The 144,179-nt window shown below is 37.3% G+C and overlaps 1 protein-coding gene across 1 annotated transcript; it reads left to right on the forward strand.

Moving 5' to 3' along the window:
* Positions 1 to 669: 669 nt before the first annotated feature.
* RASA2 (RAS p21 protein activator 2) lies at positions 670 to 115,823 on the forward strand. The gene is made up of 24 exons (XM_065876095.1): positions 670 to 799; positions 24,472 to 24,589; positions 28,902 to 29,005; positions 38,516 to 38,610; positions 48,253 to 48,329; positions 64,605 to 64,688; positions 66,360 to 66,432; positions 69,738 to 69,814; positions 71,638 to 71,739; positions 81,399 to 81,555; positions 81,961 to 82,109; positions 82,726 to 82,840; positions 83,273 to 83,347; positions 83,794 to 83,917; positions 86,218 to 86,324; positions 91,241 to 91,324; positions 91,756 to 91,833; positions 95,169 to 95,242; positions 95,798 to 95,904; positions 111,200 to 111,282; positions 111,937 to 112,145; positions 112,797 to 112,900; positions 113,646 to 113,835; positions 115,322 to 115,823. Exons 1-24 carry the CDS (start codon positions 670 to 672, stop codon positions 115,350 to 115,352), a joined length of 2,547 nt encoding a protein of 848 aa, XP_065732167.1. The 3' UTR covers positions 115,353 to 115,823.
* Positions 115,824 to 144,179: the final 28,356 nt, after the last annotated feature.

Consider the following 144,179-nt stretch of genomic DNA (forward strand, 5'->3'; position numbering starts at 1 on the left):
TGGGAGGGTCTCCGGCACTGCACTCAGGTTGAGATTGGGGGGGAGGGAACTTTTTTTAAACTAGCTTTTGCGGAACGAACAGCGTTCTGACTTAAAAGTAAGAATCTGTGTGTGTGTGTGTGTGGCGTCTGGCTCGAGGGTGAGGGCATGTGGACATTACTGGGGGAGTCTCTAAGGCACCTCGGCTCCTTCTGAATAAGGTAGTTTGGAGGTCCACGCAACTGTCAAATTCCATTCTCTTTTCTTCCCACAGGGAGTTCCCTTGAGCGTTAGATGTGGAAATCCGCGGACGGCGGGAGCGGGGAGTAATTCCCAGGAAGATTTGGGGAATCTCGGGAGGGCTGGTGTTTTCTCAGTGGGGTTTTGAGGCTGCTCAAAGCCACGACTCAGAGCCACACTTGGCTAGAGCCTGGGCTTTGACGGGGCCAAGAAGAGGAAAGCCAAGAGGTGGGTTCGCGCCTGGCTGCCCGGGTTCGGGGGAGCGGGGGCGGCGACTGCGGGGCCCCTGGTGGGGCGGGGGCAGGGCGGAGCGGGGCGGGGCGGGGCGAGACCGGCCGCGGCCCGGGGGGCGGGGCCAGGCGCGCGGCTCGCCCTCGCGGAGGCCGCGGCTGGGCTCCGCCTCGCCCCGCTACGCAGGCGGCGAGGCTGCGGTACAGGCCGGGCGGCACCATGGCGGCGGCGGCGGCGGCGCCTGCTGCTGCGGCTTCTTCCGATGCGTCGACTGCGACGGCAGAGCCGGAGGCCGGAGACGAGGACAGTCGCGAGGTCCGAGTGCTGCAGAGCCTGCGGGGCAAGATCTGTAAGCTGGGCCGGGGTGAGGGAGCCCACCCGGCGGCGGCGGCGGCGCCGCCGGCGGCCGCGGGACTGAAGGGGCGGCGGGCGCGTGGGGGTGGCGGCGCCGAGCCGCTCTGGGACCCCGGGGCCGAGAGGGGCCTGGGCGGGGGCCGGGCGAGGCGCGCGGGGAGGACCGGCCCGGGGAGGCTGGAAGGGGGGTGTGTTGGGGGAGGCGTCTCCCGGACGGGGCGGCGTGGGCTGAGGCTGCCCCAGTCTGGAGCGAGTGGAGAGCCGGGAATTTGCCGGAGACCGGGGAGGTGGGTGGTGGTTTGCGGGGGCAGCGCCGGCGTGAGGGGCTCGGCTTTGGGGCGCGGCCTGGACGCTGGGACGCCCCGGCCCGGGCTGCGGCTGGGGGCGTGAGCTGGGGGCGTGAGGAGCTTCCGGCTGCCCTCCTACGCAGGCCTGCGGGCGGCTGTTGGCGTCGGGAGCGGCCCGGCGGTGGGAGCCGGGCGGTAATTACCGGGAGGCGCGGCCGGAGGAGGAGGAGGGCGGGGAACTGGGGCTGGCCCGAGGGGAGGGGGCTGCTTGTTTTCTGGGTTCACGAGCCGGGGCGAGGGTGGAAAAGGCGCCCAGGGCTGGGGAAACGGGCCGCCCTGGGACTCGAGTGGCCGCCGTACGTGTGCTCGCGAGTGAGCGCTCCGGGAGGGGCTGGGGCCGGACACCTGTACTTGCCCCACCTCGCTGCGGCGGGGACTTGAATCGAGAGACAACGTGACTGACAGGGACTTAAGGCAGGATGTAGTGGCTTCCTGTGAGCAGGTCTCAAAACAGTCATCCAGCCCGCACTTAACCCACTTAATTCCTTGCTTTCTTATGCCTTTAATTGTTACTTTCGTGAGTGAGCCATCCTACTTGCCTTCACATTTTTGCTCAGAGGCCCTGAGCATTACTGTAGACAGACAGACCATTTGAATTCAGTCATTTGGACATTTATTTTTTTAAAAAATGACCCTTTGGCGTCAGATTGCCAATTTTTTCACAGTACTGTAGTTTATTCAGAGGAAACACTTTTTTTTTTTTTTTGGCTATTTGTAAGATAAGATATGTCAATACAGTTTATTTTTGCTCTGGTCGAAAATTAGCTTTGCTTTCTTGATTCAGTATCCTCAGATTGGAAATATGCTCCATGCTTCATGTTTCCTGTAAATAGCCCTTAGTCATTAGGAGTACTTTTTACTTTGTATGAAGAAAATCGAATTGCATTAAAATGGTTAACAATGCTCTTTCTTGCACAGGATGTAAAATTTTCCTCTTCCTGAATAGTGATATTATTAAGTGAGGTTGGATTTCCCCACTTGCCTTTTTAAGTTGATCCCCCTTTCAAGTATTTGGGATTTTATTAAACCTCAGAAGCAGACATGTTAAATTCTCTCACCTTTTTATTTTCAGAAGTAGTGCTGGGGTTCTTAAGAGAGTACAGTTCTTAAAACCTGGAAAAATGACACCAGAGAAGGAGATCTTGTCTATGTCTAAGATCCTAGCACAACCTACTAGGGTATAAAATCTTTTCAGTATTCAAGTTAAGTCTTATGCTTAATATTTGCATATATCTAATTTAATATTTGGGAAAACTATAAATGAATGGGCCAGAGCACCCCCCACTGATCGGATTTTTCAGATTTTCACTGCTTTACATTTTAGTGTCACTTGATGCTAGGCAGTGTCTATTGGAGCCTCGCTGATTTACATAGCTGCGGGTTGTACCATGGAACTACATATACACATATCTTGGAACCGAGAGTTAGGGTTGGGCTGTTTCCAGAAGGACTTAGCTGCCCTGCACTTTCACCTGCTCCATGGCAAAGATAGCACAGTAAGTGATATCACTGTGAGTGCAACTTGGGCCTACAAATAAGAAAACTCAACTTTGTTTTTATGGGAGAGCAACCCCACTACCTAGACTTGGAGATTGAACATCCAGCTGCTGGGAGTGATATTACCTCTTTAACCATAGTCGAAGTACTACATCTGTTATCTCAGTCAGCTTCTTGCTTTTTGAATTGCTCAGCTTATAGCTCAGGTCATGGAGTGTCTGTTTCATAGAAAAAAACCTATTAGGAAACTTACATACGAAGCTTCCCCCCATCTCCCTCTCTGTTTCTGTGCCCTCCTTTTAGCTGGTGTAATCTAGAGTTGGTTGACCTTCAGAACCCTGTGAAGAGATGCTGTTTTCTGTTTCCCTGAAACTGACATGTGGGTTTTGCAGGTTGGGGGCTGGGGGGCTGGAAGTGTCATTATTAGCAGGTGCTAAAGTCACAGAAATGGGATGATAGCGGTTCTGACTGTGCAGATATTAAGCAGCTTGGGAGTGTGGGTAACTGTGTCAGCTTTCTTTTTCACCATGCTGGGAGAGAGACCTCGGAGGAAAGCTTGATGTGCCCACGAGCCTGGAGCTGTGCTGGCAGATTCCAACTGCTGATTGAGAGCCTTTGACTTGGGGAATTGTAGATTCTTAGGTCTGAAAGTGAGCCTGAAAGGAAATGTTCTTTCTCCTGGACTTGGGTAGGACCCTTCATCTCCAGATTATTCCAGCAGATAGTGGGAGGGTTGGATTTGTATCTCTCTCAAGTTCTAGCATAGTAGTCCACAACCTTCTTTAGGCATATCACTCCAGTATTTATTAAATTTCCCATATATTTCCATATATCCCATATATTCCCCGTATACTTCACAAGGTGAAATGACATTCTGTGGTCACTTTCAAACAATCAACTGACATTAGCTAATGCAGTGTTGCTACAGTATTTGAGCTTATGTGCGGACCCTTAATTCCTTGAAGTCATACTAGTGCAGTAGGAAACCATGGCAGCTCCAAATATTAATATTCAAGAGCCAGGTTTAGTTGTTGGATGTCTTAGAGTTGTATGAACCTTTGATCAAGGAAAGCAAGGTTGTACTCCAGACTCCATCCTTTGGTCTGAACTCCTGTGCAGTGAGTGGCCGGTATGTTAGTCCTCTTGAAGCACTTTGACATTGGCCCCATCCCCCTAAAAATCCCATACACAAGTGAAAGATGGGGGTTGGGGCTTTCTCCTTTATACTTTCAGGCTTCATGCTGTTATTTTGTCATGTCCTCCTTTTTGGTTACTGCTTTTTGTTAAGTTTGCTCTTATCCAGTTAAATCATGTTGTAAAAATGTTGCTCAGAGAGCCCAGACCACCTTATGCATGGGTTGACCTGCTCAAGGGAGACCAGATTGATAAGGGAGCCAATGAGGATTTGTGTGAACGTTGAGATGTGTGGTACAGTACAAGATCTGTGGGACCACGATATGTCCCAGAACTCACGTGGTCTCCCTGTGTAGGATCCGTGGGATGTGGTTAAGTGCTTGAGTTTAGAGGCTTGGTCAGGTTAGTCACCTGAGTTTGATTCTTCACTTAATTTCTGACTTTTGTTAACCTCTATGTGTCTTTCTGTTCTTGTGGGTAAAGTGGGGGTAGTTAAAACACCTCTATCTCACAGGCTTGATTTGAGGATTAAATAAATCCCTCCCCGATCATTCTCTTCATCCCCCCAGGAACTGAATCAGATATGGGCCATCTCTTAGGAAGGAGTAATAAAGTAGTAGCTAAAAACTTTATGTTCTGGTCCAACATGTGCTGGCATTTCCTGGTGTACAAAGCTGATTAAAATCAGGAGACTTGAATTCTGTTTCATACGTTGTTAATTATTATTCATGTGACTTTAGGCAGCTCACTTACCTTTGAGCTTGTCTTCCTCACCTTTAAAATGGGAATAATGCCTCATCACTAGCCATTTTGTACATGTTGTTCCCTCTGCTTGGCCGTGTCTTCTCCTTTCTTCCACCCCATATTTATGCCAGGGAACTCCTACTCATCCTTCAGAAGCCTGCTCCATGTGATCTCCTGACCAAAGCTGTGTGTGCGGGACACTGCTACCCTCATTCCTGGAGAGAATGTGGTAGGCCTTTGTACTGCTGGGGAATCACAAGTTGTTGTTGATTTCCTTGTAACATTGTATAGAAATCATTTCTTTCCCCCATTAGACTGTGAGTTCTTCCAAGGTAGAATTCATTCTTTTTTTTGTTTGTTTGTTTGTTTTTAATGTCCAGTTGTCAGCATGGTGCCTAGAACAAAATAGGCCTTTAGAAAATGTCTTACCTCTCACTGTGTTATCCTGAGGAGGATTTGAGATATGTACTATATGTGAAAGTGTTCTGTAAATTTTACAGCTAAACAAACTAGAAGATGATAGTATTATTAAAGACAAACTACATGGGTCCGTGGCAGGAAGTTCATCCCTTTCAAAATCACAGTTCCAACTGAGCTTAGGTTTGAATTGATGCCAAAGTTGCCTTATTAGGAAAAGGATTAAATTTATCTAAATGCTCTGATTGCTTATTATTAGGGGATTGAATATTATTACCTGACTATATTCCATGAATATTGTTACTAATTGGTCCTGAGCCTGTAAGAGAAAAATCTAATAATCCCACCTTACACATTAAATATTTTTATTTGTCATGGGAGGTTTCAATTTTTTGGTAATAAAATATAAATCAAAACATTTTATTGACCAATGCGATCGAATTGAGAGGGAGAAATTAAAAAGAGTTTATTCATGCTGAGAATTCATTATAATCAGACATTTGAAATGAGATGTTATTTAATAAATTAATAGAGAGAGATTTAAAAAGGGTTTGTTCATGCTAAGAACTCATTATTGTCAGAAATTTGAAATGAGATGATGAGTTATTTAAGATGGAGGAAGAATCCATCTTTTAGATGGATGGAAATGAGAGAAAAGGGTTCTTTGTAAAAGTTCACAGAGCAGTCCGCTAATCATTTGCTCTGAGGAAGACAGGAGGTAAACCTCAATGAGTTCATAGAATTTTTCTTTTTTAACTTAGAACTCTTTGAATAGACTCTTAAGAGACTGTGGAACTAACGTAGCTGAAATAAAACTATCGTTTTATCGTTTAATCACAGATACTAATCCTATTTCTTGCTAATGTGCTTTGTGAAATTATTTGACAATAATAGCAGATTATGTTTTATCTACTAATGAAATTCTGTTTGCTTTTGAGTGCTGCTATCAGTTTTGTTATATAGTAATCAGTTAATGTAAATTAAGAAACTTTTTATGTATATTAAGAAATTTCTACAATACATATTTAGTTTTGTATGTCATTATTTTCACCAAAATCCCTAGCTAAAATAATATACTTTATAAGGCTATACCAGTAGACATGCAAACATGAATGAACAGTACTTGACAAATTTGTTACAGTGAGCTTAGTTCTAAGAATATCATTAGTGACAGAATGACTTTGGGCAAATTCTTTAACTTTGCTGAGCTTCTGTTTTCTTACTTGTAAAATGAAGGGTTTGGTTGTGGTCTTTAACATCCCGTCCAGCCCTGAGTCTTTGATTGTTGCCTTTTAACTTGAAACATTTATTAATACTTTAAGACAGTACATTGGATGCTTTTATTTTAATGCTTAAATGTGTTTAGTATACTTATTGTGTGTAATATGCACTAAGATTTATTAGATAATATTGTTTGAATCCTAACAAGTTTTTTTTTGTGACCATTACTTTATTCAGCAGTACACAATACATATCTGAGTGTGTGTTAGGGCACCACACTGGACTGTGAAATGGGCCTAAGCAGTGAATGAGATGGAAAAGGTTCTTACTAGTTTATCCTAAAGCAATAGTTGCTTTTAGACACCTGTATTCTTAGAGAATTATAAAAGTTTAGAGCTGGAAGGTAGAGAACATATCTTGTTCAGCCCCCTCATTTTGCAAATGAAGAAGTTGACACTCAGAGACTCCACTGTCACACACTTAATGGCCTGTTGGGCACTAGTCCACTACTATCAAAGTTTTTACTAAAATGCTACATAGGATGAACTCATTAGTGTGAGTGTTGCAAAAGTACTGTGTTTAATATATGAAGATTACACTGCCTATCTTAATGATAATATCCAGAAGTAGTAATAGATTTTCACTGTGCCAGCTACATCCTATCATCTGTTCCTCTTTAAGAACTTTGTAAAGTAGTTAGGGTTAGTGATGAAACTGTGGTTGTAATCTAGGTGGAGACTGAGCCTGGATGTTTACCTTTTTTTGTTATGCTCTAACTCAGCTGTTTTCAGACCTAACTGCCCATCGGTGTTACCTGTGAACTTAAAAAGTTCTGATGCCCAGGGCTTTACTCCAGACCTACTAAATCAGAATTTCTGGGGTGGTACCTGGGCACCTGTAGGTTTAAAACATTCCACAGGGTTTGTTAATGGGCAGCTAGGATGGTGAGCCTCTGCTTTTGCCCATTGAACAGACTAGCCACCAACTACCTGAATGTTAGCAACCTGCTGTGCGTGACCATTTAAAGGGTACCAGCGACTTCCCTGGTGGTCCAGTGGTTAAGACTCTGCGCTCCCAATGTAGGGGGCACGGGTTCAATCCCTGATCGGAGAAGATCCTGCATGCCGCGTGGCATGGCAAAAACAAAAACCAAAAAAAGAATAAAGGGTACCAGTAGAAAGTTTGGTGTGATCACAGGGAGGTTTTCAATTGATTATTTTTAAAGGTTTATTTGTTCATTTGATTAGATAGTACAAATACTTGGTACAAAATTCAAAAGGTACATAAGGGTATACATTAAAAAGTTAATTTTTCTCACTTCTTTTATTCCCCTAGCCATTCCCTCTTCAGAAGCAAGCATTACCAATTAATTTCTTTCGTATGCATACAGAGATTATTTAAGCATTTATACTTAAATGTGTGAGTATTAACATCTCTGTCTCACCAATATACATATCATAACAAAATATACACGTTTGCATCTTGCCTTTTTACACTTAATAGTAGCTTGACGATTTTTCATAAATATATGTGTGTATATATGGGGGGGAGGGAGGGAGGGGGAACTGCCTCATTTTTTTAACAGCTGCATAAAATTTCATCATCTCTATATACCACAATTTATTTAGCCAGTCCCCTGGACTGGACATTTAGATTATTTCCAGTTTTTGCTATTACAAACATTACTGCAATAAATAATTTTGTAGGTATTTTATTTTTCATATGAATGCATGTGTCTGTAGAATAAATTCCTAGATGTTAAATTGATGAATTGAGTGGTATGTGCATTTTTATGCTCAAAGGACAGTGGCAAATTGCTTTTCATAGAAACTATAACAGTTTGTGCTCCCAGCAGCAATATATGAATGCCTGTTTCTTTATACCCCCATAGTGTGTATTTTAAAACTTCTTGATCTTTACTGGTCTGTAAGATGAAAAGGAACACCTAATATTTAGTTTTAATTTGCACTTCTAAATGAGGTTGAGGATTTCTTCATAATTTTTTAAACACATTTATTTATTTTTATTTTTGGCTGTGTTGGGTCTTTGTTGCTGCGCGCGGGCTTTCTCTAGTTGCGGTGAGCGGGGGCTACTCTTTGTTGCGGTGTGCGGGCTGCTTATTGTGGTGGCTTCTCTTGTTGCAGAGCACGGGCTCTAGGCACATGGGCTTCAGTAGTTGTGGCTCACGGGCTCTAGAGCGCAGGCTTAGTAGTTGTGGCGCAGGGGCTTAGTTGCTCCGCGGCATGTGGGATCTTCCTGGACCAGGGCTCGAACACTGTACCCTGCATTGGCAGGCGGATTCTTAACCATTGCACCACCAGGGAAGCCCCTTTCTTCATATTTTTAAGAGCCATTTTTTCCCCCATTTTTTGGTGTTTATTTGGTTTGCCTTTTTCCCTGCTGGATTATCAGTCATCTTACTGATTTGTGGGAATGCTTCATGCAGTAAGGAAGTTAGCTATCTTTTTAGCGGAAAGATTTTTTTAAATTTAGATTCTTTGGCTGATGTCTCTGTTTATTCTTGAGGAGAATTTGGTTATGAGATCCAGTGAGGGCAGTCTTTGTTTCATCTACGTATATAATTTCTGATATTAGAATAGAGATGGAAAAAGAATTGTTTGAGGAAAAGTAAATGAAGACTTAACTATAAACAGGAGCTAAAAGATAAACAATAGATTGGGAGAAGATACTTGCAGCAAATCCTAGAGGAAAAAGAAAACACTTATATAACACTTATACTGTGCCAGGCACTGTTTTAAAGCACGTTAAGTCCAATAAAGATGTTTGAAAAAAAAAAAAGATAAAGCACTTTAAGTATATTAACTAACCTAATCCTCATGGTGACTCTATAAGTACAGTTATTATTCACATTTTTACAGATGAGGAAACTGAGGTGCGGAGGTCTTAGTGTAACTGAACCTTAGTTTAACTGAGGCTAAACTAAGTAACTTGTCAAGATGAGACAGTGAGTGAGCCATGGGCAGACTGGCTCTGTTACTCTTAACCTGCTATCTATACTCCTTATTTGTTAGTGTCCAGAGTATATAAAAAGTTCATCCAAATTTTAAAAAGGAAAAGGCCATTAGAAAAATAAAGGATATGAATAGGCATTCCACAGAAAAGAAGATACAAAAGGCCAGTAAACATAAGAAAATACTGGAAAGGTTTAACAAAAATTAATCAGGGAAATACAGATTTTAAAAAGTCATCAGTTTGTGAAAAAAGAAGAACTCATTGCTTTCAGTATTTGGTGAGGGTTTAGGGAAACAGGTACTTTCTTCACTGTTGCTTGAATTTTAAACTGGAAAGCAGTGTTGGAGAGCATTTTGGCAATATCTGTTAAAAATTTAAGTGTGTATACCCTGTGCATTTCTACTTCTACATATCTGCCCTACAGAAACACACGGTTGCAGAAGAGGTATATACAAACATGTTTAATATTACCTTGTTGGTAAAACAATACAGAGGCAATTTAAGTGTCCATCAGTAGGATGATGGCTAAGTAGTATGTTCATAAACATATTTTATAACACACACACACACACACACACACTCCATTTACATGCACCTGTGTGGGTGCCACTTCTTTATATCTAGGTGCCACTTTTTAAAAAAATTTTTTAAAAAACTCTGGATCATGATTGAGTCCCATTTTGGCTTCCTGGATGCTGTTATCAGAAATAGTAGCCTTATCCCATATATGGCTAAAAAGAATGAGATATATCTATAGTATGAAAGGAAAGAACTTCAAGAGGTATCGTTGAATAAGAAAGAAGCCAGTTGTTAGGGTGGTATGTATAGTTACATGTGACTTCTGTATATGTATATGGAAAAATGCACAGAAAGATGTTTGAAAAGATAAACAACATTGGTTATGTCAGTGGTGGACAAAGGGAATTGGCCTTATAAAGGTTTACTTTTCTGGAGAGTGTATTTATGTATGAGGTATGTTATCAAAAAATGACTATTTGTATAAGTGAATTTGATACAATATTTGTCTTACTCTGTGAGAGCCTCTCTTTCTCTAACTGTTGAAGACTATCCTATCTGCAAAAATAAGGGCAACCAAATGTTAGGTTGGGTAACATTTTGAGTGCACATAGAAATAAAGTCAATTTTTCTGTCAATTTTTTGGGTAACTTTTAATTTTGATATAACTTCACACACACAAAACTGTAAGAGTAATACGGTGGATTCTCATATGCTCTGCCTGTTTTCACCAATTGTTTGTATTCAGAAAGTTGACTTTAAAAAAATTCAGTATTTTGTTTCAGAGGAATATAGTAAAAAGAATAATTTTGATCCCTTAAAATATTGTTAACATTTGTGTGAGTGGTACGGAACCTATTCGTTTTGAATTTGGGCAGTTTTATTTTTTTATTTTATTAAATGTTTATTTATTTGGTTGTGCTGGAACTTAGGTGTGGCTCACGGGCTCCTTAATTGTGGCACGTGGCCTTCTTAGTTGTGGCATGCCAACTCTTAGTTGCCGCATGCATGTGGGATCTCGTTCGCTGACCAGGAGTCGAACCCAGGCCGCCTGCATTGGGAGCTCGAAGTCTTAACCACTGTGCCACCAGGGAAGTCCCTAGACAGTTTTATTTTATAAAAAAATTTTCTTGGTAGATGGGGAAAGTGAACTAACATTTATTGAGTATTTACTCTTTTCCAGGTACTCTGTTAGGATACTTTGTAAATTATTTCATTTAATCCAATTTCATGAAGAAGTTTGTTATTAATTCCTATTTTAGCAAAGAAGCAGATGGAAAGGTTATTTGCTCAGGGTTCAAAGGGGCAGGGGCAGGTATTCAGAAGGTCTTTAAGATGCCAAGGTCCATGTCCTTTTCTCTACCAAGTTGCCTGTGAGTTGGTATATTGGGAAGAACTGATGAGTACATTTCTGTTGTCAAGAAGTTAATAATGATCCCTAAATTGGTTATGGTCTAATGTCAATAAAATTAGAATGTTGGAATGCTATAAAAATTTATCTTTAGTACTGTTTTTGGGTTTCACAAAAAATGTTATTCTTCTGTCTACTTGGCTGTGCTCATGTGGGTTTGTGCATGTTAACGGTTCTCTTAGAAAACACACCCTTGCACACACACACACCCCATATACATGCACCTGTGTGGGTGCTACTTCTTTATATCTAGGTGCCATTTTTTTTTTTTTTTTGAAAAACTCTGTATCATGACTGAGTCCCATTTTGGTTTCCTGGTTGCTGTTATCAGAAATAGTAGCCTTATCCCATATATGGCCTGTCCATGTAGCCCTTAGTTCTGTCATCACCTGGCTTTGGGCCTTTCATTTGCTTGCCATACTAGTCTCTCTTGGTCAGCTTAGGAGCCTTTAAGTTTCTTGTAGCTGTAGGGACCATTGGCCTATCCTAGGAGAGATTTCTGCCATATGTGCTTCAGAGTTTGGTTTGCTACTTGAGAAGGGGGCTGTAGGGAGCTTAGGGATCAGCACACGTTCAAAACTGAAACCAGAAGTGGGCAAGGCAAACCACAGGAAGATCCTGCCTGCAACTTGGTGACGTCTCTCTATAACCCATGGAGGTTTCCTGGCAATACCTTGCGAAACTTGCCTTTTCATGTACAGTAGTTTCCTAACTTCTTGCTCTGGCCTAAGCTTCAGTCGGAGGTGATTAATATGATAGCAATATAGATAACTGTATGATAATTATTATGCACATGACTTGTGTAAAACAATTGGCCCCTAACTGTGTTCTGTAGACTTTCACACTGAGGAGCTGCATCTTACCTAGTAGGGCATTTTTGAGGAGTTGCCATGGAATTCATGCTTTAACCTTGACTTTATGCCTTGTCAAGAGTTGTACTTTATGTTGTTCAGGTTTTATAACCACAAGACAGTTCTTTGCTCACTGAGTTTAGGCTAACCACCTAAACTATACTGGATTCCTGGAGTCCTTTGCCCACTCAAGTGCTCACTCAGTGCTATTACCTCGTTTATGTTTTACTGGTGATTGCACGGTACCTTATTTCCGTGATGGAGTAGGAGTGCAGTGTTAGTGAAACTTTATTATTCCCTGTTTCTTTTTTTTTTTGCGGTACTCGGGCCTCTCACTGTTGTGGCCTCTCCCGTTGTGGAGCACAGGCTCCAGACACGCAGGCTCAGCGGCCATGGCTCACGGGCCCAGCCGCTCCGCGGCATGTGGGATCCTCCCGGACTGGGGCACGAACCCGCGCCCCCTGCATCGGCAGGTAGACTCTCAACCACTGTGCCACCAGGGAAGCCCCTATTCCCTGTTTCTTTAACCTCCAGGTCCCAGGTTGATATCATAGTGCCTGTTCTTCCATAGAACCAGATTTCTGCTAGGAATTATGTAATGTGTTGATATTTTTTTTAAGATGACCAGTTGAGTGGGATTATAGAATCTCAGATTATATTTTTAAAGGTAATTTATCATTTATTGGGAGTAAGAAAAGTTGCTTGACAATCTAGTTATCTGATTATGTTAATTTATGCATTGGAAAACCCTACTTACTAGTAGATACTCCAGCAGTCACCATATGCCTATTGGTGTCTCATTCTCTGCCTCAGTAGTATCACAAATATAAACGTATAACTTCCCAGTGGTGCTTTCGAGATGACAACTAGACAGCGGAATAACAGCTATGTAACTTTCTTATCTTCAGTGGTTCTTAGGTACCCCCCCCCTTTTTTGTTACTGTATACCTGGGGCAATCCGACATACTCTGAAGAGGGTGAATAGGAAACCTTTTGGAAGGTCATGTGTGATTACGGCAGTTTTTCTCTTCCTTTCTCCATTGAGCACTGTAAAAAATGAACGAGAGAGAGCTCTTCTGTAAGATTTCTTTATAGGAAATATTTATTAGGTATCTAGAAATTGAATGAAAATGTAGCATTTTGAAAACATGATTTTCTGCTACTTTTCTAGTAATCACCTAACCTCTCTGAGCCTCAGCTTCCTTTTGTATAAATTCGTAATGGTAGTTATTCTAATCTTACAGAGTGGTTGTGGGAAGATTGGATGACTTGCTATAGTGCCTGGCACGTTGTAACGTAAACAGTAGTGATAATCGGTAAAGTAAATATTCATAGTTTTCTTGATGAACAGCTATTTAATATAAATGTATATCTAGTTCTTGTAGTGTTTATGAGATTAAACTGGCCACAGTAGCAATATCTAAAAACGTTTGAAATCAGTGTTGCCACGTGCATTTTAAAACATTTCAGGTGTTACCTCTCAGGATCTTAAAGCTACGGGAGCCTAGAAGATTAACTAGTTAAGGCGTTGCAAACTCCAGTCTACAGAGACCAGGCATAGTGAAGTTAAAGCCAGGTGGGGATTGTTAGGATTTCGAAAGAGGCTGTCCCTCTACAGTTTCTACTCAGAACCACGTTGCCAGGTCTCTGATTATTAAAGAGAAACCAGAAATATGGATTTATTTATTATTAACTCTCCCAGTTTCTAGATGTTGGCTACATTTTTCCTAATCTCTGGTTAGCTGAACCCCAAATTGTGCCCCCCCATTTGAAACATTTCAAACCCCTCATTTTAGAGATGTGCAGCCCGAGGTATAGCAAGGTCAGGTGTTTGTGCATCTATTTCCTCTAGTGGAAATGTATTATTTCTTTAATAAAAGTCTCATTAAAAAAAAGTGAGCTTCTCTGGTGTATCAAGTTGTTAAATTACAGATTATCTTTGGTCAGAACCTAATGGCTTGAGTGAAGGGAATTGTGTACAGATGCTAATTTTTAGGAATCTCTAGCCAAGGAAGGGCACTACTAGTTACTATTTACTGAGTGATTACTCTGTTCTAGGCATCGTGGTAAGTGCTTGACCTCAGCTAATGGTCACAGTAGTCCTTGAAGCATTATAATTACCTCTTTTTATGCAGGAGGTTGAGACTAGGGACATGCAGATCATTAAGTACAAAACTCACGTTGAAACTCATATGTGTCTCCAAAATGAATTTGTTTAACTTGCACCAGTACTGTATATGTTTTCAGAATTTTGTGCAACTTTCATCTTACTGCAAAAATTAAAATTAAACATTATACGAAAATTTGAAAGACCTTATATGTTAACATTACATAGGATTGTCTTGGGACTCCCCTGGCGGTCCAGTGGTTAAGACTCGACACTTTCACTGCAGGGGGCACGCGTTTGAGTTCTGGTCGGGGAACTAAGATCCCGCATGCCTCGCAATGCAGCCAAAAAAAAAGAACACATATAGGATTGTCTTTTTGTCTATAATTAGATGGCATAACAGCATTTTACTTTTATTCTAAGCTTGTCAACACTGAAACTGTTATATTTTTAAGCGTATGTTTGATTCATTCTCCTTCACTCCATTTTTTTGTTGTGTGTGTAAATGATAATGTTTGCATAGTTTTATATCTTGCCCCCCATCTAAAGGTCTAATCCTCTGTTTAGGTTGCTATTCCAGTTATTAGAACATCATATCCTGAGTCACTTAGGCCAAATTCTGTGGATTTTCTCTCTGTAGTACCTCTTCCATTTTTCTTTTCCTCGCCTCTTCCCTTTATTCCCTTAGTTTAGGCCCGGTAACTGTTAGTAATTTTCCTGAAGCATAGTTTTGATCACACAGAAACTTTTAGTGACCCTTGTTGCTTCCTGAATAAAGTTAAAACTCCTTAGCTTGGCATTCCAGGTTCTGTTTGATGCCACCTTTCCTTTATAGTCTCATCCTTTCTTATAACCCTTTCATCTCTCTTTACGCTTTAGCCAATTTGTACTATTCACTGCCTCCTTGAAGGTGCTCCTCCTGTTTCCACCTCCCGAACTTGTTCACGTTGTGCCTGCCTTACTCCTGGAATGTTATCCCTCCATTCCTAGTTTCTGTATTTAAAAAAATTACTTGGAAGAAGTTACCGTGAAGATTAAGTGAAATAATATATATGAAGTCCCTAAAAAAATCTATGTGTAATGTATTATTTATTTGATAAATGAATGTAGTGAACTGTTATTATGATTTAGCTTTCCTCCCACTCCAAATAATCTTTATCTTCGGATCATCTTGTCCAGGACCCTGGCCCTTTGCAGTTTCTCTTGGGAGTTAATCACGCTGGCGGGTCTGTATTGGCTTTTATTTCTGTGCTTAAGGTATCCTTTGAAATAGATTGGAGATTCTACAAGATCTCTTAGGATAGTTTCAGAAAGGCATAGCTGTCTGTTCCTCTCAACACTGCTGTGTCCAGAAAGACATAAATAGGAATGGAAAGACAAGGCTGTGGAATTTGATTTCTGTCATTTCACTGTGCCAGCTGTGTAACTGTGAATTTTTTTTTTTTTTTAGTTTATAAAAGAGAACAATAATGCTTATGTCACAAGGTTGTTGTACCAACCAAATGAGGTATTTGAGAAAATATTTAGCACTGTCTCGGAGCATGCAACTGCTTGATAAATATTTATCTTCTTTTCTTACTTATCCCAGTAGTGTTCCCCTCTCGGACACACAGAAACATGCATACAAACCTATAGATATAAATGCATGCACACAGTCCCCCCAAAACATACACATAAACACATATATGCATACTCACCTCCATGCCCAGAAGCGTAACCCTGGAATCTCTACCCAATACCCTGATATTTGGGATTCTAGTCCTAGGTAAAATTTATATGGTAGGCTCTGGACCTGTGACCTTTGTACAGAATCATTGATCTTGTACACAGAGAGTTGACTGTCCTTCTATTTCTGTTAATCTAGGTTATTGGTTTTGATTCCCAATGGTGTTTATCTTCTTGGTTTAAATTGTTTACTTTTTGCCAATGACTAAAAGCTATTTTCTATAAAATAGTTACTTGTCTCCCCTCTTTCTTCAGGTATTTATGCAGAAGTTACCTTCTAGGTGGAGCCTTCCTTGGCTCCCCTCCCTCTGCCATTTCATGTGGTGCCCATTCCTGCTTAATACTAACATACCATTTTAATTTATTTATCTTATTTATTATCTGTCCATCTGTGTTAGTTCAATGAGGACACAGTTTTCTCTGTTCTTCTCATTGATGTATCCCTGGCATCTGAGTAGGCTCTCAGTAAATGTTTGAATGTGTGCCTTTCAGGACTGGTTTGTTTGTTCTCAATATGATATCTCTGTATTAACACTATAAAAATTCTGAAATTTAGTGCTTTTGGTAACTGTATACAGGAGACATTTTCTTTTTAAAACTTTGGAACAGTTGACATGGATAAACTTATATCAAACTTATAAAAAGAAGTTTATATGCAATTTTATAATTCGTGATGTGATATTAGAACCCCTTTTTTTGCCCATGCTAAAGTTATAAACATACACATACTTATACTTATTCAGTAGATATTTCATTAACTATTATAAGCTAAGCATGATGCTAAGCACTGGTCCTGTCCCTTAAGTTTATATTCAGCGAAGAGACATGTAGCAGTCTCCTTTGTTGGTTCCTTCTTAACTCTACTAATGCAAAATGGTGATGGAGAGCTCTGAGGCTCAGTCTTCAAATCTCTTTTCTTTTCTCCACATTTACCTTCCTTGTGATCCTGTATAGTCTTAAGGTTTGAGATATATTATGTACTTGCTAATGATTCTCAAATTTTATCTCTAGCCAGCACTTCTTTGCCCACTTGCATTTGCACTTGGATATCTAATAGGCATCTCAGACTTAACATACTCAGTACGAACTCTTGCTCCCTCTTTCCCAACAAGAGACTCTTTCCTCTGGAAGTGGCATCTCTGTTCATCCAGCTGCTCTGGCTGAAACCCTTTAAGAAGCGATCCTTGACCCCTTTTCCTCTCACATCCACATGCAAACTATCAAAAATCCTGTTGGCTCTATCTTCAAAATATATGCCCAGCTGACCACTTCTTTCCATGCCAGGACTGCCCCCCTAGTCTCAGTTATCTCTAATCAAAATGATTACAATAGCCTCCTATCTAGTTTCCTGCTTCCACCCTTTTCCTTCTGCAGTGATTCTTTAGAACAAAAGTTAGATCATGCCATTCTTCTGCCCATGATCCTTCAATAGCTTCCCATCTCATTCAGAAAAGCCTAAGACTTTCCATTGGCCTGCAAGACCCTGTTTAACCTGTTTCCTCCCCCAATCCTACCTCATCTCTTACTGTTTCCTCACTCTTCCTACTTTGCTTACTGTTTTACAGCCATACTGGCCTCCTTGCTGTTCCTTCAGTGTGCCAAACTGTCCTGTCTCAGAGCCTTTGCATATTTTATTGTTTCTGCTAATCCATCTCTTTCCCCAGGTATCTGTGTGACTCACTCCCTCATTGACCTCCTTCAAGTATCTCCTCAAATATCTTCACAGAAAGGCCTTCCTTGATTCCCTGTATAAAATAACATTGCTCTCCTCCCTTTCTACCCTCTGGGCCTGGCACTCCCTCACTGTCTTACCTTACTTTATTTTCCTCCATGGCAATGAATATTATATACTTACTTGTTTAAGAGTTTATGATGCTTGTCCCCACTGTCTCAATTGTATAAAAGTTCCACGTGGGCAGAGACCTAGTTTTGTTCATTGTTATATTCCCAGCATTTAGAAAGGTGTCTGGCATGCCGTAGGCACTTAATAAATATTTGTTGAATGAAATACAAGTGCAATCCAATACAATCCTTCGAGTAAAAGTGCATATAAGATGTAGTAGGGCATAGAGGAAAGGGTGACATGCCTACCTGGGAGTTGAGGGAAGACTTTACAAAGATGGTCTTAAGCAGAGCTTTCAGGAGAAAAAAAATCAGGTGAGAGCATCCCAGGCAACGAGGATAGTGTTGAAAAGGTACAGGGGGCATGAGAGAACGCAGTGTTTTCAAAGGACTAAAAGTACAGTACTGCTGGAGCATAATTTGTGGGGGTAAAGGTTAAGTAGTAGATGGTGCCAGATTATGAAGGGTTTTTATGCCAGATGAAGGAATTTTAGGTTTTATCCTGCAAGGTGGGCAGTGGTAGATATGGAGGAGCCATTGAAGATTTTGAGCAAGGAGTGATATATATGTTTACATATTAAAAAGGTAACAGGCAACAGTGTGAAGGAAGGGGATCAAAGCTAAATACAGCATTTTGTTATATACTCTGTATATGAAGTTGCAAGATAGTATGATGCAGAGAAACAATTACTGTCACGTGAATGGGCAGGCGGCTGTTTCATTTTATGGTTGACAAAACCAGTGATGTGTAGTGTGAAGGTGTTCTTGGCCTACTTGCAGTACATCTGTGAGGGAGAAGAAATGCCCGGTAGAGGATTGGTTCATCTCTAAAAATCCATACTTTAGGAGAGGAGATTTTTTTTTAAAATTTGGTTAACAATTATGTTGTAAGTCATGTAGAACTGAAAAGTTCTTAAAGAGTACCAGTTATGAGTTCAACAAGAAATGGTGTTGTTATAGTGTAAAAGATGTTGTGCTTGAAGGCCAGCCTCCTTTCTTCATAGAGGAACGGTTGTTTTGTCAATAATATGCCTCCTGCTCTTGATTCATTGTTGAAGGAAATAGCAACAGTTGTAAATGTAGTCAGAGCTATACTATTTGCTGTAGGGCCAATAATAGATGTGTCTTTGTAGAAGTATCTACCTTTGCATATTGAAGTACCCTGGCATGCACAGAATTTTAAAAATCAAGAATAAGCTAAAAACATTTTCTACTTTCATTCAAATGCAAGTAAAAACTGTTTGCATTATTTCAGCTGTCTTGCGTAAGTGTCATATCTTAGCAATATATTGAATGTCTTGAACACATTTTAATCCTTTTACTTTAGAGTCAAAATAGGATGTGTAAATTTAAGGGTAAGATGGAGGTACTCAAATGGTGCACATGGTTTGGATGTTGAGAATTTGGCATTCCCAAATTCATGGAAACATGATATTGTATTATTGAGCATGTTTTCAAAACCACATCCAAATGCTGCAGTAGGAAATGAAGAAATGTTTTCCAAAGGCAGATACAACCATGCAGAGAGTTAGGATGCATTTGTCTCCATTTCCCAAGTTGAAGCATTCACCTTTTGAGTGTGCTCTGCTATTCAACTCAATTGTCTAATGGAACAGTAAAAGTGGTTGTCAATGAGATACTGCTTTATAATTTCTGAGTCCATATTTGATCCAGATAGCCACATCTAGTTGAAAGACTTACCAAACTCTGATGACCAGTAATGTGAGATGGGACTTTCAAATTTGTTAGAAAAGGTGGAAAGGATAAGAAAAGAAGCTAGTCAGGATTAGGTTACAGAATCAACTCTAGCTAGTGTAAGCAGAAAGAGATTTAATAAAAGATTTTTTTTAAAATAAAAGATTGTAAGTGGCTTACAGAATTGTTAGAAAGACTGAAGAAATAGACTCTAGTCCAACTTTCAAGAATGACATTCAAAAGCCACATTGCATCTGGGCCACGAAGCGATTTACTACCTCTTTTTGGATCAGAAAGGTGCCTGCAAAATTAGGAAGTTGTACCTTTTAGCTGTAGAACCTTGCCACCTCTACCATGATCAGGAATCTTCCACTATTAGGAAACAGCCAACGACAAGCAACCATCTTCATCGGTAAACTGTTGTCACTGCTGCTAGCTCTAGAAGTAGGTTTTTTTATTACTTTTTGGCCACACCGTGCAGCTTGTGGGATCTTAGTTCCCCGACAGGGATCGAACCTGTGCCCCCTGCACTGCAAGCATGGAGTCCTAACCACTGGACTGCCAGGGAATTCCCCTGCTGCTGCTGGCCCTAGAGCTAAGGCACACTGGCCACAACCTGTGTGACAGAATGGATGCCTTGTACCCTTCTTCTTGATATCTATGAAACCTGTTAATGGATACAAGGACTGCAGCCAGAGCTACTGTGGGAAACTTGGACATCTCCATGACAGTACTTGCTAGTAGAAGCAACATAAATGCAACCTCCCTTCTCTTTTGTCCTCCAAATTTCCAGCGAGTGCATCTAATTAACGGAATTTAAATCACATCCACAACCCTAACTACAAAATAGGCTGGGAAATGTAGTTTTTAGCTTTCTAGTCTCTGCAGTACAGGAAATCATATGCCAAAGGACATTGTAACAGATGATGAACACTGACCCACCATATCTGCCACAGATATAGACCCTGATTCTCCTGAAGGCTAGCCATCGTCAAATGCGCTATAGATAAATTGAGAAAGATGGCACATAATACCATCAAATAATGTTGAGAAGCTTACAAGTATTTGTATTTTAGTATGTTTTTAAAATTGTTTTATAATGACATATTAAAAAAAAATGCCTGAAATTGGTTCTCCACCTATATGATGAATTTAGTGGTCTGTGGATGCCCAGAGTTACCTGACATTTAAAGTGTAGTGGATGAAAAGCCTGAAAGAGGGAGTTCAAAAAAAAAAATTAGAATGGGTTACCTAAGCTGAGGAAAGGTCAGTGTTATCAAACACTGAAGTGTGATTAAATAAGGTGGGACCAGAAGAACAGTCGCTTGATTTGGTAGCACTTAATATTATTAGTGTCCTTGAAAGTTCTAGTAAAGAAATAGGGTCAGAAGCCAAATTGTAGGTTTAGGCTGTGAGTAGGAGGGGAAGGATTGAAGCAGAGATTATAGAATAAGTTATCTGGAAGCTTGCCTTTTAAGGAGCAGTAGTTTATTGTTTGTTTGGTTTTTGTCCAATGCACTTGCTTATTTATATACAATAATCAACTAGAACTGGTGAGGCCCTATGAAAATATCACCCACAGGACAGGTATAATCTTCTAAAGTTCCTCACTTCTTTGTGTAGCTTAATATAAAGTGTGTGCTATTAAATTAATCTTTCTGCTTAGAGATATATTGAGTACAACGTTATTTTTGTTAATTCTCCAACCATTAGTTACTTTTGATTTTTTAGAATAAAGTGACAGTTAATTACTTTGATTTATGTTTTTTATAAAGTGCCAGTTAATTACCACTGTATTTTGGAATCACAGTTTAAAGTCTTGATAGCTGACTTAATCAACATATATTAGCATGATTGATTGGTGATCTGGCATTGATTAGATGAATTTACTTTTCAGTGTAGTTTATTTTGAACATTAGTGACAGATATTCAAAGATTATGACAACTGCTTTCCTAGGAAGTGATGTCGAGTCCATTTTATATATTACGTAGAACTTGAATTTTAATTATTCTGAGTAAATATCTGATAAGTTATTGGATTCTGCAAAATAACCCCCACTGTCTCCCTCTTAGAAAGGTGGGTGGTGGAATATGTGTACATTTATATAGTGTAGTTTTCTCAGATTGCACTAGTGTGAATGAGACAGCAACATGTTCAAGGGCAGTGATTTAGTATTTAAGATTCCCTCATTAGATATGGAGCATGTTTATTATGATTTAATTCCAAATTTGTTTATATTCCAGGCCCTATATGGTGACCTAGGTGGATTGTTAGTTAAAAAAAAACCAAAACAACACAAACCCTCTGGATTACACAGAGGGGAGACGGCAAAGAAGGAGAGACTTAAAGGAGAAGGTTGAAAGTAATGAAAACAGAATTGCTGGGCAGTGTCCTGGAGTGAGAGGGAGGGCATGGGGTAGAGAGAGCACAGGTAGATGGATGAGCTGTAGATAATAGGTAGGGACATTGTAGTCTTTTGAGGAAGAGAAGATGGATGGATACAAATTCAAATATATATTATTTTTCCTGTTAGGAAATGTGAATTTGTAAAGGCCAACCCATACTAGGCAAGTTGGGGGTCATTTAAAAGATTAGATTCCTTTATTTTGACTTGAGATGCTTATTCTATGATGTGGTAACTTGATTTCTTTCCCCTAATCTCTCAATGACAAACTTAATAACAGTGAGTATCTAACTGGTGCCTTTCCATTGATTTTTCTAATTTTATTTTATTCTACTTCTAGTTTTTGAGAATTCTGTTTTATTCGGTGGACTTACTCAGGACTTAAGCCTGAGAGACAGCCTCTCAGATTGCTCTGAGGGACGGTTCCCTGATTTTTCTAATTTTAATTAAAAAAAATCATTTGTTTATTGAGTTTTTCATAGGTGCTTCTTAAGTTTCTGCTAGACTTCTTTAAAAGATATTGGTTTAAATGGTCTTTAGTTTTATTTATTATTTTTTAAATATTTATTTATTTGGCTGTGCCGAGTCTTAGTTGTGGCATGTGGGTTCTATAGTTGCAGCATGCGGGATCTTTAGTTGCGACATGCGGGATCTAACCCGGGCCCCCTGCATTAGGAGCACGGAGTCTTAACCACTGGGCCACCAGGGAAGTCCCTGGCCTTTAGTTTTAAAGTTGGTAAGCAGAAAGAGACTTGAGTTTATCTAGCCCAGGCTTTCGTTAGGAAAACTGTTCTTCAGAGATTTGTCTGAAGTCATTTGTCTACTTAGTAGCAGAGGTAATACAGGAACATTGGTTTCATGATTCTCATGGAAATGCTCTTTCCCTTATGCCAACTACATTGCTTTCCTAATTTAGTACACTGGTGTCTGATTTCAGCACCCACAGTTTTGTATGTCCTTTTAGCCAATGAGCATGTCACAAGAACTTCGAAACTAGACTTACTTGATTCTTTAATATTCATTCGGCAAATATTTCTCAGTATTTAATAGTCACTATTTTAGATCTTGGGGCTCAGTAAGTTCTCATGCATTGAAGGAGGAAACCAAGAACTCCCAAAGAATGAGGGAACCAGAAATAAACATTTAGGTAAAAATTAAGAGTTCCAGATAGTTGTAAAGGCTCTGAAGAAAACAGAGACATGGAATATGGTAGCAGGATTATTTACTTTAGATAAATAGTCAGGAAAGGTTTCTGAGGAAGTGACATTTGAGCTGAGACTTGAATGATAGGAAAAGGCAGCCATATGAAGATATAGGGTTAGAGCATTTCAGGCAGATGCCCTAAGCTTGAACAAGCTTGACATGGTTGATGAATGGAAAGAAGGTGAACACTGTGGAGAGTGGGAGGAGAAGAGGTCAGAGAGGAGAGGACAGTTCAGTAGGGCTGTGTAGACCATGAAAATGGGCATTTAAAAATGGAATTGTATTCTAACTGAAATGGAATGGCATTGGAGTAGGGGGGTAATTGACTTGAAAAGTATGTTTAAAAGATCATACTCCTTGATGGAGAGTGGATTGTAGGGTGATACTAATGAAGGCAAGGAGAAGTGGTTGCATTTGGGATTTATTTTGGAGTTCTGCTGGATTTACTGATGGACTGGACGTGGGGGTGGGAGGTTTGGGGAGCATGGTGAGAAAACGAGAGGAAGATGGTGGTAGACTGGGGGGAGAGTGGGTTTTAGGGGAGGAAATCAGATGGTTTTTCTGGGACTTGTTAAATTTGAGAAGCCTACTGGATATCCAGGGAGGCAGTTGAGTATTCATATCTAATGTTGAGGAGGAGAAATCAGGCCTAGAAACACTGGGAGGCAGTGTATCTGGGAGGCATCAGCATGAACACCATATACTGAAGGAATTTGCATAGGGAAAGAAGAGAAGGTGGTCCAGAACTGAGCCCTGAAGCATTGCAACATTTAGAGACGTGAGGAGGGAAAGAAGTCAGCAGAGGTCCATGAGGCAGGAGGAAAGCCAAAACTACTGTGTTGTGGAAGCCAAGAAAAGAATGAGTTTTAAGGAGGGATGTTAGCATTCACTTATATTAAATAAATAGTGCTGTCAGATCAGGTATGATGAGGACAGAGAAATGCCATTGGGTTTGGCAATATGGAAGGCATTGGTGACCCTAGATAGAGCAGTTTCACTGTTGTCATGGGGTTAAAAGCTGATTGGAGAGGGTCAAAGAATGATTGGAAGGTGAGGAATTAGAGACAATGGCTAGAGATGATTGTTTTTGAGAAGTTTTGCTGTGAAAGGGAGTCTAGAAATGGAATGATAGCATGAGGGAAGAGACGGAGTCAAGGGAGTTTTTTTTTTTTTCTTTTTGTGCTTTTTTAAAAATTGGGAAATATCAGAGTTTGTTTATGAGTTTACAGGAATGATCCAGTAGAGAGGAAAATTAATGATACAGGAAAGGGGGATTAATTGTGGAGATGTCTTTAGGGTGGTGCTGGTGGGATGGGATGAGGACATAAGTGGGGACATTGCTCTTTTCTAGGATCAGGGATACGGTGGTATAACATGACCTCACATGCCCCTTTACACACAGCTCCTCCCTTCTGTCTCACCACATTCCTTTAGACCAAGTTGATTATCTTTCTTAATTACTAATTTTTTCTTCTGTGCTATATCTTATATGTTCTTTTGGATTTAATGTGTCCCATATAAGACTTAGCATGAGGCAGCTGGTGATCTTTAACACCAGTTTTAATTTTTGTGCCAACAGGTGAAGCGAAAAATTTATTGCCATATCTTGGACCCAACAAAATGAGAGATTGTTTCTGCACCATAAATTTGGACCAGGAAGAAGTTTATCGTACCCAAGTTGTTGAAAAATCTTTAAGGTTTGTAAAAAATTGGTAAATTATCATTCATATGATACATATTGAATAAAAATTTTTCACATTTTCCTGACTGTAATCATCAAGAAGACTTTCTTCATCTGAAACTTTTATTTTCCTTATAGATTCTGAGTTCATTTTTAGAGTTACAGAATCTCAGAGTTTGAAGGAACCTTAATGTTCCTTGAGCTGGACTAAATGCCTTACGCTTAGTTCCTCCCGACAATTATTTTTGACAAGTAGTCATATGGCATTTGCTTAATAATGTTCCAGTGACCAAGGAGTTCACTGCCTCCTAAAAGCAGCCTGTTAGGTCTTAGAACTATTCTGACTCTTGAAAAGCTCTTACACTTAATTGATTAATGTCTGGCAAAAGGAGAACCTCCCATATGCCAAGAACTTGCTGGGTGCTATTTATTCATACATCCACAAGAACAAGATAGCCACAGTGCTTGCTTTCATGTGGCTTTTTGTTGCCTCAAAATATATCTTCCTCTTAATTGTTCCTAATTGTGTCCCTTGGATTTCTGGAGAACAAGTTTAATCCATCATTCACGTGACACTCTTTCAAGTTTTTGAAAACAACTACCAATATACCTCAGTTTTTTCTCTAGGCTAAATTTTGCCCACTCATTTGAACTTTTCTCAAAGTACATCATTATTTTATTTCTATTGAGAATAAATTGCCCCGTAACGTTTATAAAAGTCACTTAACTAAGTAGGGCATTGTAAGGGAATGAACTCTTACGTAGATTTGTCATTTTTTGGAAATGTAATAGCACTGCGAGAGTATCATAGTAAATTATAATTCATAAAATTGAGATGTGCCACCTCTTCCCTGTAACAGTGTTTGTGGATATAATTCTAGTGCAGAGCTGTACTGGAAGGCTGCAGTCTTGTTCAGAGACAAGACTTAAAATAAGGGAATGAAGAGTTGTTGGAATGAACGTATGGTGGATGAAATATTTAGTAATCCAAGGAGATTTGAAGTAGTATACTTCACATCTTTAAATCGTAAATCACCTATCCCTGTTGTATTAGAATTTGTTTTTATTTATATAAATGATGAAACTGAGTCACCAAAAGCCTGAATAATTTGTGCATGTAATAAAGGAAGTTAGAGGCAAAACTGGGATAGGGACCTGAAACTATTTAAATCTCAATTTGTTATTTAATGTATGTTGATTCCGTATCAAACAAAAATCAGTTATATACAAAACTAGTAATTTTCAATAAATTGAATATTTGTGGTAGTTTCTAGTACGTAATATAGCTTTGTAAATGAATAACTAAAATAAGCTTACTATTTTTCCAGAACTCTTGCCTGCCTTTCCAGATATTTGTGTGGGGAAAATGATAAAACCAAGTATTTTTATCCATCTTCAATTATTATGCTAGATGCATAGCAACTTGGAAGATATTTTAAGGCTAGCAGTGGTTACCTTAGGTCATTTCAGTATAATTAGACTACATGTTTCTTGGATTCTAGGTGCCTCCTAGCGTTCTTCCTTGTGGAATAGGGTGAAGGAATTTGTAGTATAAACCCTTGCTCACCTTGCTTTCATTTCAGTGTTTTCTACCCTAGTGAATGTTGTGATAAGCTGTTAAGTCAGAAGTCAGTAGGTATCATTTAGATCTTTTATGGGTTCTGAATATTATAGTTTTTATAGGTAGTCTGGATATAGAATTTTTCATGGTAGGTAGGTAGGAGTCACATATGGAATCCATAGCTCCTAAATCTCTACCTCAAATCCTTTTAAGAAGTAGGTGGTCTATAAACAAATTGAGTAGCAACACTTCTTGTACCTAGTGCTTCTCTTCCCCACACCAGGAATTTCCTTAGGAGTGGTATGCAGGATTATAGGTCAGTGATAACAGTAGAGTATTGCTTTATAAAAACTGTATGTCTAGTTATTGCTTCTAACCAACGCTGTTAAAAACTTTTTTCAAATGGATTAATTAATTAATTTATAAAATAAAGATGTGGGCGCCCAGATGTGGGGATTAGATTGTTGAGATTGTGATGATACAGTGATATAGATGACTTAGTGAATAATTCTCATCTTGTTCTTATTTGGCTTTAGAATGTGTTTTAAAAATAATATTTGAGTGTGGATGTGTAATATATAAAGGAAATTCTCAATTGTATATAAAATGATGCAAAGGAGAGAAATACCTAAACCTGTCTTTGCCTAATAGTTGTTTTTGTGTTGATTGCTATATTGAGACTAATTAGAAAGACTATTTTGACAGACCACCTTTTAAGTTTATTTTGGTTACGTTTGAAGTGAAAAATATATTGACAAAAGTTGCCCGGGTATTATAACAACTAAAAAGCTAAGTCAACTGTTTTCTGGACAGAGTCAGAAATGACTTCTTTAAGAGTCATTTACTTTGCATTTTAGCTTCTCTTTAAGTTGTGACATCCTGAAGAGATTGCATTTTATGGTGACATTTTTAAAGTACCTTTTGTTCTTTAAACATTCTCAGGAAAGAGGTACTCTTGACAAAAGATGTTAACTAGAATTTCAGAAATTCATGTCTTCATAGGAGAATTTAAATATCAAAAGAGCATTCTTAAAATGAACTTAGAAAAATAAGCTGTTTCGTAGGAGAAACTCTTAGCAACTTGGGGGTAGACAAAGATTTCTTTACTTAGGATGCCAAAAGCACCAATCATAAAAGAGGAAAACTGATAAACTGGATTTTATCAAAATCAGAGCCTTCTGCTCTTTGACACTGTCAAGAAAATGAAATGGCAAGCCACACCTAGGAGAAAATATTCTGACAAAGGACTTGCATCCAGAATTTATTAAAGCAAGCAAACAAACAGACCAAAAACCCAGTAAGAAGACAGACAAACCTTTTAAAATATGTGGAGGAAACTCAAACAAATCGTTCCTAAAATAAGATATACAAATGGGCAACAAGCACAGGAGAAGATATTCAGCATCGTTAGTCATCAGGGAAATGCAGTTTAAAACCACTTCTGTCACTACACATTCTTGAACATAATGTGTCACGATAGATATCAGATCACTGGTTCCCGTGACAGTATGGAGTGAGTCATTGCACAGGGGAACTTTGTTCTTTAACTTGATTGGGGTAGAGATTACACGGGTATATACATTTATCATGTCACATTCACTAGAACAGCTATTTTTTTCCAAAACAACTTTTTATTGAAGTATAGTTGATTTATAATGTTGTAGAGTAGCTAATTTTAAAAAGGCTTTCAGTAGCAAAAGTTAACAATGACGTGGAGCCGCTGGAGCTCTTATCCCTTGCTCGTAGGCGTGCAGGATAGCACAGCCGCACTGGAGACAGTTTGACAGCTTCCCATAAATTAAAAGTTCACCTACCTTTTAACTCAGCAATTCTATTTTTAGTTACCTGTCCAAAAGAACTGAACACATAAAAGAGCTTTGTATAAAAATATTCATAGCTGCCTTATTTTTAATAGCCCAAACTGGAAACAACTCAAATGCCATCACTAGGAGCATGGATTGTGGAATATTCATAAATGGAATATTACCCAGCACTTAAAACAAATGAACTAATGATGTACACAGCAAGATGGAACAGATATCATAGACATTAAGCTGAGTGAAAGAAGCTGGACACAAGTGTACATACTATTTGATTCCATTTATATGAAATCCTACACCAGATCTTTAGTGCTAGAAATCAGATCACTGGTTGCCTGTGACAGGTATGATGGAGTAACTGCAGAGAAACAAGAGGGAACTTTGTGGGGAGTTGCAATGTTACTATATCTTGATTGGGATGGACACTCTACAGGTTTATAAATTAATCAAGTCATTAACCTCTGTACTTTAAATTAGATTTTATTTTATGTAGTTTATACCTCAGTAAAGTTGATTAAAAATAACCTATTTTAATTTTTTAAAGTATGTTTTAAAATAACATTTTACGTAGCATTATTCATTTTAGGTGTTATGTATTACTGTGACTTACATATTTTTGAGATGATGATGGTATGAATGACACTGTCCTCAGCTCTCATTTGCGTCCACTTTAGGTGAGCATGACCCCAGGCAGTTACTGGATCTTCTGTCCACAGGACTCCAGAAAATCTGTTTGTTCAGAGCCCAGCCTGGCAATCGAGGTCCTTTCAGAGTTCAGCTTGGTTTGTACAGGGCTTAGCTGAAACTTAGCATAGAGAATTATTTTGGAACCCTTGAAGCTTTTCTTTATGGTGTTTAATCTGTAATTTTAATTTATTTTATTGAAAATATTATAGGAGGACACTGTTGAATTTAAATTTAATGAGCTTTCCCCCTTTTCTCTTTAGCCCGTTTTTCAGTGAAGAATTTTACTTTGAGATTCCAAGAACTTTCCAGTATTTGTCTTTCTATGTTTATGATAAGAATGTTTTACAAAGAGACCTTCGTATAGGTATGTACTATTCATAATTGTCTTTTAATCACAACATTCATGTTTATATTCATTCTTTCTCTAAGTATAAAGTGTTGAAAACAACAGAATAATATATTCTCAACTTTCTAATCCTTTCCTGTAGACTTCATGTTCATTTGTGGATCTGATTTTTAATTTGAATGCTCAGCTTGGGTGACACTTCCTCAGGGAAGTGACATAACCAATCTCCCACTAGCCATGGTACCATATGTTTCCATAGTAGTATTTCTGTAGTATTCATTATAGTTGTTCATCAGTTTGTTTGTTTGTTTGTCAGTTTGTTTGTTTTTCAGGTGTATCAGAGTCTATTTGTCTACTTCTTTTATGTTATTAGTAAAGCTTGATCCTGGGTAGAACTCTGATTTATATGAATCTGATTTGACAAATCAGTTTGTTGTTTAATGTCTAGGTGCTCTAGTTGAATATATATGATATTTATGAAGGCAGAGACTGTCACTGCCCGAGTGCCTTATATTTAGTAAATGCTCTGTAAATATTGTTGAATGGTTCAAAGAATGTTTTTTACAAAGATCACAGTATTTGATCCCCACCAAAGACCATCTGTTTTTGAAGTTTTTCTAATAGAAGTAATAATTCGGTTTAATCTAGTCATATTCTTCTCTCTGGCTATATTGGTGACCTGTAACTGTTTCTTAAGTAATTGTCTGAGGTATGATCTGTAGGCATCGACTAGGACAAAACTAACTGGCCACATATTGTCACGTTCATGGTCTTTGCACTACTATCTTTGAATAACAGGTAGAGGTGTGTAATTTACATGCGTTACTCTCCCTTTTTAGTGTCCTGAATTTCATCATCTCCATCTCTCCTTTCCCATTTGAAACATGCTCATGTCCTACAGTTCAAATGATTACGCTTTATTTGGCTTTGACCTCTTAACTACCGTCTAAATTGTTTCTGCTTTTGCTATTGAATTCCTTAACAAATGGTCTATATCCTTCTGCTTCCTACTTCTTTCTTTTTAAATCGCTGTAATCTGACTGCATTTTTCTGACAAACTTGTTTTTGAAGTTTGCCAAAAATCATTTTAGAGCAGATAAAATAACCTTTTAAAAACAATAATACTTTCTCTTAATTGTAAAATTATTACATGTTCTAAGGGATTGGTAATGACTGCATAAGAACAGTTATAGTTAATAATTTGTGTATTTCTTCCCATTCTTTATTTCACACATTTATATTATTACATTGTACTATTTATTCAAGTTTTTTTCCTTTTTCATTTAATATCATCTAATGATCCTTTTCCCATGTCATTAAATATTTTTCACAAGTAATTTTTAAAATATCCTTTCTATAGGAATGTATTATCTTAACTACTCTTTTCGTGGTAGAGATTTATGTTTCCAAATTTTTGTTACTCTAAATGGTGTTGCTATGAACATCCTTCTGCATAAATTTTTGCATGTCTTTTTTTCTAGGATAAATTCCTAGAGGTGAAAATACTGAGCCAAAGCGTTTGAATATTTTTAAGGTTTTTTTCTATATATATTTTTCCATTGGCTCCCGGAAATATTGTACTAATTTACATTCCCCCAAACATGACATGGGCATAATCATTTCACCATACCCTGGTCATTCTTGGATAGTATCACTGAAAAAATTTTTTTTCCAGTTTGATAGGTAAAAGAAATATTTCATTTTAACTTGTATTTTCTGATTATTAGTGAACTTGAGGAATTTTTTCATGTGTTTATTGGTCTTTTACATTTTTCTTCTATGAATTAGTTGTTAATTCTTTTGCTTATTTTTCTTTTGGATGGAATTTTATCTTTTATTTATTCTTATGCATCCATATTTGATAAATATGTTAACTTCTGTCAGCTATATACATAACAAATACTTTGTCACAAAAAGCATTTTCATAGTTTTCAATCCTCGTCTGCCTCTGTGTCACATTAGACTCTTTGGATTGCTTATTCAACTTGTTGAAAGCCAAGGAAAAGGCAATTTAATGACATTGTATTTTCCTAGTTGTCTTCCTTCTGACTTCTTTACTTATATGTAGACTTTTCTCTATGTAGCAAACCCTTAATTATGGATCACCCCTGAGGCTCCATCCTTAATTCAATTAAACAAACATTTACAAACACTTGTCTATGTGGCATACAAAAGATGGGGATATTAAGGTGAATAAGATTCAAGTTGCTCCCAGGTTTTCAGGCTGATTTATACTGTAATCTTAATATATTTAATAGGGTCTGTGCTGGAGGTAGGAACAAAGTTCTTGGGAGCACAGAGTAAAGAAGAGTTAATTATGTTTGGTGGAGGATTAACAGAGACTACCTAGGTAGGAAAAGGAAGAAGTTTCAAGATAATAGGGATTAGCAGAAGCAGAGAAGAAAAAGTGGATCATGTTTGTGGTGTATCTGCTGGAAAATGTAAATCACTTAGGCCAAGGGTGGTAGAAGATGAATCTGGGAATATGAATTGGACCAAGTTGTGGTGGACCCTCAAAGCTGTGTTAAGGAATTTGGACTTTATCCTGTGGACAGTAGTGTTGAGCCTTTTAAGAATGAGGAACCTTTTAAAAATCATATATAACTGCATATATGAATATAGTTTTGTAGTTTAACAACTTCCTGTGGTGTAAACAGTAACTTTCAAACTACAAACTCAGAGTCTATAGGTTACGTATTTAAAGTGTGTATACATATATATAACTATATATACACATATTTTTAAAGTATATGAACATCTACTTTAAACATGTCATCTGTAGCAGCGGTCCCCAATCTTTTTGGCACCAGGGACCAGTTTCATGGAAGACAGTTTTTCCGTGGACCTGGGGAGGGGATGGTTTCGGGATGATTCAAGCGCATTACATCTATTGTGCACTTTATTTCTATTATTATTACGTTGTAATATGTAATGAAATAATTATACAACTCACCATAATGCAGAATCAGTGGGAGCCCTGAGCTTGTTTTCACTTGCCACTCACCGACAGGGTTTCGATATGAGTCTGCAAGCAGTTGATTTATTATGGTCTCTGTGCAGTCAGACCTCTCTCTAATGATAGTCTGTATTTGCAGCCGCTCCCCAGCGCTAGCATCACCGCCTCAGCTCCACCTCAGATCATCAGGCATTAGATTCTCATAAGGAGCGTGCAACCTACATCTGTCGCTTGTGTAGTTCACAGTAGGGTTCGTGCTCCTATGAGAATCTAATGCCACTAATCTGACAGGAGGTGGAGCTCAGGCAGTAATGTAAGCGATGGGGAGCGGCTGTAAATACAGATGAAGCTTTGCTCGCTTGCCTGCCACTTACCTCCTGCTGTGCGGCCCGGTTCCTAACAGTATGGGTCCGTGGCCTGGGTGTTGGGGACCCCTGATCTATAGTTTATGCTTTAGAACGGAGAGAGGTTAAAGGCAGGGTGGCCATCAAGGAAGCTATTATCAAATGAGATGAGTAGGGTAGTGGCAGTGGAAATGCAAATGAGGGAATGTACTTCACAGGAGTAGCTTTAAATAGGATTTAGGTACTAAGAAGATAAAGAGGATATAAGAAGGGAAAGAGTTAAAAATGGTCTTGTTTCTATGGTTGTCATTAACTGAGATACGGAGCATTCAGGATGGGAAAGGGAGATGATGACTTTGATTTCAAACAAGTTAAACTTGCATTACCTGGGGAGTATCTTGGTGGACATGTTGGTTGACTGTTGGAAATACAGATCTGGATCTCAGAGAAGAAATCTGGATTTGATGTGGAGGTATGGATTTGAGAGTCATTAGCACTGAGTGATACTTGAAGCCTCCACTGGAATGAATGAAATTGCCCTGGGAGCATTTAAGGAGGGTAGCAGGGAAAATGTGGCTTTAGTGAAGATTGATTAAATGTATCAGGAAGTTGGAAGAGAGAGAGAAGAGATGAATATCTCAGAAGGCAAGGAGATCTTTTAATGGCAAGACTAGAGAGAGGTAGAGTAGGATAAAGATTGGATAGAGGCTGTTGGTGATTATTAATGACCCTTGAGAGAGTGTGTATCTTTGATTGACTAAACATTTTAAGAAAATGTTTTGTAATTTTCATTACCTATTTACAAGTAGTCATTATATAGTATTTCTTGGAAAGGCCTTTAGTTGAGGTTTATAATTATGATTTCCAAAAGTTGCCCTTGTTTTGTTTTTTTATTTGTTTTTAAAGTAAACATCAGTCCTTTGAGAAGTGGTATCAGAAGGCCATAACTTGGTGTGGGAACTGTTAAAAAAAAAAGTTTATTCTTATTAAGAAATAAAATTTCTATATTTAGTAGAAATTGTTTTTCCTTTTACAGATAGGAATTATTATTATTAAAGTAAACACAGTTCGTACATAGCCTTTAATTTAAAGTTGGAAAATAATCTTGATATTTTCACTTATAAATTTTTACATTTTTTTTAACTTTAACGTATTTTTCTTTTGTCATTAACTCATAAAGTTACACGACACTGTTTTTTTAAATTTTGAGCTACTGGAAATTGAGTTCCCTCAATTATTTTATAACTGAGTTGCCCAGTTGTAGGCTAAACAGTGCCATAGCATTTTCTGGGAATGAAATTTGAGCTAGGGTTGAGAGAGCCACCTTTTAAACTTAAGAAGATCTAAGAATGTGTACTTGTTGAATAGCTTTAAAAGCCTGTTTTATTTTTGTTGTTTTTTTTTTTAAATGAAAGCTGCTTTATTTATTTATTTTTGGCTGTGTTGGGTCTTCGTTTCTGTGCAAGGGCTTTCTCTAGTTGCGGCGAGCCGGGGCCACTCTTCATCGCGGTGCGCGGGCCTCTCACTATTGCGGCCTCTCTTGTTGCGGAGCACAGGCTCCAAACGCGCAGGCTCAGCAGTTGTGGCTCACGGGCCTAGTTGCTCTGCGGCATGTGGGATCCTCCCAGACCAGGGCTCGAACCTGTGTCCCCTGCATTGGCAGGCAGATTCTCAACCACTGCGCCACCAGGGAAGCCCAGCCTGTTTGTTTTTTATTTTTAATTGTATAATAGTATATGGATATTTTCCTTTTTGTAAAAAAAATTTTAATTATAGTATTACAGACAATTAATTTTGGCCACTGACTCCCCTCCCAGTCCCCTTCCTGGAAGTAATAACTGTTATTAATATGGGGCATAGTTTTTCATATTAGGAATCCTTATATGCCAGGAACAGTTAGTATGAAAACTTGATTATAGATTAATTGAAAACTTGAAACATAGGAACCAAGCTGCAAGAAGGTAGAAAATTGTAAAATTACGGCTTTAAAAGTCTTTTACTGTGTGATTTATTGTCCTAAGTTACAGTGTCTTCTTCCCTTAAAAAAGGAGAAAAAGAGAAGAGAAAAACTTCATGTAAGAATAAAATTCCATTTCCAGTGAGGATCCTAATAATATTAAAACATATATATTTAACCTTCTAATGTGTATTTTCTAGTTATTTTAGTTTTCAGAGGGATCTAGGCTTAAGCAGTTAAACCATGGTTATCTTAGTAGACTGGTTAACTTGTTTTTCTTTCCCCATGGTTTAGAATGTTATAAGAGAATTTCAGTAGGATATTAGAGACCTGAATTCCTTTCATGACTCTATCACTAACTGCCTTTGTGACCTTAAATAAGTCACTCTACCTTCTTAGGCCTTGTTCATCTATGAAATAAGGTTGGGTTTAAGATAGCGAAGGTATTTCTTAAACCCTTTGAATTGTAATTTCTCCTGGCATTTAGCTCTTAAGTCAAACCTACTGTTTAAAAATTGCTTATGACTACACTTTTGTGTCTGCTTGCGTAGGGACTGTATCAGTTATCTATTGCTACATAACAAATCACACCCCAGTACTCAGTGGCTTAATTTAGCAATCATATATTTGCTCATGATTCTGCAGGTTGTCAATTTGGGCCAAGCTCATCTGGGTGGTTCTTCTGGTGGTCTCACCTGGGGTCACTAATGTGCAGTTACCTGAAAAATTGACTGGGCTGAATGATCTGACCCATATGTCTGATGGCTGGTGCTGTCCATTATCTGGGCCTTCCACTCCACACGGTATTGAGGTTGCAAGAGGGTAAGCCCTACTGCAGGTGCTTATTAAGACTACTTGCATTACATTTGCTGATGTCCCATTGGCAAAAGTAAGTGGCATGGCCAAACCCAGAGTCAGTGCTGGAGGGGACCATACAGTGGCACAGAACAAGGAAGTATGATTTACCGGAAGCCATTAATATACCAGTCTACCACAGAGACCAAAAGGTATCAATCTAAACCCTGTACACGAAGGCATCTAAGTGTTGCCATCGATTGAGTTGCTGTTACTGATACTGCCAGAATTTGTTCAGTCCTCTGGTTCTTTTTCATCTTGTATAGGCAGTCACACTTATCGCTACTTTTATCTGCCCTTTCAGCCATTTCTACTAGTAGCCAAGTTGGAACAAGGCCATCAAGATTTTGCCAGTTGGTGATCTGTATCAGGATGAAATTTCTAAGAATATGTTGTGCTTAAAAATGGGGGCCTAGTATAACATGATATTTACAGATGGTAAGAAAATGCTTCTTAGAAGTGGTAATGGAAAGCTAAGAATACTTTTTTTACTTAGAGACCAACAGAAATGGTTTCTGTGTCCACAGTTCCTTCATTTCTTTTTGTGTTTCTTCTCCTTGTCTGATTTTAAGGAACTAATATAGCATCTGGTATATATGTGTGTATATATGTGGTCTAAGCTCTTTCTGTCTATGGGTTTGTCAGTACAGTGGGGAAATGAAATGGTACCTTTAAATAATGTGTTGGGTATTTGGTTCCTGGGGTGGTTGGTTGATTATTTATATATTTGTTTATTTTCAATGTTGGTGATCTCACAGCTAGTGAAATAATGAGTTAACTTTGTTTAAAATAGTAAACATTAAACTAAAACACTTTGGAGACTGTTGGAGGCATGGAATAGGTTTCATTAGAGCTGAAAGTTGTTTCAAATACAGAGGAGGTAAATGAGATGTAGAATTTAAATAAATTGCCCAAGATCACACAGCTTAATAAGTAACAGAATTAGTGTCTGTAGTGTCTGTAGTGTAGACACCACAGAGTTAGTGTCTGTGTTGGAAGGAACATGAACAGGCAGGCATACCTTGGTTTTGAAAGCTGGCTTTAGCACTTATTAGTGGGCAGGTTTTTGATATCATTCAGCTTTCCTCATCTGTAATATATGCTCTTCCCCCAAGATTGTTATGAAGATTAAACAAAATGTGTAAGAATATTTACTACCTGGTAGCTGTTCAGTAAATGCTGGCTTTTCTTTCAGTTCAGTGCTCTTTCCACTGTATCAGACTGCCTACCTTTAATATTTAAAAGCTGTCATCTAACCTGTTAAACTAAGGATAACTCACAACGAATAAGAATGATGAACAATGTTTTTGGTCTTATTTGTATTTCAGACACTTGTTCCTCCCCTCCCTGTTCCTCTCTTCCTTCTCCAAATGCCTTTCCCCTTTACCTTCCCACCTTTCTCATTCATTCTTTTATTCATTTTCCCTCCCTCCCTCCCCTCCTAACCCTTCTCTACCCTGTTTGATTCCCTAGGGCTGATGACATATATTTCTTTTTCATATGTTGTATTGCCTATTGAAGTGCTGAACAGGTTGCAGGTATCCTAATACCTGATGACTTCAAATATTTTTCTTTATTTTTCTCTGTTGTTCTTTGTCAGTTTCTCTGACTTCTTGAGATCCTGTGTTCTTCCCTGCTTCTTCAGGCTGACTAAATGTTTACATTTTAGAAACTGACATCTTAAAAGGAACTTGATAAGAATAAGAGCTGGCAATAAAATTGCAGGTTTTTCTCAGCTTACAAACAGCTTATTTATACGGCTAGTCAGAAAAGAGTTTCCCCCTCGGAAGACAAGAACCATTCAATTCTTTTGTGACAGTGAGTACCATGGATACATGAGACATGAAATAGGAGGAAGAGGGTCCTTGCCTTAGGATTTTTTTTTTTTAACCTGTGAACTAAGAGAGGATTCTCTCTTGGGAAGGCACTTGTGACAAAGAAGATGTGTTTCCAGTGATCTGAGTTGTGAGTTATAAATAGAACAGGTAGATTCCTACTCTAGTTTTTAGAAGCATTATTGGTTAAATAGACTTTGGTTAAGGAAGTCTGGAAATCAACTCACCATTTAAAATACAAAGCCATTGTGATTATTTGTTGAATCAGTAAATGAATCAAACCAGAAAACTTCTGAATAAATTTTTTTAAAAACCCTTTTTTTTTGTTGGGTGCTTGCTTTAGTGATGTTTGTATGCATTATACATACACATGTATGTACATCTACATACACATTCATAAATTATGTATAAAACTAAAAATCCTGGAAATTGTAGAATAAGGGTCTTATGATATTAAATTTTTAAATAATAGCTTTATTGATGTGTTATGTACATGCCATAAAACCTACCCTTTTAAAGTGTGCAATGCAATGGTTTTAAGTATATTCACAGAGTTGTGCAACCATTACCACTGTCTAATTCTAGAATAAAATTTTAAAGACAGTTTTTCTGTGTTTGTTTTCCTGTTACGCCTTTTCTTTCCACTTGATACACAAAAATTGATATATCTTGACAGAAATTTTTTTTACTGTTTTCTCAAAGTTTTCAAATGTTGAACTAAAAGATCAAGGTGGTCATAAGTGAAAAGGGTATGAAGTATAATTAGGGTACTTAAAATGGAAATTCTTGTTTGATAAAATAAAGTGAACTATTTTTTACTTTAGCATATATCCTTTGTTGAAGCTTTTGTGTTGAATATTGGAACAAATTGTCGGTCATATGCAAAACTATGTCTACTTCTTAAAACTTGAATTGAGGAAGGAAATGCTTTGTACCAACATGGCAAATACTTCATTATAATAAGAACATTTCTGTTTCTTCCTCTCATACTACTTTGTTCATTGTACTGTATCTGTCTCTGAGATGTAGAAACTCTTTAGGGAACTGCTTTGATTTTTTTGTGTGTGTGTATGCATTGAAGCAGCATAAGCAGTGTTTACAGTGTTTTGATAAAGCAAATTTTTAATAAAATTGTTTTAATCCCATAATTTCAAGTCAGTTTTCAAAATTATTAGTGACCATATGATACTGTTTTTCTGTTCTCTTAATTGGAGCTTATAAACTCTCATTAAATGCAGATATGTCTGCTCAGCCAGAACATGTGGTTTATTCATAGTGTTAAGGAGTTGAGAGGATTAGTTTGCACTATCATTGTACGTTGAAAACGCAGTTGCATATAAATACAACTGAGTTTTGGTCTAAACCCCTAATTCACAATGGCCCAGAGAAGGGTCTGCCAATGGGTAGAGGGAAATGAGGCACATTTTCATTTTTTAGGATATAGAAAAACGCTTTATAAAAATGGATTTTTTGATATCAACAGATACAAATTATCTTTAAATGTTTTCTACAAAGTATTATATGTAACTGCTAATGATTATATATAATATGTTTCCTCATTGTTTTACTTATTTCTTACAGGAAAAGTAGCCATCAAAAAAGAAGACTTGTGTAACCACAGTGGCAGAGAAACTTGGTTTTCACTACAGCCTATTGATTCCAATTCAGAGGTTCAGGTAAATATTAAGGATTAAGTGATGGAAGAGATTGTCACACACAGAAAATAAGTGTAAAACGAACTAATTATACTAGTTCATTTAGAGAGAGCTTATCATACCTTATTTTAAATTCTGGCACCAAATATTATAGACCTCTGAGTAACATATAACTGGAAGGAAATGCCTCGCCACATGAAATCAAGAATGATGTACGTGTATGTGCACGTGTATGTGTTTGGGGGGGGTTATGTTAGGAGGACATTTTTTTTCCTTCCATAGTTCTTTTATTTGGGTCACAGTAGCAAATTACTTACTTTTTTAGATGGGGAAACAGTTTTAATGGAAAAGATATATTTTATTAATTCTGAGGAGAATCCTTAGAAGTCTGTGATTTATTTCATCTGTTCTGACCAGGATGCTCTCTTTACTCTCTAATACACTAGACTTGGGAAAATGTTATTCATTCAAACCATGCCTGAGCCCACCATGCAGAGCTTTCATTCCCATACCTACCCTTCCTTTTGTTCATCTTTCTTTTTATTTGAAAGGGTATCATTACTTATTTTAAAGCTCTTCTTTCCTCTTGCCAAAGTAAGAGATCTTAAAGATTCTGTGTATGAATAAAGATGTATGTTTAGCCATGTAGCTTAACTTTTGTGTTTGTTTCTCAAAAGTCTGAGTTACTCTTAGAAATTATTTCTATCTAAAGGGAATCCTTTTTCTGTAACCCTATTTATTTATAAAATATGATAAGGATTGTGAAACCATTTCCCAAGGGCATAACTGCAAGCAGAATTCTTCTTCTCTAAAAGAAGTTATAATTTTCCACTATGACTCAAACAGAAGTTTTAGGTAAGAAAAAAGTACTGCACACACCCCCACAGGTATTTGCAAATAAAGTGCCTGTGTCTGTTTCCTCATAACCTCTCAAGCATTCTGTTTGATTAAATTCTCAAAAAATTAAGTATTTGTTTGCTAAGACCCCTTCTTAAGTATAAAATATAATTGAAACTTCTCCTGTTTTTCCACCCTACCCCATTTTAATGTTCTTTTCTTTCCATTTGACAATAACTTTTATTCTTATCCCAGTTATACTGTATGGTAAATGATCCAGGTGAGAGGCAATGTGATGAAGTGGAAAGGGTTTTAAAGTAGAAGTCTAAAAATTGAGGTCCTAATTTTCATATGTGGTTATTTTACTGACCTTGAATTTTATTTCTATAAAATGGGAATGAAAGTTGCCATGTTGACTCATACGATTGTGAGAATTAAATGAAATACCTTTAAGAGTATTTTGAAAGCTGTTAATAGTTATACAAATGTAAAATGTCTGTTTACCACCAGTCAGTCAGGTGTCCATTTCCCTAATACGCCTTTACCAAAAGGCAGACATGAAAGTTTTGAAGTGCTAGTTTTTCTTTTTAATAGTTTTAACAAAAAAGAAAGATAAGAAAAGGCTTTGAGAATTTGGTCTAAAATGAAGTTTGAGGATTATTTTAAGATGTAGTTTATTAAAGTCCATTCTTTTTCTTGTGGCCAGTGTTACTTGCTAAAGGATTTAAGGGACCCAGCTCTCCAAAGTTAGAAATTTCTATAGAATACTCTTTATATAATTATTGGAGATGGTATTAGAGATACCATCAAATAAAAAGCCTGGGTAACAGGCTTTTTATTTGATTGTATGTATAAAACTCATGGCTGAAACACAAAAATCTGCAAACAGCATTTAACCGTTAGATATCATGACATTTTTTATTTGCTACGAATTATTTTCATAACCATGAGTTTTTAACCTTTACAGTTCTTTTGTCTTAAATGATAGTTGATTTGTAAGATCTACTCACTATTTAAAATAAATTTTAGAAGGAAGAGTACTTTAGGGGATGGGAGGGGGTGCATGACACTTATCACATTAATCTGGTACATTGGGAATATTGTTTTGCTCCAAAGCTGATCTAGGAATATTAAATCAACCTCGTGAGTCTAAAAAAGTTAGAAAAGCAGCCTGATTCATACAGATCCTATTTTGTTAATGAATTTGTTCACTTGCATAAGTTTTATAAAATTTCATAAAAATATCATGGAAATAAGAGCAGTTGATGGAGCCATAGGAGAAAGCTGTGAGACAGATTGAGTTCAGCAGGAATTTAATAATCACTATTAGTAATTAGAACAGCATATATCTAGCACAGTACTAAGGATTTAATATATTTTATCTGACTTAATCTTCAGATTAGCATTATGAGGTGTAGGTAGCATTACCTCTATTTTGTAGATGTGGAAAATGGATTCATAGAGGTTAAATGACATCTGCAAAGTCACAAAACTATTAAGTGATGGAACCATCATTCCCATAAAGAGCATGTCTGATTCTAAAACTCCTAACCACGGTGCTTTACTGCCTTTCACTATTCTGTACTGTTGGTCCTAAAAAGGCTTCAACATAGATTATTAAGAGAATCACTTAGGAAAATCTGGGTATAAGGCACAGAAGCTTACCCAAATTAGCTCACAGAAAAAGGGAGGGACATTAGAAAGTTCCTGGGAAGCTCCTTGGAGTATAATTACAAGAATTTCAGTATGGCCAGCGAGAGCTAGAAAGTTGTCAGGCATTTACGTAGGAGCTGCATGCTAAGTGGAGATCAGGTTTCTTACTATAATAGACTAGATACAGTTCTCCTAGAATTATTTTTGAAAAGACTTTAATTTCTCATAAAGTAAACTAAAATAATGGGTGGTTTGTTTGTTTTTGGTTGACCACCACATAAAATAGCTGTATCTTTAAAGTGTAGACTTCTCAACACAGCAGTAGGCACATAGGATTGAGACCCACTGATTGCTTTCTCCCTACTCCTGTGCTCATTGTGCTTCTTGAGTATAAGTGCTCACTGTTTAAATAGTCTTTTTCTTCTTTCCCTTTTATTTTGTAAAGTGAGTAGTTAATGTTTTCTCTCTATTTTTCGCTCTAATTTTTTTTTCTTTTGGCTGTGTTGGGTTCTCGTTGCTGGGCGCAGACTCTTCTCTGGTTGTGGGAGCAGGGGCCACTCCTCGCTGCGATGTGCAGGCCTCTCATTGCGGGGGCCTCTCGTTGCAGAGCACAGGTTCTAGGCACGTGGGCTTCAGTAGTTGTGGCACACGGACTCAGTAGTTGTGGCCCAGGGGCCCAGCTGCTCCGAGGCATGTGGGATCTTCCCAGACCAGGGCCCGAACCCGTGTCCCCTGCATTGACAGGCAGACTCCCAGCCACTGTGCCACCAGGGAAGCCCCTGCTCTAATTTTAATAACTATTCACTTTGCAAAATGAAGGGGAAAGAAAAAAAACGTTGTTTAATGATGAGATTCCATGGTATTCTTTTCGTATGTCTGATGAGACCAACATGTCTCTCCCTTCTGCTTCTCTCTATAAATCCACTCTAATTTCTTGTTGACAGCTAAAAAATGCCACATCCATCTTTGAGCCTACTTGAGCATACGGCCCCCTCACCCTCTTAAGGTCTGACTCAGTTCTCTGCCACAATTTAGAGAGAAAATTTGGCAGACTTGGGTCAGATGCCCACTGCAGTCTAATTTGATATGATTGGGGATTAAAGTTTTGGGGCGTTGTCCCCTAAGAAAGGGATTTAGGTAGAGGAAATGATTGGTATCTCTACTTCAGAGGAGATGTTTGATTTCCTAGCTCTAATTGGCATTTGTACCCAAAAGAGTTGCTACATTATTGTTGTCTGAGGATCTTCAACTGTGACATGAGAACTTCAGTATATAGGATTCCCTTCAGTTCTAAAGTTCTAGGGAAGTAACGTGTAGAAACATAATTTAGCCCTCAGATGAAAGGATTCCATAGTAGTAAGATGGATTTTATACCAAAACAGTTCAAAAATTGCTAAGAACACTAACCTCTTACCTTGAATTGTTTCCCAGATGCTTTATTATTGCTGTTAATGTTAATTGTTTTCAGTTTTCTTTTCAAACATTCAAGACAATAATATTTCATGAGTGTGTTTTGCTACACTTTTTTTTCCTTTTCTTTTTGTTTTGTTTTGCAGCGTTCACCTGTGGCTTGAACTATTCTTTTCTCAACCCACTCTAATCTGCCTTCAAACCCCACAGTGGGTTGGAGGGAGAGTGTAGACAGCTCTCAGTAATGTTACGCATGACACTGTGTTAAGTCTAGTGGACATTTTTTAGTCCTCCTCTTACATGGTCTTTCAGCAACTTTTGATACTGTTGACTGCTCCCTCTTTTTCAAAGCATTTTCTTCCTTAAGTTTGTGGTCCTGGTTATCATCCTATTTCACTTGGTGTTCTTTCTCTGTGTTCTTTGCCACATAAACGAAGTTAATATGAGTTGTATCGGTGCCCCTTCCTATAAATCTTCTTTTGCTTAGGTCATCTGCAGCCATGCTTTTAGCTATTTGGTCCTGGAGCTCACAATAACTAAGTATTTTTCCTTTCTTTATTTTTTAGGTACTATGATAAAAAGTATGCCTTTATATAAGACTGATTAAACCAAATCTGTCATATGGAGAAGTTGGTGCTCTCATTAATTAAGGGTGTTTGTCTCACACAACTTGTACAAGCAGTGAATCCAGATGCAATATCAATCACATCCTTTTGATGTAATTACTTAGTTAATAAGTCTTTTTACCAACAGGCTTATCTTGAATTTCTGGATCCTGCCATAAGTTATTGATTGTTTTATAGGTTGTGTTTTTTTGGTGTGTGTGGGGTGGTAATATGGCCTCTGCCCTTGTTTAAAACAAGCAAGCATTTTAAAAAAATCCAAAGATTATAGCTAATAATGCATAAATCAAGGGGTTTTTTTACATGCTCAATTAAGACATAATGAGTATAAAGGTATCTTAAAAACTTCATTTATAAATTTATAAACATAAAATAATAAAGGAATGAGCCATTCTAGATCATAATAAATACTTCTTTAAAGAGAAAATAAATCCATCCATAAACAGAAGGTATTAAGTAAAACCTTTATTTTTTCATCAGATAGGCAGTCGTGTCCAAAATGATTTCTAGAATTAATTACTATATATAAAAGCATCCATCAGAAATCTAGAAGTTTCCTTCATATGAAGAAAAATTTTCATCAGTTGAAATATACTTGAGTTCTGTGGAATGGTTGTTAAAATTTAATTTAATCGTCGTTTAAATTAATTTATTAATGTTGATAAAACAAAAAAATGTTTAGACTCAGGAAGTTTTTTTTTTTTTTTTTTTTTTTTTTTTTTTGCCGTATGCGGGCCTCTCACTGTCATGGCCTCTCCCATTGTGGAGCACAGGCTCCGGACGCGCAGGCTCAGCGGCCATGGCTCATGGGCCCAGCCGCTCCGTGGCATGTGGGATCTTCCCGGACTGGGACACGAACCCGTGTCCCCTGCATCGGCAGGCAGACTCTCAACCACTGTGCCACCAGGGAAGCCCTAGACTCAGGAAGTTTTTAAGTGCATGCATTGTGTTTTGCCCAAATAACTATATTCATTTGAATTTCCCAAATTGTATGCAGAAATTCACATAATATCTTCTAAATGGTACCAAGACTATACATTACTATAAAATTAAAATAATCACAGATTTTTCTATATGAAATTTTTGTAGCAGTAACTGAAATAAAGTTAGAATATACACCTTCAGACAGTAATAAGTTCCTAAATATGCTGCCTAATACAAATTAATGTGATATAATTGCTTATATCAACCTAATATAATTAGTGGTATGAAATATATATAGAATAATACCCTTTAAGCATTTGATTTATTTTTAAATTTTGTCACTATTTTGTCACTGAACCTCCCCTAGGAGGTTGGATAATAAGAAAGCTGTTGTGGACCAATCACATTGCATGTTTATCAGCAAATATAGTTCCTTGTCAGCATCTTACAGTTACCTCTTTGTAAGCAATGTCCCTGTTTTTTTTAGTTACCTTAGGACGTTCTCTTTATATTTTGTCTTCATCAGTTTTAATATGCTGCACCTATGTGTGATTTTCTTTGTATCCTACTTGGGTGTTCCTAGGGGCTCTTGATTACTGTGCCTTCATGTCTTTCTTCAGTTTAGGAAAATTCCAGGCAATTATCTCTTCAGCTTTTTTTTCCCCCTGTTCGTTCTTTCTCCTCTCTTCTGGGACTTCAGTTACATGAATAATAGACCATTTTACTATGTCTCGTACGTCTCCTATACTCTCTCCCTCTCTGACTAACCTGTCTCCTATTTCACCAATCCTCTTTTCATCTGTGGCTAATCTGTTAAATACATGTTCATTTTGGTTATTTTATTGTTTAATTCTAAATGTTTCATTTGACATATTTTATACTTTACAGGTATTTGCTGAGTTTTTCATTTTGTTTTCTATTTCAAAAAAAGAAAAATCTGTCCGTTAACTCCAACATCTGTGTCTCCTGTGAATCTGCTCTTTGTCAGTTTTTGACTTTTTGGTTTTTGTGTTTGCGGGGGGTGGGTTGGTGTGTGGTCTTAGGGCATGCTTTGTAATTTTTGATGGAATGCTGGACATTGAAATATGAGCTATTTTAGAGATAACTTGAAACTCTGGATGATATTTTTTTCTTCCTCCAGGAAAGATTTACTTTAGCCTTTGGCATGTGATTAGGCTGGAAACCGATCACTTTAATCCAGTTAGGGATTTGGCTGATTCCAGGCTAGGTTTTACTCTTTGTAAAGGCTGATCTATGTTGTTCACCCTTTGTACTCAAGCATAGGCCTTCAAAGGTTCCAACAGAAAGCCTGGGTGTTTATGAGAGCCACTCTATCTTGGTGGGCCCTGGGCTCCCATTTTTATCATGCCCAGTGTGAGATTGTGGAAAGTTTTGAGTAAGCTTTCCAGCCTCTCAAGCCACTGCTGAAGTTAGGGAGTCCTTTTCAATAAGCTTCTTTGGATGCTGTACCGGCAACTTCTGTTTATATCTCATTGGCCAGAACTGTATCTTATGGCTATCCTTAGCCACTATCCCTGGCTTCAAGGGAAACTAGGAAATGTTTTGCTGAACTCTCCTCCCTACCCCACAAATAAACTAGTTTTGCTACAATCTAAATCTATAAGATGGTGACAAATGCAAGTAAAACTGAACTGTCATGTGAACATAGTAAGGAATACTAAATTTTTCTTAAATGTTTTCAAATTTGGGTTTCTAACACTAAAAAGTAGCTTCAAATAATTTTTAAAATTTCTTGTTCATTTTACTTTATTAGAAAGCAAAACACAATGGTAGTAGAAACTTACAAAATCTAGATGAACAAAAAGAAAACAATTTGAAATCCTACCAACCAAAGATAAGTTCTATCAATGTTTTGGTAGATAGCGTTGTAGTAATTTTATATAGTAATATATATAGTATGTTTTATTTTTATAAATTAATATTGTATTATACACCCTCTTGTGACTTGTTCCTTCTACTAAATATCATGTATATATTTCCATGTTAAAGTATATAATGAGGTAGTGTTTTATAGTTTAGAAATTATAATTTCCTTAATTTAACTCGTAATGCTTTTTAATTTTAGTGTTCCACCCTTATAGTATGTGTCTTGTGTCTGCTTGTTCTCTCCCCACTCTTTTCTTGACCAGGTTAATAGGTAATTACGTTATTGTTGACTAATGCCAAAGGAATGTTCTGTTTAACAGCCAGCGGGAGTAATGAACATATTAGGTAGGCTCTGACTCTGATAATGATTCCTGGGAGAACCCCATTAAATATCTTCTGATTTCTAGTCTTGAGTTGATACAGTGCTGTGATTTTTAGTTGTGAATGAAATTATTATACTTTTTTCCTACTCTATATTAAGTTTGTATTGTTTTAAAAATAGATTAGATCCTAGACATTTCCTGAGAAACAGTTGGGAGTGCCTTGTTAGTATACAGTTTCTACCAAAAAATACATACATGTTAAAATGGTACAACTGCTTTGAGATGTAAATGTTGGTGCAGTTGGCTAGGCTCACTCATTTGTCAAGTGACACAGATGCTGGTGTGACAGCAAATATGATTCAAAATTCTGGTTGAGTAATACTATAAATTACTACCTATCATGAACCTTCTTGAGGTCACTCTTGAATAGTAGGGGTTGTGATTATTAAATGCTGGACTAATGAAAGACCTATTTTATAAATTATGTATGGTTTTATAAATATTTGTGTCTAGATTTTTAGTGGAAGGTTGGCTAGATATAGTTCCAATTCCACCTAACTGCTAATTTTATGACAGCTATTGCCTTTGTTTTTTAGAGCTTAGCTTTCTCATGCAGACTTTTGTGTTGAGATCCATCAGTGTTTATTGCTCATCTGTCTAACGCTGAGATTTGTAGTTAGTGGACCTCAGACTCACTCTTGTATAAAATATGCCGATTAAAAAGAGGCTGATTGGGCTTCCTTGGTGGCACAGTGGTTGAGAGTCCGCCTGCTGATGCAGGGGACACGGGTTCATGCCCCGGTCCGGGAAGATTCCACATACCGTGGAGCGGCTGGGCCCGTGAGCCATGGCCGCTGAGCCTGCGCGTCCAGAGCCTGTGCTCCGCGACGGGAGAGGCCACAACAGTGAGAGGCCCACGTACCGCAAAAAAAAAAAAAAAAAAAAAAAATAGGCTGATTCAGGTTAGATTTCTGTGTATGTCTGAAAGGGGTTGTTCCAAAGAGGAACAGTGACTAGATAATAAACTTTCCTATCTCTGATGAAATAACTTATATCAGTAGTCCCTGGATATCACACCCCTGAAATCTCCAGTTGGCAATGTGGCAGTTTGTCTTGTCAGCTGGGTGGAGGTAATCCAACACTGATTCTTAATCAGTTCAGAATTACTCATAGCCAGTTTAGAATTGCTCATCACCAGTGGCAGGGTAGAAATACCAAGCTCTAGATTATATTGTTCCTAACCCTTGGTTTCTTGAGAAGTTGATAGTTTGCTTTAAACTTATACTACTGAATTTTTTAAAAATCCATTTATTAATGGCTGTTTAAGAAAGTAGTCCTTTATTTTCATTTTCAGTGTCCCATTTTTTCATCAGTGCTCTTGGCTGTATATTGTTATCTTTTATTTATTGTCTGCCCAACTAGATTGTGAGTTCTTATAAGCAGTGACTTCGTTTTATACTTCTTTGGATTCCTACCCACTCCCACAGTGCCTCCTAAAATGTAGTAGATGTTCCATAAATCTTAATTATTTGAGAAAAGTAAGTGTTGGCAAATTGAATCTTACTAGCTTTAACTTAGTTTTAGAATTGTATGATTTCTCTGTCTTTTAATGATACTGTCTCTATACTTATTATCTTCTCTGGAAAAAGCATTCTACATCTTGTAATTTGCTAAATTCAAAATTTCCTAAAACGTAAGTTTTGTCTTTCTTTTTGATTCATGATAATTGAGATAAATATTTGTTGAACTGGGCATAAAATTCTTAAATTTAATACCACGTGTGCTATAAGCATTTGACTGCTTATTTTTCAGATTTTGATCTACATTGTTGGTTATTAGTCATTTAACAAGTACTTAATGGAGACAAAGCCATGTGCTAAGGATCACTAGTATTTAGTTAGTGAATAACTAAATATTATGGCTACCATTTGAAAAAGTACATACCTTTCATTAATATTTTATCTGTAAAATAGACTTCTCAGTTTGTAATTTTTTTTTCATTATAGGGTAAAGTTCACCTTGAATTAAAACTGAATGAACTGATAACGGAAAATGGAACTGTGTGCCAGCAGCTTGTTGTACAGTAAGCATATTTCTTTTACCAAAGTCAGCTAGATGTAATTCTCCATTTTGTATTCTTTGAATTTTAAGCCAACTCCTTATTTTAAATACTTTAGAAACTTTTTTCAGAAATGAACTCTGCTATGCCATTCCTTTATTAATTTGTTTTCCACTTTATTTTCTCACATCTAGTCTACTCAGATTACATATGATGAGTCATTAATTCATTCAACCAGTATTTGTTTAATGTGTGTTACATGATAGATATAGGATCACAGATAAACGTGTCTAACCACCTAGCAGCAATGAGTTGGAAAAGCTTCCCAGTAGAGGGCCTCTAGAAACTCTAGATATAACACAGCAGAGCATTAGGGACCTTGGGGCTAAACTAAATGTGTACCTTGAGATTACCAGTATTGATTCTCACGTACTTTGAATTCCTTTTTTCCTCTTTTCTCTCAACTTATTTTTATCACCCCGATTCTAATCTTCTAACTGTTCTGGAAATCTGTTTCAGCCCAATCCTCCACCTTTTCCCTCTCACCCAAACCCTTCCTCTGTGTTGTCAACAAACAATGGGATATCCCTGACTTCTGAATGTTTTCTCTCTGTCTTAACTGATACGTGGATATCCCCTGAAGTTCTGTTTCCTCTACTGCCTTCTCAATCTGAGGCTATGTATTCCACCATACCCATATACCTTAGAGCCAGGGAGTAGGGTCAATATTACTCTCCTACTGCTGCTCCAGACTATGATTTATTCTCCTAATTATGAACACCCCAGATCCTTTGAGGTATTCTCTCTCTATATAACTATACATATTGATATTTATGTGCTTATATATACATAAAATACTATATATAATATTACTCAGTTAATTTTTTCTGAACTCTTTTAAAGAAGGTTGCACATATTATAATCCTTAATATATCCGTGTGTATTTCCTAAGAAAGGGGATATTCTCTTAAATATAATATTAAAATGTACTTTAGTACAGTTATCAAATTCAGGAAATTTAACATTGTTACAATAAAAGTATAATCTGTAGTTTTTATATTTCAGTACTTTAATCTACAGTTACAATATTTCACTTTCGTCAACTGTTCCAATAATGTCCTTTAAGACACATTTTTTCTCTCCAAGAAGGGATACAGTTCAAGATTATGTATTACATTCAGTTGTCATGTCTCTAATCTCCTTAACCTGTACTTTTAGCTGTTCTTTGTCTTTCATGGAGGTGAGATTTTTTTTTTTGAATTTGCAATATGTTTTTATTTTATTTTATTTTTTTAACATCTTTATTGGGGTATAATTGCTTTACAATGGTGTGTTAGTTTCTGCTTTATAACAAAGTGAATCAGTTATACATATACATATGTTCCCATATCTCTTCCCTCTTGCGTCTCCCTCCCTCCCACCCTCCCTATCCCACCCATCCAGGCTGTCACAAAGCACCGAGCCAATATCGCTGTGCCATGTGGCTGCTTCCCACTAGCTATCTACCTTACATTTGTTAGTGTGTATATGTCCATGACTCTCTCTCGCCCTGTGACAGGGAGGTGAGATTTTTGAAGAATACAGGCCAGTTGTTTTTTCACATGTTCCTCAGTTTGGATTTACCTACTAAAAACAGGATTTGTTTACAGTTTTTCCCCCTAGACTGAGAGCATATAGTGAAAGTATTTGGATTACTCTCTGCCCTGCTCAGTTCAGTTATGTTGTACATTTGAAATACAGTTAATTGGATTGATTTGGTTTGCATTTAGTTTAATGTTGTTTTCCCCCATCCTTGTTGGTTTACTTTTATTTTACTGAATATGTAGAATATCAGGATGACTTCAGAAGTCAAAACTATACCAAAAGGCATTACTCAGAGATGTGTTCAGTCCCCTCTCTTTATATCCAGCTCTAGGCAACCATGATCTGATTTCTCTCCTTATAGTTTTTGTCTTTTCCAAAATGTCATATGAACCGATCTATATAATCTCGTGTCTTTTACTTAGCATGCTTTTGAGATTCATCCACGTTATGTATCAGGAGTTCATCCTTTTTTAGGTATTATTTTTTTCTTTCTTGCCATAACGTGGTAGGTACTGTTGTCCTCGTTTTACAGATGACAAAACGATGCACAGATTCGTTAAATAAGCCCAGGTTCGTACAGGGAGAGTAGAGCCTGGATTTGAACTCTGGCAGTTTCATTTTTTTTTTTTTTTAATTTTGAGATAATCATACATTTGCAAGAAATTGCAAAGTGCAGAGAGGTCCTGTGTACTCTTCACTTAGTTTCCTTCAGTGGTTACATCTTACATACTATAAATACAGTATAAAAACCAGAAAATTGACATTGTATAGTGACAGGGTATCATTTTATCACATGTGTAGATTTGTGTAACCACCACCACAATCAAGATACAAAACTATTTTATCACTGTAAATATTTCCCTCATGCTACCCCTTTATAGTCACACCCACTCCTTCCCCACCCCCATCCCTAATCTTTTGCAACCTCTAATCGGTCTCCGTATCTAAAATTTTGTCATTTCAAAAATCTTATGTAAATGGACTCTTAATAGTTTGTGACTTTCTGAGATTGGCTTCTTTCCACTCAGATCCAGCCAGTTGTGCACAAGTTTCTTAAAGATTGAATATAGTTGCGTCACTTTTTAAAATCTATTTTGCCAATTTCTGTCTTTTATTTAGTGAATTTATACATTTACTTATAATTATGGATATGTTAGGCTTAAATCCGCCATTTTATTTTTTGTTTTCTGTCCCCTCTATTTTCTTTTTCCTGTGAGTTACTTGAACATTGTTTAGAATTACATTTTGATTTATCTGTAGTGTTTTTTTAATCTATAGTGTATCTCTTTGTATAGTGTTTTTAGTGGTTGCTTTAGGTATTACATTGTACATGTGTAACTTATAGTCTACTGGTGTTGACATTTTAGCGGTTAGAATAAAATGTAGAAACCTTACCTTTTAATCCTCCACCATTTGTAATATAATTGTATTAAGTATTTCCTGTGCAACAGTGAAAACCACATCAAAGTGTTACAATTTTTCTTTCAGTTATTAACACAATTTACAAGAGAATTCTAGGTCTATTGTATTTACTCATATTTTTGCTCTTTCCATATTCTTTCCTTCCTGTCATTTCAGGATCCCTTCTTTTATCACTGTCTTTATGTTTAGAGAATTTCCTCTTACCATTTTTTTTAGGATAGGCCTACTGGTGACACATTCTTTTAGTTTTTCTTCATCTGAAAATGTCTTGATTTTTTTCTTGATTCCTGAAGGATATTTTCACTGGATATAGAATTCTTGGTTGATCTTTTTTTTTTCAGCACATGAAAAATGTACCACTTCCTCTGGCCTCCATGATTTTTTTCTTTTTTTTTTTTGGCGGTACGCGGGCCTCTCACTGTTGGGGCCTCTCCCATTGCGGAGCACAGGCCCTGGACGCGCAGGCTTAGCGGCCATGGCTCACGGGCCCAGCCGCTCCGCGGCATGTGGGATCTTCCCAGACCGGGGCACGAACCCGTGTCCCCTGCATCGGCAGGCGGACTCTCAACCACTGTGCCACCAGGGAAGCCCAAGCCTCCATGATTTTTGATGAGAAAACCACTATCATTCAAAGTGTTTTTCCTATGCAGGTTTTCCTATGTTTCTCTCTGGATGCTTTCAGGATTTTTTCCTTTGTCTTTAGTTTTCTAAGTTTTAGTTTGACTACAGATTTGTTTGGGTTTATCGTGTTTGATTTTGGCTCAGCTTGAATCTATATGCTTATGTCTTTTGCCATATTGGGAAACTTTTAGCCATTATTTCTTGTTAAATTTATCAGCCCTGCCAGCTTTCTCTCCTTTCCTTTTGAGACTCCAGTGGCATGAATGTTAGATCTGTTATTGTCCCACACATCCCTGAGGCTCTGCCCTTTTTTTTCTGGTCTATTTTCCCTCCGTTGTTCATATTGGGTTATTTCTGTTGTTCTGTCTTTAAAAGCTCACTGGTTTTTTCCTCTGTCCTCTCTATTCTGTTAAACTCAACTATTGAATTATTTTTATGTTGGTTATTGTATTTTTAAGTCCTAAAATTTCCATTTGGTTCTTCTTTATATTTTTATTTCCTTGGTGAGACTTACTGTTTTTTTGCTGAAACTTTCTATTTTTTCATTTATTTCAAACATGTTCATAATTGCTCATTGAATCATTTTTATGGTGGCTGCTTTCACCTTTTTGTCAGATAAGTCCAACGTCCATGTTATCGCAGCCTTGTCATCTGCCAGTTGTCTTTTCTCATTTAAGTTGGAGATTGTCTGGTTTTTCATATGTTGAATGGTTTTCAGTTCTATCCTGGACATTTTGGGTATTATGTAATGAGACTCCAGGTCTTGTTTAAATCTTCTCTTTTAGCCAGGCTCCTCTGACCCTCTGCTGGTGGGGGAAGAGGAGTCCCAGTTTCATTACTGTCATGCAGAGGTAGAAGTCCAGGTTCCTGACTCAACCACTCCTGATAACCCTGGGGGAAGAATGAGAAGTGTTCCTTGTTACTGCTGAACGAAAGTCATGGTTCACGCTCCCCTTAATTCCTTCCTGTTACCACTTTGGGGGGATAGGGAGGAGTACTTTACTGCTGCTCCACGTGGCCTCCACTGACACCCTGGTCGGGAGGAATTAGTTACCCTTAGAAAGCGGTGAAAGTCTTACCTTCCCACTCAGCATTCTCTGACACCACCCTGGCGTGGAGGGAGAGGAGTGCCTCGTTGGTGCTGGCTGGTGATGGAAATCCAGGCTCCTCATGTGGTCTCTACTGACTCCATGGGAAGAAGGGGCTCATTACAACCTGTCAGAGGTAGAAGTCTAGGCTCTCCCCTCAACTTCTGGCCTTTGTTGATGGGGGTGAGGGTGGATCCACAGTGTTTCTCAGTGGTGTTTGATTGGAGTAGATGGTTATTGCCTAAAAATGGTTTCTATCTTGCTAAACTGCCCAGTTCCTGGTCCTTTGGCTAGAGAAAGCTGGCTTTTCTTAGGGCATTTTGTTGTCTGCTCCCATTGTTGGGTGTTTCTGGGTTGGTAGCTTCTCTAGCACTCAGTCTGGGATATATAAAGTGTAAGAAAGCCCAGGGAATTCACTGATGGGTTCCAATTTCCTTGGGTCCCCAGATCTCTAATTGGCTTGCCTTCTTCTCTTCACCTTTCAGTTTCTTATGTTTGTTTAACATCTAGGGTTTTTAGCAATGCTTAATGGGAAGAAGGAGGTATGCATGTACTCCATCTTGTCCTAGAACTGGAAACCAGTCCATTTCTGTTTACTTACAAATAGTGTTCCTTTGTATGGAATTTGTTTACCTATTCACCAGTTGATGGATATTTGAATTGTTTCCCATTTGAAGCTATTATAAAGAAAACTGCTGTAAATGTTCACAAACAGGTCTGTATGTGGGCATATGCTGATCTGCATTCTTTTCTTGCTTCTCTTTTTCACTTAAGCCTCCACTGTCCATATTCACTGTCCATACAGCAACAGAACTCCAGTAGTAGTTTTGTGGAACTTATTGCTGATTTCTCAACTTTAGAGGTATTTGAAGTTTGTGGTATTTTTGTTTTTTCAGTAATGCTCAAGGCGTGGTTTTATGTATTGTTTTCTTTGTGCTCCTTGCTGAACTACAGTTTTGGGGAGCAGTGTGTGGAAAGGTTCATATCCCAGCAGTTGCTGTTATTCTCCAGACCTGGAAGCTCCCCACTGTAGCATTTCCTGAACTTCAGTAAGACCTCCATCCGCTAATCTCTACCACATTCTTACCTGCTCCTATTTTTACTTTCTTCTAGGTCTTTTCCTATGATCTGTCGCCATAGTCATTTTCTTACAGTTTCCCTGAACTCCCCTGAGCTTCTCTTCCTTTTATATTTATATCCCTTTTATATGAATGAACTCAACTTCTTCTGTGTTCAGTCTGCACCTGAATATTGCTGAAGAAAATCACACAGAAAGACTAATTTTACTTTAAATTCATGATCACAAACCTCACTTGGATACTTACAATTATCACGGAGTTTTACTCTGCTTCTCTAATACACCTATGAGATTCTCCATCACTACAGACTGCAAATTGGTCACATCTTCCTGAATCCAAATCTGCAAACCTGTATTGGCCTCCATCTTTTTGTCCTTATGTTTTAGTCGATGAGGTGCTCCTTTTCTTGTTGGGAGTGAATTCTTCCATCTGAACTCTGGATTCTTTCTCTTTCCCCTACAAAGGACTTTACTCCTTCAGTTATCCCTTCTTCTGTTTCATCAGCTTTACTTGCTCTTTCGGATTGTTCTCACCAGCATGTAAACATGTTCTAGGATCTTCCATTCTAAAAGACATGCCTTCCCAGACCTCATCTCCAGCCCCCTCTCCCAGCTACCATCCCCATTTCTCTGTTCTCCTTTAAATGCAGACTTCTCAAAGTAAGATTGTCTAATAGATATGGGTGTGTGTGTGTGTGTGTGTGTGTGTGTGTATACACTAGCTCTGAGTGTTCACTGAGAAGGCCTGCAAACAGTGTCATCCCAGTAGCAATGAGCATACTTAGCACCCATATCTTGATTTCTAAATACCATTCTCTAGTCAGCACTAGGCACTAGATCTTTTTGTGATGATGAAAATGTTTATGTCTTAACTGTCCAATATGGTGGCCACTAGCTTTGTGTGGCTTATTGAAAACTTGAAATATGACTAGTGCAACTAAAGAGCTAAATTTTAAATTTTGTCTAATTTTAATTAATTATAATTTAAATAGCTAAATGTGGCCAATGGCTACAGTATTAGAACTGCTCCAATAAAAAGAATGTGGAGGAGTTTTGTTTTGTTTTGTCTTTTTAGCAGTGACTAGTTTCTGGGTTTCGGCAGAGAAAAATACAAGATGAGCCCACAGCATCTGTGGAATCAGAAAGCAAGGAATTGCTCAAAAAATAATGAGGGCATGTGGAAAGGATGTTGAAATCAACTTGAAAGAGCTCCAGATAACCACATCTGGGACAATTTGATCATCAGAATAAATAATGATAATAATGGATTAAAACCTGTAGAATAAAATAAATATCCATGAGCCAATGCTGATGTAACAAGTAAATACATAGGAGAGAAAGGACTGCTTTTCCTTATTGATGAATATAGGACAAGTGATGGAAATAGAAACATCACTATTAGCAAACACTACAATAATAATTAGTGCAGGGACGAATCATCTAGAGATGCTAAGTAAGTGAGCATAAGTGTAATGACAAACAGCATATATGCATAGCCTCAAAGAATAACCCTATAAGATGTCTGATAAGTACCATCTTAACTGAGTGATCAAAGTTAATGTCACTGATAATGAGACATTCAGTACCTCCTGTTAATTTGCATTGAGAAGGATATCAAGACACATAACCTCAATGTAATCATGAACAGACATCAGACAAGTTCAATTTAAGGAATATTCTACAAAATAACTGGCCAGTACTGGCAAGATCATGGGACAAAGCAGGAAAAGTAAGGAACTGTTTTAGGATGGAGGGGACTAAGGAGACATGACAGCTAAATACAACTTGTTATTTATTATTAACTAACATCGTATCAATGTTAGTTTCCTGCTTCTATAATTCTACTCTGATTACACAAAATGTTAACATTGGGTGATGGGTAGACAGGAACTCTGCATATTATTTAACAACTTTTTGGAAGTCAGAAATTATTTCAAAATAAAAAGTTTTTTAAAAATTGTGTACACCTTATGCATTCAACCCAGATCTTTTTTCTAACTCCAGACTTACATGTCAGCCTACCTTCGATGTCTCACAGCATTGCAAATTTAACACATTTAAAGCTGCAGTATTGATTCTTGTATCTATCCAGCTCCTCCCCATAGCTCAAGCCAGAAATATGGGAGTCACTTAAAATCTTTTCTCCTCTCTCTTCTCCAAGATTGGATCTATTTCTTAGTGATTCTATAAAAATTTTTCTTGAATTTTCTAATTTTTCATAATACTTACTGACCTCTCCTTATTTCAAACCACCAATCATTTCTTACCTTGACTATTTCAATAATCTTTTAGCTGGTCTTCCAGTCTGCAATCCATTCTCTTTATAAGCAGCCCAGAGCAGTCTTCTGAAACATAAACTAGATCATGGCAGTCCCCTGCTTAAGCACTTAGTGATTTTTGCAGTGCTTTTAGAATAAAATCCAATCTCCTTACTGTGGCCCATAAGAACCAGTGACCCGGCCTGCCTCTTTGATTTCATTTTGTGGCGTGCTTCCTCTTCATATGCTTGCTGGCCTTCTCTCACTTCTTCAAATGTGACATTACTCTTCCAGCTCAGAGATGTACATTTGCCTTTCCTTTTGCCTGGAATGCCGTTATGCCCATTCTTCTTCTAACTGGTTCATTCTTGTCCTTTAAGTTTCAACTTAAATATCACTTACTCTAAAATAGGGTACCCTGTTCTTTTTCTTCCATAGCACTTGCCAGTATTTCTAATTATTATTATTTTTGATTTATTGATTGTTATCTCTTTCTTTAGGTAGACTCTGTGCTCCAGGAGTGCAGGGGCCATGTTTGTCTTATTCACCTCATGGCCCCAGCATCTGGCACTTAATAGGCACTAAATAAATTTTCAAACAATTAAATGACGAAAGGTAACACTGTCTTCTTAAAGGATGAAGAGAAGGTAGCTTGCCTAGAAAAAGTGAGTGTTTTTTTTCCCCCCCAGAAGGAAAGAATAGTATAGGCAAAAATATGGAGGCAAGAAACAGCATGGTGTTGTGTGTGTGTGTATAATTAAAAGCAGTTTGATGTTGCGTAATATATGAACCTTGAGTCAAAGATTGGTCAGAAATTGGTAAATAGGCTGGAGCTAGATCTTAAGAGCCACTTATGTACCATCTGACCTTATAAAACTTACATGAGCTTATGGAACTATTGGAAGATTGTAGACAATAGAGTATGGACAGATTTGCATTTTAGAAAGATCAGATTTGTGACAGCAGTAAGTATAGAAAGGTGAATTTGAAGGGTGTTAGGGTGATCCAAGTCAGAGGTGATGGCTTCTGTGCCAGAGCAACAGTTGCAGATGTGAGAAAAGAGGCCAGATGAAGTAATATTTAAAGAGTAGAATCACTGAAACTTACTGATTGATTAGATATAGAAAGTGAGGAGGAAGGAGAATTTAAGTGTCGCTGTAGATTTCTAGATTGTGTTGCTTGGTGGTGGTGGTATACACAATGAAGAGAAAATACGGGAAGAGAAGCTGCTTTAATAAGAGATGGTAATGAGTTGACTTTTAGCTGCTCTTGAACATCTAGGTAGGGATTTCCATCAGGCATTTAGATATAAAAATCTTTAACTCTGTGGTGAGATCTCATATAGAAATGTATGGTAGATGGTAGTTGTGGCCATAAGAATAGATGTGATAGAAGTAGGCTTAAGGGAGGTTATGTAGCATAAAGAGAGCAGTTGACTGAGAGCAAATCCAGCAGTAGACGTAGAAAAACGTGAGGAAAACATGAAGGAGACAGATAGGTGACATGAGGGAAGTTAGGAGAGTGAGGGTCAAGGAAACCAAGAGAGAAGAGCGTTTCAAGGAGAGAGTGATCAGCGCAGCTAAGAAGTCCAGTGAGAGGAGCCCTGAAAAATATGGATAGCATTTGACACTCAGGGGACCTTAATGAGGAGACTGTCCATAGAATGACAAATGCAGAAAAAACTGGGTTTCAGTAGGGTGAGGAGTGAGTGGGGAGGTCAAGAAATTTGGAGAGAAAAACAGAAAAATTAGATAGGTACAGAGTGACTTGAAGTCCAGGCAATGTTCTTTATATTAGAGAAACAGGCTGAGGGAAAGAACCTGAGGAGAGAAACTTGAGACAAATTGAATATATGGTTGTTGCTACTATATGGAAATTTAAAAGATTGTTTTGTATCCTGTAACCTTCTTACATTCACTTATTAGTCCTACTAGCTTTTTAAAAATAGATTCCATTGAATTTGTACATAGACAATTGTGTCCTCTATGAATAGAGTTTTACTTCTTCCTTTTCAGTCTGGATACCTTTTATTTCTGCTTCTTACCTTATTGTACTGGCCAGAACCTCCAGTACGATGTTGAATAGAAGTTGTGAGAGCAGACATCCTTGTCTTATTCCTTATCTTAGGGGGAAAACCTTCAGTTTTTTACCAGTAAGTACAATGTTAGCCATCCTTCATCAGGTTGAGAAAGTTCCCTTTTGTTCCTAGTTTGCTGAGAATTTTTATCAGGGATGGATATTCAAACGATCTTAGGCTTTTTTTGTTTTCATCTGTTAATGTGGTGAATCTTGTTGATTGACTTTTGAATGTTAAGCCAGCGTCCACTTGGTCATGTTGTGTTAATATTGTCATGTATTGCTGGCTTTGATTTGCTGAAATTTTGTTAAGGATTTTTGCATCTCTGTTCATGAAGGATATTGGTCTGTACTTTTCTTTTCTTGTAATGTCTTTGTCTGGTTTTGGAACAGGATATTAATGGTCTCTTTGAATGAATTAGGAAGTATTTTCTCCTCTTCGATTTTCTGAGTTTCTATAGAATTGATGTAATTTATTTTTTATATGATTAATATTTGAATTCACAAGTGAAGCCATCTGGGCCTGGAATGTTTTTGTTTTGTTTTTTGTTGGAAAGGTTTTTAACCAGGAATTCCCTTTCTTTAATAGATACATAATTATTCAAAAAAAAATTTTTTTTAAGTAATTTTGGTAGTTTGTATCTTTCAGGGAATTTGACCATTCAATCTGAGTTGTACAATTCTTTGTATAAAGTTGTTCAGTTATTCCTTTTTATCCCTTTAATATGTGTAGACTTCATGGTGATATCCTAATGTTGGTAATTTGTGTCTTCACTCTTTTTTTCCTTATCAGTGTAGCTAGAAGTTTATCAATTTCAATGACCTTCTTAAAGAAATGGCTTTTGATTTTATTGTTTTTATATATTTTCTGTTTTCTCTTTTATTGATTTTCACTTTTATTATTTCTATTTATTTTGGGTTTAACTTGCTCTTCTTTTTAAAGTTTCTTTTGATTGAAGCTGAGGTCAGTGATTGGAAATCTTTCTTTCCTTAGTGCTATCCATTTTCATCTAAGTACTACTTTAGCTGGATCCCACAAATTTTGATATACTGAGTTTTCATTTTCATTCATTTAAAAATACTTTATAATTTTTCTTTTATTTTTTGACCCATGGGATTATTTAGAGGTAAGTTAATTTTGTTTCCAAATATTTGAGGATTTTCCAGATACCTTTTTGTTGCTGATTTCTCATTTAATTCCACTGTTGTCAACATATTTTGTATGATCTGAATACTTTAAAGTTTACCAAAACTTATTTTTTGTCCCCAAAATATAGTTTATATTGGTACATGTTTTGTGTGCATTTGAAGAGTGTTTTCTACTTTTGGTAGATACACTGTTTTTTATAAATGTTAATTATGTTAGGTTGGTTGACAGTATTGTTTAAACTTTCATTCTTAATTGCTTTATTGGGTGTTGAAATCACCACCTATTTGTGGATTTGTCAGTTTCTCCCTGCAGTTCTATCAGTTTTTGCTTCATTTGTTTTACAGCTATAATAGGAACTTAACATTTAGGACTTTTATGTCTGCTTGATAAATTGAACTCATTATTATAAAATAACACTCTTTATTCTAATATTGGTAATATTCTTTGTTGCAAAATCTGCTTTGATATTAATATAGCCACTCTGGCTGCCTGGCTGGCTGGTTTACTTGCCTTCTTCCTTTTTTTCATGTTTCTTAATTTAATATTACAAGATTTTTAATCTAACTTTGATTTTATACTGGTATCTCTTTCCTCTAACATTGAAAATCTTAATCCCTAACTTTACATAAATACTTAACAACAAAATTATTTATTTACATTATCTTCGAAGATATAGACAATAGATTCAAAATAATAATACCAGTATTACCACTGATAATTAGGTTACTGAATGAAGTTTTAGAGGTCTTACTGCTGTTTGTTCTAAGAATATAGAATTATCACTAAGGATATAGAATCAAATACTGTGCTCTAGTCCTTTGAACTAATTCCCTTTTTTTTTTTAGTCGTTTCTCAGGTTTGTTTTTGTTTACTTTTTAAGGGTTATTTCTTAAGTTTAATCTCACTTTTGAAATGTAAAAGTTGTCTATGTTGCCAAACTCAAAACTATATAAAGGTATCTTCGAACAAGTCCATTCCCAGTCCTCTACCCTACTAATTCCTATATTTAAAAGTTTTGGCCTTTCTTTCCAGTATTTTTACAAGTATAAGCAAATAAATATATGCACATGTATAAATAAAATTTAGAATATATTCATGTTTCTCACTCCATTCTTACACAGAGTATAGAGTTCTGTAACTTCCTCTTTTTTCAGTTAAGAATATATCCTGAAGATCATTCCATATCAGAGTAGTTAGGGAATAGAGATTTACCTCATTCTTTTTGACAACTACATAGAATTCCATCCTATAGATACTATAATTCATTCAGCTAGACCCTTGCTAATGGACATTTGGTTTGTCATTACCCACTAAATCAGCTTTCTTTTAATTAGTATTAGTATGGTTTATATTTTTCCACTTTCTTTACTTTTAACTTAATTTTATCTTATATTTAAAGGAGTCTTAAAGTCAGTGTATAATTTTTTTTGTCCAATCTGAAAATCTCTCCTTTTTAATTGGCATGGTTAGGCCATTTACATATCTATGTAATGCGTCTGTTACTCTGTCTTCATGTTTACTAATCTTTTCTTCTGCCGTACCTAATCTTCTGTTAATGCCACTCAGTGTGTTTTTCATGTCAAACCTTGTAGACTTTCAAAATTTAATGTCTTCTGCGTCTCTACCAAACATATGAAATATAATAACTTTTTTCATGTCCTTGTCTACTAATTCTATCAATTGTGTCATTTCTGGACCTGTTACTATTGATTTGTTTTTCTTTTTGATCATGGGTTGTATTTTCTTGATTCTTTGTGTTCCTGGTTATTTTCTATTGGATGCTAGATATTGTGAAGTTGCTGGATATTTTTGTATTCCTATGAATATACTTGAAGACTTAGTTACTTGGAAATAGTTTGGTTCATTTGTGGTTTGCTTATAAGCTTTGTTAGATGGAACAAGAGTGGCCTTTAGTCTGGGGCTAATATTTTCCCACTACTGAGGCAGCACCCATAATTACCAGCTTTTTACTGTGGCCCGTGGGATCACCTGCTAGTCATTTGTGGGCTTCTGGAATTGTTCTCTCTGCTCTTTTCTAATGGTTCTTTCCCCAGCCTCAGATAGTTTCCTCACATGTATATGTTTATCAGCACTCAGCTGGAGACTCCGGGTATGGGTGGGTCGGGGGGCCAGTTCTTCTGTAGCTCTCTGGAGGTTTCTTTCTCTCTGTGCAGCTTTCTTTCCTCCAGTACTCTGCCCTGGGAACTCTAGTCACTTTGGCCTTCCCCAGCTGACAGCCCTTTCTTTCTTCTCAGGGAGACCATCTAACAGTAGGCTGGGACAGTTAGAGGGCTCACTTTGTTTATTCCCCCCATCAGAGATCACTGTCCTGAGCTGCTGATACTACCCCTTTTGTTTTTTTTTTAAGTGTTTGAGGTGGGAGGATAAATCTGTTCCCTGTTACTCCCTGTACTATGTACTCCTGTATGTAGAACTTAATGTTTGTCTTTTAGTTAAAAAAAAAAAAAACCAAGGAAAACAATCAGATCATTTTGTATTATAAACAAGTTTGGACTAAACTTATTTTCCTTTGTAATTCCTAAAAAATGTGTCAATATCAAATACATTATGTGTCACATATAAATAAAATACAAGATAATTTAGCATACTAAGGTTATTTTAACATTTGTTTTCTGCTTATCTGTGGTTTATGATGTGAAATTTCTTGATTTACCAACTAGAAGAATAGTTGTATCCTAGGTAATTAGGAAAATTATTTCATAACATATGTAGCAAATAAAATAATATGTATTTAATAATACTACTTGTGTGTTAGAAAACCCAATTTTTATACTTAGATTTAAAAATTAAGAGTATTTCTGATTTTTTTTATAGACTCACACTTTTGGACTATGGGTATTGTTTTTTTGGTTTGTGGGTATTCTTATAGAAGTGTTTGTATACTGAACAGCATTTTTCTCTTTTTTTAAATAAATTTATTTATTTAATTTATTCATTATTTTTCGCTGCGTTGGGTCTTCATTGCTGTTCATGGGCTTTCTCTAGTTGCAGCGAGCGGGGGCTACTCTTCATTGCGGTGAGTGGGCCTCTCATTGCAGTGGCTTCTCTTGTTGAAGAGCATGGGCTCTAGGCACGTGGGCTTCAGTAGTTGCAGCACGCAGGCTCAGTAGTTGTGGCCCACGGGCTTAGTTGCTCCACGGCACGTGGGATCTTCCCAGACCAGGGCTCACACCCGTGTCCCCTGCATTGGCAGGCAGGTTCTTAACCACTGCGCCACCAGGGAAGTCCCCATTATTCTCACTTTTTTAAAATTTTATTTTAAAACATATATTTATTTGTTTGTTTGTTTTTGGCTGTGTTGTGTCTTTGTTGCAGTGCACGGGCTTCTCATCGCGTTGGCTTCTCTTGTTGCGGAGCACGGGCTCTAGGTGCGCAGGCTTAAGCAGTTGTGGCACGCGGGCTTGAGTAGTTGTGGCACGCGGGCTCAGTAGTTGTGGTTCGTGGGCTCTAGAGTGCAGGCTCAGTAGTTGTGGCACACAGGCTTAGTTGCTCTGCGGCATCTTCCCGGACCAGGGCTCGATCCCGTGTCCCCGGCGCTGGCAGGCAGATTTTTAACCACTGTGCAACCAGGGAAGTCCTCTCAGTGTTTTTATACCTCATAAAATTGCAGTGAATTTTTATGATTAAGATTTTACATAATTAGTGTTTACATGAGATAAATTTGGTGTTAGAAGGAAAGTAATACACTATATTCGGGCACAGAGGGACTGTAGGAGGACTTAAATTTTAGAAATGGGGTTAGGAAAGTAGAAGTTGAGTCTCGGCCCACTTCTTACAAGTTGTATTACCTCTTTAGCCTTATTTTGTTACTGTCTCACGTAAGCTTTTTGAGCCTTACTTTCTTCTTTAAAAATGCATGATGATACCCTTCTTCAAGGCAGTTGTGAGAGTTTGATGCATTTTGTGAAAATAAATAGTAAACGGCACACACTGTATCAAAATGGGCATCATTTTGAGGTTTAGCCTGAGAAGTGTAAATTTCAAACCGTATGTACAGTGGGAAAATTTGACTGTACCCAGGCCTGACATCAATAATCAGAATTGTTATCTTGGCCTGTACTTTCTTCAGTTAGTTTCAGAAATTTTTTAAATTTGATTTTTAATACCCAATTTAATAGAAATGAGTCATATTATCATTTCTTTCTTTACTCGGCAGCACACCATTTGCACCTCACCCACGTATATGATCTGTGGGTCGTGGAGAGAAATTAGGATGTTGCTCAATAGCCCATATCTTTCAACAAAGAATACTCTTCACTAACACTCGTGAGTTTCTTGTAGGCACTGGGAAATGCACACCCTTAGATGCTAAACTAAATTCGTGAACTCAATAAAGAGAAAATTGGAGGAGCAGGTCATTAAGTCAGATTCTGTGTTCTCTGTACATACCAATGACTGTTGTCACGGAGTGGATGAGATGACCTTGGTTTTTATGGTCTAAAACTTTTTCTACAGAATGATGCAGGAGCTGTTACTGAGAGTCAGAATAAGAGGCTGCAGAACTGTATGTGGCTTGCCCTTTATTTATGAATCAGATTTTAAGTGGAAACCACAGTTGTTTCCTTGTTTCTCATTCATGCTTTAGCAGAGGATATGATGCCACAGATTTGACTTGGTTTGTAGTGTCTCCTTTAAGGTTCACACAGCTTTCTTTTCCTTTTCAGAAGCCACAGTAGTTTTAATGTTATTATCAAACCACAGCGTGTACCTTGTTGGATAGACCTTGTGTATATCCAAATATTATTTGGTAGTCTCAGTACTGACTGTGGTGGTTTAGTCCTATTTGGAAATACAGCAAGAGTAAATAAATGCATATGTACATATGTTTGGGTAGGTGGTATATAGGCATACAACTTCAGACATGTGGAAAACAATTTTAACCCTTTGAATGTATTAATTCGTATTTAAAGATAATGTTTTAGGTTGTTTAACTTGAATATAAATGTTTTATGTTGTTTAACTTGAATATAATAACGTTAATTTTTCTTTATTCTTCCTTAGTGTCAAGGCATGCCATGGGTTGCCTCTCATAAATGGACAAAGCTGTGACCCTTATGCAACAGTTTCTCTTGTGGGCCCTTCTAGGTAATGCTTATTGAATTAGTATTAGATTTTTAAGTTTTAAAGTTTAACAATTACAAAATTAAAGTTCTAAGAGAACTTGCTAAATAGCTATTTATGACACAAAGTAACGAATGCTTTGAAAGAAAAATCTTCAGTTAGTTCTATTATTCACTTGCAAACGACCAACTCCTATTTTTATAAAAGAAAATGAGTGCCATTTCAAATCTGCCAGACTCTTAGGCTATGGGGAGCAACCTGTGTTTTATAGTAGTTAAAATGTACTTTAAAACATAAACCTGACCTTCATTCAGCATCAGCCTTCCTAGTTTCAAATGTCTTAGATCTTATTGCAGGTAGAATCCTGTTTTAATAAATGCTAGCTCAAAATAGCAAAGGAATTTCTATATTTTTATCTGGAAAACAACTCAGGACTAAAAATACCTTTTTTCTCATGGCATCTGTGCTGTACAGAGAGAATTCCAAGCTGTAGACAAACTGCTGAAGCACCAGAACATGATGAAGTGCACTGTATCATTGATTTTAATTACTTACGATGATTTATGGAAAATCTATCACACTTTGTAGTATTTTCTGTTTTATAATTTCATTATGGTTTCTTTCAGAGCCTGACTAGTCTGAAATTTGTCTACAACTTGAAGGTTTAGAGTCAGGAAACAAAAGAGCATACTATTCCCTCTACACAAGCACATGTATATACACATAGACATGCACTTCTTCTTCCCAACCCCAAGCTATGTATTCTTATTTTTTAGAAAATCACCAGTAAGTCACTTTGAAAAATGTATTTGTCCCTATGTATGTAAAGCACCATGCCTGGTACTTTTTGGGTTCTCAAACAATAGTATCCTATTATTATTATAGATGGTTTTATATTTAAAAATATAAACCTGACCTGTTTGCTAAAAGCAGATACTCAATCCTATAACATTCATACTATCAGAGGGATTGAGTTTTGTGTGTTAAAAATGTTTAATCTAGTCGAGCTGGTTTTGGTTTTGGTTTTTGTTTATAATCAATACCTGAGAGATTCTTTAGTGTAATTGCTTAGTAATGTACAGATAGAAATTATTTGGCTTGTGAATTTGTTGTAAAAAGTCACTGTTGGTTTTGATATTGTACTGTCATTTGGAGGATGTTCTTACCATTGGCGGAGGCTGGGGAAAGGTTACATGGGACTTCCCTGTACGTTTCTTTGCAACCTCCTCTCAATCTGTAATTATTTCAAAATTAAAAGTTTTTTTAAAAAGCCACATTGTGGCTGAAGCCCAAGAAGTAAACTAAGAATGCTTTTCGTGTTCCTCTGGTATTTTTCAGCATAGATAAAGGTACTCTGAATCTCACTGTCTTCCTTCTACCATTTATTTCGAGTTGCTTGTATAACCGAATGTGTTATTAAAAACCCCTGAAGTAAGCTTGGCAGTCAATCTAGTATAGCCATAGAATAATAAAATCTTGGCATATATCAGATATACAAAATTTGTGTATTCTTTGATTTGAAGTTTTAGAGACACCTCAGTTTTTTTCCCCCAAGTAATATTTAAAGCTCCTGCCTTCCCCGAGTCATCTTAACAGTTAAACAGAAAGAGGTCAGGCTCCCTGGTTGGAAATAGCATGTTTTATAATTGTGTACTATTAAGTTCTACAAGGTAAAACTCTACCACATTGGAACAGGAATGACCAAAAGAAGACAAAAGTAAAGAAGAAAACAAGCAATCCGCAGTTTAATGAAATCTTTTATTTTGAGGTAACATTTTGTTTTATTTAAATGTTAACATTGAACATTGAATGCTGATTTACTTCTTTTTTTCAAATTCTGGCCATAGTCATAATTTTATTAACTAATGCAACTAAGCATTTCTAAGCAGTAGAACCACAGTGTAACACAGTAGAGGCCCAGTGCATAAAACAAATAACGGCAGAGCTGTGATTGATTTGAGGATGGGGAAGTCTAGGACCACACCTACTCTTCAGTCATCCTCAATATCACAACCCCCTTCACACAGAACCCTACCTTATCCAGCCCCTGACCTAACATGCAGTGGCCCCAGGACTCTTCTGCAGAATATTATTTGAAAACCACTAGTTAAATAAGTACAATATCACTTGGTAGATATGGGTTCTGGTCCCAGTTGAGTTTGAACAAATCACTACATGGGAGACTCAAATTTCTTATCTTGTGAAAGGATAATTTTGTAAGAGAAAACAGTAGCATCCCTACCTAACTCAGCGTTTTTAGGAGGTTCAAATGTGAAAATGCTTCGAGACTATAAAGTATTATATGATTAAGGCCTTATTATTAAGTTCTTTTTAGCTAAATCACTCTATGGACACATGCTTATTTTCTTAGAGAACTTCAGCTGCCTTGAAGTTGCCCAAAATACAGTGCTTTGGAGTTCTCTACTGTGGAGCATTTGTTAAATAAATCCTTTTTCATATTATTAGAAACTATAGGAAAAAACCAAAAATAATCAAACTGTATTCTAAAAGACTGTGTTCTACCCATAGAATATGTTGCAGTTGAGATTACCATGTAGGGAAGATTTGAAAAAAAGAGTCATATTTTGTGCTTTTCCTTCTTTTTGTGTGTGTTTTTCTTGATGTTTCAAAGTGAAAAGAGTGAGGGCACATCTAGCCATGCCTGCTTACTGTACTTTAATAAGTGAACACAGTTGAAGAAATGCCAAGATTGAAGTAGGAGGAATTGTGGGGGGTGGAGGCAAGGAAGAAAGAAAACAAAAGAAAGTGCGCCAGTGTGAGACACCCCATTTCCCGGCTCAGGACTTGCTCAGTTCAGTTGTTCTGTACTTACAAATGGCTGTTACATCTAGCCTGGAGAAAACCAAGAAGGGGCGACTTGCAGCAGCAAGCAGATGGTCCTTTGACAGTCAAGACCTGACCTCTTTGCTATATGCAAGCATGCATATTAGGCCTTGAACCATTCATTCAAAGGGCCCTTTGTTGAGTTGATTATAAAGATAAAAGTCCAATCTCTGTGCTCTAGTGAGAGCAGGAGACCCAAAGCGTACATGTGTGTGCATACACTCAGCAGTAAAATGCAGTAGTAGATACTGGGTATCTCTGCTCTAGGTGAGTTAAGCCAGAGGAAAGAGTGTTAGAGAAGGAACATTTTGAGCAGAGACATAGAGACAGAAAAGCAGAAAGTTATGTCCAAAGAGTAGCGAGTAGTGATTTGACTAAAAGGGAATAATGGGAACTAAGCTTAAAAAGATAAGAGTAGGACCAACTAATGAAAGGCCTTGAGAGCCAGGCTGAAGTGCTGTGTTAGCCATTGAATGTTTTTGAACCTGGAAGTAATGAGTAATGCACTGTTTTGGGAAGAATTAACCGTGATCTGTGGGCCAGATGGCTGAGAGAGAGAACAGAGATCAAGAGACTGTTGTAGCTTAGGTGTTTTTTTAAAAAAGGAAAAAGCAGAAAGGGGGGGCTCTGATTCAAGAGAAGTAATATGGAAATAAGAGGAAGAGATGGATGAGAAAGAAACTGCAGATGGCGAGATAACAAATTGGTTATAGAAGAAGAGAGAAAGTGAGGAGTCAAATGTTGTCTTCATGATTTCAAATCTGGAAAAGTAGAAAAGTTAAGAAGGAAAACATAAGTGGTTCAGTTTGGGGCATAATGAGCTTGGACTCAGATATGTAAAATCCTCCCATAGGAAGTTCATGACTGTGATGGGTGATGGCTGTAGATAAAGAATCAGGAATTGCTTACAGCAAGTCAGGAAAGAAAGCCAAAGGAGTAGAGGTATACAATAAAGGAAAAAAGTGAAGAAGGTTAGTTCTGCCACATATTATGTATTCAACTTTGAGTATGTCTCTTAATTTCTGTACTTCAGCTTCCTCATTTTCAAGATGAGGATAATAAATCTAGCCCTGCTTGCTTCAGGGCAGTGTTCTGATGAATAAAAGAGATAATGGATGTGAAAGCACTTTGTACAGCACTATGCAGTACGTATGTAGAGCAAAATAAAATATAAAACCCTGGAGAAAACCCATATTTATAGGTTCTGAGGAAGAAGTACCAGAGGAAGAAGCAAAGAGAGCAGAAGGTAGCCAGGATAGTGCTGGGTAAACTCAAAAGACCAGAGTAGCTCTGGGAAAAGGGAGTATGGTTGTATGGTCACTTGTCCAGATAAAGGGGTCAAGGAAGGTGAGAGCTAAGAATTTCATCATCAGACTTGATGATTAAGAGAGGGGTTTGGGGAGGGTGATCTGTGAGGAAGCCGGATTATAAGGAGTTACTGTAGTGAGTAACTAGTGAGTGGGTGGTGAGGAAGTGGAGGCTGTAAGGATGGGTGACAGTTTTGAGATATTTGTCTGTGAAAGGAAAGAGATAGGAAGACCATAATTTAAGGGGAGAATTTTTCTTAGACTTGAATGAGGTGAACAGTCTGGTCAAGAAAGCTGTAATTAAAATAGATCGAATGCTTGCTGCATGTTTACTGCGTGCTTATTACTGCATACTGTGTGGGGACGGAGCAGTCTTAGAAAAGAGGAGGATCATCTCATCGTCTTGTTTGGAAGAGGATGAGAACACTCATTGAGTAAACAGGCCTGTGTGGGAACGGACATGTTCAGGTGGACAGTAGTTGAGGAAGTTCCTGCCAACGGCCTTGATGTTTTTGGTAAAATTGTGAGAAGGAAGTGTACGGGTGCCATTGGTATCTTGAGAAATGTGGGAAGGTCTTCAGACAGTTCCTAACCTATGCAGCTTCCCTGAAATAGAACACTTTTACTCTGAGTCACCAAGAGATTACATATGAGCCAGAGAACCCAGTGTTGCCATAGATTGAGTTGATAAGGAAGGGTATGGAGGTAAGGTTGATTTTGATATTTTTTTTGCCACCTTATTCTTGTCACTCTGCTACTTCCATAGCTGTTTTTGTATTTATCTTTTGGGTAAAATATTACTTAGGCATTTTTCTCTGTTTATAATATACACAGTCGAACATTTTAGGGATGATAGCTTTTTAAAGTTCATGTAAGAAAAAGATATTAAAAAATTTTTTTTACTAAAATATTTTGTTTATAGGTAACCAGATCCAGTAGTTACACCAGAAAGTCCCAGTTTCAGGTAGAAGAGGAGGACATTGAAAAGCTGGAAATTAGGTATGTTGTCTTGGGGTTTTACAGAATTGCTATGTTCTGTGCTAAAAGAAAATCCTAAATTTAACTGTAAAAGGTGACTCAAGCTTAACAGAATTCTCTTTAGCAACTTAATCGATGAAACTTAGAGGAATGTGCATCTAATTTAAATCCAAATAATCTTTTCAAAATCCGATTTCTTTGTACTAATAGTTAAGGTGTATTTATTTTAAAAATAAAATGAGCTAATTTTCACCTATTTTATTATATTTTTAGTTTTTCCCAAATTTAATTGCTCCGTAAATTTCTAAATCATAGCATAATGGATGCAAAGAATATATAGAAAAATAATTATATATTAGCCAATTTAGAAATAATTTTTTTATTCTTCTTAACATATCTGCTGTCTAACAGAAATTTCAGTGAGGTAAGAAGTCTTGTAAGATGATTCAACAGGTGCATGTGTTTGAAGTTTGTGCTATTTCCTAGGTCTTAAATATCTATGCTGTTTGGGAGGGGAAAGTTTTGTAAATGCATGTATAGGTGTGGTGTTAACAGTGTGTTCATCTAAAGGGTGTATTAATCACATGTTTGGAATGATCAGGTAATGTATTTTTCTAAATCACCTATCTTTACATATTAACTGGTTTTAATTGAGAAAGAAACTGTAGTCTTGTGTTGGTTTCTTTTCTCAAAAACAAAAAAGGAACTCTGTAGTCCTTATTTTTACAGGTTAAAATAAAGCGTAGACTTTGAAACTAAGAAACTTAAGTGCTTTCTTTTAGATTATCTAAGATAGTCACTTTCTATGCTTTTAAGTAAAAGCTACTGCAGTATTCTGCTTTCTTAGTTTAGACAGTGAGGTATAAGACAATGCTAACATCTCTTGTTTTTAAGCATGTAAAATTATGTCTAGTACTTTCGCCATAAGCATCTTTGCCGTAGGCATTTTTGCCGCAGACATTTTCGCCACATGACTAATTGGCCATAAGTCAGCTTTGCTGTGAAAAATAAAATAACTAGTTGACAGTTGGTTTCAACTGGTTGAAATGTGTTAGTATTTCTCCTGGTTATCGACGTTATTGATAGCTTCATTGAGCAGACAAGTGACGGTGATTTGCCCCAAGAGTTGGTTTCTTATTTGGAAACACACCACATTGGAGGAGAAAGAGGCTGAGGGCCTGAAAGGCACAGAGGCAAAGCCACATTTCGCATAGAACTTCGAAGCATCCATCAGCAGACATGTGACACTATGGCAAGAACAAACAAGAGTGTGGAGGCTTCAGTACAAAACTCAGAAACCAATATGCATCCTAGTGTCTGGAAACGCATACCTGTCTTAACGAAGGAAGAAATTTTAGGAAAAAAGTGCAATGCTGAATGAGGAGACAAATCAAGAAGCAAAAACAAAAACAACGTGTGAAATACTGTGAACAAAGGACTTGGAAGATAAGCGTTTAGGTACAGCCCACAAAAGAGAGTCAGTATTTGCGCAGCATTGCCATGAATTTACACACATTTTGAATGTGTTCAAATAAATTTTGTATTTTGCAATAAAGTCTTTTTAATTTTGTTGTTTATTTTTTATGTTTGTGTCTTTTTTAATGTCTTATTTTATTTTGTCTTTTATCACAAAATTGCCTTTGACCAATTAGTTATGTGGTGAAAATGTTTGCGGCAAAAAGTGCTTGAGGCAGAGATGTCTGTGGCAAAGATGCTTATGGCAGAAGTACCCAGAACCGTAAATTAGTGCTGGAATACGAATCATAGTAATTTGAAGCTTTTTGGTCATGTGCGTTCTCTTACACATTGTTTGCAAAATATAAAGCCAGTTTTTAAATTTTCAGGATCGACTTGTGGAACAATGGAAACCTGGTCCAAGATGTTTTCCTCGGTGAGATTAAGGTTCCTGTGAACGTGTTAAGAAATGATGCTTCTCATCAAGCCTGGTAAGAAGACAAACATTGTAGTGAACTACATAGTAGGTCATCCCCTTTCATGTACTGTATATGCAAATAAATGCTTACTTTGAGCATATTTTAAGTTTTTAATGGATAAGCCCAAAGTTATTAACATTAACTGATTTGGCCATTAATTTATTGTTGCAGAAATATAAGTACAATTATATTAGTTTTATGACTTGTCCTCTGGTACTGAGATAAAAGAACTGAATTGCCTAGGAATATTTTCCTGTTCAAAAACTTAATCTTAACTCTAAAGAAAAAATATAAAACATTTCAAACGTTACGTAAGAGTTGCCCATGTGAGAAGATGCTTGATCACAAATCAGCATCTGTAGTTCAGAAGCTTTATTAATGGGCATGGGAACTGTGGATGTTTGAAAGCAAAAGGTTTGTTGTAGGGATTCAGCTGTTTAGGGGATCTCACCGGTGATTTTCCTACCCCAAATCCCATTGAAATGCACCATGGATGGCTCTGATGTTATTTTCTAAATGCCTAGGATCTAGATGTTGTTGAGCTGATCCAGTTAACACACTTTTCAGGAGCTCTAGTGGCTCAATATTGGCTACAATATTACCTTTTTGTGACTTCTAATAGTGACATTAAACTCATGTTAATGCTCGGACATTAAACTGATGTTAGTTTCCTTAGTAGAATCAGTGTGAAACTATTGTTTTTTTTTTCTGTCTACAGCACTTAAAAGCGTGTATATCCTTTCCCTTCCAGTAGGTTGCCCAGTAGCCCTCATGCCAGACTTGGGTTTCAACTGAGTATAAACAGCATGCCTTTCTCATTTGCCTCTTAAGGCCCCCTTTTTAGGGCTCAGTTTCAGTTGCCTGGAAGAGGAGTTGAAACAGTGTTCAGATGTTTCTTACTGTGGACAGCAGTCTCATTTGCCTTTAGGATTTTGCTTCTCCTGAGTGCCGTCAGGCATTCTTCACTTTGGACTCTGTTGTCCTTAAACAGTTCTCCCTAGTAGACTGATATTTCTTTCTTTCTTTCTTTTTCTTTCTTTCTTTCTTTCTTTCTTTCTTTCTTTCTTTCTTTCTTTCTTTCTTTCTATCCATCTATCCATCCATCCAACCATCCATCGATCTATCCATCCGTCCATCCGTCCATCCGTCCATCCATTCGTCCTAAGTCTTAGTTGCAGCATATGGGACCTTTAATTGTGGCATGAAGAATCTTTTAGTTGTGGCATGCGGAATCTTTAGTTGCAACATGTGGGATCTAGTTCCCCTGACCAGGGATCGAACCCGGGGCCCCTGCATTGGGAGCACAGAGTCTTAGCCTCTGGACCACCAGGGAAGCCCCTAGACTGATATTTAGAGTCTCAAAAATTTTATTTTATTTTTACCTCTTGCTAATGCAGATCTAAGATTTATTAGTCTTTATGATGGCGTTTTATATGCTGTAATTTCCAAAATGTATCCATAGATGGAAACTTGGTCACTATGAAAAACTGATGAACATTTGAGGCTTGTCATTCGCCCCTGCCGATCTTCTTCCACCTTCTATAAAATTAGCATACTGTTTAAAAAATATTTATTCATTTATTTATTTGGCTGCATCGGGTCTTAGTTGTGGCACGCAGGATCTTCGTTGCGGTGTGCGGGCTCTTCATTGCACTGCACAGGCTTCTTTCTAGTTGTGGTGTGTGGGCTCCAGAGCACGCGGGCTCAGTAGTTGCGGCACGTGGGCTCTCCAGTTGTGGTGCATTGGCTTAGTTGCCCCGCTGCATGTGGGATCTTAGTTCCCCGACTAGGGATCGAACCCACATCCGCTGCATTGGAAGGTGGATTCTTAACCACTGGACCACCAGGGAAGTCCCTAGCATACATTTTTAAATGAAAATTTCTGAACTCAGTTCATTAAGTCTTTAAAATGATATGCCATGCTACTTGGTACAAAATAAAATGTGAGTCATTGTGCCTCCCAAGGCCCCTCAAAGTGAACTTGAAATGTGCCATTATAGCCTTATTTTAAGTAAGAGGTCTCCAAATTTGGAGGCCCTCCAAATTTGGCAAAATTTGTAGAACTACCTAGGCACTAACAAACAAATTAATTTTATTCCCATAGATTTTTTTTTTGCTAATAATATTTTAAAAGTAACCTGCCCAAAAGTATGTATTAAAATTTATACAACATGAAATAGAAACATCTGCTAATTCATTTATACTTCTCTGCATGTAAGGAAATATAAAAATGTGAATGCAGTTTTCTTTTAAGTCAAATTAAAACTCAGCCTCCTTTGTCAATTGTAGAGCTGCAGCATCCCCTTGTGGGGTTGATGGTAACTACATGAAAACTCAGGAAAAGCTTTATTTACCTTCAGGATTTCAGGCATATTCTTTCTTTCTTTCTTTCTTTTTTTTTTAATTAATTAATTTATTTATTTATTTTTGGCTGTGTTGGGTCTTCGTTTCTGTGCGAGCGCTTTCTCTAGTTGTGAGCAGGGGCCACTCTTCATCGCGGTGCGCGGGCCTCTCACTGTCGCGGCCTCTCTTGTTGCGGAGCACAGGCCCCAGACGTGCAGCCTCCGTAGTTGTGGCTCACGGGCTCTAGAGCGCAGGCTCAGTAGTTGTGGCTCATGGGCCTACTTGCTCCGCGGCATGTGGGATCTTCCCAGACCATGGCTCGAACCCGTGTCCCCTGCATTGGCAGACAGATTCTCAACCACTGCGCCACCGGGGAAGCCCAGGCATATACTTTCTAATCTTAATATTCTAGCTCATTAGTGTTGATAATATCTAGTTTTAACTTTATCATATGTAGATCACAGAATTTGATTAGACTTTTTGAATAGGTAGTATACTCACATGGTTCACAGTTCAAAAGGTAAAAGTCTATCTCCTGCCCCTGTCCCCGGGCTAACCATTTTCCCTCTTCTGAGGCAGCCACTAGTTTGAGATTGTGGAAATATTTTATGTAAGTATAGGCAAACATGGATATATCCTTCTTTCCCATTCGTTACACAAATGTACACATTTAAAAAAGATTTTTATTTTATGTTGGAGTATAGTTGATTAACAATGTTGTGTTAGTTTCAGGTGTACAGCAAAGTGATTCAGTTATACATATACATGTATCTATTCTTTTTCAAATTCTTTTCCCATTTAGGTTATTACAGAATATTGAGCGGAGTTCCCTGTGCTATATAGTAGGTCCTTGTTGGTTATCTGTTTTAAATATAGCACTGTGTGTACTTGTCAATCCCAAACTCCCTAACGCTCCCTCCCCCCCACGCTTCCCCCCTGGTAACCATAGGTTCATTCTCTAAGTCTGTGAGGCTGTTTCTGTTTTGTAAATGAGTTCGTGTCTTTTTTTTTTTTTTTAAGATTCCGCATATAAGCGATATCATATGATATTTGTCTTTCTCTGTCTGACTTAACTTCACTTAGTATGATAATCTCCAGGTCCATCTGTGTTGCTGCAAATGGCATTATTTCATTCTTTTTTAATGGCTGAGTACTATTCCATTGTATATATGTACCACATCTTCTTTATCCATTCATCTGTCGGTGGACATTTAGGTTGCTTCCATGTCTTGACTATTGTAAACAGTGTTGCAATGAACATTGGGGTGCACATATCCTTTTGAACCATGTTTTTCTCCGGATATATGTCCAGGAGTAGGATTGCTGGATGATCTGGTAGCTCTATTTTTAGTTTTCTAAGGAACCTCCGTACTATTCTCCATAGTGGCTGTACCAGTTTACATTCCCACCAACAGTGTAGGAGGGTTCCCTTTTCTCCACCCTCTCCAGCATTTATTGTTTGTAGGTTTTTTGATGATGGCCATTCTCACTGGTGTGAGGTGATAACTTGTAGTTTCGATTTGGAATTCTCTAAGAATTGGTGATGTTGAGCATCTTTTCATGTGCCTCTTGGCCATCCATATGTCTTCTTTGGAGAAATGTCTGGTTAGGTCTTCTGCCCATTTTTTGATTGGGTTATTTTTTTTTGATATTGAGCTGCATGCGCTGTTTGTACATTTCGGAGACTAATCCTTTGTCAGTCTCATCGTTTGCAAATACTTTCTCCCATTCTGTGGGTTGTCTTTTCATTTTGTTTATGGTTTCCTCTGCTGTGCAAAAGTTTTTGAGTTTAATTAGGTCCTTAATGGACACATACTGTATCATATTCTGTACCTTACTTTTTTTCACTTTCAATTTAGTAGAACTTCAGTAAGTATTTGTTGACTTTTTATAGTGGTTAAGAGTATGGACTCCAGAACGAAATTGCCTTGGTTGAAATCCCAACTCTGTCATTAACTACCTGGGTGACCTTGGACAAGTTGTTCCACCTGCATGCCTTTTCTTTCTTTGGCTATCAAATGGGGATAGTACAAACAGTACCTGCCTCCCGAAGTTGTTAGAGGATGAATTGGTTTCATGTAAAGTAAGTTACAAGTGGGTATACCTTGGGTATAACTCAGGCTCTCATCATTATAGTTATTGCTGCTGTCATCGCCATTATTCCACATCAGTACATATAGAATTTCTGCATCTTTTTTTTTTTTGGTACCAGTATTCCACTGTTTTGTAATGGTATAAATAAAGAGAACCTTAGTGATCATCTAGTTCAGTCTCCACCAGTTACATCAGTATTAGAGAACTTAACATGTGCAAAGCCCTTGTGTGATCGTACACATTGGCACAGTAATTTCCTCCTCAATGATCCAAAATGAACATTAAGAAAATAGATGCAAACATCCTTTCATGTTATAATTTAAAATTTTGAAAGTAAGATTCAAGAAGTAAATAAAACACATGGTTGGAGTTTTTTTCAATATAAGCACTTTATACAAATTTAAAACTAGATTAATATTTACTTTAAGATGAGTTGGTTTTGTAGTTTGCTAATTTTGGCACCTATCTTTAATCTCCTATCTTTAGTTAAAATCTGTTGATAATGATTATCTTTCTGGAACCAGAAATAACATTTAAGTATTAGTAAAGGTGCCTCTGAACAGTTATTTTCCAGATTAGGCAGCATTATACACAAATAATGGTAGTTTTTGCCTGCCTGCCTCAATTTTAGTTATACAGACCTTGTTAACATTTTTCAAATGCTGATTTTTCTTCTGTTAAGGGGCTGTCAAAACTGCTGACTCTTGAGAACATTAGGATTGCTTTTTTGTCTAACTATGAATGAAAAAAATACATGTGAGCAACTGAGTGCCACTTTCAGTTGATAACTTCTCTTTGTTTCCTGTTCCTTATTCTTTCAAACTGAAACACTTCATTCAAAAACTGAAGAAAATATACTTGAGGTTTTTGTTTGTTTGTTTGTTTTTTGTATCCCTAGACCTCAGACACACCAGATATCCTCTACTTAACAAACGTTGAGGTTTTTCTTTTTAGCTCTAATTCATACAAGATTGCTTAATTCACCAGGGCTCCTTTAGATTGTTTAAATTGAGATTTTTGTAACAATGTTTTAAAATAATAAATTACATGTACATAATTATATAAATATGACATTATGTATAGTTATTTTACATATATATGTTTTTTAACTTTTACTTGCATTTACTTTTTTGCAGCATTTATTCCTGGGCCATAAGTTTTTGTTTCTTCAGTTTCTTCTGGGATATCTTTTTCTTCTGGGCAACCTCTTCTGGTTTAGGAACAATCTGTTCTTTTTCTGTGAGGATTATCTCAGTGTGGCGGGGAGAGCTCATGTATGGGTTGATCCGACCATGAGCTCTGTAAGTCCTGTGCCGTATCTTGGGGGCTTTGTTCACCTGGATGTGCTCAATGACCAGAGAATCTACATCTAAGCCCTTAAGTTCAGTATTATTCTCTGCATTTTTGAGCATGTGCAGTAAAAATTCAGCACTCTTTTTGGGCCTCCGACCCTGTGTCCAGCACCACTGTTTGGCCTGGGGCACACCTACGAACTCCACCATTGTTAACGATGGAATGGCACACATTGCTTCTGTAAAGTGACATCCTTCAGATACTTGGTGGCTTTTCGGATATGCATACACTTAATGGCCTGGGCAGTTTCACGAGTGTTCTTAAAGTGAACACGAAGATTTGAACCTCTTGATTTGCCTGATTTTTTGTGGTTTTCTGGGTCAAGTGAATAACGAACCATTTTTAGAGGTTACCTCAGGCCGTTTACCGGAAAAGCTATTTAATATATTTTAGGTGGTAACAGTTATATGTATATAAATGTTTTATAAATAACATTTACTGTGTACAAGGCACTATTTTAAGTGCTTTACTTACATAACCTCCTTAGGGATTAAATCAGTTAGATACTATTATTACCCCTTATTTAAGAGGTGAGGAAACAAGCACAGAGAGATTGAGCAGTTTTACCAAGGTCATACAGCTGTGATTTGGACCAAACTCTTTGACTCCAAAGTTTTTGCTTTTAACCAATGTAAAATAATAAATTTGTACTTTGGCATAAATATTTTTGAATATGTTTAAAACTCAAAAATATTCTCTGTTTTAAGCTGTCAGCAAAGATTTGAGTGTCCCTTGCTTATAAAATATTATTAAAAAGAAAATTGAGTGAGCGGTCCCTTCTCATTTAAAAAAATGATCTTTTCAAGGAATGGGTAGGGCAATTTTGAAATTCTGTATTTTGTTCAAGTAGACATGGGTGAAGTATTTTGTCCATAGGAATTTCTTATCCTGCCAAAGAAACCTAAGGAGACAGGTTTAAAAAGAGTGGCAGGAGCAAGCCCTTCTGGAGTTCCTGAGCATCCTAGAACAGTGTATGCATAAAAACGAATAACTGGCATAACGCTGCCCTAATCCCTCTGCAAAGAATGTGCCATGTTAGGACTATAGACCTATTTTGCGGGTATTTTGTAGTTTTCTGAGAGTACCAGAGGGATAAAGCATATTCCTTCCCCCAGTAATTCGGAGATAAGGGAATTAGAGATGCCCTCTGAGTATAATTTCTATAGAACAAACCAAAACAGAGTCTGTAACCTGACTAGAGTATGAGGACACTGTTTAGGATGGGTAGGCACCGTCCCTGGGAGGCTGGGTTTTAACTGTAACACAAGTAATTTTATCCTTCCATATATGGAAAACATGAGTTAAAATAGAAGGGGCAGAATAAAAATGTATCCCAAAGAGGCCAACATGGGTGGCTGCTGCCCATTCAAGCACAGTCAAACGGTAAGGGGATTCTGTCCTAGAAGTATTGTTCTTTCCTTGGCAAAATTGTCTTAGCTGAGAGATTCTTAAGATTTCCTTAGATCTCTGTGTTGTGTCTCAGTACTCACCACAGCACCTTCTGATAAATAATTTGGCTTTCCAAATAGCTTACCAATAGGTAAAAAAATGTATTGATCAAACATAAACAGTTGTATTAACAGGTAAAAAAAGGTATTAGTTGAAGTAGGAAATGTAGATGAAACACTATGGGAAATAGTGAATTGTTGAAGCCAAGTGATAAGTGCATGGGGGTGATGGTGAGGGTGTTGCTTACTAATATTATCACTCTTCTCCCTACTTTTGTGAATTAACATTTCCATAATAAAATGTATTAGTCACAAAAAAGTGTGGGTCTCTTTGCCATTTGACTGTTGTACAGTCTTTCCTCGGTATCCATGGGGGATTACTTCCAGGAACCATGAAGTTCAAACCCATGTTGTTCAAGGGTCAACAGTATTTCTTTTCATAAATTTAGTAATTGGCCTTCTGTTTTAAATATATTAGTCTCTGTGCTCAGTCATTGCAATCCAGGTTCACTTTGAGATGTGCTGTTACAACTAGGTATCTGAGTCTGCAAAGCTACAGAACATATACTGCATTGTTGAAAATTGACCGAAGTGATGCCCACGTCAGGATGCTTGGGGATCAGCCAGCTAGACTTCCCTTAGAGGCACTTCAGAGTCATTTTTGCTAATAGGCTTATTTCCAATTATTTCCATAGGCAAATTCTTTAAATCATTATTTCTCAAATCAGAGACTAGAAGTTCTGAAGGTTGGTCTTCTGAGACAAGAATTCCTGTTTTGTGGGTAGTGATATAATTTCTGTATAATTTCTTCTCCTTACGTTACCATTCCTTCATCTTTAAAATTTTTCTTGGTTAATTCTCTAGTTCTCTTTTATATCTTTATCATATCTTTCTGAAAGCTAGAATTCTATTAAAACCCCCTCTCTTCTATTTTTAAACAAGTTAGTCTGTTAGGGGAAGACATCAAAAGTAAATATCAAAACTACTGACTCCTTTATAAAAAGCATTCTAGCTAATGAGTGAAGGAGGGATGATAGAATCATAGGTATCATTTTGCAACCTGTGCAGATTAATGACTCTCGGCGGTGGCCATCAGTGATTGCTAATATCACAAAAAGAGAAAACAGTCAGACATTAGTGCCTCTTGGTGGGACTACACAACACTCTAAATGAAATGTTCTTGCCAGAATATGAAATCTGAATCTAACCAAGCCCCTAGATCTATCTACAATACTACAGGAAATACAGAGGAGACAAAAGAACATGTTAAATGACATCATGGAGATAGAGTTAACACAGTCCCAAGTCTGGAAAATTGTATAGATAAATTACCTGATTTCTTAGTGGTTAGAGGGTATCTATAGGTTAAAAGAAACTTAAGCTATCAACCAATTACAATCTGTAAAACTTGGATTTGAATAGAACATAGAAAACTGTTTAAGTTTGGGAGAATTTGCATACGGACTGGATAGTAATGATTTTTAAAAGTTTATATATATATATTTATTGTTATATATACTTAAATATTTATAGATGAAATTATAAAACACCTGGAAATTGTTTTAAACTAATGCAGGAGTGGGATGGGAGGAGTGAGTAGAGAGACGGCTAAAACAAGAATAACCTTGAGTTGATAATTATTGAAGTTAGGTGATGGTACATGGGAGTTCAGTATGCTACTCTTTTTACTTTTGTATGTATTTTTAAATTTCCATGACAGAAAGTCTTTAAAAATAACGTAGATTTCTGGTTTTGGTCCTACAAACTTCTCTTGATTTTTAAACACTTCTCTTTCCTTGGAATATTTAAAGCTGCCTCTATTTTTTACATATATATTTTTTGCCTTTTACTTACCTGGAAAAATTCATGTAAATCTGATGTTTGCAAATAAAAACATTTTCAATATATTTGCACTGTTAATTCTTTAATAATATAAAAATCATTTATAAACCTTCAATCACTAACTTTTAAAAAATAAGTTCAAATTTTTACAATGTAGGATTTACTTTAAAATGAGATCATTTATACCTTCTTGTAGTATGTCTTATCTATTTCAACCAAATGTGTCTTTCTTAAATTTAGTTGGTAAAAAGCTATTTTTGATAATATGTTGGATTTTGTGTTTCATTTTTCATTATTTTTTTCCTAACCTGCAAGCTAATCAGACTCTTATTCAGTCCTTTTGAGATCTTGATTTTTGTATTATCTATACTTTTTTTTCCTGGATTAAAATCGATTTTTAGCTTTCTAGTTCAATAGACAGCCACTATTAAGCCTCTGAAAATTAATACTGTGCTATTTAATGAATTATCCTAACATTATATATTAAGTTGACTTTTTGGATTTAGTTTTTTGATAGCTTAGCTGTTTGTTTACCTCACCAACTTTGAGGCCCATTACCATTGCATAGAATTGATTCTATTTTTACTTTAGGTACTTGCTACAACCAAGAGACAATGGAAACAAGTCATCTAAAACTGATGACCTGGGATCCCTTCGATTAAATATATGTTATACAGAAGACTATGTGCTTCCTTCAGAGTACTATGGTCCTTTGAAAACTTTGCTGCTAAAATCACCAGATGTTCAGGTACCTTAAAAATCTTGTGTGTTACTTAATATGGAAAGGCTAGAATAATTCTGTAAATTATGAGGAAAAGATTTCAGAGTATCAAGTTTTATTAAAACTATATATATATGTGTGTGTGTGTGTGTGTATATATATATATATATATATACACACACACACACACACACACACACTCTGTATGTATGTGTATATATATATATATATATATATATTCTGAACCAGAGTACTGTATACCAATATCTGCTCCAAATTTCATCTCTGATAAAAATCTAGAAAATTAAATATTATTCTACACAACAGTTATCATTAATGAACATATTTGAATTACTTTTTAAAGGCTAATGATTGAATATCTAATCATGCTTCTTTGATTTTGTGCTTGTTTTCTACCTTTCTATATTCTAGCCGATATCTGCCTCATCTGCTTACATTTTGGGTGAAATATGTCGAGATAAAAATGATGCTGTCTTGCCCCTTGTACGACTGCTGCTCCACCATGATAAACTTGTTCCTTTTGCCACTGCAGTAGCTGAATTAGACTTGAAAGATACACAGTAAGAGTTATATTTTATTAAATGTTAATTATGTACTGTTGAAATTGGACCTTAATTTGCCAGATTGTTTTTGTAATCTCAGTTCTTTTGTATTGACCAGCCTCTTCCTGTATAGAGGTCTTAACAGAACTGCTTAGCAAGTAATAAAAGGCAGTTCTTTAAGTTAGCAAGCAGTATCCACCAACAGTAAAGTTAACAATTAAAAGATGTTTTTCACTCATTGTTAAAATTTCCTGTTACTAATCTTTGCTTCTTTATTGTAATGAGTCACATGTCACAAATAAAACACCAGGACAGAAGGGTTTTTTCCTCCTTATCCATTATGTAGCACCCTTATATGCCCATGTGTGACATTAAAAGCAATCAGATGGCTTCCTGTTCCTGTCATAGTCTAACACTTGTTTTAGACACACACTACTTTTGTAGTTCAAATATAGGTTACTTTTTTTTGCTAACTTATTTTTTTATGTTTTTGGTAAGTTTGAAAATCCTAATTGTAGCAGGTTGGTAAAAATTACTAAAATTGTATATATAACCAAAGTCAAATACCTCATTATTGATTTTACAGCCTTTGTTTATTACACTTGGTTTCACCTTATTTCTATTTGTATTTCAGAGATGCAAACACAATTTTTAGAGGAAATTCCTTGGCTACCCGATGTCTGGATGAGATGATGAAAATAGTGGGAAGGCACTACCTGAAAGTAACATTAAAACCTATTCTAGATGAGGTACAGAATATAACCTCTGATACTAATAGTTTGTCCTTATTATAGCATCTCTTTCATCAAGTTATCTACTGATGGGGATGATATATCCATTCACACATTACTGAAAGAACACAGGTGAACACTTTCGAAGTAAAATAAATGATTTACTTTTCCATCAATGGGTTTTTACTTGAAGGGCACATTGTAGTATACTCTACATAATTATTTCTTAGTTATAGGGTTTATTTTAGCTGGAGTTTCAAATATATGAGAAATGTTTTTTGATACAGTTCTTTAGGCATATTGTATACATTATCTCTGGATGGGGGTTTTAAACTTTAGTTACAGTTTTAATTTTTATAATTGTATGATGATCAGAAAAATAATAGTAATTTTCATTTTGCCAAATTATTTAGAAAAGAGCATTAGATGAAAAATTAATCTATTTTCCAGATATGTGAATCCTCAAAATCCTGTGAAATTGATCCTATTAAATTGAAAGAGGGAGATAATGTAGAAAATAATAAGGTAAGTCTTCTCTGTCTTTATAACTGCATTAAAATTGGTCTTAACGGTATACCTATCTCCCACTTATGTTGTAGTAATGTTATTTGGAGGGAAGCAGTGCTTTTTATTTGCATAATGCCTATACTATTAGCAGCATATCCTATGTCTAGTTTTTAGAATGTTATTTCCCTCATTTCTCTTTGGATCATTTTATTCTCTAATGCTTCTTATGAATTTTATTCCGTACATTCACCTCTTATATCTAACCAGTCTAAATCTAATTCATTAAATGAGTTCAGGATGCAATTGTCCTTTAGCTGAGTGTGTTTAGAGAAGGGAAGCAAAGCTTTAGCATACTAGATGGTGACTGCCTAATATGTCTCATTTTCGCTGCATTTTTTTCCATAAAGGCTGTTGAAGATGTATAAAAGTCAAAATCTTAACGTTTACCTTTTTAAATCCTACAGGAGAATCTGCGCTACTATGTAGACAAGTTATTCAGTACAATTGTAAAATCAAGTATGAGTTGCCCCACTGTAATGTGTGATATCTTTTATTCTCTAAGGCAAATGGCCACTCAAAGATTTCCTAGTAAGTGCCTTGTTTTACTAAAATACTCCTTTTTTTTCTATACTTGATTTTTCTGTAGATTTATTATCTATTTAGTTTATGTGAATGTGTTTATGGTTTGTTAAGTATATAGTCTTCTTTCATTTTTCAAAATAGTTCTAGCAGTTTAATGAAACATCTGATTTAATTTTCTTACTCTTGCTTATTTCAATATAATAGCAACTTTATACAAGCAAATCAAAATCAACACTAATTTTAAGAAAGGCAGAAATTTAGAACCATAACAGTATATAAGTATTTATACCAGCTGCTTACAAGACTGTTAGATATGATAAACAAAAACAGCTTTGTTATTTGTACCAACTACCTTTTCCATTTGTATGCATTCAAAATAGTGAGAATTTTTAAGTTCTGTACAACTGACTAGATTTGACAGTTTGAGAATGCTAAGGTCTTAATGATGAGAGGTTTTTGCAAAAATGGTTTTAGACATTAGAAACATCTCTGTTGCAATATACATAGAATTTTGAGGTAACATATCAATATCTGGCATGCTTTAATTTTGCAAGAACACCTGTGTCAAGGCTTTCCTTAAAAACATTTCAATTAAATTAACAGTTGCTATCTCTGATTGTCAACACTTGGAATTCTAATTATATGCATCTCTGATAAGTAAATAAACTTACCATGGCTGTCTTTCCAGATCTGCCTGTAATGGGGGGGAGGGTAAGGAGGTAAGGCAGCTGCTTAAATTATCAGTCTTATCCAGCCGTGTGAAACTGTAAGTTTATTTCTGTAACCATCTGAAGAGATTTTGCTATTTTATCATATTTTTAAGTGTGTTATGTGCACACAGGTGTGTGCAGTTATCTGCTGCCCCACTAAATTACCCAAAGCTAAAGTGGGGTTGAGTCGTCCAACTAACATGTAGATAAGTTCAGCCCTAGATGTCTTTGCTAATTATAGTAAAAATATAAACAGTTAACTTGAAATAAGCATACTAAATCTAGACTTTGTAATGAAAATAAGGGGAGCAGAGACATTAAAGTATCGAAAGATGAAATGCTGGCTGAAATTATATTTTTAAATAGTGTGTTAGATCATAATAACCACATTGAGGAGGACTTAGTGAACAGGCACAGTGCTAGCCTGAATTATCTCCACTCTCTCACCTACACAACACCACATGAGATAGGTACTGCTCCCCTTCAGTAGTTAATGAAACTGAGGTTTAGGGAAGTCAGGTAATTTGCCCGAGGTCCGTGACATGGCCAGCAGGCGAGCAGGGTCTCACACCTGGGCCCGGCCCACTCCAAAGCATGCTACTAATCAGCGTACTCTACCCTACCCAGTGGATTTGGCCTTCAGTATGCATTAGCTGTTTAATTCTTGTTTATGTGAATAATCTAAAACACATCCTATGGTTTTTTTAAAACTGCAAACATATTTCCTTAACTATCTTTTTGTTGGCCTTCGATATTCTCAGTAGACTCCAGTAGTGATAGTTCTATTCTCAAAAAGTATTTTCATTATTTTCTCATTTGTTCTTACTGCCCTGGGAAGATGGGTGGGGAGTGGGGAGGCAGTCACGGGAAGCAAGTATTATTAAAGAACTACACATTAAATGACTTGTGGGTGATCACCTGCTGAGTGACTTAGAAGAGTTAAAACTCACACCAAATGCAGACATTGTTTCCCTCACCTGCTTCTTTACCATCTGATTGATTGTTACATTGTGTTGGCTCCAGTCAGCAACAGAAAGCTGTAGCTGAATGATCAAAGCCACAAGTTGTCTTCAGTTCATCTGCATTTTTATAGGGAATATTGGTAGCTTTTTTAAAGTAAAGATTTCTGTCTAATTGTTTATATTACATAACCTTTGATATTGTCAAGATTTTTGAGGGAAAATTGAAACAGTATCCTAAAACTGAAGACAATCGCCTATCTTAGTCTTAGGGGATTCAGTATTACCACTAGGTAGTGCTAGATACTACTTTTATTTTTGTTGTTGTAATTTCAGGAGTCTCTTCTTGCAGATGAGGAAAGAGGTATTTTTCCAAATTAAAATATTTCTGACAACCTAGCAGCTTTGTTTTTCACTTTCTTTATTATTTCTTTCAGATTTTTTTTTAGTCATAGGATTTTTTTCCTTTAATTTACTCATAACCATTACTATCATTTCATCAACTCAGTTCTTACTATACAAATTATATTTATCTCCTATTTAATTTACATGTTTTTCCAATATTTTTTACCTGGTCATCTTTGTTTTTTAATTCAGTGTTTTTGTGCATGACATTTCACCATTTTTTTTCCTGCAGATGACCCTCATGTTCAGTATTCTGCAGTGAGCAGCTTTGTGTTTCTTCGTTTCTTTGCTGTAGCGGTAGTATCACCTCATACTTTTCATTTGCGACTTCATCATCCAGTAAGTGTTGTTCTTCTCAAAGCTTTATTCCATTTTAATTTATTTTTATTAAAATAAGAAAAGATAAAATAACAGGCAAATTTCACTTGGCTATGTTTTCTTATAACGGATACTTAAATTTACTGGGCATTTTTCTCAGCCATTTGGTTCTTTCAGAGAAGGTGGAAAATTCTATTTCTTTGTTATTGTTGTTAGAAGATATGCACGTGAATAATAATGCTGTGTTGGTAATAGCTGCAGCTTGGTGATGGGTACAAAGAAGATTCATCATCTTTTCCCTCTGCTATTCTGTATGTTTGTAAATTTCCATAATACGGGGATGTCTTTGTTTTCTTTCATTAGTTATAGGTTTAGTTGGATCTTGCAGATATCTTTAAATCTCACAGAAATTTGAAGAGGCTCATTTCTGAAAGGTGTAGAAACTTTCATTGGAATGTAATTTGTTTGGTATCTCCATATTTTTACTTTTTATTCACCTGAGATGATGATATAAATATATGAGATTTAAATCTTAAGGCATATAATCTTTCTGTTCTGAAGTTGTATTTAGTTACTTAAATCTGAATCTGCACTGCATAGATTTACATGTTTCTTAACATTTTAAAATTCCTTATTTTTGCTGTTTCTTTTTCCTTCTCCTACAGTGTATTATTGCTAATTCTTTAACCTTTTATGTTCCAAACATTTTATAATCTTACCTAATTGTTTTTGTTGCTGATTTTTATAACAAATAATAATAATAAAAGCCAACATTTATTTAGTCCTTGCTTTGTACTAGGCCTTCTTCTAAGTACTTTATATGTTCTAACTTACTTAGTCCTCCCAGTAACCCTGTGAGGTAAATTCTGTTCTCATCTTTATTTATAGATAAGAAAACCACAATTCAAGAACTTCTCCAAGGTCACACAACTAATAAATTATGATCTGATCTCACTCAATTTGAACTGGATTAAGAAAGTTCACTGACTGACCCACTCAGTCTTCCCAGGCTGTAAGCTTACCCCTGTTCCTTCCTGCCTCTTAGGCAGTCAGGTGTTTGAGCTCCTACAGTGTATCAGATGCTGTGCTCAGCACCGGAGATGCAGTGATGAGGAAGAGACACTCCCGGCCCTTAGGAAACTCGCTAATACAGTGTAGGGAAAACCCACAGGTTTTGGAGTTAAACTGGGCTCTGCAGCCACTGCTTCTCTTGACAGCTACACATTGGCCACTTACTTAACTTTGAGAACTGAGTAAAACCATGCTGCTGTGGCAGCAACACACACTTTCTTGTCAAAGAACAAATGGTCTCTGAGTAGCTACAGTGGAGGGTTGGGCCAGTGCCTTTTGTTCACAGGGCTGTCCTCTCTGTGGCTATATTACTGAAGCTGTACAGAACTGTGGGGCAGCAAAAGCTTGATGACATTCTGGACATAAACAGAACTCCCACCTGTGAGCTTGTGACCCTGCCTTATATTCAGACTTGAATTTGCATATCCCTGTAACAGATGTTACAGTAAAGTCCTTCTAACCACAGACTCTGTATTTGAAGTCACCTTTCCAATCAGTATGTCAGAAGGATTGCTTCAAACTGTCATATAACTTTACTGTTTGCTTTTAAGTGAGCCTTTCATTCTAATTGGGGAAATAAGGCAAATCTATAAGACACATAATCTAAAACTACATACATAAATCTAAAACTAGCACCTGATTAGTACCAAGTAAAGAGTATAGACAATCCATACTATAGAAATTGAGAGCAAGGAATGATCCCAGTGACCTGAGGGCGATGACATTGTCAAGAATATTATTGAAAGTTACAGAGTGGTTGAGGAGGAGAACCAATTAAAGGTTGTTAGATTTTACATTTATAAGTTCTTTGGATTTTGAGAATATTAGTAGAGTAGAAAAGAAGAAAATCCAATTACAGAAGATTAAGGAATAAGTAGGTGAATGCAGTTTTACCTAGGAAATATATCAAAAGTGAGCTCGCCCTGCTGCTAAAAGACATGGGCAAATTCAAGTATGTACATGTGTGTGTACATATACACATGAATAAATACTTCTTTTGAAAAACACTGATTTTAAAATATGGGTTATAGTAACATTGACATGGTAGACCATTCTTTTGAGAAGTTTCATAGTAAAGAAGAAAGATTGAACTTTCCTTCTCATCCTGTCCCCTAGTCTCTCACTGATAGCTCCTTCCAAGACTCAGCCAAGGCAGACTTCTCTAACCCTTCAGTCTGGGTTAGGCTCCTCTCTTATATGTGCCTGTAACACCCTGGGGCTTCCTCTGTCATGGCACTTGTCATACTGTTCTATAATCATCTGTTTATTGTCTCTGCATGTGGACTGTCAATACCTGAACAGCAAGGGCGGAATCTTTTTCAAATTTGTGTATCCCAAGCACATGGCACAATTTCTAGAACAAGTAGGTGCTCAGTAAATTTTTTTTTTTTTTTTTTTTTTTTTGCGGTACGCGGGCCTCTCACTGTTGTGGCCTCTCCCATTGTGGAGCACAGGCTCCGGACGCACAGGCTCAGCGGCCATGGCTCACGGGCCCAGCCGCTCCGTGGCATGTGGGATCTTCCCAGACCGGGGCACGAACCCGCGTCCCTTGCATCGGCAGGCGGACTCTCAACCACTGCGCCACCAGGGAAGCCCTCAGTAAATGTTTGATAGGTGAAAGATGGTAGCTCAGAGAGAGAGCTCATCAAATGATGTCTTTTCCAAAAATGGGAAAAGCTATGTATGGTTTAAATAGAGGAGAAGAGACCAACAGAAAGGGAGAAATTAAAGACAGAAGGGGCGTTACTAATATATCAATGTACTGGATGATTCAGAAAGAGTGTCTTTAAAAGAAAAAGTGATAGGATAAACTTGCCGGGGGAAAGAACAGTTTCTCCTTTGAAGTATTATGGTGAATCCTATGAAATTGTTCTGTTTTGTTTTTTTTGTAGATCAAAAATAGTCAACAGCAATTTCACATGGTTCAACTTAATATAAGGAAAAAAGGATAGGATATGTTGTTTTGGGGTGACAGAGTCAACGTTTCAGTTCAGTTTAATAAATGTAGTACAGCATCTACTATATGCTAGTGCTAGTCTGTGTACTAGGTGCCAGATGACTAAGGTCCTGGGCATCTCTGAAAAATTATGACGGCAGATAGTAGCAGGGTGAAAATTTAGAACAGCTTCTTTGTAGAGTACACTAGGGAATCAGCAGTAGCTAAATGATACGATTGTCAAATAGTAGTGAGGGCCATATTGGTGTAAACAAACCTCTGACATGCAGAAATTATGTAAAATATGGTTTGCTCACTTTTTTCAGTTCAGGAAAATAATGAGCTAAAACATTGATTTCAAAACCAAATTTGAACAGGGAAGTCTTGATGTTCAAATTCAGGTTGTTAGCACATTGTTAAGAATTTTATATTCTTCAAAGGCAGAGAATTGGAGGGACCTTTTATAGATATTGTAGCTAAAATATTTTCTGGATGTTGTAGCTAAAATATTTCTGAATAACCTTAATTAAGGTGTGTAACTGTTTCACGAGTATATCGTAATGATCATATCTCAGATATTCCTTCTTTTCCAGAATTGCCTTACATCCTGGTCATCTCTTCACCTTCACAGTCACTGCCTATTTTCAGTGTGGGGATACTAAAATATTAAGGAATGTTAACCAAACACTAAACTAAAGCATTTCTGTATCTAAATTTTCTTGAACATGTCTTTTTCTTTTTTAATTTTAATTTAACTTTATTTTGCTTCTTTTTAATCTCTTTTTTAAAAAAAATATTTATTTATTTTGGGCTGCATTGGGTCTTCATTGCTGCGCGCGGACTTTCTCTAGTTGTGGCGATCGGGGGCTACTTTTCGCTGCAGTGTGCAGGCTTCTCATTGCGGTGGCTTCTCCTGTTGCGGAGCACGGGCTCTAGGCACGCGGGCTTCAGTAGTTGTGGCACATGGGCTCTAGAGCACAGGCTCAGTAGTTGAGGCGCACGGACTTAGTTGTTCCGTGGCATATGAGATCTTCCCGGACCAGGGCTCGAACCCGTGTCTCCTGCATTGGCAGGCGGATTCTTAACCACTGCACCACCAGGGAAACCCTTGAACATATCTTTTGATGGCAGATTATGGGTATTTGAATCTCCAAAACAAAAAAGATGTTTTATTTAGTGATAAGGGAATTGGTTATACAAATGGATGGATTGGTGGAAACTCATCAGACTATATACATTTAAAATCTGTTCATTTTATTGTATGTAAATTATACCTCAATTTAAAAAAAAAAGGAAGCAGCAAGGATTCATTAGGGAGCACTGTTTAGTCAACTTTATTTATATTTACTTCTTTCTGGTAGATAGGCCTGGATAATAGACTCAAATAGTTACCTTCTGCTAAGATCCTACATGAACTAAGTGACTTCTCATTTCCTAAGTTGAATTTAGGTCTTTGCTTCCATGGTGAAAAGAATTGATTGCAGAAGCCATAAAAGTATTGAATATGCTTACAAGTGGGTTGAATACAGAAATATGGAAACTGCCATTTTAAGTCATATGGTAGAAAAAAGTAGATGCCATTGACATTCCAAAAGTGAATACAGTTTTTTAGGTAATCCCATCTGCCATACTGTACCCCCCCCCAAAAATTAATATTGATTAAATTATGGCTTTCAGAAGAAAGTATAACATGTCATTAGATATAATTACTTTGTGAGGAACTGTCAATTACATGTGGCTTCTTTAGTCTCTTAATTCCTTAGTTCAGTGAATTGTGCCAATCCTTAGCTAGATTTTAGCTGGTTTGAATGAACATTTTTGAGTCACTGTTTTAGAGCAAAGTAGCCCGTTCACTCTGTTCTACTCTTTACACAAATTCTATTTCTTGAAAACCTAACAAGACTTTTTGTGTCTTTTCTACATTCTTTAGGATCCACAGACAGTTAGAACATTAACTCTCATCTCAAAAACCATTCAAACTTTGGGAAGCTGGGGGAGTCTGTCCAAAAGCAAGGTAAGTTTTTACATCTTTTGCTCTGTACTCACACTTCTAAATGTTGTTGTACCCTGTGATCCCTTCTTCCTCACTTTACTCCCTTTCAAATTAAAAACAAAGCAGAACCAAAAACATATATGTATAGATGGCGATAGTTGTCTTTTAGATGTTGTGTCTTAGTCACCCTTACAGAAGACAGTTTCATTTAAACTAATGTGTCTAAGATGGGAGAGAGAGTCTAGTTAACAGATGCAAAAGCCTTTTGTTTATCTTTTTGTGCCATAATCATCCAGCAGCTGTTGAGAGAAATCTTCAGCTCCAAGCCCCATAACTCTCTTGAAATATACGATTGAATCCCTTTAGGCCATAATCCTAAGTTTAAAAATACAGTCAGTTGTATTCTTAGTTCTCTACTTAACATATATAAATTCCATGTGTTTTTTTCTTAGTCAAGTTTCAAAGAAACATTCATGTGTGAATTTTTCAAAATGTTTCAAGAAGAAGGATATATTATGGCAGTTAAAAAGGTATGATTGTTTTACTCTGGAAATATTAACTTCTTATCATATAGCATTAGGCAAATAACATTTTATATTGTTCCTAGGAATCAATCCCCAGTTTAAAAAAAATGTTTAACCTGTCCATCAAACACGAAAAGGCTGTCTTTTACTATATTTCTCCTCCCATACAGAACTATGGGTTTTTCAGCTGTGAAAATACCTAAATGAGTTTTAGCAACAGCTACTATTGCCAGTGTCTTAGTAACACAAATTACAAATATCTAGAGTTGATATTTCTTAACAGCAGCACTGTTGACAATTTGGTTGGGCAGTTCTTGACTATAAGGGACATTTTTGTCCATTGTAAAATGTACAGCAGCCCTGGCCTCTACTATTAGATGCCAGAAGCATGTTCCCAGTTTTTACAACTAAAACTGTCTCTGAACATTGCCAAAGGTCCCCTGAGGAACAAAATTGCCTCTGATTAAGAACCTCTGGTCTAGGGGGAAAGACTTAATGGTACCTGATGTATAGTAGGCACTTAACTGCCATTGGAGAAAATATATGAATTATTGAATATCTTATAAACAATATAAGCTTGTGGTTAGTAACCTGAGGAAAGTTACTTTAATTTAAAATGTACAGAAGTCTATAATATATAAGGTCATAACAAAAGAGCTGCAGCAAATAAAAGTTGCTATACTTAGAAGTTGAGAATGTTTTGGGAAGGTTTTTAATTTCTAGAGTCGTTAGTTCTGAATCACCCCAAACAAAATGTAGCATTGTTATAAAACCCTAAAAATTTGTAAAGAAAACTTATTTTGAAGTACATCTAAACTTAGCTTGAAGAAATTACTGTATCTTATTTATCACAATTCTAACTTAATGAATCTAAATTAGCATGGCTAGATTTTAAAGATTGCATTCAATTTCTGTAGCATGATTCACAGGTGACCAGTTGGATTTTTTTTTGTCTTGAATAATAGCGCAAGTTCAACCAAAAAAAAATTTTTTTAAGCAACCATTGAATGTTTTTGAGGAGAAAGTCTCTCAAAGGAATAGGCAAAGAAAAAGCTGCCCTTTTATTCTCAGGACATTGTTGAAACAGTTTGTGGGACAGTGTAGGCAGACTTTTGTTGGCAAGATTATGATGTTCTGTCTTTTGTTTTGGGGTTGTTTTCCCATTTTTTACGACCTAGGCTGTGGCAGCATCTGATTTCTTTTTCCTGATACAATCGGAATGTGTAGAGTTGGTAATGTCAGTGGAGAAAGTATTTAAGGGTGCCAGGAGTTTAGTCTGTTCCTGATCTGCTCTGAATCACCCACTCACATTCTCATGCACTATCACTGTAGTACATCTCCTGTCTCACATTTACATAGGATATTTTGCCCTAATATATGAATTTTCTTTATTATTTACTAGTCTAGATATGTGCAGTGCTAGAAAGTACAAAAGCTTATGAAACCCAGTTTCTCAATTAGTGGTGTTCTCACTAGTGACATTGATCACTGCTCCAGAAGAAAATAGGTTATAATTCTGAATCCTATACAATTTCCACAAAGTTTAGGAAAAATAACCTGAATAGGTCTGTAAACAGGCTGACCATATAATTCAGTGTCCAAAACCACAAAGTTTTCAAGGGTGAAAAGGAGTACTTTGATTATGAGGGGACCAAAGTTGTAGACAAGGATGGCCCTGAGCAAATTGAGGCCTATATTTACCCTGCCTGTAGTCCATCTTAATTATTATGTTTTCTTTCACCTTATATAAGTGGATTTACCTCATATTCCTTAACAATATGACAAATAAATAATAAATTTAATAATTACCATAAATAAATAAATATTTATCAAATAAGAAAATTAGTGCCCGCAGGCAAATATTAAGAAATGAAATATTTAAATAACTCTTTCACGCTCCCTTAGTGGATGGTTGATCTGTGAGAACTGAAGATGTAATAGGACATTTCTTTAGTTTCCTTGGATACTTGTTCTGTGTCACCCATATATAATTCAAAAGAAACTCTGTTCTTGTTCTTTCAGTTACCAAGATTTCTTCCAGCAAACTAGAAGTAAACATTCCACTGGAAAATCCCACAAGTGGAGGTTCTGGTGGGCAATCTACAGCCAGTCTTAGGAGAAAATGACTGTGCCCACAAACTCTACTTTAGATTATTCACTGGTGCCTCAATGTCATCCTTATTGGAATGTACTTTGTTTTTGTTTTAAACCCTAAGCGGGACAACATAGAAAAGTATAAAGGAAAAAACAAGAACTAAACGAATAAATAGTTCCTTTATGGAGCAAAATAGGATTCCTCTCTAAGAACAGGACTTGTTCCTGAACTACTAATTTCTCTCTCCCATGAAGAGAAGGCCACATGTCAGGAATCTCTTGACCAGTTGAGGTAGCATATTCTTGAAGCTTAATTGCTTTTCATTGGGTAGTTTGCCATTGCTAGATTTGGGTACTTCAAATTTTCTTGAGCCACCACATTCCCACATTTTCCATGGGAAGTTTCTAAATGGTTATTAGATTTTCAGGCTATTCCAAAGAACCCAGTTACACTTTAGTCATAACTGAAATACTAGCTCTCAGGGCCAAAGTCAGTTATATATGATGAAAGTCAGCAGACTCTTCTGTAAAGGGCCAGTGAGTAAATACTTCAGGCTTTGATGGCTGCATAAGGGGACTGCCACATATTTTTCTTTGTTTTTACAACCCTTTAAAAATTTAAAAACTGTTCTTGTGGGCCTTAGAAAAACGGGTTGAATTTGGCCTGCTGAGCTATAGTTTGACAATTCCTGACCCACACAGTATAGGTTCACAATCCTGTATCTGAAATCTTTGGGAACGGAAGTATTTCAGAATTCAGTTTTTCAAAGTTTTGAAAGATAATAGGTATGTGCTATATATTATATAATAAAATACCCCCAGTGTGCCTCACGGTAATGTTTGTGTAGCACATTAGTGAATATTCACACTAAGTAGGATAAATACAGGCTATAAGTAGCCTTTCACCAGTTCAGGTTAAGTTACCGTAAATGAGTTTACTGTAAATCAAAAGCAAACCAAAAAACTTTGTACTCAGAGCTTTTTAGATTTCAGAGTTGCAGTTAAGGAATTGTGGGTTGAATTATTTCTACAGGGACATACATCCTGGGTTTTAAGTAACTTAACGATAAACTTTTAGAATACCTGTCATATGTAAATTAGGGACTTCCTCTACAATTAAATATGTATTTTGCTTTATTCCTTAATAATGAAGAACTTCACGATATTATCTATCAGCGACATTGATAAACTGAATTTATGATGTACCTTGTCACAAAGTTATAATATTTGCCCCTTTCCCCATTTAGTTCTTGGATGAAATTTCATCTACTGAAACTAAAGTGTCCAGTGGTACCAGTGAGCCTGTGCACCTGAAAGAAGGGTAATTTAATGAAATCAGATTTTAAAGTCATATTTCAGTATAGACATTAAGTAAGTACAAAGAGCATGGGTCCAGGAGTGAGGAAATCTGGGCTTTATTCTGTGCTAAAACTGCCTAAGTAACATCAATCAGGTAAGTCACCCTCACTGTCCTATAAACTTTATGCCAGATGGGCATGACTTCTTGTCCATACAGTGCTATAGTTGTTTTGCAAATATAATGAGATTACGGGTGGTAGAGTAGTACTGAAAAAAGTAACAGCATTATTCAGTCTTAAAGTAGTGTTTTCATTGGAAGTTAAAGGGGAAAATTACTCACTTGGCCTTTTTAGTTCTGGATAGTACAGTTGTAAATATCAAATTATTTAAGGACTTTATTCCCTTAGTATGGCCAAAATAAATACAGGAGTTAGTTATAGATGGCAAAGACATTTTCATAAACTTAATATAGTCTTTGACAGCTCTTCATGTCATTTAAAATTAAAGGATAATTCTTTGTTTTGGATTAATTATTTTAATATTTGTAGCTAAATGTTTACATCTGTTGTTTTGGCAGTGAGATGTATAAAAGAGCTCAGGGAAGAACTCGGATTGGAAAAAAGAATTTCAAGAAACGGTGGTTCTGCTTAACAAGCAGAGAGCTCACCTACCACAAGCAGCCAGGTAGTTGTGTTTATGCTCTATTGTGGGGCTTTTCCTGATTCCCACTGAAGATTTCTTTTTCTGCTGCTTAATGTGACTAGCGAACCTTTTTACTAATGTTACTGTAGTTCATGGTTTCTCACAGTGATGTACACACACTAAAAATATAATAAATATTGGACGAGTAACACCATGTAAATTACACTTTTTCTCTCCCTTTGAATGTCTTGTGTTACTAAAAGTGGTGTTCCTACAGTATGCTCTGTTTTCTAAAAATCCCTGGTAAATCCCTGTTTTTGTAATCAATCTATAAGGAACAACAGTTAGATATTTTAAAACTCAGAATTTTAACTTCCAGAGTCAAATTGGTAAGAATCAGTTTCTTTTAAGTGAGAGTGTTTCAGTGGTTTGCCAAAAGTTCCTACAGTCATACCATAGGCTGTGATTTCTATTCAGTTAAAAGATTCATTCTAGACTATTGCCAAGCTAACTCCAAGATGAAAATTCTAGTAATTTGCCCCCTGAAAAGGCACAAATTGGCTGTTTGGGTATAGAGAGCCATCTTCCTACAGTGTGATTTGAGGGCTTCGGAGAGGCAAAGTTTGTCCCTCAGTGGACTGACATAATGCTTAAAATCTCTACCTTTTAAGTTTATTCCTTTGTGGGTAAAGCATTATCCACAGAAGGCCACTAGTTTCTGATACCTTAGCAAGAATTTAGTATCTAGATCATAGGTCACAGACAGTAAAATTCCTTCTGTTCAGAGTGATCAGGATCCAAAGCTGTTCACTTAACCAGAAAGATCAGTTAAAGCAAGAATCACTTAAAAACAAACAAAAAGATGCATTCATACCTTAAATATTTATATGTTTGTTTAGCAGTCTTATGATAGCCAAGATCTTTTCTTTGAATATGGATCTATAGATTAGATTTCCCCTCTGTCTTTCTTGTGCAAACATAACCCTAATGCATCAGTTTTCAGGTTGATTTCTCTAAAGTGAAGCTAGAACTTAAATACTTGAAAAGTAGTCAAATTATAGAATCCTTTTAGTGTGTCATGATAGTCACCCTAAGTTTTTGCAGCTGTCTCACCCCCATATAAATCAACTTTATTTGTGTGGGTGTTGGTCTCCTTATTTGAAAGGCTTTTCAGAGTGTTTGCCTGATTTCCAAATAAATATATGCCTCTTGGTAGGCGGCACTTATTTTGTCACTTTACATAATGTTTAAGTAAATTATAATTACACCATGGAAAAATGGCATAAATAGATCTGGGAACAAACACAATGGACTTGGTAATCAAAACAGCCTAACCAATGGAAACAGAAGGGTACAAGCTTAATAGTTAGTACCCTAGCAGCCACAAGCATTCAGCCTCCCATGAGCATCATTCAGTAAGTTCTACAGAGGAAATGGAGAGTCTTGGTTAATCTGACAAATCTGTTAGGTAAAGATCTGTTAAGAGAACTTCTGGTATAAATTCTGAAATGATAAAAACAAACACCAGACGTAAGATACTTTCAAGAGAATGTAGACTCAGTTAAGCTGAGTGCTTCAGTGGAGACTCTAGAAGAGTGACGTGAAAAGAAATTTTTTTGCTTCATAATTCCTGAGGATGCTTAGCCAGAATGACTACATATGTCCAAATATATTAGTAAGACATAAGAGGCCAAATGCACTATATTTTTAGGCACCTAGATAATTTGTTGTGGAATATAAATATTCCAATGACTAAGGATCAATCAGCTACATACTTGCCCTTCCAGACAGCATTCTTTAAGCTAAGCATATTTTTAATGTTTTAGAAGTTACGGTTTATGTTGAATACTATATAAATGCTCTCACATATATAGCACCATTTTTAAAATAGCTGGCATAATGTGCTAATTATGTTTACATCAGCAGTACACTGAAATAAAATTTAAGGTAAGTTAGTTATCCTCTGTGAATAAGTTGGCTATTTTCTCCTCATTCAAAGTATTTTCTAATCTAAACCAACATTCTAAAGTCTTCTTTGGCTTAAGACTTTAGAAATCAGATGATAGCTTTGGACCTTTTTCCTCTAGAAAAATTCATGAACAAATATAGACACAAAACCTTGCATATAATTTCAGGGAGTTCATAGTCCCAGAGTCCATGCACAGTTCTCAAGAACTTCTGTTCTATCCAGTGATCTTATGAGGATAAAACTCTCTAGAATGATTAGACTGTTCTAAGGCATAAAATAGACACATTAGAAGTTACATTATTTTCAGGCCTTAAGAAATTTAACATGTTGGAATGGCATTGGAGGAATGAGCTCTGTTATATGAAGTTTCAAGATTATTTACCAAAGCCTACAGTTTTAAGCATCCATGCTTTTTTTTTTAACTATTTTGTTGGATTTTTCCAAAATATATTACATGCTTCCCTGCCTTCTAAAAAAGAGTTCATTGAACGTAAGTTAACATTTTCTAGATGGCTTGGGGCTGTCATTGATAATATTAATTATTATATAGTACTCTGGTTTAGTGATGTTTTCTGGGCTGCTTATGGGTGTGTGCAGCTGTTTACTTCCCAGCTACATGCCTTGGACTGCTGTGCTTTTTTGTGTTCCTGTGTTTGCTTTATACAGTTTTTCATTATCCCCTCTGTGTTCAGGCTGTCACCTTAAATTTCTTGTGCTGTCAGTGAACAATAATGTAGCATCTCACTCCCACCTCTTATCCCCTACTTCCATTTTTTACTGCTAATATACTATGAGTGAAGATGTAGGTACTGTGTTTGTTAAAATTATACATAAGATTAAAAGGCCTTGATTGACGATTTCAGGACTTTCCTCTGTGAATAAAATCCATAGGCTTTGGATTCTCTCTTTGGTTGTTCAGCAAATGTTTTGCTTACTTCCTGTTTCCTTGCAGTTTTTTGCATAGCTACGACTGCTAGGTAATTAGTCTCTTATTACACTTTACGACTTTGGTGTCTGAAAGAGCGCCTCCCAGATATTCTGTAACATAGCTTTAAATCATTGAGTCTTTCACTCTTTCCTCCTACTGAACACTAGTATTCTGAATCAAGTATTTCTACCACTTAGAATCAAATAATAGTTTTCCAGTTTACTGGAAAAGTAATTAATAGAATTTTCTCAATTTTAAGGGTTTTTCTCAAATAAGTTATTAAATTTTGATGCCCACTTCGTAATAGTAAGCAATTAATCTTCAATATCACTAAATTAACATGTGGCAAATGAATATCGTAGGGCATTCAGTCAGCTATCAGTCATGATTACCTTGACAGTTTCTTATGGATCTGAGTGTGATTATGATTTTATATTGATACACTATAACGCGGTCATCTTCTACAAGTAAAAGTTCTCCTAGTTGTATGCTGGAATCAAATGAGTTATTGATGTTCCAGCCTTTTCCTATCTCATCCAGCCTCATCTTTTGCCTCCTCCATATGTCACTTTGCCAGACTAACTCTTGAAGCTCCTTTGAGTTGTGCTCTTTTACATTCATGCTTTTGTATTTGCTCTATCTAGAAATCCCTTTCTTTCCTTCTTTACCTGTGTAATCTGTTGTCCTTTAACCCTCAGAACAAGTGTCAGCTCTTTATGGAAGTCGTTTTCATAAAGCTTCTGGCCACCTCAGTTGAGTATTCTCTTACTATGTTTCTTTAGCACATTAGTGATAACTTATGTCACACTGTGTGGTCATTACTTTTATCTATCTCTTGCCCTGGTTTTTTAAGATCCTCAGTGGTAAGGACCATGTTTTTACTACCTTCGTTAAGGCATTTATTAATTTTTAATAAATGGTTTTCTTCAGAGGACACCATGTTTTCCAGATATGCTGTTATCTGAATACATTAAGAACCACTGCTCTGGGTTTCTAAAATTTCTGCCAAGCTTACTACTAATAGGTTATTTTTTTAAATAATAAGTTATTAACAAATTCATCTCTGAAATTCCATTTGTGTTCTCCAAACTTGATTAGATATTGTCTACTTTTGGATGACCTGTTATACACAGATACGTACATACAGCCTACACAACTTCCATATGATATCAGTGTTCTAGCTCATATAACCTATGGACAATATAAAAGAAGTCTCCATGATGTTTTAAACATGCATCTCAATACATTTAGGTTGACTTGGTTTTTACCTGCTCATATTTTCATACACAGGGCTCTGCAGTATTTTTTTTCTTTAATAACTAAAGAACACCATTGATTTGTCTGTGCATTATATTCAACAGATATTTTATTGGGTGCCTGCTGTGTGCCAGATGTTGTTCCAGGCTCTGGAGAAAACAGTAGTGAACAAAACATACCAAAATCCTTACCCCCATGGATCTTATAGTTTAGTAGTGATTGACAGTAAACAAGCAAACAAAAGAATTTTATACTATATGGGATGATTATAAATGAGATGGACAAAAGTAAAACAGGGGAGGGGAATAGAGAACTCAGGAGAGTTGCAATATTAAAAAGTCTGGTCAGGGAAGGCTTCACTGAGAAAGTGACATTTGAGCACAGACCTAAGGAGGGCGAGGGAGTGAGCTATGTGGATAAATTTGAGGTAGTAGTGACGCAGACATAGCTAACAGCAGCTGGTACAGAGGCCCTGAAACAGAAGTACACCTGGAGTATTCAAGAGACAAGAGAACGCTTTTGTGACTATAAAAAAAAAAATGAATAAGGGGGTAATCACAGGAACTGAGATCAAAAAGACCATGGAGGAGCTAGATATTATAGGGCTTGTGGATCATTGAAGGAGTTTGAATGACACGGCAGGGCACTGAAGAGTGTTAAGCAAAGGAATGATATCATTTGAATGAGGTTTTGATAGCGTTGACCTCCCTTGCCATGTGGAGTGCTGTGTGGAGATTAGACTGAAGGGGGCAAGGAGGCCAAGTAAGAAGCTGCTGCACTAATTCAGGGGAGACAAGATAATGACTTAGACCTGTTAGTAGCAACGGAGGTTGTAAAAATAGATCACATCTTGGATCTGTTTTAAAGATAGTATTCACAAGATTTGCTATAGGGTCAGGTATCAAGAGTAAGAGCAAGTCAAGGATAACTCCAGGGATTTGAGCTTACACAAGTAGACTGATGAAGTTGTCTTTTTAAAAATAGACATGGGAGTTCTGGTAATAGTAAAGAAGCTTGTACTAGACTAACTGTCTCATAGATAACAACTAAAAACTTTGGCCAGAATATATAAAACAACTCTCTGAAGAATTTGACCCTTGGAAGATGAGAACTATGCTGGGTGAGATTTATGTTTATTTGGCTTTCCCCCCTGAGAGCACTCCCAATCTGTGCAGTATGAGGTGGTAGAATTCAAACAGAAAGTCATAGTTTGCTTTTTTTTTTTTTGGCCGCACCACATGGCATGTGGGATCCTAGTTCCCCAACCAGGGATCGAACCCATGCCCCCTGCAGTGGAAGCATGGAATCCTAACCACTGGACCACCAGAGAATTCCCAGAAAGTCATAGTTTTATTGTCTTGAAATGGCAAAGGACAGAGTTCAAGGCTGCCAGAGAAGGCAGAAATTGAGGAGATTAAAAGGAGGAGCCTTCCAATCTGCTTTGAACTCCCCTGAAATCCTTAGCTGACTCAAACTGCTCATGCTAGGGGGAACTTCAGAGAGGCTAGTGAAAAGCGGTAACCGAAAGATTAAAAAAGCTGAGAAGAGATCTCAGCTTCTTTCCTCCTCAGAGACAGAGTTTGGAATTTTAGAAGGTGGTGGTTCAGAAGTAAAGACTATGCCCTAGGATTAAGGAGATTTAAATAAACAAAGTATCACACAAACAAAGTATAAAGCCAAGCCTCAGAGTGATCAGCTAATGATGTAACTTTTTGAGGGAAGATAACTGAATCCAGAGTCTCTACAATATATTATTCTTAGTGTCCAGTATACAGTGAAATATTAACAAGTTTGAGAAGAAACAGGAAAATACAACACTAGTCAAGAGAAAAAGCACGTAACAGACGCAGACCCCTATATGGTCTACATGTTGGAATTAGCAGATATGAACTTTAAAGCTGTTATAAATATTTCAAGGGTTTAATGGAAAAGATAGTCATCATGATTAAAAAGATGGGGAATTCCAGCAAAAGAAAAAAATAGAAACTATAAAAAGGAACCAAATGGAAATCGGAATTGAAAAGTACAACATCGTAAATGAAAAGTGTATTGGATGGGCTTAACAATGGTTTGGAGATGTCAGAAGAAAGATTCAGTGGACTTTGAAGACAGATCAATGAGAATTATCCACTCAAAGAACACAGAGAAAAAATATTGGGAAAAATGAACAGAACCTTCAACCTACCGAGTTGTGGGACAGTATCAGGCAGTCTAACATATGCATGATTGGTATCCTAGAAGCAGAACAGAGAAAGAGGCAGAAAAAAATACTAGAAAAAATAATGGCCTAAAATTTCCCAGATTTGGCGAAAAACATTTTATTACGGATCTAAGATCAGTGAACACCAAGCATAGTAAATACAAAGAAAACTACACTTAGACATATAATAATCAAACCAAAGATAAAGAGAAGAATCTCAAAAGCAGAGGAACAAAAGACAGATTACATACAGGAGAACAATACAAGTGACAGCTAACTTCTTATAAAAAGCAACCAAAGCCAAAAGACAGTGGAATGATGTCTTTCAAGTGCTGAAGGAAAAAAGCTCTCTACTTAGAACTCTAGTGAAAATTTCCTTCAAAAATGAAAATAATCCTTTAGATAAGTTGTTAAGTAGACTTGCACTATATGAAATGCTAAAGGAAATTCTTCAGGCTGAAGTGACGTAACACCAGATGGAAACTTAGATCTACGGGAAGGAATGAAGAGCACTGAAAATGGTAAATATGTACATAAATGTAATAATGTCTGTCTTAATTTTTTAAAAACATCTGTTTAATGCAGAATTTATAACATTGAATTACAGCGTTTATAACAAATTTAGATGTAGAATATATGACAATAGTAGCACAAGGGAAGGGGATGGAGTAAATTATTGCAAGGGTCATTATTTTATGTGGAGTGACACAAGAATAATTTTAAGTAGATTGTAATGAGTTAAGGCTGTATAAATCTCTAGAAGAAAACTTTAAAGAAAAAAGTATAACCCATCTCTCCCCTGCACAAAAAATAAATTTGGCAGGAGGGGAAGAACAGAGGAGCAAAAATCGGATGGGACAAATAGAAAACAAATAGCAAAATGATAGGTTAAGCCCAACTATATAACACGTAATTAGAATAAATGTAACATCATATCTAAGATCTGGAGCAAAGGAAGGATTATGCACTTTAATCAGTTCTCTTCAGCATTGTATTGGAGGTTGTAAACAATGTAGTAAGACCCCTCCCCCCCAAAGAAGAAAAGGACATATGGAGTTACGTAAAAATTCCTAAGGAATCTTCACAACAACTGTTTGAACTGCTAAGTGAATTTAGCAAGATCTTGGGATACATGATTTGTATATACAGATCAGTTGTATTTGTATAAACTGGCATCAAAATGTTAGAAGATGGGGCTTCCCTGGTGGCACAGTGGTTGAGAGTCCGCCTGCCGATGCAGGGGACACGGGTTCGTGCCCCGGTCCGGGAAGATCCCACATGCCGCGGAGCAGCTGGGCCCGTGAGCCATGGCCGCTGAACCTGCGCATCCGGAGCCTGTGCTCCGTAACGGGAGAGGCCGCAACAGTGAGAGGCCCGCATACCGGGGAAAAAAAAAAAAATGGGGCTTCCCTGGTAGCGCAGTGGTTGAGAGTCCGCCTGCCGATGCAGGGGACGCGGGTTCGTGCCCCGGTCCGAGAAGATCCCACATGCCGCGGAGCGGCTGGACCCGTGAGCTATGGCCACTGAGCCTGCGCGTCCGGAGCCTGTGCTCCGCAACGGGAGAGGCCACAACAGTGAGAGGCCCGCGTACCGGAAAAAAAAAAAAAAATGTTAGAAGATGAAATTTAAAAAATAATACCATTTATAGTAGCAGCCCCCCGTTCGAAAACACCCACCTGAAATACTTAGGATCATTTTTAAAAAAATAAGTATAAAACTTTAAAGAAAATTATAAAACATTGCTGAGATAAAATAAAGGAGATGCAAATAAATGGAGACATACATCATGTTTGTGGATTTTAAGGTTCAATATTTTTCAAGAAGTCACTTCTCAAATTCATCTTGATTTTAACACAATCCCACTCCAAATCCCAAGTTTTTTTGGGTAAAAATTGACAAGTTGATTCTAAAATTGATGTCAATGGGAAAACAAAGGACTTAACGTGGCTGAGCCAATGTTGAAAAGTAGAACAAAGTTGGAGGACTAAGACTTACTAAGACTACTAATTACTAAGTAATTCAAGTCTGAAATTTTGTCATAAGAGCTAGAGAGATCAGTGAACAGACAAGAGTCCAGAAAGACACACACACATATATATGGTCAATTCAGTTTTGATAAAAGTGTCAAGACAGTTCAATTGGGAAAGGAAAGTCTTTTCAACAGATGGTGCTGGAACAACTGGATAAACGAGAAAATGAACTTCACCTTACCTCATACTACACACAAAATTTAATTCAAGATAAGAGGATCGTAGGCCTCAGTGAAAACATAAGAGAGTATCTTTGCAACTGTAGAGTATGCAGGGATTTCTTAGGATATCAAATGCACTAAACATCTTTTTAAGATACACTGAACTTCATTAAAGTAAGATTTTCCCACTCTTTATATCATCACTCCTTTTTCTTTCTTTTTTGTTATGATAATGGGCATAAAATGTGTTGCTTGGCAGTTGAAATTTTTCAAGAGGTTGTTGGGATTTGAGTTTCTTTAAACCATAAGCTAATGTTTTTCACCAAATTTGGGAAATTGTTTACTTCAAATATTTTTTTTCTGTCCATTTTCTCTCCTTCTTAGGACTCCAAATATACTTATTCAGGCATGCTTGATATTGTCTCACAGGTCTCTCTGAGACTTAGTTTATTTGTCTTCTTTCCCTTTTATCTTTGTTCTTTAGATTGGATAGTTTCTATTTACGTTCATTGATTTGTTTACCATCTCAAATCTTCTCTTCAGCTCATGTAGTGAATTTGTCATTCCATTTATTGTGCTTTTCAGCTGTAAAATTTCTGTTTGATTCTTTTTATAGTTTCACTTTTCCTGTTTAGAGTCCATATTTGTTCAGTCATTATTAGCATATTTTCCTTGAATTATTCGAACATATTTATAATAGTGGATTTGCTCACTAAGAGAATAAATTCAACGTCTAAGTCCACTCAGTCAGTTTCAGTTGGCTGCTTTCTTTCCCAAGTATGGGTCACACTTTTCCTGTTTCTTTCCACATCTCATTTTTTAGTTAAAAACTGGGCTTTGTAGGTAATACATTATAGTGTGTCTGAATTCTGTTTGTTCTTCGGAAGAACTCAGACTGCAACGTCTGTTCCGTGTGTGTGTGTCTGTCTGTCTCTCTTTATCTTTCTCTCTGTCAGTGTATAGCTGCTGTTGTCTTTGCTCAGATTTTTTTTTGGTCCCTAATCCTACCTCCCTCCCTAGGGCTCTCACCTGAGCTTGCTTAGTTTAGTGGTCAGCCAGCGATTTGAGCATAGTGCTCAAATACCTGAGGCCAGTAATTCTTCCACCCTTTATCACCTGAGCTGTTTGTGAATCGGAACACATTCAAAGGCACAGCAAATTCACATGTCTCCCCAGGCTTTCCACTTTTGCCAGACTCTCTGGGATGGCACATACATGCATCTCTAGCAGTTAGCCGAGGATGTGGCAGGTTTATTATCTCAGCCTTTCTATAGCTCTCTTGTTTCCAAAATCTCACCCTTAAACTGAATTTGTAACCTCCAGCCAGTAACGTTGTGAGTTTTCACTGATCTGGGCAATTTGGAAAGACCCTCAGGGAGGAAGACTGTAAACTGCATGGTTCTTACCCTATGCGGTAGCAGTTGTTCGTTCAGTAAACACGTCTCAGATTTTTACTTGCTTTTGGTTATTTTCCAGTGCTCTGAAGTGGTTGTTTTTAATAATTTGCCCAGTTTTATACTTACTTTCTAAGGAATGGAATTACTCAGCTTCCTTACACTAGTATCAAAAGATAGATTCACAGTTATTTTATTTCATCTGTGTTCCTTGGGACCGATATATAGCTGGAATTCTGTTTTTCTTGGGGTGGTAATGGTTTTTTAATGGAGATATAATTCACATAACCATAAAATTCACCCATTTAAAGTGTACAATCCATTTTTAGTATATTCACAAAGTTGTGCAATCACCACTAGTTGCAGAACATTTTTATCCCTCCAAAAAAGAAAACCTATACCCATTAACAGTCACTGCTCACTCCTCCCTTCTCCCAGCCCCTGGCAAACACAAATCTGCTTTCTGTCTCTATGGATTTGCCTGTTCTGGACATTTCATGTAAATGGACTTAAACAACGTGTATGTAACCTTGTAAGGCTGGGTTCTTTCACTTCGCCTAATGTTTTCAAAGTTCATCTATGATATGGCGTGAATCAGTACTTTATTCCTTTTATGGCTGAATAATATTTTGTTTGGATATATTCCAAATTTTATCAGTTCATCAGTTGATGTACATTTAGATTGTACCCATTTTTTTTACTATTATGAATAAGTGCTGCTGTGAACATTCACATACGTGTTTTTGTGTGGACATATGTCTTCAGTTCTCTTGGCTGTGTACTTAGGAGTGGAATCAGTGAGTCATATGGTAACTAACTTTATGTTTAACTTTTTGAGGAGGTAATGATGATTTGAACCTAAATTGGATTTTAGTTATTTAATAAGGAAATATAATACACTCACATTTATTGTGATTACTGTAATTGCTACTTTGTTTTATGTTTTTTGTTTATTAGGCTTTTCTGTTTATTGAGGGTTTTTCTCCTGCCTTTATAATTGGAATAATCAGTCCCACTCATGTTCATTCTGTCCTACCTACTGAGAGAATTTGCGCATCCTATTTCTATCTTTAAATTGTTAACAGACAGGTTTAAACTTACATGTTTACCTTGTTGTCTGCAGTTAATCACAGTCTCTGTTCAAGCTGAGAAGGAACATGAGCATGCTTTCCATTTATTTTTCCCCAATAGCATCTACCTAATGAAGTCGTCTGAAATTTTAGTACTGGGTTCTCTTCTTTTTTTTTTTTTTAACATGTTTATTGGAGTATAATTGCTTTACAATGGTGTGTTAGTTTCTGCTGTATAACAAAGTGAATCAGTTATACGTATACATATATCCCCATATCTCCTCCCTTTTGCATCTCCCTCCCACCCTCCCTATCCCACCCCTCTAGGTAGTCACAAAGCACCAAGCTGATCTCCCTGTGCTGTGTGGCTGCTTCCCACTGTTTTTACGTTTGGTAGTGTATATATGTCCATGCCACTCTCTCACTTCATCCCAGCTTACCCTTCCCCCTTCCTGTGTCCTCAAGTCCATTCACTCTGTCTGTGTCTTTATTCCTATCCTGCCTCTAGGTTCTTCAGAACCTTTTTTTTTTTTAGATTCCGTATAGATGTGTTAGCATACGGTATTTGTTTTTCTGTTTCTGACTCACTGCACTGTAGGGTCCAACCACCTCTCTACAAATAACTCAATTTCGTTTCTTTTTCTTTATCCATTCATCTGTCTGTCGATGGACATTTAGGTTGCTTCCATGTCCTGGCTATTGTAAATAGAGCTGCAGTGAACATTGTGGTACGTGACTGTTTTTGAATTATGGTTTTCTCAGGGTATATGCCCAGTAGTGGGATTGCTGGGCCGTATGGTAGTTCTATTTTTAGTTTTTTAAGGAACCTCCATACTGTTCTCCATAGTGGTTGTATCAATTTACATTCCCACCAACAGTGCAAGAGGGTTCCCTTTTCTCCACACCCTCTCCAGCATTTATTGTTTGTAGATTTTTTGATGATGGCCATTCTGACCGGTGTGAGGTGACAACCCTCAGAATGGGAGAAAATATTTGCAAACGAAGCAACTGACAGAGGATTAATCTCCAGAATATACAAGCAGCTCATGCAGCTCAACATCAAAAAACAAACAACCCAATCCAAAAATGGGCAGAAGACCCAAATAGACATTTCTCCAGAGAAGACATACAGATTGCCAACAAACACATGAAAGGATGCTCAACATCACTAATCATTAGAGGTTCTCTTGTTTCTTTAACCTTTTTATGTTCTGATTTTTCTAACCATGCTTATCATTTTTTCTGATTTCTTTGCCCAGCACTATTTTTTATATAATGTACTTGTCTTTTTCCTGAATTCTTACTTATTTTGCAAGAGTATGTCCTCAAGGAATTATCTCAGATAGGCATTAGGGCTGATAAATTTTCTGAGTCCTTGCAATAAAAAAAAAAAGCCTGTTCTACCCTTACACTTGAATAAGTTAGATCGGATTTAAAATCATTTCCCACAGAACTTTTAAGATACTTCTCCATGGTTTGCAGTTTCCTCTGTTGCTAGTGAGAATTTTGATGTCATTCTGATTCTTAGCCTTGATTCTTCTCCCTAGAAACTCTTAGGACTTTTCTTTAATCTTCAAGCTCTAATATTTTACTGCCCAGTGTCTAAGTATTACCTTTCCTCCGTCCTGCTCAGCACTTGATGGATCCTTTCAATCTGAAGATTTATACCTTTATCTCTGGGACATTTTCATTGGTGGTTTTACTCTGAACGCTCTTTCTAGTTTGTTTCTGGAATGCTTTTAGACAGATATCAGAACTTCTAAGTTCATCCATCATGGCTCTTAACATTTTTACTTCCTGTTTCTTTGTCCTTTTGTACTTTAGAGAGTCCTCAGTAAAATCTTCCATTTTACTAATTCACCTTGCAATTCATTCCAATTAACATTATCGACTGAAATTAACTCTAATAACATCATATGTGCCTGGAGCAGTGCACTTTCTCTACATATGCTGTATTGTCCAGAAATGAACAAATACAGCAATTCTAGGATATGGGCATGCTTTTGTGTATTCAACAAATCTAAAGATAGGAACTTCCTGCAAAATTTTTAAATTCTCTGGAATCTCTGTGGTGCCCCATGTAGATTAGTACCGAAAGACATGTCTCCTTTCTCCCTCATTTATTATACCCCTGATTTCCTCAGATGTTATTCTCTTTGTTGTATGTGTGTCTCCTCCAGAGTGCTGATTTTCCTCATCTGTTTGGTGATTTTTTTTTGGCGATTTGCTCATCTTTGTGTTACAGTCCATTCACCTGCTTGAGTGTTCAGTAGCTTACAGCCAGTGATTTCGAGGGAGGGCCAGGACGAGCTGCTGAGGGGCAAGGGTGCTCGTGCTTGTCTTCTGGCGTGGATGCTTTCAACAACCTGTGGCAGCCCTGCTTTACAGCCCAGTGCGCATCCTTACTGCTTTAGCCTGGGGCTGCGCCTCTGTTGACTGCTGCTCAGCACAAGGTGGCGGGGCGAGGGGTGCGGTGAGGACCTAATTGACCCAGCTGTTCCAGATGCAGCATACCAATCAGTGATATGACTGTCATCACACATGTCTGAGTGTGTTCCCCCTCGCCCCGCCAACTGTCTATGTCCATTGACTCTGGCTTGAAGCTTTTCTAAACCAGCCCTCCTTTTACAGATGTCTTTTCCTACGTGTGGTTTGGGCTGTGGCTTCTTCCAGTTTACTCCCTTCCCACCTCCCCACACCTCCTCATAAATTTGATCTTGTAGCTAGCTCCCAGGAGACTGCTGATAGTCTTTTCTTATTTTCCCATGTATATTTAATTTGTATTTGTTGAATTTAAATGTCATTTCCGCAGAAAAGTTTTCCCTACCTGCCCAATTTAAAGTAACTTCCCAACCACTTTCTATCATATCGCCTTGGATTGTTGTCATTATAGCATTCATCTCTACCTAATGTTTGTCTTTCGTCAGTCTTTCCAGACCTAAATGCAAACTTCATTAGGGGCCTTATGCGTTCTGTTTACTCCTGTATCCCAAGTGGTTACAGGACAGTGTCTGGTATATAGTAAACATTCAGTGTATGATAGTTGAATTAAGTGACTTTATCTTTTAAAAAAAATCGTATATCACATCTTCTTGAATTACACGAACTTTAGATTTTACATCAGGAACCAGGCTTAGCAAATACTCTGTTAACCTCTCTGTTCAAGAAAGAAAACCTTTATTAATCAAATTAGTGTCTTTGACCAAAAAGCTATACATTAATCCATGGAAAATATAAAGGTCTTAGCCTCCAGCACTTCAACCCACATGTCATTAAAGCAAAGTTTGGTGGAAGGGGAAGCAAAGCTTTGATTCTCTAAGAACAACATTACAAAATGACCAGAAAAAGTCATAATTATATTTGCTTATAGTTTCTTATAGTTTCTATGACTATATGAATGTAGTTTATTCTCAAGTAAATTGTAAGTTGAAATGCTTCGTATCCTCATGCCACCTTATTATGAAGCTCTTTTAGAAAACTCACATTTCCAAATTCTTTTTTAAAAAAATATTATTTTTGGCTGCGTTGGGTCTTAGTTGCAGCACACAGGATCTCCAGTTGTGGCATGCAGGCTCAGTAGTTGTGGCGCTCGAGCTTAGTTGCCCCGTGGCATGTGGGATCATAGTTCCCCGACCAGGGATCGAACCCACATCCCCTGCATTGGAAGGTGGATTCTTAACCACAGGACCACCAGGGAAGTCCCCAAATTCTTAAATTAGGTTAATGATTCACTCTACCAAATAAGATTTTACTTTTATTTCCTGTCTCTCTTAGAGTAAATTTGGTAGCTCTAGTCAGCTGACCAGCCATTATATGATAGTAATGAACAATTTTTCAATTTCAAATCATTGTTTTGAGGGTTAATTCCTTAATTAAATATTTGATTGGAAAAGCAGAAAAATCCACTTAGATACAGATTCACTGTTTATTTTAATAACTCCATGAAAGAAAATTCCATGTCTCCACAAGTTTTGAGTAGACCTTTATTGCTGAGTATATTTTCAGTCCCCACATAATTAATGTTACAAATATAATAACATTTTTATTTTCTACATGGAGATCAGATCTATTCCCTCATTTTTCCTTGAAAATGTTTTAATTTTATTTTTAAAAAAATAAAGAGGGAGTCACATTATAGAAAACAATCAAAATTCATTTGTTCCATAAAACAAAGGATTCTTATATATGCACCATTTGGAAATCTGTAAGTTTGTTATACACCTACCATCAAGAGAATGATCTTAAATCTTATAGAGTTAACCTCTTACCTCTATCAATCATTCTGATGGAAATTATTTTAATTTTATCCTACTTCTTTTACAATTTAGGCAAAGATGCAATTTACACGATTCCAGTGAAAAACATTCTTGCTGTGGAAAAACTGGAAGAGAGCTCTTTCAACAAGAAAAATGTAAGTTACATAATTTAAAGCTTTTTAAACTGCATATATTACTTAGCTGGAAATTTAAAAAGAGGTTTATTTTAGTATTTGTTATTAATCATTAATATCTTTTAATTGGTAGCTAGAAATCTGTCTTAAAATTGTCCATTATTGTTGATGCTTTATATAGTCTGCCTCCCCTGTTAAGTTAAAGGTACTTTTCTCAATATTTGCATATTCTCAAACTTCTCAGCTTGACATTCAAGTTTTTAAGAATATAGTCGCAACCAGTCTGTGCAACCTTGTCTTCTGCTACCCTTCAGTACATACCAATACACTCAAGTCATCCAAGATGATTTCCTTGTTTCTATTTTCCCACTGCTTTGTCTTTACTCATACTTTTTTCCTCCATCTGAAATTCTGTCCCTTTATTCCTGATTATATGATAGTTCCTTCCTTTGGATTTGTGTGATTTCTAAAAATTATACTCTGTTGTACCGTTTAGTACCATGTGACTCAGTCCCAGGGACTAACTTGCTTGAAACATAATAGTTTATAAGATAGATGCCTGAGCAGCAGTTACCTAGCCAAGCAAACTAGATTTCTCTTATGTACCTTTTTGTGTTTTGTACTGTTTGGTTTTTAGACCCTGTCACTAACTTTTTGTCTTAATTGCCTATGAAGATGTTCCAAGTGATACACACAGAGAAACCACTCTATGTCCAGGCAAATAACTGTGTGGAAGCTAATGAATGGATAGATGTACTCTGCAGGGTGAGCCGATGCAATCAGAACAGGCTCAGCTCTTATCATCCCTCTGCATATCTAAACGGAAACTGGCTCTGCTGTCTGGAGACCAGTGAAAACGCTCTCGGCTGCAAGCCATGTACTGCGTAAGTTTCTTTTTGATTAAAGAAGCAATGTTTTAAATGTGTTACATTCATACAACGGAATATTATTCAGCCATAAAATGGATTGAAGTCCTGATACATGCACAGATGAACCTGGAAAAGATGCTGAGTGAAAGAAGCCAGACACAAAGGCCATATGATAACATTTACATAAAGTATCCAGAATAGGTAAATTTATAGAGACAGAAAGTAGATTAGTGGTTGTGAGGGGCCAGTGGGAGGGAGGAATGGGGAGTACTAATGAATACTGGTTTCTTCTGGGGGCGATGAAAATGTTCTCAAATAAATCATGGTTGCACAGGTCAAAATATAAAAAAGGGCAGTGTTTAAATAGATGTGCAAGCTTGAGCAAGATACCGAGGAAGAAGGGCTTAGCCCTGTAGACTTAAAGAGTAATGGGATGAAGCATAGGTAATGAAAGTGATTTCACTTTAAAATTCCCTTCCTTTTGATTAGTCACATAATGACCAAACCTCTCTTGGCCCCATTTTATTTAATTATCAAATTAGATTAGATTCCTAAGGTTCCTTCTGCAAAATTCTGTGGTTCTATTTTCAGTCTCAAACCATCAAAAGTCTTTAGCATGTTAACAGTGATATTTTTCCAATGTCTTTGATTTCATTTTTACCATAGAGGTGTCCCAGCAGACATCCAGATAGATATTGATGAAGACAGAGAAACAGAAAGAATTTATTCCCTTTTTACCCTCAGTTTACTTAAGCTGCAGAAAATGGAAGGTAACTATACAATTAAAATACTTTTATATAACCATGATCTTTCATTACCAATGCCTGAAGTGTTGCTTTGGCATTTTCTTAAAGTCAAAGATACCTCATAGATTTACCAAAATGTTACTTATATGAAAGTTGACAAACTCCCAAAGGGAGCCTTTTTTCATAGATATTCATCAAGTAAAAATACTGTTTTTGAAAATATGTGATTATCATAATAAAATATATGTATTTTGGTTATCTATGCATTTCCAGGGGAGATCTTCCCAGCTTGAGCCCCTTGAAAAGTTCTTTTTTTTTTTAATAAATTATTGTATTTATTTTTATTTTTGGCTGCATTGTGTCTTTGTTGCTGTGCGCAGGCTTTCTCTAGTTGTGGCGAGCGGGGGCTACTCTTGGTTGTGGTGTGCAGGCTTCTCATTGCAGGGGCTTCTCATTGCAGTGGCTTCCCTTGTTGCGGAGCACGGGATCTAGGTGCACGGGCTTCAATAGTTGTGGCTCACGGGCTCAGTAGTTGTGGCTCGCAGGCTCTAGAGCACAGGCTCAGTAGTTGTGGCACACGGGCTTAGTTGCTCCGCGGCATGTGGGATCTTACCGGACCAGGGCTCGAACCCGTGTCCCCTGCATTGGCAGGCAGATTCTTAACCACTGCGCCACCAAGGAAGCCTGAAAAGTTCTTATTTATACTATCAATACAAATTACATTTAATGAATTTAGTTGTCTGATCAGAGATTTTATTGCTTCTTGTAGAGGCTTGTGGAACTATAGCAGTCTATCAAGGACCACAGAAAGAGCCTGATGACTATTCTAACTTTGTAATCGAGGATTCTGTAACAACCTTTAAGACAATTCAACAAATAAAAAGCGTCGTAGAGAAGCTAGATGAACCTCATGAAAAGTATAGGAAGAAAAGATCAAGTAGTGCAAAATATGGGAGCAAGTAAGTATTTTTAAAGATACTTTCAACATTTTCCAACACAGTTTGAGATTGCCTCTGCTACCCTGTACTCACACCTGAAGTGCAGGCCTCCTGCTTACCTTCGTCTTTCAAAACCGGCTCAGAACCTTTCTCTTGTGCAAGAATCTCCCTGGCCACTCATACAGGGATCTTTGTCTTTTTCAATTCTGGTATCATTTCATTATATTGGTGGTGCAGTACTTTGTCATCACTTTTTAATGTTATATTTCAATGTAGTCTTTGAACTGAATACTTAGTAGTTTTCTGTTTTTGTTTTGTTTTGCTGATCCTCTTCCTTCTTTATCTGTTACAGTAACTTTATACACACTAAGTACTAGAAAAAAAGAATCAGCTTCGTAGTGCTGGAAGTAGCTTGTAGTTGATGCTTTGGATCCAGCTCAGATGCAGATGGACACTGGTGGAAACAGCAGCAAGAGTTAATATTTATTAAGGAGCTTACTCCTTACCACTGGGCACTGTACCTAGTACTTTACATTGCATCAGTTAGATAGTTTTTAGCAGCAAGTAACAGAAAATCCCAATTGAAGTGGCTTAAATCATAGGAAATTTTTTAACCTTACAAATTAAATCCAGATTTGCACAGTTGGTTAGCTCAGCAGTGTCATCAAGGACAATCCAGCCGCTCAGCCATCTTCAACAAGATGATTTCTGTTCTCAAACTTGTCCCCTCATGGTCACAGCTGGGCTGCAATCGTTCAGAGCCCCACATTTTTAATAATAGCAGCCAGGGGCAGACAAAGCTATTTCCTCCTCAAGAGGAAGGAAACCTTGTCCAAAGTTACCCCTAGCTTCCCCTGAAACACAGGGCTGCCCAGTACTAGCGCTAGAGTCAGGTTTCGGTTTGCGCAGAGGTAGATAGGGAGAGATGGTTCTTGGACCAGCAACTAAGTGTTTGCCACAATGCACACTCTCTCATTGAGCCTCACATCAGCCCAACAGGGTTGTATTCCCATTTCACAGCTAGAGAAACCGAGGCTCGGGGAAGTTAAGTGTCTTGCACAAGGTCATACAGCTGATTAAGGAGGGGCTTTGAATCTTGGCCCCACCATTTTTACTTTTTTTACCTATGTGGATTGATAATTATATATGTTTTATAAACAATAAAAATCAGTTTGACAGGTATAAATATTTATGTTCTCCCTAGATAGAAGGCTCAGTACATTAGGAAGATTAGTGTAAGCATCCTAATACTGTCTTTTCTACGTTAGTATACTTTGTTCTCTCCCAACGGTAGTAATCCAGTTTTCTTGGAGCCCCGGAAGGTTTCCATATGAGTTCCTAGTCAATGCTTGACCACCCTTCTTAAATAGTGTTCTCCCCCTGTAGCCACACACACTCCTGTACCCACACCCCCTTGCCCAGCTGTATTTTCCTCTGTTAAAAAATTCCAGTCTTTCTTGTACTAAATATTTTATTTGTTCATCTTATTTCCTCTATTTTTCTCTAGGGAAAATCCAATTATTGGGAAAACATTTTAGAGTTTGACCAATTGACTCAGAAGAACTGGAAAATATTATTTTTGTTGGAGTTTTTCAATTCATCATATATTTTGTTCATAGTATTTAAGAATGAACATTGGCTTTACTGTCACCTGCATTCATCTTGTATTTAATATTTAATAATTGAAATTAACTGTTTGGGAATCCTGGTATTGATGTGTTCCTAGAGAATTTAAAACCCAAGATTCCCTTCATATCTTACGTGTCGAAAGCCATGTTTCTGCAACTTCTTTTTAATAGAAAGAATCTTCCTAAAGAAGCTTTGTAACAAAAGGAGAACTCCTCCATAGCAAGAAACCATTTCTTCTTCTAACACTCTGTGTTCTGTGGACTTTTCACTACCATTAGTGCCTGCTCTATACTGCCAACGTAGTGTTTTACTGGAATATTTCAATCCATGACTATTCAGAGCTTTCCATTTAGTTCATCTAGACCCTCCCTCTTCAAAAAAAAAAAAAAAAAGATCTCCTTTGGTCCATTGGTCATTACAGATTACATTTGGAACAGCGACAGAAATGTTAGAAAACTGCCAGAGTATCCTTGAAAGCTGGTAGATCTTTTGTCTATTTAGAGAGGATGCAAACAGAACTCAGATAGGAGAAATCAGGGAACATGTACTGTTGTCTGCATCTTGTTTACATTTGGGATGAGTGACGGCAGATGAAATAAAATGAGACCACTAAATTTTTTTCATTGTTTAAACATCAGGTACTCATTTTCTTGATTTGAGAGTTCAGGTTAATGTGACTTCTAAGGACTTCACTTTTGAAAAAGAAGAGAAAGTAAACAATGGGAAAAGGAGGTGGTAAACTCACTCGACTTCACTCATTACTCCATTTATTATAAGGGCCACCACCATAGGACGCCCTCGTCCCAGCGTGAGGCTGAGATCTAACTCAAGAACAGTCACTCGGCGCACTTTACTCATCTGGGCCACCCCAGATTATACTTCAGATACTCCGTGGTATCTAATCTTTATGATCAGTTGAATGATCAGTGTTTAAGTCTAGAAATAGTGCTTTCCTGAAAATGTTTATATTTCACTGCTGTTTTCTTATTGCCTGCTAGCCAAATGGAATTCGGGCAAGCAACTGTTTGAATCCTATTTTTCCCTAATTTACTTTTATCCTAAAAATCATAACTGTAAATAAGCAATCGAAGCAAGTTGCCACCTTGAAGGTAAGAGGTATGCACTTTGCTTCATCAGTATTAAAAACCATGGTACTCTTATTTTGTCTTTTTAAATTCAAAACATTTTCTAAATGTGGTACTTTGAACCTTGGAGTATTTTACATGTTTCTGTTTAAAACTGTGACTACTTATTAATGTAAATCTAGCTAGTAGTGCTTTCTTTGTTTCCCTGAGCATAAGCTATATTTCAAGATACACTTTGCCAATTATGTTATTGGTAATTGTTTTAAAATTATAATGTTACTAGGTAATTATTTTTAAAGACCATTCACACACAGTCATCAAAGTTGTTCCATAAATGATTGTAATGGAGCAATGTCTCTAATGTACAAGTCTCTAAAGGACTTGTAAAAATCGGTTGGTTTTATTTAAGAATCAGTCCTAGTCTGCATTATGGTAGGTCATTGCTGGCCCATTTTAAAGACAGGTTTGAAAAGTCTTTTAAATTTTATGAGCTTGTAGATTCCATAAACTACATTGATTCATCATTGTGAAAGAATTTTACCATTTAATAAATTTCTCACTTTTGAATTTCATTCAGATTGAAATTTCATTTTAAGGGTCTCTGAATGTCTGCCTGGAAAGGCCATGTGAGCATTGCCAGGTACCACTCATTACTCTCTAGTGGCTTCTTTAGTTATATTCTTCTAATATTTCTAATGTCAAGCCCTCCGTTATGACGGTTTTTAAAGATCACAGCATTCTCAAAGGGACCAAGGCTGTGTGAATACGTGACTCAGAATTTGAAGAGTTCAGTTACTAGTTATTTTCTTCACATGACACTTTTTAAACAGCCAGTTTGACTGGAATTAACCACCTTGGCATAGCCTAAAAACAAGTAATATGACATGAAATTTTCTTTGAAAGTCTTCTGAAATAAGAGACCATGTCAGTGGGACCCCAAAATAACCAAGGTACTTACTTGCTTCCAAGGGCCTCCTCATTCCTCTGCTGTTACTTATGAGTACTTTGATTTTTACTACCTGATCTGCTTTCTCTGCCTTTTCTAAACTTGAAAAAAATACATGGCAGCTCACTTTACCCTAAAACCCCGAAAACCCCAAGAAGGAAAGAAAAGGATGATATGGAGAAACCCTTGCCATAAATGCCAATTCTGGTTCTTAGTTTATCCATTTCTATCATTTAAAATTATGCTGGTATGTTGCTTGTTTTGTTGTTGTTATCGTTTGTTTTGTTCTCTATTTAGCTTTGTTTTTTTTAATATTCATTTAATATAATGGGAAATAGCAACATTTTTTTTACTCCCAGGAATGTAATTTATCAAATTGAACTATTTTCTTTGCCAAAGAAAAATAATGTTTATCACAGGTAGTGGTTAAGTGTCAAAACAAGGCTTTCCTTATTGTACAAAAAAAGATGACGAATGATGTGGCTTTTGTTTTTGTTTCTGAAGCCTAATTTCATTCATTTATCAGAAAAGCTCATTCATGCCAGATTTTTTTGTTTTTTTTTGTTTTTTTAAGTAAAAGCACCTTTAATTTGTTCTAATGGTACATCCTGTAAAGACAAAATGCTACAAAGCCTTTTAGGTGTCCTTACAGTATGTGAAAAATACAGGACTCATTCTAGAGTTAAACTGCCAGTCTTGATATTATCTGCTTCCATTTTTATTAACTTTTGGAAATTAATGTTGCTAGTAAATATTGGTTTTTTACAGTGTCCAGTTTGAAAATATAAGTTATCAAAACTTAATGTAGTGAATTTGTGTAACCATGTTGTATTGTTGAGAATGTATTTTTATTTAAATTTTATTTTCTTATCAAAAGTATTATAAAACTTAAGAACTTTTGTAGCTGTCGCTTGGAAATAACTCAAATAAATTACAAGAAGCCTGTCCACTCTTTGTGTGACCTTACTTTCTCACTGATGTAAGAATTTCTTCTCATTTAAAATTATTGGACCTCACCTATTAGGAAGGGAATAGCAGAAGTGAGGAGTCCTCAGTAACTAACAAAGAACAAACCATCTGGAAAGGGTGCAGTAGTCGTCTGCATTTATCTAGACTGATTTTTTGATGGACTGAGGTCCTTATTTGTTCATTCAGCAGAATTGTTTTGAAGACCTACGGTGTGCAGGTGCTGTGAAGGATCCCATCATTCCCGAGAGCCATGCACATCTGTTGTGTGGGAATATAGTCCCCTCTTTTCTGAGTAAATAATAGTTTAGAGCTGACTTGCACCCCCAACGAGAGAAGCCAGAATCTTCCCCATTAGTGCCTCAGCAGCCTCTTAGTATCCTCAAATAAACCTCCATAAAACCTAGTCCCTGCAACTCCAGAGGAACTGAAGGTTAACAAAGAGGAAGGAATAGGGTTCTGAATCTCTAAGCATCTTGTTTTTACTGAAATACCAGAATCCCACTCATACTAGCCCATGTATTAGAACAGACCTTAGAAAAATCAGTAAGGACATAGTCGAACTCAACAACATCAATCAGCTGGATACAATGCACATCTATAGACTAGTTCCTTCAAAAGAAAAAAAAGAATAGACCTTAGAATAGAAACATCAAAGGGTTCTGTGTGGGTTCTATTCTATGACATAAACCAGTTCTTTAAAGAGAGAGGGGGCAATACTTCTGTTGGGTTTCTCTTTAAGTTTCATGACTCCAAAACAAGAGACACCTAAGGCCAAGCAGAGTCCCTTTATGTTCCATTTGCTGGTGTAGGTTTCTCGACTGCCCCAAGTCTCAATGACCAGTGTGGCCCTTCAGAGAATACCTGTCTTGGATAGACATGACGTACTTCAAACATAAACTGATCCATGTCCAGAGACCTTGGGTCATCATTCCTCACATGTATCCTCACCTGAGGTTTAGTCTTTTGTGGCCGGAAGTCTCATTCATTGGCTTGTCGTTTTGCCATGTGACTTCTCAGTTTGGTGAATCATTTGCCGTCATATTTTAAGCTTATATCTAGATTTTATATTAACAGCAGAGAAGGTAACCTGTTGAAAGTCCTATTAAGATTCATTCAGTTTTCTGCCTTGTATGTTAAATCCTTTTTATTTCATACTATCAAAGCCTTTGCTTTCTTTGCATTTATCTACTTTTTGACATGGTCTTAGATAACACGAAGTTTTTGCTCATCAAGGAAAATTCTCTCTGGAGTGAACAATATTGTTTTCCAAATTTAACATATTTCTCAACTCCACCCAGAACTGAGAAGGCCACACTGCACTGTTACAGAAGCACCCATTATTTTAGTCAGACTCAATGCAGTGTGGGGTAAGTGACCCCTCAAGAGGCCTATCAGAGTCTCCCTGAGGAGATGGAGGGCTCAGGTGTAGTTTGAGAAGGCATGAGTCAGTATAATTTTTATACTTGAAAATGCAAAAAAACACCTCTTTTTGTAATTCATAGAACAGAAAAGTCAACAAAATATTGACTGGTACAAATAGCATAGGTGAGACCATGATTCTCACCTGAAGGCCCTTTGCAATATGGAGGCTGAGATGTTTGTGTTCATGTGGGACATTTGTTTTTAAAGTTTGGGAAACACTGGAATATGGGCTCAAATCCTGATCCCGAGTCTCTTAAACTGTACATCAGAAGTAGTTGTCAAGAGTAAAACTACAACCAAAATCACTGCCTGCTTGGAGTTTGTATTCTGGGACGAGACGGAAGATTAAACAAACAGGTAAAATGTCAGATGGTGATAAGTATTATGGAGCAAAGTAAAGCAGGGAAGAGAGGCCGGGAGGGCTGGGATACGATTTAAAATTAGGTGGTCAGGCAAGCCCTCACAAGGTAGGTGACATCTGAACAAAGGTCTGAAGAAGGCGAGGAAAGGGAGTCTTAAGGATGTGAGGGGAAAGGTCCTCCCAGGCAGAAGAAAGAAAACGTGTGGTGTGCTCAAAACAGCAAAGGAGATTAGTGTGGCCAGAGCGAGGTGATTGAGAGGAACTGGGATGCCTGGGATGAGAGACCATTTTGAGCAGTGGAGTAACATGGTGGACTTGGCTTCCTTGGATTGCTCTGGCTGCTGTGTTGAGAAAAGTCTCGCAGGCATAGGTGGCAGCAGGGGATTGGGTAGACTAGCATCCTATTCGTGTGAGATTCGTATGGAACCACAGAGGACCCCCGAACAGCCAAGGGGATCCTGACAAAGGAGACCAGCAGCTGGAGTAAACAAAAGAGGCACATGGGCCAGAGGAATAGAATAGAGAGCCCAGGGATAAACCCACAAATACGTGGTCAGTTAATCTATGACAAAGCTGCCATCCAAAGGACATGCAGTAGCCAAAGGACATGTTCCCCAATAAATTGCTTGGAAAATGGAACATCACAAGCAGAAGGACACTGGACATCGTCTCCTTCGCACACAAAGCTAACTGAAATACACAGTTCTTCACATCAGGCCCTTCCTTTGCTGGGTCCTCTGGTGACAGACCCCCAGCAGTCAGCCATGCACAAAAGATTCTCAATTTTTCATCACTTTTCTTCCCATGGCAGCACCTTACAGCAGGTCCTAAAGAAACAGAGATCCACTCAACGTGGATGCAGACTTGCATTGTCCTGAAACCAAATCCCTGGTACGTCCTAAGGAGACCTAGCTCCTGTCAGCTGTGCACAGAGCCAGGTCTGTGGGCAGATCAGGCAGGCCCTGCACTGGTAAGAGAGACGGGCTTGTCGCTCTCTGCTGGCAAACTAGGAAATGCAGGCCGCACCCACTCAGTTTAGTGGAGGCTGAGTTCACTGCTGGCAGTCCTGCCGAATCCACTAATGTTTGGGAATAAAGATAGATGGAGGCAATGTCCCATGAATTCTCAAAAAGAGTTATAAAACAGAAACCATATGCAATGAAATGAATGTAGATACAAACTTTACACCTTACACCCAAAATCACTCAAAATTGTCCACAGACACATTTAGAAATAAAACTATAAAAATTATAGACTAAAACATATAAGAAAATTGACATGGCCATGGATTTGGTCACGTAGATCATGAGCTTCGAGTTTTATCACAACACGTAAAGCCCACACACAAAAGGGTAAGAATACTCATAATACGTGTTCTATAAAATTAAAAATTTCTACTCAGCAAAATGCCTTATTCAGAAAGCCAAAAGACAAGCAACAAACAGGGAGAAAAATATTTGCAAAATACATATCTGATAAAGAACTTGTACCCACATTATACAAAAATCGATAAACAGCTGCATTAAAAATGGGTAACGATCTGAACAAACACCTGGCCAAAGAAGATTACAAAGTGGACAAAAATGTGATCCACGTCGTATACCATTAGGGAATTACACATGAAGACTATAAGACAGCACTACACACATATTAGAACTGCTAACCTCCTCCCAAAAGGACAACACCAATTACTGGAGGATGGGGCAAAACAGCAACTCTCCTTCATTGCTGATGGCACACAAATATGGCCGCTTGAGATATAGTTTGGCAGTATTTTCCAAAGCCAAACAAGTCTCACCCCTCGAGATCCATCTTTATGCCTCCAGTATTCACAGAACTGCTTTGAAAAACTATATCCAAATGAAAAAAGGATAATATTACGCACAGAAGCTCTACTCATAACGTCTAAACCTTCCAGGAATCAGGGTTTCTTCAGAAGATGAATGCATAAGGAAATTGGGGTACATACATGCGAAGGGGAGAATCGGACGCCCCAAACTATGGAATTTCAATAGACCCCAAACAGCTAAAACAATTTTGACAAAGAAAATCAAAGTTGGAGGCTCACACTTCCCAATTGCAAATGCTAGTACACAGCAACAGGAAATAAAACACTGTGATACTGGCATGAGCTATACATAGAGATGAATGGAATTGAATGGAGATCCCAGAAATAAAGCCATCTGTATAGGATGAACTGATTTTAGACGAGAGTAAACAGCATGAAATTGGGGGGAAATGATGTTTTTAACAAATGGTGCTAGGCAATTGGCTATCCGTAGGCAGAGGAAGGAAACTGGACCCCTTACACCACATATGAAAAGTATCTCAAAATACATAAAAGGCTTAAATGTAAAAAATAAAATTTCACTCAGCCCCATGTATTCACGTGTTCTACATCCATGTTTTCAACCAACTCCAGATCAGAAATATTAGGGAAAAAATTCCAAAAACTTTCAAAAGGAAAAACTTGAATTTCCAAATGCCTACAACTATTTACATAGAATTTACATTGTATTTTAATATTTATATAGCATTTCTATTGTATTAGTTCTTATAATCTAGGATGATTTAAAGTATACAGGAAGATGTGCCTAGGTTATTTGTGAATACTATATCATTTTATAAAAATGACATGTACATCCATGGATTTTGGTAAGCTCTGGGAGTCCTGGAACCAATCCCCCACTAATACCAGGGAAGACTGTAAAATCTCCAAGAAAACATGAGAATAAACCTTCATATACTTGGATTTAGCAATGGTTTCTTAGATCTGACAGCAAAGCACAAGCAACAACAAAGAAACCGATTGGATTTCCTCAGAATGGAAAACTTTGTACATCAAACTTCTGTGCATCAAAAGACCCAATCCAGAAAGTGAAAAGACAGCCCACAGAATGGAAGAAAATAATTCCACATTATATATCGGATGGGTCTTTATCCAGTATATATCAAGAACTGTTGTTGTACAATTCATCAACAAACAAGCTGTTTTAAATACGAAAAAAAGACTTAAGCAGATCCGCCTCTATACAAGACATGCAAATGGTCAACAAGCAGATGAAAAGATAGGATGGAAATGCAAATTAAATCCATAATGCAAAAACTACTTCACATACACTAAAATAGTTATAATCAAGAAAATTAACAATAACTAATACTGGCAAAAATGCGGAGACATTGGAACCGTTAATCATTATTGTGGACATGGAAAAGAGCGCAACCTATGTTTTCAATATGAATATACAATTACCAGATGGAACAACAACTCCACTCCTAGAATAAATAACAGAAAGTAGTAAACACAGGTGTACACATCTATTGATAGCAGCGCTGTTCACAATATTCAAAAGGAAGAAACAATGCAAATGTCCACCAATGGGTAAATGGATAAACAAAATGCAGTTGGTCCATAAATCGCCGTATTATTCTGCCATAAAAGGGATCAAGAGAAATGGTGCAGTGGAAACTAGTATGGCAGTTCCTCAAAAACTTCATTAGAGAATTAACGTACGATCCATTAATTCCACATCAGGGTATACACCCAAGATATTGAAAACAAAGACTGGAACAGATATTGGGTACAGCCATCTTCCCAGCAGCATTAACCATAGTAACAAAAGGTGGAAGTGAACCAAGTATCCATCCATTGATGGATCAATGGATAAACTGAACGTGGTGTACACACAAAGGAATGTCATTCAGCCTTAAAAATTCAGAAAATTCTGACATGTGCTACAATATATATGAATCTTGAAGCCATTAGGAGAAGTGAAATAGCCCTGTCACGAAAGGACAAAAACGATATGATTCCACTTATAGGAGTTATCCAGAGAAGTCAGATTCAAAGGAAATATTTAAAATGCGGTTGCCAGGGGCTAAAGGGAATTAGTGTCAAATGACTACAGAGATTCACCGTGAAAATGGAGACGTTCTGAACGTGGATGCTGAGGTTATTTGTACAACAATGTGAATGTGGTTAACGCCATAGAATTTTGCACTTACAATGTTTTAAATGGTAATTGTTATGTACAATTAATCACAAGAAATAAAAATGAATGAAGTACTGATACTTGTTACCATACAGAAAAGGCAAACCAGATCATATCCTGTGCACTTTTCAATCCATCAAGGTTGTGAAGTTGATGAGATGTATCAGTCATGGTTCCAAAAGAAGAAAACAGGATCATAATGCAAAAAGACGTTTCCCTAGGTTTGAAACAGCTGGTGAGAGCCGACGTGAGCCTGTGGGTTGGATTTTGATGTGATCATACGTTAACTTAAGTGTCTGACAAAACGCCATACTGTTTTCCACATCCACTGCACCATCTTACTCTCTTTCTGTATATGGCAGAATAATATGGGAGTTTATAGATCTACCCTGTTTTGCTTATGCATTCATCCACTGATGGATATTCGAATTGTTTCTACCATTGGGCCAATGTCAACAAGGCTGCTATGAATATTCGTGTACAAGTTTTTGTTTGTGCACCTGCTTTCTCTTCTTTGTGGCATATTTCTAGGAGTAGAGTTCTTGAACCCAACTCTAATTGTACTTTTATCTTTTTGAGGAAGTGCCACACTACTGTACATATTGTCTGCACCATTTTACATTTCCATAAGCAATGTGTCAGGGTTCCAATTTCTCTACATTGTTGCCGGCATTTTGTTTGTTCTTGATTATGACCATTTATTGTGTGTGAATGGATGTTCACATTGTGAGTTTAATTTGCATTTCCATCATGACATGAAAGAAATATACCTAGGAGGGTTTTATTAGAATCTCAAACCTCAGGATCCTGCTCAGTAGACATAGCTGTTGCATTACCAAAAACTATTAACGTTCCCCTTAAGTAAATTTTAAAAACCATTAAGCACAAAGACGATCCACCACAATTCATTACAACACCACACTACTCACAATTAACCCAAGCCCACCATAAACCTGTGAAGGTTTTGAAGCAAAACCTACAAAACTAACTACCAAAATAGTGCTTAAAATAAATACAATCTATGTCATCATTATTCTTTTTTTTTTAAATTAATTTATTTTTGGCTGTGTTGGGTCTTCGTCGCTGCGCGCGGGCTTTCTCTAGTTGCTGCGAGCGGGGGCTACTCTTTGTTGCGGTGCGCGGGCTTCTCATTGCGGTGGCTTCTCTTGTTGCAGAGCATAGGCTCTAGGCACAAGGGCTTCAGTAGTTGTGGCGCACGGGCTCTAGAGTGTAAGCTCGGTAGTTGTGACGCACGGTCAGTAGTTGTGACGCACGGGCTTAGTTGCTCTGTGACATGTGGGATCTTCCCGGACCAGGGCTCGGACCTGTGCCCCCTGCACTGGCAGGCAGATTCTTAACCACTGTGCCACCAGGGAAGTCCCTGTCATCATTATTCTTACATGGAATGTAACCATGGCCAATGACTTGAAAAATCATCATTATATTTCAACTATAGGAACACTAATGCCCAACATTTAAAAATCCGACCCATTGGGCGTCCCTGGTGGCGCAGTGGTTGGGGGTCCGCCTGCTGATGCAGGGGACGCGGGTTCGTGCCCCGGTCCGGGAGGATCCCACATGCCGCGGAGCTGGTGGGCCCGTGAGTCATGGCCGCTGAGCCTGTGCGTCCGGAGCCTGTGCTCCGCGGCGGGAGGGGCCACAGCGGTGAGAGGCCCGCGTACCGCAAAAAAAAAAAAAAAAAAAAACCCCACCATTAATCAAAATTGTTAACAATGCATTTATCGATCTACCAGCCCCATCAAATCTCATCATGATGAAATTTTCCTTCCCTGCTTGATATTTATTTAATTTTACAAATCTTAACACGGTTATTCCTAGCAATACATTATACATCAGATACAATAACTGCCTTCTTTTCAGTTAAGCATATCTACTGAAACGTAAACTACGGATGAATCATCTGAGATTTATATGCAAACCGACATTTCGTATTCTTTGTTTGCTTATTTACCCATGTAAGGAGGGGCCTGTATTGTGGATCTTACACCTTCCTAGAAATATGAGACATCAGAATCATCGTACCATTTGAAGTAATAGCCACAGCATTCATAGGTTACGTCTTACCGTGACGCTAAATAGCCTTTTGAGGAGCAATGGTCATTACAAATGTCCTTTCAACAATCCCTTACGTTGGCATTAACCCAGTCAACTGAATCTTAGGAGGATTCTCAGTTGATAAAGCCACCCTTACCCTATTCATCACCTTCCACTTTATCCTTCCATTCGTTATTGCAGTTTTAACAGTTCTTCATCTATTATTCCTTCTTGAAAGAGGCTCTAACAGTCCAAGAGGGATCTCATCTTATATGGACAAAATCCCACTTCATCCATACTAGACAATTAAAGATATCTTGGTTACCTTGTTCCAATTAAAAGCTTATTAATACTACTACTAGTCTCACAGGACCTTCTAGGGGACCCAGACAATTATATTCCACCTAACATCCTCAACACTCCCCCTCACATCAAACGAGAATGATACTTCTTATTTTCCTATGCAATTCTTGATCCATTCACAACAAGTAGGAGAGGTACTAGCATTAGCCATCTCATCCCTCATTTTATCAATCTTCCCAAAACTTCATACAGCAAAGCAACAAAGTATAATATTATGACCTCTTAGCCAATGTTTATTCTGAGTACTTGTAGTGGACCTATGAATATTAACATAGATTGGAAGACAAACCACTGATCACCATTCTGTTATCATCGGACAAAGGGGATTCTAATTTCTTAGAATTATAGTCCTTATGGCATAGGACTTATGCCATAGTGGCATAGTCCTTATGCCACTAATAAGCATTATTGAAAATAACCTCCTAAAATGAAGAGTTTTTGTAGTATATTTATTATTTTGTTCTTCTAAACCAGAAAAGGAGAGTAGCATAACTCCCTAAGACTCAAGCAAGAAGCTCCAGCTCCACCCTCAGCACCCAAAACTGAAATTCTACTTAAACGATTCCCTGAACAACTTGCTTATGGGACATTAACATTAAACTAACATTCCTATGTACTTTGCGCACTATGTGCCCTTCCACATATGTAAGTACATATGCTTTCTCATATGTAATACATATGTATAATCATGAATTATCTACTGCATGTGTATAAGCATGTACATCAGCTTACTGATACTACATAACGCATTAAACATCTCAATTCACATTAGAGTCCAGTCCCCACAAATATTCACGGGGGTAATTGAAGTGACTGATATTATATAGGACCTATGTTTATCATACATACCACATAAAATCAAATCATTTCCACTCAACATGTTTATCATAACCTGTAACCAGAGCTTAATCATCTAGCCACGATAAACCATCAACCCACCCACAGATATGCCTCTCTCCTCGTTCTAGGCTCATGAACCATGGGGATTCCTATAAACGAACTACATCCGGCATCTGGTTCTTATCTCAGGACCATCTCACCTAAAATCACCCACTCTTTCGCCTTCATTAATATACCTTGATGGACTAATGACTGATCAGCCCAGGCTCACACATAACTGGTTTCATGCTTTTGGTATTTGGAACTGGTGTGGGTGGGGAGGTTCTGTGACATGCTATGGCCATAGCGGCCTTCACACCGTCAAGAAATTTGTAGCTGAGCTGAAACTGAATATTATTTTCCAACATCATCTACTGTCATATGTTTTTTGTTGTTTTTGTTTTTACTTCTTTATTGGAGTATAATTGCTTTACAATGGTGTGTTAGTTTCTGCTTTATAACAAAGTGAATCAGCTATACGCATACATATATCCCCATACCTCCTCCCTCTTGAGTCTCCCTCCCTCCCACCCTCCCTATCCCACCCCTCTAGGTGGACACAAAGCACTGAGCTGATCTCCCTGTGCTATGCGGCTGCTTCCCACTGCGTGCCCAGCTAGCTCAGTCGGTAGAGCATGAGACTCCTAACATCTTATGTTATTGAGTCAGTGGTCACAGGGTATTGAGCAATTACACACTTCTGTACACATGCACACTCATATCAGGTAAATAGGTTGCTTAATCAAACCCTTAGCCCTGCTAATTCTCATAATTTATATACAATTATCACCCTGCCAAACCCCCCAAACAAGTCAAAGCATAGAACTATATAAGATTCAACTAACTCATTCAATAAACCTACTGCCTTCACTTCACCAGCCCAAAGTTAGTATAACTACAAACTAGCCTCCTAACTCTACCATTGAATTACTTAGATATATAAGGCTTATATACAGACATCCCCCTGAATCTGCCATTTACCTTGAATAAAATTTAAAATAAAAATTACATTTTAATAATCTCCACAAGAAAAAAATAAATATTTCAATACTAATTTTAACACAGCCCAAACTAGTACGCTGAATATCCATGCATCAATTAAGTACATAAATGTGATACGTACAAATCCTACTCAACTTGTTGATGGAGTTTAATAATTAGAGCAGGGCCCTGTAAATGCCTGGGTGAGTTTACTAACTCCATGAACACATAGCTTTGATCCTAGCCTTTCCATTAATTTCACATGAAATTACACATGCAAGTATCTGCATCCCAGTGAGAATGCCTCTAAATCAAAAGAGATTAAAAGGCATCAAGCACACTGAAACGCGATTCAAAACAACTCGCTAAACTACGCCCCCACGGGAATCGACATCGATAAAAATTAAGCCCCAAATGGAAGTCTGGGTAAGTTATATGAGCTAATTAGGGTTGGTAAATTTCATGTCAGCCACCTCGGTCATAAGATTAACCCAAGCTAGTAGAAATCCAGTGTAAAGCATGTTAAAGATTACCCCCAAAATAAAATGATGTCCTCGCTAAGCTGCAAAAAGCCATAGGTAAAATAAAAATAAGCTATGAAAGTGACTTTAACATTTCTGATTACAGGACAGCTAAGATCTAGACTGGGATTAGTTATGCCACTATTCTTAGCATCAGAGTACGACTAGCATCTACTAGCTTAAAATTCAAAGGACTTGGCAGTGATTCATACTCCGATAGAGGAGCCTATTCTATAACTGATAAACTCTGATGAACCTCACCAGCCCTAAATATTACCAAACTCAGGATACCCTGGTAAGAACAATACCGTAATAAGCATAATTATCAGACATAAAAACGTTAGATCGGGCTTCCCTGGTGGCGCAGTGGTTGAAAGTCCGCCTGCCGATGCAGGGGACACGGGTTCGTGCCCCGGTCCGGGAGGATCCCACATGCCGCGGAGCGGCTGGGCCCGTGAGCCATGGCCGCTGGGCCTGCGCGTCCGGAGCCTGTGCTCCGCAACGGGAGAAGCCACAACAGTGAGAGGCCCGCGCACCGCAAACAAACAAACATCACTTTTAACATAATTTTAAATGTTATTCTAAAAAGGTACAGCTTTTAGTGACAAAGTTCCCTAGAGAGTAAGCATAAACAATACCATAGCTGGCTTAAAACCAGCCACTAATTAAGAAAGAATTCAAGGTCAACCACATTTCATCATAATCCCAAGAGTATACAAACCAACCCCTAAATTAATAAGGGACTAATCTATTAATTAACAGAAGCAATACTGTCTATATGAGCAACAAGAAATATTTCTCCTGGCATAAGCTTGTATCAGAATGAATAACCCACTGAGAGCTAGCAGTAAAATCAACGTAAACCATTACCTAATTATTAAAACCATTATTAACCCAACACAGGCATGCATTTAAGGAAAGATTTTTAAAAAGCAAAAGGAACTCGGCAATCACAAACCCTGCCTGTTTATGAAAAACATTAACTCCAGCACTTCTAGTATTAGAGGCACTGCCTGCCCAGTGACACTTGTTTAACGGTCACAGTACCCTATGTGTGGAAAAGGTAGCATAGTCATTTTTTCCTCTAAATGAGGCCTTGTATAATTGGTCACACGAGGGTTTTACTGTCTCTTTTAATCAGTGAAGTTGACCTTCCCATGAAGAGGTGGGAATAATATATGATGAGAAGACCCTATGGAGCTTTAATTGATTACTTAATCCAAAAAAATAAACAATAACTGAACTTTAAAGGATAACATAGCTTTTAACGGATGAACAATTTTGGTTGGGGTGACCTTGGAGAATAAGACAACCTCTGAGTGATTCAAATTTTGACCAACTAGTCAAAATGCTTTATCATTATTAATCCAAAATACTGATAAGTGGAATAAGTTACCCTAGGCATAACAGTACAATCCTATTCTAGAGCTCATATTGGCAATAGGGTGTGTGACCTTGATGCTGGATCAGTACATCTGAATGGTGTAACTGCTGCTAATAATCTGTTTGTTCCACGATTAAAGTCCTATGTATGTGACCTGAGTTCAGACTAGAGTCATCCCGGTCAGTTTCTCTTCTAGATTTCTCCCAGCACGAAAGAACAAGAGAAATAAGACCTTTTTTATAAAACGTTCTTCAAATTAATTGATGATATAATTTCAATTCAATTAATTGATACATACCCCACTATAGAGCGGGGTTTGTTAGGGTGGTAGAGTCCAGTAAACTGCGTAAAACTAAAACATTTTTCCGCAGAGGTTCAAGTCCTTTTCCTAAGAAAATACGTATAATCAGCATTCCACTTTTACTCACTGTAGCATTCGTCATATTCATTGAACAGAAAGTCCTAGGCTATATACAAAACCAGAAGGGGCCACACATCATCAGCCCTTATGGATTATTACAACCCCTTGCTGATGCAGTCAAATTATTTATTAAAGAACCACTATGACCATCGATCTCATCATTTTATGTATGTATTATTACATCCTCAATAATGGCTCTAAACCCTGGCTCTCACAATATGAATTCCTCTCCCCATGCCCTATCTGCTAGTTAATATAAACCTAGGTGGGCTATTTACAGTAGCCATATCAAACCTAGCCATTTCTACTATCCTCTGGTCTGGATGAGCTCCGGATTCAAAATACACAGTCATCGGAGGTCTACAGGCAATAGCACAGACAATCTCACAGAAGTAACAGTAGCAATTATTCTCTTATCAGTCCTACTGATAAATGGATCATTTACACTTTCAACAGTAATTATTACCCAAGAATGCCTTTGACTAAATTTCCCATCCTGACCACTAGCCAGCATGTTTATCTCTACTCTAGCAGAAACCAACAGAGCTGCATTTGAGCAGAAGTAGAATCAAAACCTGTCTTTAGGCTCAATGTAGAAAACAGAGCAGGTGCATTCACCCTGTTCTCCCTAGCAGAATATGTCAATATCATCGTAATAAATATTTTCACAACAACCCTGTTTTTAGGAGCATTTAACAACCCCCACATGCCAGAATTCTATACAGCCAATGTCATCCTTAAAGCACTCCTAGCTGTCTCCTTTCTATGAATTCAAGCATCCTACCCACACATTTTTTTATTGGATTATAGCTGCTTTACAATGTTGTGTTAGTTTCCGCTGTACAGCAAAGTGAATCAGCCACATGTATATATGATCAGCATATATATCTCTTATGAAAAAATTTTACCACTAACATTAGCCCTGTGTATACAAGAAGTTTCACTACCTGTCATCACATCAGGCATCCTACCACAAACATATTATGTCTAAAGAAAGAGTTACTTTGACAGAGTAAATAATAGAGGTTTAAATCCTCTTATTTCTAGAATCATAGAAATTGAACCTACCCTTAATTTTAAATTCTTCACGCTATCAGTTTGTACTACATTCTAGAGTAAAGTCAGCTAACTAAGCTATTGGGCCCATACCCCAAGAATGTTGGTTTGTATCCTTTCAGTACTAAGAAACCCTATTGTTTTTATTATCATTCTACTGACCATTATCTCAGGAATTATCATTGTAATAACAAGGTCGCACAGGTTACTATTATCTCCATTCTAATAAAAAAAAATTTAACCCGTAAGTGTGAGGACTAGAAAATCTAAGGCAACCCAATTATCTCAGTCTAATTGGACTAAGGAATTCAGGGATGTCTGTTGTGCTGTAGTGCAATCTTTTCAGCTATTTGACCGATGGTGGGTGATAAATTTCTGATCATCTCTTTGTGTACATACACTCCTGCATTAGGAACCAAGATGCCACAAAGATTTTGCCACCGGTGTCTTGCTATCTTGCTAACACAGATTGCTTGACTCTGTAAAGAAGAGAGAAAGGAGGTTCATCTCTTTCCTGATGTATAGACAATGGGGTAGCATATTGTTCTAATAAACATAAACCTTCTATTTGTCAGCTATTAAAACATTTTTCAATGAAATAAGGAAGAAAGGGAGGGTGTTCAGGGTAAGTTGTGCTCAGTCTCTAAGAACTGAAGATAGTATCAGATAAGGAATGGACATACTAATATGTTGAAGAATTTAAACATGAAAGATTAGGTCAGAGGGAAGTTGGTCTGGGTGAGTGGTAACATGAGGAACATCTGAAAAGTCAGGGATAGGTATTGTATTATGAAGGGCCTATCCCAGTATATACACTTTGTGACAGTTTTACTAAAAAATTTTCTTCCCATCCTGAATACTGGGGCAAAAGTATAGCTAGAAGTAAAAGGGTAACTTTCAATTTTGATAGGGAGACAAACATTTGAGTACCTGCTATTGGACCAGTAGGATGGGTCTCACAGGCCTGGCCTGGATACTTGGGTCAGCTGTCGACCACTGTTGTCGTCAGCTTCTCCACCTGGCCTGATGGTTGTTTTAAGGTGAGTTTGATGTTAGCAGTCCCCTCTGTAAACCAGTCTGATGCAGAGGCCCCTTTTAAGAGGGAAATATGAATTCAAGAGTTCATTCCCTTCAGTTTCACTGTGTATGATCTAATTAAGAGTACCTGATAAGAATCCTTCCCTTTAGGTTGGAGACAGTCCTTTAAATGATATCTTTTCCAGTTTCCTAGGTGCAGGTCATGGAGCACCTGACCTTCATCCAAAGATAGATCACTGCGATCAGATTCAGAAATGAGCTTCAAATATCCTTTTAATAATTCAATTAAACTTTACAATAATGTGACATAACAACAAAGTGGCTTCTTGGATGTAGGTAGTAAATACAACACCTCAGTATATATAAAACCTCAATAACCACAAAGGTGTATTACTGAAACAATTTTTCTCTCTAAATTATCTTCATTTTGACCATAGTCAATTAAGATTTTTTGTTTTTTGCAAACTAAGTCTGGTTTCTATACACTTGGCCTGATTATTTACATAAGTGTAATTGATCATATAGGCTCTGTTAAATTGGCCTTTATTGGACCTTTTCATAAGGGATCTCAAATTGAAGTTTTAAAAGGCCTCTCAAGGCCAGGAAAGCCATGCCATTAGATTCTACCTACAATACCTACAGATTTAGGTGCATTCCTCCCTTCTCAAGTTCCAAAACATCTTGAGGTTCTCATTTCTGCCAGGAAGTGGCCTTCCTTTTTCACTTGGAAAACCTACTAGGAACCGAAGAGATTCTAAATTCAGGGGGAATCAGGTAGAGAGAAAAGATCAATGCTTCCATTCTGGTTACAAACGTATGTTTTACCAAACTGCTATAAGTCATAATTAGCTTAAAGGGAAAGGTTTTCTTCTATCTGGAAAACAGAGTTTAAAAGCCAGTAATAGTTCAGACAAAAAGTCATATAAATGATAATCACATTTATCAGTTCATTCGGTCCCATGTAATTAACTTTTGTTCTGCTTGAGTCCAGTTTTTCTATTAGTTTTGCTGACCTTGCCTGATGATTAAGGATAAAGTTAAGAAGTTGTTGAGGTTTTTGTTAAGGCTTGTATGATTTGTCCAGTGAAGTGGGTGCCGCCTTGTTCACTGGAGATTGTAGAAAGTATACCAAGCGGAAAACACATTTTCTAACAGTTTCTTTATCATTATGAGTGCATCAGCCTTGCAGCCAGGGAAGGCTTTAACACATCAAATATAATGGGGTTTTCCAGGGAGCCAGGAAGAACCAAGAGGCTGTTTTGCGTTTCCCACAGCCCTGACTGTTTAATTAACAACACTGCTTACCCATCTTAATTTCTGATTTAGGAGCAGACTATTGCCATGTTACAAGGGCATCAGGATGGCAAAAGTCTGTCAATGAGGGTTAATTTTTTTGTAGGCACTGAATGGACTTTACTAGCAGGAGCTATAATCTTGACATTCTGTTGTTGCCTTTGCATGAAAGGGCATTTCCCTAATACTAGGGTTCAGTCCCTTTAGCATGAGCCTCAATTTTGATAACAGAGAACATTCTATGTCAGGATGTATAAAATTTCCACGAATTTCATATAACTTCTGGAACACTGATAATACATACTTTAGACATAATATAAAGAAAGCTTTTTTGTAGACCTTTTTATGATGGCCATTCTGACTGGTGTGAGGTGATACCTCACTGTAGTTTTGATTTGCATTTCTCTAATGATTAGTGATGTTGAGCATCTTTCCATGCGCCTTTGGGCAACTCTGTGTCTTCTTTGGAGAAATGGCTATTGAGATCTTCTGCCCATTTTTGGATTGGGTTGTTTGTTTTTTTGATATTGAGCTGCATGAGCTGTTTGTATATTTTGGAGATTAACCCCTTGCCAGTCGCACCATTTGTAAATGGGTGTGTAGAAAAAGGAACGCTCCTACATTGTTGATGGGAATGTAATTGGTGCAGCCACTGTGGAAAACAGTATGGAGGCTCCTTAAAAAACAAAAAATAGAGCTACTGTATGATCCTGCAATCCCACTCCTGGGTATATATCCAGAGAAAACCATAATTCAAAAAGATACATGCGCTCCCTCTGGGTACCTGGAAACGTCGGGCCCAGGAGCCAATTCTTGCTGGGGATGTGGGCCCGGGCGGCCACGGGAAGCCAAGGCTCCTCTTGGCTGTGACAACTTCTCATACTTTCCTCATTTTTGATGACCTTGACAATGTTGAGGAGCACTGCCCTGTTCTAAAGCCTCAGAGTCTTCTGCTTCACTTGGCAGAAAGGGAAAGAGACAGTGGAGGAGCCACTTCAGATTCATAAAAATCCCAGCTTAGAGGTGGTTCTAATGCTTCCCAAGCCATCTCTATTACTGGTGGTGGCAGGGGCAGGGCCCTGAAATTTTCCCTGGAGGAAAAGAATTTAACTTTTCATCATGCATAAGAAGTAAAGATCAAGATTCTCCATATGCGTAACCAATTATTTCTACTGTATTTGTTGAAAAGACTTTCCTTCCTCCCATTGAACTGATTTTTTGCCATTGTCAGAAGTCTTTACAACATATAAGGAGTTGTCCATCCTTTTTCATTTGTGGTATTGAGTGATGGAGATCTCCGCTAGCACCTGGTGCAAAGGCAACATTTCCAACTTGAATATCCCATTGGTTAGGCTGCTGCAGGTGGCCCGGCTTTAGGAAGACCAGCTGCGGGGCTGACAGAGTCTTGGTGCTCCGGCCGGGTGTCAGGCCTGAGCCTCTGAGATGGGAGAGCCGAGTTTAGGACACTGGTCCACCAGAGACCTCCCAGCCACATGTAATATCAAACAGCGAAAGCTCTCACAAAGATCTCCATCGCAATGCTGAGACCCAGCTCCACTCAACGATCAGCAAGCCACAGTGCTGGACATCCTATGCCAAACAACTAGCAAGACAGGAACACAACCCCACCCATTAGCACAGAGGCTGCCTAAAATCATAATAAGGTCACAGACACCCCAAAACACACCACCGGACTCAGACCTGCCCACCAGAAAGACAAGATCCAGCCTCATCCAGCAGAACACAGGCACTAGTCCCCTCCACCAGGAAGCCTATACAACCCACTGAACCAACCTTACCCACTGGGGGCAGACACCAAAAACAAGGAGAGCTACGAACCTGCAGCCTGCAAAAAGGAGACTCCAAACACAGTAAGTGAAGCAAAATGAGAAGACAGAGAAACACAGCAGTTGAAGGAGCAAGGTAAAAACCCACCAGACTTAACAAATGAAGAAGAAATAGGCAGTCTACCTGAAAAAGAATTCAGAATAATGATAATAAAGATGATTCAAAATCTTGGAAATAGAATGGAGAAAATACAAGAAACATTTAACAAGCACCCAGAAGATCTAAAGAGCAAACAAACAATGAAGATCAACACAATAAATGAAATTTAAAATTCTCTAGAAGGAATCAATAGCACAGTAACTGAGGCAGAAGAATGCATACGTGACCTGGAAGATAAAATAGTGGAAATAACTACTGCAGAGCATAATAAAGAAAAAAGAATGAAAATAATTGAGGACAGTCTCAGACACCTCTGGGACAACACTAAACGCAACAACATTCGAATTACAGGGGTCCCAGAAGAAGAAGAGAAAAAGAAAGGGACTGAGAAAATATTTGAAGAGATAATAGATGAAAATTTCCCTAATACGGGAAAGGAAATAGTTAATCAAGTCCAGGAACCACAGAGAGTCCCATACAGGATAAATCCAAGGAGAAACATGCCAAGGCACATATTAGTCAAACTATCAAAAATTAAATACAAAGAACAAATATTAAAAGCAGCAAGGGAAACACAACAAATAACACATAAGGGAATCCCCATAAGGTTAACAGCTGATCTTTCAGTAGAAACTCTGCAAGCCAGAAGGGAGTGGCAGGACATATTTAAAGTGATGAAAGAGAAAAACCTACAACCAAGATTACTCTACCCAGCAAGGATCTCATTCAGATTTGATGGAGAAATTAAAAACTTTACAGACGAGAAAAAGCTAAGAGAATTCAGCACCACCAATCCAGCTTTACAACAAATGCTAAAGGAACTTCTCTAGGCAGGAAACACAAGAGAAAGAAAAGACCTACAATAAAAAACCCAAAACAATTAAGACAATGGTAATAGGAACATGCATATTGATAACTACCTTAAATTTAAATGGATTAAATGCTCCAACCAAAAGACACAGACTGGCTGAATGGATACAAAAATAAGACCCGTATATATGCTGTCTACAAGAGACCCACTTCAGACCTAGGGACACATACAGACTGAAAGTGAGGGGATGGAAAAAGATATTCCATGCAAATGCAAATCAAAAGAAAGCTGAAACAGCAATTCTCATATCACACAAAATAGACTTTAAAACAAAGACTATTACAAGAGACAAAGACGGAAACTACATAATGATCAAGGGATCAATCCAAAAAATAAGATATAACAATTGTAAGTATTTATGCACCCAACATAGCAGCACCTCAACACATACGGCAAATACTAACAGCCATAAAAGGGGAAATTGACAGTAACACAATCATAGTAGGGGACTTTAACACCCCAGTTACACCAATGGACAGATCATCCAAAATGAAAATAAATAAGGAAACACAAGCTTTAAATTATACATTAAACAAGATGGACTTAACTGATATTTATGGGACATTCCATCCAAAAACAACAGAATACACATTCTTCTCAAGGGCTCATGGAACATTCTCCAGGATAGATGATATGTTGGGTCACAAATGAACCCTTGGTAAATTTAAGAACTATGAAATCATATCAAGTATCTTTTCTGACCACATTATGAGACTAGATATCAATTACAGGAAAAATCTGTAAAAAAATACAAACATATGGAGGCTAAACAACACACTACTTAATAACCAAGAGATCACTGAAGAAATCAAAGAGGAAATCAAAAAATACCTAGAAACAACTGACAATGAAAACACAACGACCCAAAACCTATGGGATGCAGCAAAAGCAGTTCTAAGAGGGAAGTATATAGCAATACAATCTTACCTTAATAAACAAGACACATCTCAAATAAACAACCTAACCTTACACTTAAAGCAAGTAGAGAAAGAAGAACAAAAAAACCTAAAGTTAGCAGAAGGAAAGAAATCATAAACATCAAATCAGAAGTAAATGAAAAAGAAATGAAGGAAATGATAGCAAAGGTCAATAAAAATAAAAGTTGGTTCTTTGAGAAGATAAACAAAAGGATAAACCATTAGCCAGACTTATCAAGATCAAAATGGAGAAGACTCAACTCAATAGAATTAGAAATGAAAAAGGAGAAGTAACAACTGACACTGCAGAAATACAAAAGATCATGAGATTACTACAAGCAACTCTATGCCAATAAAATGAACAACCTGGAAGAAATGGGCAAATTCTTAGAAATGCACAACCTTCTGAGACTGAAACAGGTAGAAATAGAAAATATGACAGACCAATCACAAGCACTGAAATTGAAAATGTATTAAAAATCTTCCAACAAACAAAAGCCCAGGACCAGATGGCTTCACAGGCGAATTCTATCAAACATTTAGAGAAGAGCTAACACCTATCCTTCTCAAACTTCCAAAATATAGCAGAAGGAGGAACACTCCCAAACTCATTCTATGAGGCCACCATCACCCTGATACCAAAACCAGACAAAGATGTCACAAAGAAAGAAAACTACAGTCCAATATCACTGATGAACATAGATGCAAAAATCCTCAACAAAATACTAGCAAACAGAATCCAACAGCACATTAAAAGGATCATACACTATGATCAAGCGGGGTGTATCCCAGGAATGCAAGGATTCTTCAATATACACAAATCAATCAACTTGATACACCATATTAACAAACTGAAGGAGAAAAACCATATGATCATCTCAATAGATGCAGAGAAAGCTTTTGACAAAATTCAACACCCATTTATGATAAAAACCCTTCAGAAAGTAGACACAGGGGGAAGTTTCCTCAACATAATAAAGGCCATATATGACAAACCCACAGCCAACATCTCCCTCAATGGTGAAAAATTGAAACCATTACCACTAAGGTCAGGAACAAGACAAGTTTGCCCACTCTCACCACTATTATTCAACATAGTTTTGGAAGTTTTAGCCACAGCAATCCAAGAAGAAAAAGAAATAAAAGGAATCCAAATTGGAAAAGAAGAAGTAAAGCTGTCACATAGAGAATCCTAAAAATGCTACCAGAAAACTACTAGAGCTAATCAATGAATTTGGCAAAGTAGCAGGATACAAAATTAATGTACAGAAATCTCTTGCATTCTTATACACTAATGATGAAAAATCTGAAAGTGAAATCAAGAAAACACTCCCATTTACCACTGCAACAAAAAGAATAAAATATCTAGGAATAAACCTACCTAAGGAGACAAAAGATCTGTATGCAGAAAATTATAAGACACTGATGAAAGGAATTAAAGATGATACAAATAGATGGAGAGATATATCATGTTCTTGGACTGGAAGAATCAACATTGTGAAAATGACTCTACTACCCAAAGCAATCTGCAGATTCTATGCAATCCCTATCAAACTACCACTGGCATTTTTCACAGAACTAGAGCAAAAAATTTCACAATTTGTATGGAAACACAAAGACCCTGAAGAGAAAGAAAAATGGAGCTGGAGGAATCAGGTTCCCTGACTTCAGACTATACTACAAAGCTACAGTAATCAAGACAGTATGGTACTGGCACAAAAATGGAAATATAGGTCAATGGAACAGGATAGAAAGCCCAGAGATAAACCCACACACATATGGTCACCTTATGTTTGATAAAGGAGGCAAGAATATAGAGTGGATAAAAGACAGCCTCTTCAATAAGTGGTGCTGGGAAAACTGGACAGCTACACATAAAAGAATGCAATTAGAACACTCCCTAACACCGTATACAAAAATAAACTCAAAATGGGGCTTCCCTGGTGGTGCAGTGGTTGAGAGTCCGCCTGCTGATGCAGGGGACACAGGTTCGTGCCCCGATCCGGGACGATCCTACGTGCCGTAGGAAATCTCCAAAATATACAGGCAGCTCATACAGCTCAATATCAAAAAAACAAAAACCCAATCCAAAAATGGGCAGATCTGAATAGACATTTCTCCAAAGAAGGTATACAGATTGCTAACAAACACATGAAAGGATGGTCAACATCACCAATCATTAGAGAAATGCAAATCAAAACTACAGTGAGGTATCACTTCACACCGGTCAGAATGGCCATCATCAAAAAATCTACAAACAATAAATGCTGGAGAGCATGTGGAGAAAACGGAACCCTCTTGCACTGTTGATGGGAAAGTAAATTGATACAACCACTATGGAGAACAGTATGGAAGTTTCTTAAAAAACTAAAAATAGAACTACCATACGACCCAGCAATCGACTACTGGGCATATACCCTGAGAAAACCATAATTCAAAAAGAGTCATGTACCACAATGTTCACTGCAGCTCTATTTACAATAGCCAGGACGTGGAAGCAACCTAAGTGTCCATCAACAGATGAATGGATAAAGAAGATGTGGCACATGTATACAATGGAATATTACTCAGCCATAAAAAAAAACGAAATTGAGTTATTTGTAGTGAGGTGGATGGACCTAGAGACTGTCATAAGAGTGAAGTAAGTCCGAAAGAGAAAAACAAATACCATATGCTAACACAAGTATATGGAATCTAAAAAAAAAAAAAAAGTTCTGAAGAACATAGAGGCAGGACAGGAATAAAGATGCAGACATAGAGAATGGAGTTGAGGACATGCGGAGGGGGAAGGGTAAGCTGGGATGAAGTGAGAGAGTGGCATGGATATATATACACTACCAAATGTAAAATAGATAGCTTGTGGGAAGCAGCCACATAGCACAGGGAGATCAGCTCGGTGCTTGGTGTCCACCTAGAGGAGTGGGATAGGGAGGGTGGGAGGGAGATGCAAGAGGGAGGAGATATGGGGATGTATGTATATGTATAGCTGATTCACTTTGTTATACAGCAGAAACTAACACACCATTGTAAAGCAATTATACTCCAATAAAGATGTTTTTTTAAAAAAAAGATACATGCACCCCAATATTTACTGCGGCACTATTTACAATAGCCAAGACATGGAAACAACCTAAATGTCAACGGATAAAGAAGAAAGACGATATGGTATATTCCTCAGCCATAAAAAAGAATAAAATAATGCCATTTGCAGCAACTTGAATGGACCTAGAGATTCTCATACTAAGTGAAGTAAGCCAGACAGAGAAAAACAAATATCATATGATATCACTTATATGTGGAATCTAAAAATAGATACAAATGAAATTGTATACAAAACAGAAATAGACCCACAAACATAGAAAACAAACTTATGGTTACCAAAGGGGAAAGGTGGGGAGGGATAAATTAGAGTTTGGATTAACATATATATACTACTATATATAAAGTAGATAAACAAGGACCTACTGTATAGCACGGGGAACTATACTCAATATTTTGCAATAACCACTAAGGGAAAATATGTAAAACAATACAGACACACACACACACACACGCGCGCGTATAATTGAATCACTTTACTATACTCTTGAAACTAATACAACATTGTAAATCAACTATACTTCAATAAAAAATAAAAAAATTTAAATTTGCAAAAAGAAAAAGAGAAGGCTTAATGTTACCTTTTACTTGACAATATTTCCCATGTAATATAATAGACCAAATAAGCATAATTAGTTTAATATCTCTCTTGGAGACACTTCAGGACAATACCAGTTTCTTTTCTCTTAACTAAATTGATTTTCTTTTTTCAGTCCTCCTTTTACTGAAAACACACATCTTTTACCCCCTTGAATACTTAAATGTCTGCCTTATTATTTCTACTAACTTTATTTTATTTATTTATTTTTAAATTTATTTTTGGCTGCTTTGGGTCTTCGTTGCTGCACATAGGCTTTCTCTAGTTGCAGTGAGCGGGGTCTACTCTTTGTTGCAGTGCACGGACTTCTCATTGCAGTGGCTTCTCTTGCTGCAGAGCGCAGGCTCTAGCGCGCACAGGCTTCAGTAGTTGTGGCGTGCAGGCTCAGTAGTTGTGGCTTGTGGGCTCTAGAGCACAGGCTCGGTAGTTGTGGCCCATGGGCTTAGTTGCTCTGCAGCATGTGGGATCTTCCTGGACCAAGGATCGAACCTGTGCCCCCTGCACTGGCAGGTTGATTCTTAACCACTGCACCACCAAGGAAGTCTCTATTTCTACTAACTTTAAATACAAGTATAATTTTTAACCCTTAAAAACCTTAACCCCTGGGCTTCCCTGGTGGCGCAGTGGTTGAGAGTCCGCCTGCCGATGCAGGGGACACGGGTTCGTGCCCCGGTCCGGGAAGATCCCATATGCCGCGGAGCAGCTGGGCCCGTGAGCCATGGCGCCGCTGAGCCTGCGCGTCCGGAGCCTGTGCTCCACAACGGGAGAGGCCCATGTACCGCAAAAAAAAAAAAAAAAAAAAAAAGAACCTTAACCCCTAACAAAAACCAAGAAGCAATCCACTGTGAAATGTTTGTCATACCAGCATTTCCTGATTGGCAAGCTTCTGAACATATTCCACAACCTTTAGAAACATATATTTTCTCATAGCATGATTTCTTTTCTCAATGTGGTACAAGACGTGTGTCCAATAAACCCAAACATCTTTAGTTTTTCTCTAATAAGAAGTCAAAATAGGTCAATTTAGACATGCTTAGCAATGAATGTTTCAGTATTTTTATCTTAATTGGAAATGATCTGAATGGTCTGTGAATTCCCATCACTTAATTTGATTTAGCAAAAAAGTTTCAAGTGACCCAAAATCTGGCGAAACTCATTTAAGTATACATACCATAAAACATAATCATTTTTAAAGAGTTCACCAAAAGCTTTCATCCCATTTACCTCAGTTTCATTATTTACGAAAATATCATCATACTAAGTTAATTTTCTTTTTGACGAATTTTGTAACAAAGATCACACGAACTTTTAGTCAACCTAGGCACCAAATAAAAGTATTAGACTTGATGACTCTAAAGACATGCTCATATTAATCAAACTAACAAACTTGTTTCATTTGCTGAAGACTAGTCCTAGATCGCATGCTCCTCTAAAACTTTGGGTTAGCTTTTTGTTACATTTAGAAATATTTGATTTGTAAGTGCTTGTTTTTAAGTCAATTAGAGCTCTTTTACAAATTCCTTTTGGTGATATCATCTGGAAGTAGAAACGAATACATATGACATACAGACAGACAGACACACATCCAGATAGACACAGAAACCTCATAGTTTTTCTGCTTGTGCTTTAAAAGGTCTTTTTATTCCCTTCAGTTGTACATTCTACTAATTGAGCCAAGGCTGTAGCCTCAGGCAATGTGGGCTGTCTTTGCATTGCAAGGACATGATTAGAGTTATAATGTCAAGTGTTCCCCTAAGACTACTTTTATTCTCACAGGGTCAGAATATTGATAAGATGCTTTATCAAGCCAGCTTTCTTTAATTGTGCATGCAAATCTCAGTTTTGGAATGTCAAAAGAGTTCCATCCTGGTCATTTTGGGGGTTCAATAAGTACTTGCCAGTATTAGCTCCATACCAATTGTAGAAGCCAGCTTCAGTTCCAGTTGGTGGCTGCCTGTCCAGGAGCTGGTAGGAGCACAATTTCCCAGTTCACTCCAAAATTTCTTCCATGCCTTCCTGCTTAGACATTTCCTCCAGGTCCCTCATCTAGAAGTATCCCCCCGTTCCTCTGCCTAGGAATCCCTCCAGAGCCTCTTCACCTAGGAAATGTACCGTACCCCTTCAAGACTCCAAGTCTCAAGGTAACAGCTCAAATAAAACTCATGGACTCTCACTTAATACAAGGAGATCCAGATAAGAGGAAGAACTCGCCAAAGCACCCAAGGGTGCTTTGAAGCCAGAGGGGCTCAAAGTGTCCATGCTTGGTTGCAAGCAAAATTCCAAAATAAGTTCCAGGTGAGTTTTTCTGATATCATGCCAACTACATCAACTAATGGTGTTGGTGAAAATAATCAATAAACAATCTATAATAGGAATAGAAAAGAGTATAGAGGACTATAGCCCAGAAGACAACCTCTTAGATAACTCTGAGGAACTGTTCCAGAGAAGCTTGGTTTTCAGTACAGTTTTATATCTTGTCAAAACAAAGAGCATTAAACAAGTCAGATATACATTCCTTCAAGGTTTCAGAAAAAAGAA

The sequence above is a fragment of the Phocoena phocoena genome, chromosome 4 (assembly GCF_963924675.1).
Source record: "Phocoena phocoena chromosome 4, mPhoPho1.1, whole genome shotgun sequence".
Classification (NCBI taxonomy): domain Eukaryota; kingdom Metazoa; phylum Chordata; class Mammalia; order Artiodactyla; family Phocoenidae; genus Phocoena; species Phocoena phocoena.

Excerpts from the sequence above, each read along its gene's own strand:
- RASA2 (XM_065876095.1), top strand. The coding sequence starts at position 670 with ATGGCGGCGGCGGCGGCGGCGCCTGCTGCTGCGGCTTCTTCCGATGCG. Across the intron at positions 82,841-83,272 it reads TAAAACCTATTCTAGATGAG|ATATGTGAATCCTCAAAATC; the intron begins GTACAGAATATA and ends TCTATTTTCCAG. Across the intron at positions 83,348-83,793 it reads ATAATGTAGAAAATAATAAG|GAGAATCTGCGCTACTATGT; the intron begins GTAAGTCTTCTC and ends TAAATCCTACAG.